The following is a 136,640-nucleotide window of genomic DNA, read 5'->3' as shown; positions in this document are numbered from 1 at the left end:
ATATCTGTGAGAAAGCTATTTGGTGCTTGGAAAACAATTAGGAAGGGACCAATTGATATTGGTTGATGCTATGGGCTATAGCGGAATCCGATAAGTTAAAGAAGACAAAGGTTTGGCGTAACCTCGTTGGAGCAAGAAGCTTAGAGGGCTTAGGTACACTGGGTAGATTAGGCTTGGAGGGTCTTCTACTGTTCATGTATCCCAACTTCATTCTTTAGTGGATTATTGACTACTTGGAGGGCGGCGAAGAGGTTTTACGCCGAGGACTTCGGTTTCCTCTTCAATAACACATCATTGTATTGTCTTTGTGTTTGCATCTCTCTTCTCTTAATCTTTACCATTTAATTTCTGTTGTGGTTGTGATTTTATTTGGTTTAGATTTTTTTTTTTCTCAATTCTGTTTTAGCTTATGTTCATATTCCGCACATACATTGTTTGATAATAAGCTTGAATTGATAATTTGTAATTTGGGAGTCTAAACGTTCAAGGTGTTTTACACACTATTTGAACATTCAATTATTATTATTATTATTATTATTATTATTATATATGGAAAGAACCCTAGTTATAATATAGCATAGGCATAAAATTAATTTAGCCTGTTAAGTTTAATGCTTTCTTAGTAGCTACAAAGTTACATAATCATAAACCGATTTTGACCTCAATACTTATTTGCAAAGGAATTGTTAACTAATATTCACTTAATTTTGTGATTTGAATGTTTTAACAACTTGTATTAACCTTTTGTTGGAGGACCTTGTTACAATGTTCTATGTTTCTTGAAAGGTGGGGTCAATGATTAAATCTAATATTGAGTTTTTTTTTTTTTTTTTTTTTTTTTTTTTTTTTTTTTTTTTTTTTTGTGTGTGTGTGTGTGTGTGTGTGTGTGTTTGGCTATGGATTTTTACCTTAACACACTGTAGTGATGAATATTTTTTTATCATTTTTATTACTAATAATGTCGGTTTCTTTGAAATTAGTGGTTTAAGAGAAATAGCAGATACCGAGAATTATGATGAAAATGCATGGGGTTGGCGATGTGCCCTATTGGATGATTTCCTATTACTTTCTTGTCGTATTTTCAATCTACATGTTGGATTTTTTTGTGATATTTGGTGCACTTATTGGTAAGAATACAAGTCAATTAAAAAATTACTTTTTCCTTTTTTACCCTTAAGTTTTTTTTTATTAATGATACTAAAATGTAGTTTATAACCATCACATTGTTAAAAATCCTTGTATTTAACGACTTCAACATTCAATTTGTATTTTATTTCATCTATATAAACTTACAAATTTCATTGGCCTTTCAAGGAGTTGCATTGTTTTTTTATGAGTCCAAATTCAGTAAGGATGAGGTGTAAATTTTACTACACATAATAACATTTCAATTAACTCACAATTAAATTGGATTTTCAAATGAGTATTAGAATTGATTAAGTGTGGTTGTACCTATTTTTTAATATGTAATATAATGATGTGGCATGTTGGGATTAGAGGGGTAAAATTTGGGGTTTACACCATATCCTTATAGAATATAATCTCTTTTTATCAAGTGTTAAGACTCCTACAAGTCTTTCTCAAAAAAAAAAAAAAAAGACTCCTACAGGTTTGAGGTTTACTTTATTGGTGGGCGAAATCTCAGTATATACCAATTAAAAGATTAATTAATTAATACACGACAGGTTTATAATTTAATGCTCATACTAATAGCATATATATGTGTGATGAGTACTGAAATTACAAGGTCATCATATAGCTGATGAACCTTCAATGATTCAATCCATAGGCTCGTCCATATAGATGACGAACATAAAGTCCACAAGGTCGTCATTTGAGAAGACAACCATACAACATTAATGGCACAACCATCAATAGTTTTGTAACCAACAAGCTCCAACGGTCAAAAAGACCAATCATGGGCTGGTCAAACCTCCATTTAAGCTTAGGCAGACATTACTCAAATAGCCGAAAAAGCCATTAAGAGGCCAACGACGGTTACATTGATAATAAGGCTCCCAATGGCTATATCAAGGCTATAAATGAGCCACCAAACACCATAAACAAGGTACACAATTCTAAACGTACGGAATTACATTCTTACTCTCTGAGAGATATTAAGAACTCTCCTGACTTAATCATCGAAGAACCATTGGCTAACACGCCACTCTGGTATCTTTCCCTCTCATCTTTGTAGGGAACTTTTACCTCGTCATAAGCTCTAATGAGGTCAATGACTGAAAACCATTTTTGGCTTCATCAATTTGCAAGCTTTGGAACATGATTCTTAGCAATATTTATTTTCAAATCTTTTGCTGAAAGTAACTCATTTTCAAGTAGGTGGAAGAATTTGTGAAAAAGAAGTATCCATTATCTCATTCATGGGGCTTTGTAAATATACTTTTGATTTTTTTTGGCTTCATATTTATATTTTCTAATTTTGGTATTTGAAAACCCCCGTTGCAATTCTGAACATCTTTTCAGTATAACAAATTAAAGAAATTTTGACAAAAATCCTATCTTGAGCATCCAATGCCATGCTTCAAGTTTGGTTTTAAAGCTGCATTGTTGTACACCTACAAAGAATTTGAATTAGTTGATAAACAAAAATGGTTATAGAAGATGATCATGTATACAACAATTACAAATACTGTTTCTGGGCAACATTTGGGAAAATGACGAATGACCATTGTGGAAGAAGAACATTTATATAATTAGTGGGTGCATTTTTAATCTTTGGCTTAATAGTTACCATATATACATTCCATCATTGGATGCTTATGGTAAGAAGAACCTTATTTGGAATTGTATTGACAGTAATATTTTTATTAGTTTTAGAACTCTCACCACCTAAAATTTGGGGTGCTCTATTTAATTTTGAAAGCACACTAGTATAAATACTAGACCCCCAAATTTTAAATCACGGTTAGATTACTTTTAATCTATTCTAAGCAATGTTGAATAAGAGAGAGAAATACGTAATCAACTGTTACTACTGTCTAGCGTAAGGATAAACATAATGACAATTAAGTAAGAGCACAAGTAGTAAGGGAAGAAAGGAGCAAACACAAGATAACACTGTGAGATGTTATCGAATAAGAAAACCAGAGAACCCTGTAGAAAAACCTCTTTGCGGCTCGACCAGTCGAAATGATCCACTAGCAAATCAGTTGGAGTACTTAAATAAAAAGAGACCCTCTAAGCCTAATCTATCCACTGTATTTGAGTCCTCCAAGCCACAACTACCAACAGACTTCTTTGTGTCTTGTTTTTGCTAGCTTCCCGAATCCCGCAATTATCATCAATTGCTCCTACCAAAGATTGGTGTGAACCCCATGCTTCCTAAATGCTCCAAATTAACTCTCTACCCTCTGAATGGTTGTGGATTGTGTTTGGACTAAGTTCATCTCATTAGATATGGAAATTGAGAGGGAAGAAAGTGAAGAAAACTAAGAGAAATGTGTAGATGATTGTTGATTTGCAATATCTAACTCTACAATGGATTTCTACGGTTTTCTCTTTGAAATTCTTCTTACAATTTCTAGGGTAATTTGGGCTTGTATAGTGTGGGTAAAGAAAGAAAGGAAACCATCGAATTCTAGCAGTCAATGGGCTTTTGTGAGTCGGCCAAGTCATGAGCAAGTCATGAGATCCCCCTGACACATGAATCGTTTGAAATTCCATCATGTTCTTCTCACGTGCCCTTTTGTGGGTTGCAGCAGTCACGAGCTAGTCATAAACAAGTCATGTAATACCTTGTTCTTCACAGTTCTTCACCAAATTGAACATTATACCCATTAAATTTAATCCCACAAAAATACAAGTAAATGATTGAATGAATTACAATCAAATTTGACATAGAATTAATGCTAACATACAAGAATTGAAATCACAACTTTAAAAAATTATATGACATTTTTGCCATGTTGAGACCATTTTTAGCCCCTTGGGTATTATGACCTCTCTCTCTCTCTCTCTCTCTCTCTCAAGTGTGCTAGTTTTAGTATAAAGTAAAAAGAGCCTTCTTATTTTATTGAATTTTAATTTTAAATCTCTATTCGATATTGGGAACTTGAAGTTTACTATTAGCACAATTTTATGTAATGAGATCATTACCCGATACACTAACATGGTTGCTTCAACAAGTATGAATCTTATTGGTATTAACCTATAAGTGCATTATTTATATCATCTTGGTCCACCAAAGTTGAATGTTTTTCAAGAAATAAAAGAATAAACTTTAGCTGGGTAATTTTCTTTTTTTCACGGTATTACTCAATCTCAAGAATGATTTGTGCCTATGAAAGCTCAAATTGGAAGGACTTCTGGATTTTTAATAATGGAACAAAATTAAGTCAATCAAATTATCATGTTTTAGTCAAAGCTCACCCTGATTTGGTAAATCCTATAAAAAAAAATTTTGACCATTAGAACCAAATAAATAGTTAATTTAAGACTTGAATTTCTATCAAAACCCAAGGGCAGCCAAAATTCAGTATCTACACATCTTAATCTCCAATGCGCAATAAAAAAAAAATGGACACACATATTACTAAAACTGATGAACATTTACTCACAGAATTTAAACTTTTACAAAACATTAAACAACAAAAGCATCAACTTGCATTTAATTATTTTCCTAAATTTTAATTAATTCAATAATAAATTGTCCAAAGCTTAACATATTTTTAGACATAAATGTTAAATATATTAGCAATGCGATGTGTTATACCATGTTGTGTATGCTAGAGTAGATGCGGAAGAGGAAGCATAGAGGAGGAACACTGAGAACACGAGGGTTACGTGGTTCAGCCTTACGGCCTACATCCACGGAGGAATCCCTTAAGGGCTACATCTTTATTATATGAGAATGTAGTACAATAACTTCCTGTGTTACAATGAACTCTAACATGAGTATATATAGGCGACTAAACCCTAGACTACTAGTACAAGCAGGAATGGGTTTGGGCCTATTACACTGGGCTAATATGTCTAATATATATCTCTAACACCCTCCCTCAAACTCAAGGCGGAAGCTCGATGAAGACTTGAGGTTGGATAAGCATGAGAAGATCACTTGGAGATGCCTTGAAGAATGCCTTTGAAGAAACCACAATGAAGAATGTGCCAATTGTCCAATTTCGGAGTTTCAAATGAAGAAACGGAGGCCAAAATCGGAATCTACGCGAAAAACTGAGCAAGATAGGCCATTTCGGAACTTTTAACTTTTGGTCAAAAGTCAACGCAAAAAGTCAAAAGTCAAAGTCCAGAGTCAAGTCAACAGTCAAAGTGCTCACGGGTCAGATCCGGGTGGTCCGGGTCGGGTCGGTCCGGGTCGTGGTGCTGACGAGACGACACTGCTGACGTGGCTGATGACGTGTCGCTGACGTGGACTAGGGCTGACGTGGATGTGCTTGCGTGGCTGCTGACGTGGAGTGATGACGTCATCCAGATGACGTCAGATGACATCAGCAGCAGATTTCCGGCGAGTGGAAGGCGCGTGACGGAGTAGCCGGCGCGTGGAGGAGAAGCCGGAAAATAGGGAGGCGCGTGAAGGCGCGTGTGCGCTCGGTTGAGCCCCAGAATTTCAGGTTCTGTAGATCGGTAGACGAGGAGGCCGTCATGGCGGCGCGTGTACCAAGAACACGATCCGAAGTCAGAATCTGAGGCGGCGCGTGGATGATTTTCCGAAGACAACTGAGGCGCGTGGTGGCGCGTGGAAGGGCTTCGGGAGACCGGATTTCTGGGTTTTCCTCACGGGAGGCCGAGGAGCACGTCTGTGGTGTCGGTTTCGACAGGCGAAGGCTTGATGTGCACGGATCGAAGATTGATGTCACGGGTTTGCTCGAGTTTGTTGGATTTTGACACAGCACTAAGCCATGGTGGCTGCGAGATGTCATGGAGGCTAGATCCAGCAGAGAAATATGTGTGACTTCAGATGGTGGTATGCACGTGTGAATCTTCTTTGCTATGTAGAGATGTTTGTTTGATGCCAAGAACGAAGTTTGGCTCTGATACCATGTTAAGAATATTAGCAACGCGATGTGTTATACCATGTTGTGTATGCTAGAGTAGATGCGGAAGAGGAAGCATAGAGGAGGAACACTGAGAACACGAGGGTTACGTGGTTCAGCCTTACGGCCTACATCCACAGAGGAATCCCTTAAGGGCTACATCTTTATTATATGAGAATGTAGTACAATAACTTCCTGTGTTACAATGAACCCTAACATGAGTATATATAGGCGACTAAACCCTAGACTACTAGTACAAGCAGGAATGGGTTTGGGCCTATTACACTGGGCTAATATGTCTAATATATATCTCTAACTGTTAGAGATATATATCTCTAACAATAAACAAGTTGTTAAACATAACTCATAACAAATTAAAAAAATAAAATAAAATAATGTTCATTCCATGTGCATTTTCTTTTCCTTTGAACTGCACTACAAAATAATTTTTGAAATCTACAATATGAAAAAACAAAAATTTATAATAAGAAAAAAATGAAATAAAAGGGGAATCTATTTGTAACTTTCTCTTTTGCAAACATTCTTAGAATAAAAAATTGAGTCTATTTCATTCTTATTTTCAAAACCTTTACGCGTTTCTTCAAAGTATTTCATTCCAACCAACAATTCTATTGATCCATCTCGATCTGCTCTTTCTACTGTTAAGGCCCTCTTTTGTTGGCCCTTTTATAGATGAGTTGAGCCTTTTTCCCTATAACATTTTGGCGTGCCAACCTACCAACATCAAGAAATTTATTGTGGTTAACTGATAGCCATTGACACTTTATACAAAATTTCACTAGAATAGAAAGTGTAGTTGCACGATTTTCTTGGCCCAAATTCTAATGATCAGGCTTTGACCCAAGACGCAACCCACAATGAATGTTCGTAGAGAATGGGTGAAAGAACTTGGCTTCAGTGAGCCTGTTCGGTCGAATGCATGGATAAGGCGGTTGCAGAAGATAAAAGACACGGGGAGGATTTCTCAAGTCTCCTTCTATTCCTTTTCTCTTTAGGTCTTCATACAGTTTTTTCCGTCCCCTTCTTTGGGGGGACTGCATTACATTATATAGCTCTCCTTCTTTCATCTCAACCTTACACCTGTTGATCATCTAAGCATTCACTTGAGCGCCTGTCCCATCAGCCGCCCTCACCACTCCCTTTGTGAGTTGCAGAGGCCAAGGCGGTACTGTTCAGGGGTCTTTTCCTCATTAATGCGGCCATGAGGTTAGTTGGGGCGCAATTAATGTGGTGGTAGCTTTTCGAGGGATATTTTGGATTTTATTCATTTTATATGTCTGGAGGGTGAACTGAATTGGCTGGGGATGGCTCTTGGTCTGGGCTTCGTGATGTCCGAGGAGGAGTTACTCCTCGGACAGGCTTCCTGGGCGTTGCTGGGATTGAGTAACGCTTCATGTGTGGCCTCTCCTTGGAAAGGACGCTCCTCGGATGGGCCTGGATTTGGAGTGGCCCATTATTTTTGGGCCGGGCCCCACAATAGCCCCTCAAAACTCCGGTTTTTATCTCCTTCCAAGGAGAAAAGCGGGGTTTTGATGTTAATGAGTGGATAGGGATAAGGAGGACCTGGGGCGCGTGTGCAGATCGTGACCTTTGACGTGCCACAATTTTCGAGGCGTGGCCATTAATTTCCGGAGGCGTTATGTTCCCTTCATCCAACGGTGCGGCGCGGATCGAACGACCATCGTTCATTCGCGTATTTTTAGGCAGGAGTGATTTCTTCTCTCTCCTCTTGACTATATAAGGCGTCAGGGGGGGGTTCAGTTCCTTCTTTATCTGCGTTTCATAAACCTCAAAGGGCTCCAGAGATCTACAGCGAAACCCAGAGACATACAAGCACTTGCGCCCCTTACGCCGCCGTGACCATTTTCTGCGAAACGTCTCGTCCACGAGTGATTTCCAGGCATCCCATCAAGCATTTTGTGAAGGTACCAGTACATTTCGCTCATCTCGTCGTTTCAATTCTCTCCTCGGACCCTTCTTTTCTGCTCAGTCTTTACTTTCGTTTCCCAGTTCAGTTCAGATGGGTAGGTTCGAGAAACTAGTAAATACTCCGGCCGCTATGGAGGTCTTTAGGGCTAAATACCGCATCCCCCCGGGGGTTGGGCTGCGGTACTGTCCTCTTGAAGGAATAGTGACAGATAAACGTCTGGGAGAAGTTGTCATTCCCATGATTGCTTTCATAGAGGGAGGGATGACACTTCCCATGCGTAGGATTACCAGGGAATACTTGTTCAACCATAGGTTGGCGCCGCAACAGTGTGCCCCAAATATGTTCAAGATATTAGGCTGTGTAGATGTCCTAGATGAGCGGATGAACCTAGGCCTTACTTGGCACGATGTGGCCTATCTGTACGAGTGTCACCGCTTCGGGGATGAGGGGTATTATCTTAAATCCCGGAACGAGGACGTTAGGTTGATTTCTTGTCTCCCGGTATCCAATAAGACCGTGAAGAATGACTTCCTCATTGCTTCTGGGGAGTGGTTCGACGGTATTCATTGTCCAACTCGGGCAGGAAACCCAGGTGCGGCGTCCTTTAGGATCGGTCCTTGTTAGGAGAGGAATTAGTGTTGAGGGTTTATTTTTACTGCTTTCCTTATAACTGGTAGATTTCTTGAACTAACCCCACTCTTCTTGGTTGTTTGCAGATAAATCTCACGTAGCTCCTCGGCTTAGCCTTGTGAACGTGCCAGCGTTGAACTACCTTCTGAGGTCGGAGATTTACGTTTCCGAGGACGGACAGTTGCGGGCGGCTCATCTAGTTTTGGGCTATCAACCTTTAAGCAGCTCTTTCCAGGCGATCGGTCACGCTATAAGGGCTGGCAGTCCGAGGCTGGCCAGGATTGACGTGTCCAGGGACGGGTTCCTAGCCGACCACGATTTACCGCCAGTTGTGTTGCCCGGTGTTAGAAATCCCTACTTGGCAGAGCAGTTACCTCCGCCAGACGAGCCTGGCGTTGCCGTTCAAGTTGAAGAAGAAGCTGAGTCGTCTCGTCTCTCTCTTGAGGAAGAGATAGACGAGTTCCATTTTGAGGAGGAAGTCCAGCAATCCCCCTTAGCGGAATTTTCCGATCCCGAAGGAGAGCGGGATCGACATTCGGCGGTTGGTGCACCTTCCCTTGTTATCTGCTCGGACGACACTTCGGTCGAAGAGACGGAGCCCATGGCAGGAAAGGGAAAAACTCTGAAGGAGCTGTTGGGTTCCAGAGGGAAAGGCCAATCATCGAAGGGACCTCCTTCACCACAAGCCAAGGCCCTTCCTCCCGTGGTCCCTCAAGGAACTTTGGAACCTGGTCTCAAGGTCAATCCGGACCTGAAGAAGAAGAGACCGGTTGACACCCCTGAGGAGGGTGAGGTGGCTGCTCAGCCCACCAAGCAGCAGAAGACTGCTCGGGCTCCGAGGAGCAGAAGGGGCAATTCCTCGGAGAGTAGGGACGAGGAGAGCCTTGCGGATGTACGGGTTACTCCGCGTGTATGGAGCCCCAAATTGGAGTTGGAGGGGGTTGCAATCCCTTACAATGCCTCGATCAGAGAGTACAACCGCGGCCGAGCTGGGTACGTGGCTGAGGCCTTAGAGCTGCCCCTGCTCCTTCCTCGGGACATGGAGGCTTACAGGCGTTTCTCTCAGTCCGAGATCTTCCTATCCCTTAAAAGGGATCTTGCGATGGTAAGTGATCCTTCTACTGTTTCATTAACTCTTTTGATCTCGTTAGATATTTTTAAAGCATTTTGGTTTTGTCTGTAGATTACTCAGCAGGTATTCGTGGCTGAGGAATTCTGCCGAAGTGAACGTAATCGGACTGAGGTCGAGATCCAGGCTCGGACGGAGGTGGAGAAGACCTTGGGGTCCCTCAGGCACGATCACCTTAAACTCACGAACGAGTTTAAGGAGTCGGAGCACCGGCGCAAGAGTGCAGAATCTGGTCTGAAGAGCGCCGAGACCCAGGCGGAGGACCAGCGCAAGGAGCTATACTCGACGCAGCTCAACCTTGTCACCGAGAGGCAGGCAGTGCAGGATCTCAAAATTGCCCTGCAAAAGGTCGAGGATGAACTGAGAAAGGTCAAAGAGGAGGCTCAGCTGATCCGAGAGGCTACAGAGGCCGAGAAGAATGCTGCTCGCCAGCTTGGGGCTGAGGAGACGGAGGCCAGGCTATCAGAGGAGGTCCCCGAGGTGTGCAGGGATTACTGCAGTATCTCCTGGGCTCATGCTCTCGATGCTGCAGGAGTTCCTGCGGATTCGGCACTAAGACTGCCCGAGAACATCTTCTATCCTCAGGAGATCCGAGCGAATCCTGATGGTGCCCAAGTGACTTCAGAGCAGGATTTGGCGGCGCCTGATACCGCCCTTGTGCCTGAGATGACGAAGAGTCCCGCCATAGACTTAGTCGTTGAGGCTCCTCCTCCTCAGCCCGAGCAGAAGGAAGATCCCCCTGTTGAGGCTTAGTCTTTTAGGCTTTTGTTTTTTTGTACTCTTTCTTTCTCTTTTTTTTTTTTTTATGAGAGCCGTCCTGTTTTTCCATTTTTTGTAAGGACCTCTCTTTCCAGTGTACTCGAAATATTAATCTGGAATGTTAGTTTGGCTCTCTATGGATATATGCCAGTAGCGTTTTACTTTAAATACTTGCAATGATGCAGATATGGCTCTCGATGGATGTGTGCCGCGCATGGAAATGATTTCCTTTAAGCGATAATCTCCCGATCTGTCACCAGTAGTAGTTTTCTCTAAGTCTGTGGTCCGAAGTGCCACGCAGGACTTAGGTTCTGTTTAGAACTTATGCGATTCTGCTTTTTTGTACTTGGTTTCCCCATAGGCTTGAGTCCGAGGACCATGCAAGACCTTGGTTCTGTCCAAGACTTACGCGATTTTTCTTTTTGTACTTGGTTTCCCCATAGGCTTGGGTCCGAGGACCATGCAAGACCTTGGTTCTGTCCAAGACTTACGCGATTTTTCTTTTTGTACTTGGTTTCCCCATAGGCTTGAGTCCGAGGACCATGCAAGACCTTGGTTCTGTCCAAGACTTACGCGATTTTTCTTTTTGTACTTGGTTTCCCCATAGGCTTGAGTCCGAGGACCATGCAAGACCTTGGTTCTGTCCAAGACTTTACGCGATTTTTCTTTTTTGTACTTGGTTTCCCCATAGGCTTGAGTCCGAGGACCATGCAAGACCTTGGTTCTGTCCAAGACTTTACGCGATTTTTCTTTTTGTACTTGGTTTCCCCATAGGCTTGAGTCCGAGGACCATGCAAGACCTTGGTTCTGTCCAAGACTTTACGCGACTTTTCTTTTTGTACTTGGTTTCCCCATAGGCTTGAGTCCGAGGACCATGCAAGACCTTGGTTCTGTCCAAGACTTTACGCGATTTTTCTTTTTTGTACTTGGTTTCCCCATAGGCTTGAGTCCGAGGACCATGCAAGACCTTGGTTCTGTCCAAGACTTACGCGATTTTTCTTTTTTGTACTTGGTTTCCCCATAGGCTTGAGTCCGAGGACCATGCAAGACCTTGGTTCTGTCCAAGACTTTACGCGACTTTTCTTTTTGTACTTGGTTTCCCCATAGGCTTGTACTTGGTTTCCGAGGAGGACCATGCAAGACCTTGGTTCTGTCCAAGACTTACGCGATTTTTCTTTTTGTACTTGGTTTCCCCATAGGCTTGAGTGCCGAAGGACCACTGCAAGAGTCCTTTGGTTCTGTCCAAGACTTACGCGATTTTTCTTTTCGTACTTGGTTTCCCCATAGGCTTGAGTCCGAGGACCATGCAAGACCTTGGTTCTGTCCAAGACTTTACGCGATTTTCTTTTCTTGGTTTCCCCATAGGCTTGAGTCCGAGGACCATGCAAGACCTTGGTTCTGTCCAAGACTTTACGCGACTTTTCTTTTTGTACTTGGTTTCCCCATAGGCTTGAGTCCGAGGACCATGCAAGACCTTGGTTCTGTCCAAGACTTTACGCGACTTTTCTTTTTGTACTTGGTTTCCCCATAGGCTTGAGTCCGAGGACCATGCAAGACCTTGGTTCTGTCCAAGACTTTACGCGACTTTTCTTTTTGTACTTGGTTTCCCCATAGGCTTGAGTCCGAGGACCATGCAAGACCTTGGTTCTGTCCAAGACTTTACGCGATTTTTCTTTTTTGTACTTGGTTTCCCCATAGGCTTGAGTCCGAGGACCATGCAAGACCTTGGTTCTGTCCAAGACTTTACGCGACTTTTCTTTTTGTACTTGGTTTCCCCATAGGCTTGAGTCCGAGGACCATGCAAGACCTTGGTTCCAAGACTGCGATTTTTCTTTTTGTAAGATAGGCTTGAGTCCGAGGACCATGCAAGACCTTGGTTCTGTCCAAGACTTTACGCGATTTTCTTTTTTGTACTTGGTTTCCCCATAGGCTTGAGTCCGAGGACCATGCAAGACCTTGGTTCTGTCCAAGACTTTACGCGACTTTTCTTTTTGTACTTGGTTTCCCCATAGGCTTGAGTCCGAGGACCATGCAAGACCTTGGTTCTGTCCAAGACTTTACGCGACTTTTCTTTTTGTACTTGGTTTCCCCATAGGCTTGAGTCCGAGGACCATGCAAGACCTTGGTTCTGTCCAAGACTTACGAAGTCTTTTTAAGTGTTAATTTCCCCTAAGTCCGTGGTCCAAGGAGCCATGCAGGACTTAGGTTCTGTTTAAGACTTATAAGGATTGTCATGCAGATCAGCAAGAAGTGGATAACCAATAAACAAAATGTGGGCGAAGCCATTTTCATTAATAATAATATCTTCTGAGGTTATTTACATTCCACGGTCGAGGTACAGCTTTTTCATCCAAATCTTCTAGATAGTAGGCGCCTATTCCAGCTACGGATATTATACGGTACGGTCCTTCCCAATTGGGCCCCAACTTGCCCCAAGAGGGGTTTTTCGCGCTGCCAAGGACCTTCCTCATCACGAGATCGCCGGGACCGAGGGGTCGTAGCTTGACATTGGCATCGTATCCCTGTCTCAGCTTTTGGTGATAATAGGCCATATGAATCGTTGCTTTTTCCCTTCTTTCTTCGGCTAAGTCTAGATTTCTTTCCAACAACTCATCGTTGCCGTCCGGAGTAAACGAAGCAGATCTCAGCGTAGGAAAGTTGTTCTCAATTGGGAGTACAGCCTCTGCCCCATAAGTCAATGAAAAGGGGGTCTCACCGGTTGACCGCCGTGGCGTTGTCCGATAGGTCCATAGAACGTGCGGGAGCTCCTCTATCCATCTTCCCTTTGCCTCATCCAGCCTTTTCTTTAGTCCGTTCACTATGACCTTGTTCACGGCCTCCACCTGTCCATTTCCCTGGGGATAGGCAGGGGTGGAGTATCGGTTAATGATTCCAAGCTCGCGGCAGTACTCTCTAAAGCTTTTACTGTCGAATTGAAGACCGTTGTCGGAAATGAGTGTACGCGGGATTCCGAAGCGGGTGATAATGTTCTTCCAGATGAATTTCTGGGCATCCACGTCCCTAATGTTGGCCAAAGGCTCAGCCTCCACCCATTTAGTGAAGTAATCGGTCCCGACTATGATGTATCGCTTATTCCCCGCGGCTTTAGGAAAAGGTCCGACAATATCAAGACCCCACTGCGCAAACGGCCACGGGCTAGAGAGGGGGTTAAGAACCCCTCCGGGTTGGTGGATATTCGGAGCAAATCTCTGGCACTGATCGCACTTTTTGGCGTACTCCTGGGCCTCCCTTTGCATGTTCGGCCACCAGTATCCCTGGGTGAGTGCCCTATGCGCCAGCGACCTTCCTCCGGTGTGACTTCCACAAATTCCTTCATGCAACTCCTCAAGCAGAGACTCGGACTCCTCTGGATGTACACAGAGTAGGTACGGTCCAGAATAGGAGCGCCAATATAATTGGTGGTCCTCGGATAGCCAGAACCGAGGAGCATTCCTCCGTATCTTATCGGCTTCCAGCTTTTCTTCCGGCAAGACGTCATTCTGAAGGAAGTTCTTTATGGGATCCATCCAGCAGTGGCTCTTTCTGATCTGATGGACTCTGGCCGGGCTTCCGCTGATAGGGCTTGCCTGGGCTAAGTCTTCAACCAGGATCATTCGCGGCAGATTGTGCGCTGAGGACGTGGCGAGGGTGGCCAGCGAGTCTGCATGGGTGTTTGCACTCCTGGAGATGTGCGTTAGATTGAAAGGTTCAAAATTCGTCTGTAGCCGCTTGACTTGTCCCAGATACTCTTGCATCCTGGTATCTCGAGCTTCCAGCTCACCCATCACTTGTCCGACCACTAGTCTGGAGTCCGAGAATGCTTCTATTACTGTGCCGCCCAATCTGTGAACCATCATCATCCCTTGAAGTAAGGCTTCGTATTCGGCTTCATTGTTCGTGGCTGAGAACCCGAGCCTCAAAGATTTTTCAATAGCAGCACCGTCCGGGGATATTATAACTATCCCAACTCCTGACCCTCTTTGGTTAGCCGCTCCATCCACGTAGACCTTCCATGGCCTGGTCTCGACTGCTGAAATCACGCCAACCGACTTCTCATCCATGTCTTTCTTCTCAGTCATTGTTTCTAAAGAGGGCTCAGCAAACTCTGCCACCAAGTCCGCGAGGACCTGTCCCTTGACGGAGGATCTGGGCATATATTTGATGTCAAAGGCTCCCAAGAGCGCACTCCACATGGCGATCCTGCCTGTATAGTCAGCGCTGCGAAGCACTGCTCGAAGGGGAAGCTGAGTTAAAACGATGACCGTATGCGCCTGAAAGTAATGAGGGAGCTTACGGGTCGCATGCACTATCGCCAGAATTGCCTTTTCCAAAGGAAGGTACCGTACCTCGGCTTCGTGCAATGATTTGCTCACATAGTAAACCGGCCGCTGCACCCCATTGTCATCCCGTATCAGCACCAAGCTCACAGCATGGGGAGCTACGGCAATATACGCAAACAGCACCTCATCTGCCTCAGGGCTGGACATGATGGGTGGTCGAGACAGGTAGTCCTTAAGCTGCTGGAAAGCCTGAGCGCAATCCTCCGACCATTCAAACCCTTTCCATTTGTTTATCAGGAGGTAAAAAGGCCGACATCGATCCGCCGATCGTGATATGAACCGGTTTAGTGCCGCAATCATGCCAGTGAGCTTCTGCACTTCTTTCGGATTCCGAGGAACCTGTAGGCTGTTAATGGCTTTGATCTGGTCGGGACTTACTTCTATTCCCTGTGAGTGACCATGTACCCTAAGAATTTCCCAGACCCGACCCCAAATGAGCATTTGGAAGCATTCAGCCGCAACCGGTGCTTCCTTAAGATAGCGAAGATCGCTCCGAGGTCACTCACGTGCTCGGAAACCCTTTTGCTCTTCACAACCATGTCGTCTATATAAATCTCAATGATCTTGCCCAGCTGTGGCTCGAACATCCGAGTCATCATCCTTTGATATGTTGAGCCTGCGTTCTTCAGTCCAAACGGCATTACCTTATAATGAAAGTTCCCGATGGGCGTCATGAAAGCCGTTTTTTCTTGGTCGTCAGGCGCAAGGGGTATCTGATGATAGCCTTGAAAGGCGTCCAGGAAGCTCATTCGAGGGTGGCCCACGGTTGCATCCACCAATCGGTCGATTCGGGGTAGGGGGAATGGGTCTTTCGGGCATGCCTTGTTCAGGTCCGTGAAGTCCACACAGACCCTCCACTTCCCTGTCTTCTTTCTTACCACCACTGTGTTTGCCAACCATTCGGGGTAAAAGACCTCTTTGATAGCCCCTGCCCTTTTTAATTTCGCCACCTCGTCCCTTACGGCACTGGCGTGTTCCTTCGAAGGACGTCGAGGCGGCTGTTTCTTTGGAGTTGAAGAGGGGTTGACGTTCAGGTGGTGACAAATAAAGCTGGGATCAACTCCCGGGGCGTCGTATGCGTCCCACGCGAACACGTCGACATTCTCTCTGAGAAATCCGACCAACTCCTCTTTTTCCTGGGAAGGTAATTCAGAGCCGACCTGAAAGAACTTCTCAGGGTCGTCATTGACAGCAATCCTATCCAGACCTTCGCACCTTATCTCCTCGACCAGCCCCTCGCCTTGGCTCGCCGAGGGAGTTAGTTGCTATAAGCTCTCCGGGACCGAGGACTTGATTAGGGGCTGATGTAAAACGGCGGCCACCATACACTTCCTAGCCACGGCTTGATCTCCTCGGAGCTCTTCTACTTGTCCTCGGGAGGGGTATTTCACTTTTTGGTGAAGTGTGGAGGTCACGGCCTCCAGGGCATGGATCCACGGCCTTGCCATTATCGCAGTGTAAGGCGAATAAGCGTCAACCACAATAAAATTTACCTCCACTATCTCCGCTCCAGTCTGTACGGGCAGTCGGATCTGTCCTTTTGGCGTGACCATCCTTCCCTCAAAACTGAGAAGAGGGGAGTCATAAGCGGCCAAATCTTCTGGCTTCAGGTTCAGCCCCTTGTATAGGTCGGGGTACATTATCTCTACCGCACTTCCCGAATCCACCATCACCCTCTTCACGTCGAAGCCCCCGATCCTCAGCGTGACCACCAAGGCATCATCGTGGGGTTGAATAGTTCCTCTCTTATCTTCGTCCGAGAAACCCAGTACCAGAGAGCTTCCCTTTCTTGACCTTTTGGGCTCTCCTTGCCTACCCTCAGGGGGGAACCGATCAACAACTAACACCCTGGGAGTGGGCGGCCCCGTCCTTCCTGGTGCAGCAAGGATGACATGTATCGTCCCGGTGGGGGGTCCCAAGGATACGTCCTTTCGGGGCTCTTGTGTTGTTCGGCCGGGATGGCCACTTGACGGGTGCAGTAGGTGACGTAGCTTTCCTTCTCGGACCAACTGATCTAGGTGATTCCATAGATTCCTGCAGTCCTCAGTAGTATGCCCATGATCCTGATGATAGTGGCAGTACAGGTTCTGGTTACGCCTGGAAGAGTCTCCGGCCATCTTTCCTGGCCACCTGAAGTAGGGCTCATTCCGTACTTTCTCCAACACTTGTTGTACTGGCTCCCTAAATACGGCATTCACTGCCTGCGGGTTGCTCTGGCCCGCCTGTCGCGAAAAATCTCTCCTCGGCTAACCAGGATTGTGCCGTTCCGACCTGAAGTCGTTTGCTTTGGGGGGGATAACTTTATCCTTACCCCTCCCTTGCAGTTGATCTTCCTCCACTCTTTTGTACTTGTTAATCCTATCCCTCAGCTGATCGATGTTGGCAACCGGTTTACCAGTGAGGGATTTCCTCAAGCCATGGTCGGTGGGGAGCCCGCTCTTGAACGTGCTGATAGCGACCGCATCATGGTTGTCATCCAGGTCGTTGTACACCTCCCAGTATCTGTCCGAGTATGCTTTCAGAGTCTCTCCCTCGTGCATGGACAAGGACAGTAGCGAACCGAGGGGCCTGGGGACTCTGGTGCTGGTGATGAAGCGGGTGCAGAAATCCCGAGTGAGCTGCTTGTATGAGCTTACGGAATTTGCCTTTAGGCCATTAAACCACCTCATCGCCATTGATCCCAGGCTGGATGGGAAGATTTTACACATCAGGGCCTCATCTTTCGAGTAGATCGCCATCTTTTGGTTAAACTGGCTCACATGCTCTACCGGGTCTGTTCGACCGCTATAGATGGTGAACGTCGGCTGGTTGAACCGTCGAGGCAGCTTAGCCTCTTCAATTCTATACGTGAAGGGGGATCTCGAGACCTGGTCCAACGCCTTCTTCATGGCATCGTTTCCCGAGCCCCTGCTGGATGTGCTCTCATACTTCCGCACGTGGCGCGGTTCCTTTACGTAGGAAAAAGTTTCACTTGGGGGGGTCCTTGACCTCCGTCGGTAACTCACATCCTCCGCATTAGAGGACCCGTCTGAGTCTGAAGGAGATCGTTTTCGCTGGGTTCGTCGCAACTTTCTCTTCAGATCATCTATCTCTCTTTGCATGTCCTGGTGACTCTTTCGCCTCTGGGAAGCGTGGCTTCTTATCTGAGTGTGACTCTGGCTTGTCCGGATAGTTTGCACACTTCCCTCACGATCTCCCCTGTGGCCTGGGTTGACGGGGTTATTCTGCCTCTGGGACTCGACGAGTTGTGTCCGTTGGGAGTCGGCCTGGTGAGGATTCCCCTGGTGCGGATTTAGTTCTGCCATGCTTGACCGTTGTGCCTGCTGATGCCCTAGTTCTTCCCACAGACGGCGCCAATTGTAGTTGCACGATTTTCTTGGCCCAAATTCTAATGATCAGGCTTTGACCCAAGACGCAACCCACAATGAATGTTCGTAGAGAATGGGTGAAAGAACTTGGCTTCAGTGAGCCTGTTCGGTCGAATGCATGGATAAGGCGGTTGCAGAAGATAAAAGACACGGGGAGGATTTCTCAAGTCTCCTTCTATTCCTTTTCTCTTTAGGTCTTCATACAGTTTTTTCCGTCCCCTGCTTTGGGGGGACTGCATTACATTATATAGCTCTCCTTCTTTCATCTCAACCTTACACTTGTTGATCATCTAAGCATTCACTTGAGCGCCTGTCCCATCAGCCGCCCTCACCACTCCCTTTGTGAGTTGCAGAGGCCAAGGCGGTACTGTTCAGGGGTCTTTTCCTCATTAATGCGGCCATGAGGTTGGTTGGGGCGCAATTAATGTGGTGGTAGCTTTTCGAGGGATATTTTGGATTTTATTCATTTTATATGTCTGGAGGGTGAACTGAATTGGCTGGGGATGGCTCTTGGTCTGGGCTTCGTGATGTCCGAGGAGGAGTTACTCCTCGGACAGGCTTCCTGGGCGTTGCTGGGATTGAGTAACGCTTCATGTGTGGCCTCTCCTTGGAAAGGACGCTCCTCGGATGGGCCTGGATTTGGAGTGGCCCATTATTTTTGGGCCGGGCCCCACAGAAAGTTTAGGTCAATGACATTCATGATAAGCGTTTGGAAAAAGGGGAAAAGCTTGGGATTCAAGAAGCAATTTTGACTTCGAAGTCAAAAATCCATATTCATCCCAAAATTTCTTTCTCTTGCATTGTTGTTTTGGTTTTGAGCAATCAACACATTTGTATATTTAGTGTTCCTCTTGATGATAGTACGGTTGTTCAATCTGGAATACCCGATTACATAATGTGCAAATGATTGTAACTGGTCCTGGGATGTTTAAAGACCAGGAACAAGTTCAGTACTGCATTAGTTAATTTCATTGAGTTTCTGCTTCATTATCATAATGACAAAGGCCCAGTAGATTTTGGGGAGAAATGTATCTTGTTTCTCTATTGGATTTGCAAGTTCTTAGTCTATCCGATATCTAAGAGAACTATCAAATAATACATTCCAAAATTTAACAAAACGCATATTTAATAAATATGTCCCTTTATTTTTTTTAAAGACTCATTTTAATGAAAAATATTAACAATCCCTTTTAGAAATTGATGCAAATATTACAACAAGAGTTGAAGTTATACTCACATAATTTATTTTTACATGTAAAATCACACAATTAAAGTATCAGCTTGCATTTAATTAATTTGACAAACATTTGTTTTTTTTTAGACAAACATATTTTTATACACAAACATTTATTAGACATAAATACATGGCAAATTTGTGTGTGTGCAATGGTATTTTCGAATTAAAATATATGGCAATTTTGTAACAATGGGAGAATTATTGGACTCTGCTAATGTTGTCCTCCAATATAGTGAATAATGTCTCCCCAAGTTGCGATAGCAAACCGTTTCTCGCTATTTGATGAAAACTAGAAGGTGCATCAGTGTATTTCCTGTGATATTAAACAATCATAGCCCACTTACAGCTTTTTCAATTCCCGAGAAAATGTTTCTAAAAATAGAAAGCTTAATGTGTGTCCTTAGGGCACACATTAACCGGACCCATATATATATATATATATATAGGTGTTGAAGCAATATATTTATTATTGTTGCGCTTCTATTAAGCCAAATTAATGGCCAGTAGGTTTTAATTAGTTTAATTGGTAAAGTTTCTGATAGTTGAATAAGAGATCTGTGGTTCAATTCCTGCTTATATAAAAAACAAATTAGTGTCTTAATTTGATGATAAAGAGCACAATCATCAGAAGTGGGCCCTATAGATTGAAACTCTATATAAAAAAAGCAAACAGCGGCCACATCATCCAACTATTTCCAACCAATTTTTTTACTCTTCTTCTTCTGATCAATGTTGTACTTTACTGTTACATTGCCTCCCACATTTCTCCCTCCCCTTTTACCTTTTCATCTCTCCATTACTCTCAACCTTAATGTCACTCTTCCTTTATCCCTTCATCTTCCATTTATTTTAGCTCTTCTTATCTCCATCATCTTACTTTCGCTATACACTTCTTAGTCATTCTATACATATTTTCCTCCACAAAAAAAAAAAAAAAAAAAAAAAAAAAAAAAAGAGGTTATTACTACTCTCTCTTTCTCACGTTTTTTTTTTTTTTTTCTTTTCTTTTCTTGGTGGATTTTTTTTTTTAATTTATGAATTTCTACTTTAGGTTGATGAATTTTTGTGTTATTTAGAACTCTACTTTGAATTGCAATTTGGTTGTGTGTTTTTAAGTTGTTGTCTTTTATTCAATTATTAAATGTTATCTTATTGCATTATAAAAATAGTGTATAAGAATAATATATTTTATTTTATTACATAGAACTTGGATAATTTATTTTTTATGAGTCATGACTATTATCATTTATTTTGATTTTTTTTTCTTCTCATCTTATTTTTTATAAATTTGCTATTTCCTCTCACATTCTCTCTCAAAAAAGGTAATTACTCTCTCTCTCTCTCTCTCTCTCTCCACATAAATAGTATTTTTCTCCAACTAATTTTATAAATGGTCCTCAACCTTTGACCTCTATTTCAAAATCTTTCATAGGACAAAATTTAGCTACAAATTTTGTTGTAACTATCATCAATCAAATATTTAAATTTCAAGTTTTTGTAGTTATATTATATGCATAAAAGAATAAGTTTATTGATTGGTATGGAATTTAACATGCATTAAGAATATAAAAGTCAAAATTTCAAAATATGTTTATGTTAATATTTTTGGTGGGAGTTGTAGTAAAATATGTATATGTTAATTTCAAAATGTGTATATGCTAATATTTCTTTCTTGTCCTCTCCTCCCCCCCCCCCAAAAAAAAAAAATCCGGTTGCCAAAGAACCTAAAAGCAAAATGATCAACCCAACCCATTCCTATTTCTGGCCTTTAGTCCATGTGGAATATCTCGCTAATTACTATTGCCTTTATTTTGTGGAAAATGAAACCCATCATCAATTCATTTAATAATTTAAGAGCATATACACTTAGATTATTAGGCTAGAGTAGGGAAAAAAAAAAAAAAAAAAAAATTTAAGAGCATGGTAAACCTTCTACCTCGGAATATTGGTTTGAAATCTTTGATTTTAAACTCAAAATTCAACTTGGTAAAGGTAAAAGACCAAAGCAATGGAGGGTTTTACAAATAGTGCAACGAAAGGAAAAATTAAAAAAATGTAGCTGTAAGTTGTATTAATAATTTCCAATTACAACCAGTATACACCAAACCAAAAAAATACTTAAATTACACATCCATACAGTCTATAGATAATATAACATCAAGTTTCAAATTTAAAGATCACATACTTTTTCAATTCAATAGCATAGAAACACTCAATGTCTGCATATATATGATGATCAAATCAAACATTGGCAGAGTTGTCAGCTGCTGGAGCTGGTGGCTTGAAATGGTTTTGTGGGGGTGAGGGGTAAGAAAAAGCTGCATCAGTTCCTGGTGGTGGAGTGGGTATACCATAAATCTGAGCATTGGTCTTCACATCCTGTCTTCCTTTAGCTCTTCCCAGAAAGTAACAACCAAAACCAAGTAGTATGCAGAAGAGAATGAAAGGCAGTGAAATCACCACTACCATACCCATCTTTAATTTGCTTCTTTAATCAACTTCTTCAATGTAGTTTGAGAGAGAGAGAGAGAGAGAGAAGAGAGCACTAATGTTGAGGTTTGTTGAGGAAGAAGAGAGTAGCGGAGAGAGTAAAATAGAGAGGGGATTGATTCTTCCCAGAAGAGCATTCCAGAGATATTAATAAAAAAAATGCTATTCCAACGGTAAGCTTAACGTTCAAGTTTTTCTAACGGTCAATTTTTTGTGGGGCCAATTGATAAGGTTAGGACAAACTGGCTTTATTGTCCCCCACGTGAAAAGAGTCGTAGGAAAGGAGTTCGAATATGCTTAGAGTATGCTTCTCATTAACGCATTTAATAACCCTTTTTTTTTTTTTTTTTTAAGATCAAGCATTTAATAACTTTACATTTACAACTATTTCCATAAAATATTTTAAGCGGTACATTGTAAAGAAAAATAATATATTTTTACCAGCAAATTTCAGGTGATAAATTGTTGTTAACTATAACTGGTAACATTGTTTCATTTTTAATGGTTAATAATAAAATAATATTAATATCTATTACATGAGAAAATATGTTATACACTCATTGTATAAGAACTATGTGAAACTGATATGTGGGTCCAACAAGTATATATACAATCTCCAAAAATAAGGAAAACTATGACCTCAAGTCATGCTTCAGAATTCAAAACCATGACTTGAAGTCATAGTTTCTCTTGTTTTTGAAAAGTGTGTACACTGTGTATTAAGATATGTGTACTAGACATTTACAATAAAGAATATGTCAATTCAAAATCTTTTGAAATATTATTATGTGACTATAGTTAGCTTAATTAGTAAAGTCTCCCACCAAATGAAAAACAAGGATTGATCCTCTATTTGATATCAACATTATCAGGTCGATCATTTTAATATAAAAAGGGAAAAAATTGTTGCACAATTTGCTCTAAAACTATAACCTCAAGTCACGCGGAGTTTAACGCACTCAAAAAAATAACTAAAGTCATGATTTTAGACTTTTAGTTATTCTTTTTACTGTGTGTGGGAAGAGCATGTGTATAGTAGACATTGCTCTTCTAAAAACTAGTCTTTTCAACCCAAATGGCACGTTTCAAATTGGTATCAATTGGCACACATTAAGCCATCCATTTTTAGAAACATTTTCTCGAAATTTGAAAAAGTTATCAATATATTTTCAATTCCCAAGAAATTTTTTTTCAAAAATGAAAATTATTGTGTGCCCTTAGGGCACACATAAGCAAAATCCTTATTATTATTATTATTATTTTACTTTGAATAAATGCTACTAAACGAGCACTTAATTTAAAGAGATTTGGCCTATTTGTCAGCCATATCGCACAGTCCCATCGAGTGAGAACAAAGTATTGTAAGCATGATGTAGTCCTTCATCTGATATTGGTTGGAGGGTCTAATCCACTTTATTCATACAAGGCTAATTTTGTTTTGCCTATGTGCATAGTTCACCAATTCTGTGATTTCTCATATTTCTGCAGCATTTATGCTCCGTATGCCATTTCAAAATAAATACTGAGAAGTAGACTGGAAACGTCAAAACAAAGTTGTGATAGTAAAAAAAATCTGCGGTCAAGCTTATAATTTAATACCAATATTATGCAGCTATAACTTCCCAACGAAGAAAAGTTTCATTGTTGATCGAAAAGCATGATACAATGCAAGACAAATATCACAGTATGTACACATATGACATATGACACAGAAAATGAAAGCCAGTCAAGCATAAAGAGTTTGAACCACCTCTAGAATTGCAAAGGCAGTATTACTGACTGTAACAAAGACAAATATTTTCACCTTCCATCTCCAACAATGCCATCAAACATGGAATCAGTGACATTTACAGGAGACGGCATTGGATCACCGAGTTGGCCAAGATCAGTATTATTCGCAGGTTGCTTTCTATCTTCTTCACTCAAAAAGTTGTTCGTTATATCTTTAAAATCCCAATCAGTTAAATAACCCGGCTTTGATGTAACAAGGCCTACCTCAATATCTCCTACAAGCATGGCCACAACACAGGACATTGGTGTGGCCGCATGTTTGGTGATGCTAGCATGCACAACAAAGACACTGCTATGACTCGAGCAGCTTCACTTTCATCAAATTCTGTTAATCTGGAATCTACCAGCCTTAAACTCTGGTTATTTTCATGTAGAGTCCATGCCTGGCAATGATATATTGATTCATGACAGGGAGAACAAATAAGAATTTATTTTCAACAACATTAAATTAAGAAATGTAAAAAGTGAACAAATTTTATTTCCCATACCCATTCAAGGAGATAAACTTTTTCATTACCCAAGCTATTGTCTGAGTTTGGTCTCCCACTGAGGATCTCCAAAGCAACGACACCAAAACCAAAAACCCCAGCCCTCTCAGTCAGGTGCCAATGCATTGCATATGTCAGTGCCAAATAGCCTCAACAAGATTTAGAATTAAAATAAAAGTTTTATTTAAAACCATCAGGGTATCTTATCAGGCTTAATTACCAAAGGTGACTGGATTATCAGTTGTGAGACGAGAAACAAAACCAATAGCATTCTCAGTTTGTAATAACCTTATTCATTTTTCTAATGAATCTAATGATTATTGATTGATTAATAGATACTTATATAAAGGTCTATCTTTTACATTGCATTATGCACCTTGATACGATACTGATAGGGCAAAAAAAAAAAAAAAAATGTATTGACCCCTTGCAAATTAATTAATTACCCAAGTTAATTAATTAAATTCAATTACATGCAATGACATGGTAGAACAAACAAATTACCAACTAAACTAAATACAACAGAAATTAAATTTAATACGGTAATTTGTTTACGAATAGGGAAAACCATCAAGGCAAAAACCCCACTGAGTGATTTTAAGGTCACCACTCTCAAGAATTCACTAATCAATAATCAAGTGATTACAAGTAAAAAGAATCTTACCAACTACCCTTGGCCTATCTCAAATTACCAACCTACAGTTGAATATTTACTCCAATACCCAATTGGATTTGATCTTGCAGTGACACTCTTTCCGTTTAATGCACGAATCCCAGTACGTGACTAACCAATGATGCACGGCTCCTAGTACGTGACTAACTCCAGCAACTTCAAGAAAGTTGTTGGTTGCAAAGTTCTTCACCTCATGCATAATGAAGATCAAGAAGCTTCTTGGTTACAAAACACTTTAGCGTAAAAATGCAGTAATTTCTTTCAGAGAGAATAAGGCACTAGGTCACTCAATGCATGTACGACGACCATTAAAATAATCCTTATATATGTTTAGGGTTATGAGAAAAGAAACTCTACACAAATATACAAGAATCTGCATGCAATCAGATCTGAAAATTCTGATTTCATAATTCTCGAGAGAAACAGCTTGTGTTGAGTTTCTGCTGAGCTTCAACATTAATTTTTGATAGAAAGGATTCTATCGAGACTTCTGTCAAGATTTAGTGAACAGCTCTCTTTTCATTTATTTCTTGGTCAGATCTTCATGGCTTTAACACTTGACTTGAACTCCATCTTAGATCTACCCAATTACAAGTAAAGTGCATTTTGTTAAAGGATTAGCCAATTACATAAAATATATCCTTAACAGATACAAAACAGGCGATTAAAGACAGAATGGCTTTGAGAAAGTGGATAAGGAGTTTACATGGTCCCTGCAACTTGGGTGCTTATGTGGGTTTTAGTGTCATCATAAAACTTTGCCAATCCAAAATTTGACATTTTGGGGCAAAGTTCTCCATCAATCAAAATATTGCTAGCCTTCACATCTCAATGTACCAACCTTGGCCTTGATTCTTCATGGAGATAAGCAAGTCCTCTTACAGTTCCCTAGCAAACATTGAAGCGAGTATGCCAATCAAGACATAACTTACTTTTTCTTGCAATAGTAGTGGTTCCTATACAATTAGATTTAAGAGTTATCAATCAAATGCCATATAATTTAGGAGTTATTTGAGTGCAATAATCCAAAGTTTCCATATGGATATTGTCAGAGACTATTAAATTTTGGAAAATTTTGACTAAATCTTTGGGTTAAATATAAAGAGAGCGGGTGGGGGTGGGGGGACATTAACCCCCGCCCGCGGCCCATTGCCATGTAGGGTGGATAAAACCCGCACTATTAAGGGCAGCTACTTGTGGGGGAGAGATTAAATTGTGATCCCCACTTATAATAGTTTTAGAAACTTTTTGCTTTAACCTAATGAGTTTTGAACAATCACACAATGCTCCTGATACGCTTCTCCACTTCAATCACCTTGCTCTTATACTATGATCAACATCATCTTCAAGCTCTCCACCTTTATAAATTGTTTGATCTAAAGCACTAATTCTTTGGTATCTCTTGATCCTCTAGTCTTACAACTCCTAACCTTTATTGTTACCAAACTAACATTCTATGTATTTACATTAAACTACTTAGCCTAAAGGCTTTATATTCTAAAACATCTCTCTAAATTTCTAATATGCTAAAACTATATCATATGCAAAAGCATAAATCAAGGGACTTCATTTTGTTCATCCACAGCCAACATTCCTAACACTCACCACATAATCTCTTTAGGTAACCTATAATGTGATTTCTCTAGGTCAACAAAAACCAAATGAAGATTTTTAGAGACTACTTGATATTTTTCCATTAGACATCTAAGTAAGAAAATAGCTTCCATAGTAAACCGACCTGGCATAAAGCCAAATTAATTCTTTGATATTTTTGTTTCATGTCTTAATTAGGGCTAGAAACATCTTTGTTATACCCTAAAAGGGCTAGTCTAATTACAATTGAAGCTCATAATTGTTGCTTATAAAACCCAAATCAACCTAGTATACACCCTATGTGGGACCCAACACACACCTTTGTAATTCATATCAATTTAGGGATCACCTCATCCCCCATTTAAACCCTAATGCCCTCATCAAGGCCCACTTTGTGGGGGTAAATATCTCCAAGCTCACACAGGGTTGGCTCTAATACCATTTATAATGGCCCAAAGAAAAGCTCTAGCCACATCAGCGCTATATTTCCAAAGAACTAGTCTAGGCACAATAGAGACTCCTTGTAGTTGTTTATAAAGCCCATAACAAACCTAGAATATGCCCAATGTGGGTTTCAAGCTCTCAGCACACACCTACTCAACTAATTCAACACACTCTTAGCACAAACCCACTCTTGCCCATTTCTAGGTTCATATGAGTGTCGATGTAGCATGATACTTACATGAAATGCCAAATCTAAACCTTGTCCACATTTCGCTGCATTCAGGCCTGATGCAGTATGTCACTAGTAAAGGCCCCCTAATTTGTCTCTGTAATGAATCCATTCATTACATGCTATCTACCTATCACAACCCTCCCTTTTTCGGGCTCAGAGCTAGTTGTGAACAAAATATATCACACTAACAAAGACACATACGAATTTATTGACAATGACAATAAAAAAAAAAAAAAAAATTCTCCTTATAGAATTACTGCTTATAAAATCTCATATGCAATTATGTTGCTCTGACGTGAAGAAATCAATGACAGAAAAAGGGGAAGGGGGGGGGGGGGGGGGGCTCTTGCAATATTGAATGAAATATGCTTCAAGTTGCTTTTTCTTTGTCTTCAACAACAAAATGATAATATTATAATTAAATTTCTAATAATTGAATGAAGTCTAATTTTATGGGAAGCATGGAAGGTGTGGTATGAGTATAAAGTATGTTCATACCAAATAGTGCCTGATCAAGGCTTCCTTTTTCAAGATATTCATAAACTAGAAGGCGCCTATGTCCCTCAATGCAGCATCCATATAATTCACAAGATTGCGATGTTGCACAGCAGATATGATATAGATTTTAGTACCAAATTGACTCTTCCCTTGTTGAGATGCTACCGATAATTGCTTCACAGTGACAATCCTCCCATCAGATAGTGTGCCCTGTGAAGTTACAAAAATCAGTGACATGAAAAGTGAAATTCAGGGTTTTTGAGTTCAACAATGGGAATGTTAGCATGTTCCTTTAACGTTGCACTACTTTATTATTTTAATTAACTCTGATAAAATACCATTGCAAAACTTTATTACTGACTATAGCTAAAATAAGTAAGATAGCTAATTACAGACAATCCTAATGAAATTCAAGATAAAACCGTGGCCTCTTTTTTAAGCCTTTGGAATCATTAATATTTGTTTTTAAAAGTAATTACTTTCTTAGAAGTATAATTCAGGTTTTTTAGTACCATTTAGGTAATGATTTCACTAACATGGTCTTTTCATGAAATGTAATGTCAAGTAATTATCCAACATTACATGCGATAACGTACTTTACCTTGAAAATAGGTCCATATCCCCCCTCCCCTAAATTATTTGAAGGGTTGAAGTCGTTAATCGCACTTCCCAGCTCAATATAAATGAAAGTGTTAGTTTCCTCGCCCTTCAGTTCTCTCTAGAAAAACTTGGACGGTGGAATCTACCTCTTGCCTTTAAGCAAGTCATCCTTTCCCGATCTAGTGGAAGTAGTTTCCTTTCTAGAAAATCGGTGTCTTACTATCTTGTCTTTTGTTCATCTATACCCATAGCACTTAATCTGGTGAGTTCATGAAAGATCTATCAAGGTGTTGGGAAAACTTAGCACTAACAGAGAAAGAGGGTCTGAAGTTTAGTTTGCCCGAGTCAGAAGTAGCTGAAGGATTTGTTGTTGCAGCTAAGTTCTTCACAAAGAGGAAAATCAATTTAGAAGCGGTGGCAAGAATGCTTAGGTCGTTTTGGAAAGCAGAGCGGGGTTTTGAAATTAGGGATTTGGGGGAAAATAAAGCTCTATTCATTTTCAACGATGAAATAGACATGGATAGAGTGTTGATGCTCAGTCCATGGACATTTGACAAGTACCTAGTAGCTCTACACAAGCTAGAAACTGATGAACAGGTGAAGACAGTGAATTTCAACAAGGCAAGTTTTTGGGTGCAGATCCACGACCTCCCTCCTAGGAGAATGACAAAGGATGTTGGTGTATCTATAGGAAAAACATTGGGAGAGGTTGAGGATGTGGATATGGGAGAAGGGAAGGCTCTGGGAAGATGTATTAGATTCAGGGTCAAATTAGATCTTTCTCAGCCGCTGTGTCATGGAAGATTGGTGAGTTTTGGGAGCCAAGAATCCCTTTGGGTTAATTTCATGTATGAAAGGTTGCCCATTTTTTGTTATTGGTGTGGCAAACTGAATCATGATGACAAGGATTATGTTTTTGGATCAATAGTAAAGGAAGCCTGAGAAAAGAGGATCAGCAGTATGGTGTATGGTTGAGAGCAAGCACAAAAAAGCCCTAGAGAGTGCAGGTGGTCCCAGCGATTAAGTAGGACCAAGGTGATACAAAGAGGCCTCCAAGTAGACCAGAAAGTAAAGACAAATGGGGTAAGTCATAAGAGATGATGGAGATTAGCCGAGTGGTTGCAAGTCCGCCGGAGAAGCGGACCATGGTGGAAGGCGATAAGGACAAGCTGGCGGTGGAGACAGATGAAATTCAAAGAATGGGTTGTACAAGCATGGACCCTTCCCAAGAGCCTGTCAAATCAGTGGGTTTTGAGGAAAAGTTGAAAGAGATAGATCAGGCAATTTTTGGGGAATTGGAACCAACGGGGCATTGGGGAAAATTTTCAAAATTTAGCAGTGGTTTCAGATTTCAAACGTCAACAAAAAGCTGTTAACCAAGTGACAGGAGAAGGAAATGGGTCGGAGAGGAGGCAAGAGGCATTGGAAGAAAAGAGGGAGGAAAAACTTGACCTCTTCAAGCTAAAAGATGGCCAATTGGGTTTGGGCCTAGGAAATAATGTAACTAGAAACACAAGGCCCAATCTCTCAAAGGTAAAACAAATTATTAGAACTAAAGATTTGTTGGGCCTAAAAAAGGGGCAAGGGCCAAGAAAGGTGCAGATAGAGAATATGGGGGTGGAGTTTCCAACTAAAGGGGCCAAGATAGAAATAGGGGCAAAAAAAGGTATGTGCAAAAACGAAATAAGGGCCCTAAAGATATCAGAGACCATAATAGACAGTATTAAGGAAGAAGGAACTAAACGAAGAGCAGAAATTCTTTTAGCTGAATTGGATCCTAATCAGGAGTACGAGAAGAGAAGAAATTTAATGAGGAGGCAAAGTTTTTGGGGGAGGTTATGGCACAACAACTGGGATCGGTGGTGGTTGTTTTACAACCCTATCGGAATCAATGAGTCTTTTAAGTTGGAACTATCAAGAGCTTGAGAACCTTTGGACAGTTCAGGTACTTAAAAGGGCAGTAAAAATTGAAGAGCCCGATTTAGTCTTCTTGATGGAGACAAAACTTCTAGAAGATGCAATGAAAGGAAAAAAGTATGAGGTGGGATTCACACAAGGATTGATTGTTCCAAGTGATGGTAAAAGCGAAGGGTTAGCACTACTATGGAAGCAGGACTTAAATGTCTCAGTCAAAGGCTACTCTAGATGGTATATTGATGCTATTGTGGATACAAAATCAGATGTGGGAACATGGAGGTTTACGGGGTTCTATGACCAGCCAGGGACAAGCAAAAGGTATGAATCATGGGCTCAATTAAAAGAGTTAAGCCAGAAATGCAATATGCCTTGGACGTGTGGGTGATTTCAATGAGGTGTTAAAAAGCTATGAAAAGTTTGGTGGGACAGAGAGACCAGCCTGGCAAATTAGAAGCTTCAAAGAGACGTTGGATGCTTGTGGCTTATGTGATCTGGGTTATATTGGGCAATGGTACACGTGGAGTGTGACTAGACAAGACCACGGACATATCCAAGAAAGGATGGACAGAGCAATAGCAAATATGGAATGGAAATTAAGATTCCCCATGGCGCGAGTATACCACATCTCTTCATCAGTCTCAGATCACTGCTTAATTTCAGTGAGGCAAAATGGTAACTCAATTAGGCAGAAAAGAAAGAAAAAATATTCCAGTTTGAATCCATGTGGATTAGAGATCCAAGGTGTGAAGAAATAGTTCGAGGAGCTTGGGAAGAGGGGCTTTAAGTTGGAGATTCTTTTGTGTTGAACAAATGCCTGGAAGCTTGTCGTGTGGCTCTAACTGATTAGAACAATGATGAATTTGGCCATGTTGGTAAACAATTGGCTAAAGCCCAGAACTAATTGCAAAGAGCTAAAGAACTATCTAAAGATAGCAAGGAGATAAAGAAGATGAAAATGGAAGTGAATAATAAGTGGCTGGAGGCAGAAGCAACCATGTGGCACCAACGTTCCCACATTTGTTGGCTCCAAGGAGGGGATAGAAACACTCGGTTCCTCCATGAAAATGCCTTAAACAGAAAACATCGGAATTCTATATGGGGGATCATTGATGAAGGGGGGCAGTGGCAAGAAGACCCTCAGGTGGTGGGAGAAACAATAGTAAAATATTACCATTAGTTGTTCACTACGAATCATTCGAGCCCATGTGAAGAGCTTTTAGATGCGGTGCAAACTAGGGTCACAGAGACAATGAATGAAGTCCTCACAAGGGAATTCCAAGCTTATGAAGTCAAGCAAGATTTGGATCAAATGCACCCCTTCAGGGCACCTGGGCCAGACGATATCTCCCCTCTCTTTTATCAATATTTTTGGCCCATTGTCGGGGATTGTGTGACTAAAATAGTTTTAAAATTTCTTAGCTCTAATATTACAACAACACCAACCCCCCCCCCCCCCCCCCCCCAACAAAAAAAAAATTTAATGACACCCACATAGTTCTAATTCCAAAAGTTAAAAGCCCTAATAGAGTAACATACTACCACCCTATTAGTCTTTGTAACGTTGTGTATAAGCTAGCTGCAAAAATTCTTGCTAATCGCCTAAAGGCCATCCTATTTTGAGTGTTCTTGCGATGTGCATGTGTGGAGTGTTGGTTGAGACTAAGTCAGGGGCTTAATGCCATCACAGCAGAAAATTTAAAAGAAAAATTGACCCTGTGACAGTGTGTGACTAAATCGTGGGTGTAAGTCTTTTTTTTTTTTTGGTAATAACGGTAGATGTGTTTTTATTTTTTTAATCAATATGGCAGATGTGTTTTTACAAAGAAATGTGTGTTTGTTTTAATTTTTTTTTTTTTAAATGGATAAAGCAATTTGAAAACCATTATGAGAGTGGTCATGTTTTGCAAACAGTGTTTTAATGGGAGTTAAAGATGTATCCACTTATCTAAAAAAAAAAAAAAAGTGTATATATCTATTTAGTTTAGTTTAGTTTTTTATAACTATTTTTTTTATATTGATATTTATTTTTGTTTTTGGATAAACGTGGGATTTTTTTTAAAATAATAATAAAGTATTAGAAATGGAGGTTTTTTATAGGAAAAAAAATCAGAAGCGTGGGTTGTTTTAACATATTTTTCTATTTAAAAAAAAAAAAAAACAATAAACGTATAGTTGCTTTGAAGAAGTGGATTAGTGGAAGAATACTCCTATTTTGTAAGCAACATTTTAGTGCAACTTAGACATGTATTTTTACCATACTATTTTTTAGTTTTGTTTCTAATTAAACTTAGGGGTGTCAGGGTATTTTAGAACCAAAAAAAAAAAAAAAAAAATCAAGTTCAAACAAAAGAAACCTCTTAAATAGTAGTATAAATAATAATATCGTGTTGTCAAAAAACAAAAGAAAAAAACCAAACCGTGTGTGGTAATGTTGTTCTAGTAACATTATCTATATTTTTTGGAAATATGTGTGGATAAAAAAGTGTATAAAAATATATATAATATTGTTTAAAAACTGAAAACATATACCAAACGGGCCCTTAAGTTTTAGTTTCAAAATATGTTTTAGTTTCAATATTAAACGACGACGTTTCGTATTTCTCTTTGAACGGCACCGTATTTGTTCTCATCTCAGATTCTCAGTCTCACCGGGAAAAATTTTCCTCTCATAGACTCTCACGGAATCCTTAATCTCAGCCAGTCAGTCTCTCTCTCTCATCTCTGTTTCTCCACCGTCGGCTCTGCCACTATGTACTTCTCCGTCATTGAACGTTTCCTTCTGGTTCTTATTTTCTTGTAATTTTCAGGGGTAATTTAAGAGTTTCAGCAAATCCCAAAGGCTCAAATATTTCATAGGTATTTTCTCATACTGTCTTTATTTGATTTGATTTTGTTTTTAGGGTTATTTATTTATTTAGTTTTCAGTACACCCTATTGTGTCAAACTCTCATGCCTCGCCGATGCTGAGTTTACTTTTGTCTTGAAAGGCATGCCTGGGCATGGCCGTGTAAAAGCCAAGAATGAAATATAGTTGATTTCTCTGTTATTACACTCTTTAGTGTCACTGAAGTATCTCTCTCTGTGTGTGCATATATCATTGTAGTATCTATATGTATCAATATGTATATTTTTGATAATTCTGGACCTGCATTCTTTGGTTGATTATGGTCTATTGTGTAGATTCCAAATTTGTAGTAGTTCCTATTAATTTGACTAAATATTCTGTTATATTTTCTGAAGCATTAGTATGGGACTGACGCTATATGTCAATGATTTTCAGGAGTCCTTAATGGCAGATTCGGCTGAAAACCAACAGCCTGAACAAGGTATAATTATTCTGTTGTAATCCCTTCTCTTTCTTTGTATATTCACCATTGGAATACCATTCTTACCTTTTTGTTTTTGTCTAATCTTTTTGTCTTTTCAGTCTGCAACTTTTTCAGAAAGCCGTCGAGGAATAAAAACATCAGAAAACGAACAGTTGATGAAGATGAAGATGAAGATGAAGATTCAAAAACCGAAGGCTCATTCTTACACAGTCAAAAGAAAACCATAAAGCCTGACAATAAGCTGTATTTTTCGACTAGATCCTCTAAGAACACAACGTCTATTGAAGCAAAGGAAGAATCCGAGAAGCCAATTTTTCAGTTTGATTCTTCAAAGGAAATTCAAGTTGAACATGATAGCAGAGCGACAGCAATGCTAGAAACTGAGACCGATTTCTCAAGAGATGCTCGTGCATTGCGTGAGAGATCTCTTAAGCAAGCAGAGGAGGCTTTGAAGGGGAAAGGAAAAAGCTCCGGGGATGAAAAGTTGTATAGAGGCATTAATGGATATACCGATTACAAGGCTGGTTTCCGAAGAGAGCAAACAGTTGCTAGTGAGAAAGCTGGCGGGGCACATGGGCCTCTGAGGGCTTCTGCTCACATAAGAGTTTCAGTGAGATTTGATTATCAACCGGACATATGTAAGGATTACAAAGAGACTGGTTACTGTGGGTATGGAGATTCTTGTAAGTTTATGCATGATCGAGGGGATTATAAGTCTGGATGGCAAATGGAGAAGGAGTGGGATGAAGCAGAGAAAGTAAGGAAGAGAAATCTAGCTTTGGGATTAGATGATGAGGATGATGGTGGTGTAGACCCTGGTGAGGATGATGATGATGATGATGATTCGTTGCCCTTTGCATGTTTCATTTGCAGGCAGCCATTTGTTGATGCTGTTGTAACCAAGTGCAAGCACTATTTCTGTGAGCATTGCGCATTAAAGGTATCCCTTCTATACCAACTTAAATTATGGAGCATAATCAGTCTACTGTTTGTGGATTTATGATGGATTTTTTTACATTTGTTTGATGAGGAAAATTAGATCAGGCATTTAAAAAAATTAACCTGTTTAGATTTTGAAGAGTGAAGCTAGCAATGGATTAAATTTCAAACTTGTAGTGTATGAGATATATGACAAAGTGTAGGCTTGTTATAGAAAGGTTTATTACCAGTGCCGTCCCCTCCCCAATACTAGTAGTACATACTTACAGACTTATGTACATATGTAAACTAGTTCAATTTTTAGATGAGGAGCTCTGCCATGCAAATTAATGATACAATCAAATGCTATGAGTGAATTTTTCAGCAAGATGCTGACAGATGGGTTTTTAATACATAACAAAGAAAACTTAGAGTTGGTTTAAGTTTGAGATAAAATTCAGGTGTCATAATTATTCTCAGAGTTTTAATGGTTGCATTTCTGTCAAGACATATTTTGCCTAGGTCTGGAAGTGGGTTCTTATAATGGGCTTAGGGTTTGTGCATGGATCAAACACATAAGGTTGTTATATGGGTGTAAATAACTTGATGATTAGGGTTCATAAACTTATTTCTCAGTAAAGTCTTTCAAAACATGTGTTTTCTGTATAAGTAGTTTGAAGTCCTATTTATTAGAGAACTGAGTTGTGTAGGAATTATACTTAAAAAGTAATAATTCAAGAGAAAAAAAATATAATACATCTATCAATTATCAATTATATCATGTGCATATGTAATAAAAATCAACAATAAAATGTGAGAAATTTACATACTAAATTATATTATTCAAGGACCTCACAAGTAATTAGGATACTCTCTCCAGCTGGTCAGGATTAATAAGAGCTTTTTTTCCTCTTCTCACACTCCTTGCAAGTGTGGCCTTGACAATATTTATAATATTCAGAAGGACATAACCAGCCATAAAATCCTTTCTATTGTAATAATAATTCATGTAACAGATATGTTACATTCATTAATAAACAACTTCATTAATTAGATTTATTAATGAATAAGTTCATTAACGTGTTGTTACTTTTGGAACTCCATACTAACACATGGATTCATCTATCATTCATATCCAGAATCACTATAATGACAGCACCTCTTATAGGAGGCCAAGTTACTGGCAATGACACGAAAGATTTATTAAGGCCAACACTCAACGTGCATGAATCTCATTATGGAAGGACTTCCGAGATTATTATGCACTAACCATCGAAAGACTAGCCCTTATTGTCTTTCATAGTCTGAGCAATTTTAACTTGCACCTCCTTTCCATCATGGTCCAACAATGTACTTATCAGAATAGGCTACATCATGATGGATATAGTCAGGTCAAGGACTATAATGAAATGATTCATAATCTTAGTTTACAATATCAAGTAGACATATTCCAATATCTTACATCATAAAAATATTACAAAATTTCACAAGAAATTTTGAATAATTAATTATTGATAATAGAGACATCATAAAATATCATGTTTGGCCACATTATTCTAACAAGTTGTACTTTTTTTTCTTTGTGGTTTCAATTTTGAGCCAATTACTTGTTAAATTTAAGCCAACTGTTGAGTCTGCAATTTTAGGCATTCAATCCAGGTGTATGTTGGGTCCAACAAATCAATGTAGTCATCAGATCCAGGATTTCCTTTTGATTGATGCCATAAAATCTTCCATTATGAAGTTTCTAGCAAGATTGATTATGCAGCTGATGACACGAGCTTTCAACAAATTGCATTGTCAAAACAACTCTGTTAAAAATATATATCATGTTTTTCTTTTTTCTTTTTTTTTTTGCTTTTGTTCTGTGCTTAAGCATGGCCAAAGGTTTCCTACAAAATATGTCAGTCTGATTTCATTGTTGCCCATCTCTCCTTTATTTGTAAGTGTATTCTAACTAGATGTTCTTCTCTTTTTCAGCATCATGCAAAGAATAAGAAATGCTTTGTTTGCAACAAACCTACTCTTGGCATTTTCAATACAGCTTATGAGATACGCAAAAGGATTGCTGTGGAGGGTAAATAATAGTTGCTTGGTTGTTCATTGTGCTCTTTGGTTTGTAACTTGTTGGAATGAATTTTTTTGTTTTGTTTTGTTTTTGTTAGCATTGAAAGAGGAAGTTTCCTTATCAGCCTCTCTTTTTCCTAGAATGTCTGGTAAAATTCTCTTTAACTAGATATCTTACTGAAGGAAAGCAATTTAAGTATGGAGTACTATTGTAGGTTTCTGCAGAATTTAATTAGTATTGGGTATCTAAGAAAGCAAACAGATTTGCTCAGTTTAAGCCTATTTGGAACAATTTGTTTAATTAGGTGGAGATTGTTTCATACTTTGGCCAAGGGACACAGGTCATGACTTTGAAGTTTCTTTTTTGTTTTTGTTTTCTATGATCCTAATTTATACGTCTTAACCTGATATGTAAGAAATTTTATGATATTTCATATTATTAGCTTTAATAAGTAAATAGACTTCACATATTAGTCATTCTCTTTTATTGGGGGATTATTGGAAAATTACCTTTTAAATATTTTCTGGTGAGACAAATAAAGTTTCAGTTTTCTGCTTTTGCTAATTGGGTGTTCAAATGATCACAAAGGAGGAAGGCTTGGAGCTCTATGTAGACATGGTACTTGGCAGGGCTGTTTATGATGTGTGCACCCAGATGTGTCACAGGGGAAATATGTTTGGTTTCCTTCTCCTCTACAATGTGGAGACGCGAAGAGGCTGAGTTAACGTGGTATATCTAGTTTTTTGAAGATGGAAGATTGTGTGATAAGCACATAACATGACATACATGAGCAATGGGTTCCTGCCTCTGCTGTGATATGTGAGCTTGCACTTTGGGCACTGAGTGTTGCTGAGACCATGGTTGTTTGATGTCAGAAGAGCACATTTTGCTTGGTGGGTTAGAATTCATTGGTGAAAGGTTCCGGTGGCAACAGGCCTGCATTTAGGATGTCAAGTGTTCCTATTGATGATATGAAATATTTTGAAGGGTAGGGAGGTGGAAGATGCAATTGGAAGGGATAGGAGAGAACAGCGGACATTGGCAGAATTTGAGACATAGGTTTAGTGGACACTCATTGGCTGATCCTGATGAGCTTTGTGACCCTGGTGAGCATTTGACTTTTATTTTCTCTTGCAATTATTAATTTCTTTCTTTTTTGGGTGAGTGCCATATTTACTATCATTTATATTACTGTCGAAAGGAGTTCTCTCTATGAATTGTACAATTAAATAGCTGGTTCCAGTTTTGGCCTCTTTTCACATTGTTTGACTTCTGTTTTTTTTAGTGTTTTCATGTAGTTGAACCAAATTCAAATGGTGCTACCCCATCCTCAGTTGTATATGCCATTTGTATTGAAATGCTTCTATATTCTGATGTTGAATTAATTGAGTTAAGTAAAGGTGGAGGGTGAGGTCAACCAATGGGATGCTGTGTAATTGGCAATAAAAAAATCACTTTTTTTGGATTATGGCTTAAGGATTATATTGAATAGTGTCTTAATGGTTGATAAGCAAATAGTTCTTTATCTGGATCAGCTAGGCAGCCATTTACTTTGATTTGACAAAGTATGTCAACTGAAAAGGTAGCTTAGCTTTGTCAAGTGCAAAATTTTTCTGGTTGAAACTCGGAGGATTGAGTAGTTGAATTGTTGGGACATGAGCTGATTGTATTAGGCCTACGTTTTAGAAAACCTTTTTTATGAGATGATGGGAATGTAGGCCTCTGGCTTTTGCCTTTTGTTCTTTATTGGAGTATCTGCCACTGTAGACATTTTGTTGTTTCATTTTTCATTTACCAGAGATAAATTTATAGAATATACATCCCTGGTTTAAGTATAAACATAGAATTCAATGAGGTTGTGCTCAAGAATGGTCTTTTACTCATAATATGCTTCACTATACATACTTATAATCTTGTCATCATGATTTGTAGATTCTTCCTGATATTTTGAATTAATCTTGCTTTGTAAACGTTTTTAAGTTCGAGTATCTGTTATAGATCAATATGAATTGGATGTGTACCTAAGGATGACTTTTAATTTCTTCTCTTGTATGATGTTTTATATATCTATTTTGTAATTGGACCTGATTGGCAATCTAGATTTGAGGATCCCAAATTCTCTAAAGGCACTGCTTATACGCAATCTTTCAAGCTTTGGACATCATGCAATCCACTTGCATTGGCATTCAGTTTATGGATGCATGGTTATAATTTAATCAGGATTTGTTCTTTAGGTTGCATACCATATTTCAAAATCTGAGATTTGCCCATTTATGTTCTAAGATTGGTTTTCGTTGGACTATGGTTTGGTATGGCAAAGCCTAGGCGCATCTGCCTTATTTTCCATTGATGTTGCTGCAGTTAGTGGGTTTTATGTTGATTGGGAACATAGCGGTACTCCTAAATGAATTTTTAAGGTGATCAACACATGTTCAAGGGGATGTGGTTTTTCACAACCTAAATTAAATTTAACGTGATTAATATTTCACATGAACAAGATTCGTGTGGCAAAACCATGTAAACTGCTAAATTCTTAAAACTTCTATGATGCATCATAGGTACTTGAGAATGTTTTGTCAACTTATATACTAATCATGAGTTAACACATAAACATGAGATGGATTTGAGCGTGAAAAGGGGTTTGTTATTAATGTGTATTAAGAGTATAAAATAGATATAATTTAGATTTTTAAAATATGTAATAATGTTTTTTTATTAAAGTTGTAAACTTGAGCTATAACCAATTTTGTAACTAAATTTTGTCCATCATATATTATCACTTCTGAGTTTAATAATTTTGAATGTGTATTTTTTAAACAAATGTTAATTTGATTTATTTAGTTACTTTTGTTAAATATTATTACATAATTAATAATTGAATTGGTAATTAATTATATATATTCCGAACTTATAATAAATATACCTATAATTTTTTTATAATTTTATTAGATGTTTTAGAATCTTAGGATATATAATATGATATGATATACAATACCAAAAAAAAAAAAAAAAAAATCAATTCACAACACGATTCAAGTTTTGACAACTATGATAATGTGTGTGTAAGCTCAACTCATGGGGAAGGCAGTTTGAAATGTGGTTTTAATAGCCATAATTGCCTCCTAATTAATTTCAACAAATAAAAACCCAAGCTTTCATTTCAATTCAGTTCAATATAAAACCAAATGACCATTTTGAATTTTGAGGGCTTTCTTCTTTGGTGAATTGGAGCGATGGGACAATCTTGGGTGGTGTTGCATTCTTCTGAAGAGGATCCAAAAATCAAAGGTCCAAGAGAAAGAGGCCCCACTATTACTATTAATGCCTCCATTTGTTAGCATTTTAACATTTCTTGATGAGATTATTAAAAAAAAAAATTTTCCAAAGATAGTTAAAAACTTAAAATTAAGTGCCATGTTTTAATAGGCACCAAAATCTCTAAGGTGCCTAATACCTTACCCGCGCATAACCAAATCACTGATTTTGTAATTTGAATTCTTTATTTAAGACATGATTTTATCAAAGCTTACCTTAGTACCCTCACAATTTACGTTTAAGGTTAAAATCGATTATACATAAGTGACCAATAACACATTAAAAATTTGGATGAGTGGTTGTAATTCTATTTGCTTAATTTACAATCCATGCAATTTCAATTACCTAAATTATCTAATACATGCAAAGTGCACAGGTAGGGAAGGTATCCACAATATCAAGTATTGCACTGCCCATTCTAAATACCAAACGAGCAGTTACCTCAAAGAGATCTTGCCTATTTATTAGCCTGTATAGCTCATAGTCCCATTGAGTGAGTTAGTGAGAAATGTAAGAATGATGTAGTCCTTCATTTAATGTTGGTGGGATGGTCTAAAGTCTAATCCACTTTAGTCATACAAGGCTAATTTTGTGTTGCCTATGTGCATAACTCACCAATCCTGTGAATTCTCATATTTCTGCCGAATTCATTCTCCGTATATGCCATTTCATCTATAGGATAAATAGTGAAAAAGATAGGAAAATGTCAAAATAAAGTTCCAATAGTAAATAAATTGTGATCAAGCGTATGATTTCACATCAATATTATGAAGCTATAAGCCTATAGCTTCCTAAAGAAGAAAATTTTCATTGTTGGTTGAAATCATGATACAAGACAAGACAAATATCTCAGTATTTACACACATGACATCACATATTACCATTTGCAAAAGGTGAAAGCCAGTCAAGCATAAAGAGTTTGAATTTGAAGTGCCTTAGATAGCAAAGGCAGTGTCCCTGAGTGACTGCAACAAAGACAAATATTTTCACCTTCCATCTCCAATTATGCCACCAAGCATGGTTTCAGTAACATTTACAGGAGAAGGCAATGGATCACCAAGTTGGCTAAAATTAGTGTTATCCCCATGATGCTTTCGATCTTCTTCACTCAAAAAGTTGCTTGTTATATCTTTGAAATTCCAATCAGTTAAATAACTCGGCTTTGATGTAACAATGCCTATCTCAATATCTCCTGCAAGCATGGCCACAACACGGGACATTGGTGGCCGCATGTTTGGTGATGCTTGTGTGCACAACAAAGACACCGCTATGACTCGAGCAGCTTCACTTTCATCAAATTCTGATAATGTGGGATCTACCAGCCTTAAACTCTCATTATTTTCATGTAGTGTCCATGCCTGGTGATTCATGACAAGGAGAGCAAATAAGAATTTTGTTTTTAATGCAATAAATTAAGGAATGGAAAAAGAGAGAAAAACTTCCTTTCACATACCCATTCAAGGAGATAAATTTTTTGTGTGTCCAAACTATTGTCTGAGTTTGGTCTCCCACTAAGGATCTCCAAAGCAAGAACACCAAAACCAAAAACATCAGCTTTCTCAGTCAGGTGCCCACGCATCGCATATTCTGGTGCCAAATAGCCTCTGCAAGATTTAAAATTAAAATAATAGTTTATCAAAACCATCAGTGTATTTGATCAGGTTCAATTTCCATAGATGACATAATTATCAATAATGGAAAAAAAAAAAAAAAAAAAAAACACTTTCCAATAGCATCCTTAAGTTTATAATAGTTAATCATTCTTCTACTCTAATAATTACTGATTGATTTTAAGATACTTATATAAAGATCTATATCTTATATTGCATAATGCACCTTGATTCAATATAAAAAAAAACTATTAAAGACAAAATGGCTTTGAGAAAGTGGATAAGGAGTTTACATAGTCCCTGCAACTCGGGTGCTGATATGGGTTTTAGTGTCATCATAAAGCTTTGCCAATCCAAAATCTGATATTTTCGGGCATAGTTCTCCATCAATCAAAATATTGCTAGCCTTCACATCTCGATGTACAATCCTTGGCCTTGACTCCTCATGGAGATAAGCAAGTCCTCTTGCAGTTCCCAAGCAAACACTGAAGCGAGTAGGCCAATCAAGACACAACTTACTTTTTCCTGCATTAATAGTGGCTCCCATCCAATTATGTATTGGGGTGAAAAAAACATATTTTCATATGAGATTTGGGCTACTTCAAAATATTTGGCAACAGACCAAAACATGATTCACAATGCTTAATAATATAACAATAATATCACCTTAGTCCCAAAACTTGGGGATTGGTTATGAATCCCCCACAAATTAATCAGGATCATACACATGTATTCTTTTCTGCCTTTTTATCTTATCCAAAATCATATTCTTTGTTACTTCCTTAATTGACATGGTTCTTTTACTACTTCAAGTATTGTTAATGAGAATATTAATCACATTCCTCTACACATAATCAAACCATTTCAAGTGACTCCCTCTCATCTTTTCATCAATTATTTCCATCTCTAAGTAAATTTCTTCATTTTGAATACCATTTTTCTTTGTATTTCTACTTATCCATTTTAATATTCTCATTTTATGAACATGTTATTTCTTAAGATCCTAACATTTAGTATCATGGATCATAGTTTGTCTATGAATAGTTTAATAAAAATTTTCCTTAACTTTATAAGTACTCTAAGATCACACAATTTTCCTAATGCACTTCTCCACTTCCTTCACCTTGCTCTCATATATCCTATGATTCACATCTCCTTCAAACTCTCCACCCATATGAATTCTTAATCTAATAAATAAAAAGCACTAACTATATATTTGGTATCTCTTTACCCTCAAGTCTTACAACTCTTGATCTTTATTTATATTGGTACCAAGCTAACATTCTATATATTTTACTTTAGTTTTACTTAGTTAAAATCCTTTATATTCTAAAACATCTCTTTAAATTTCTATTTGATATTGACTCTACATTTAGTTCTTACACTAAAACTATATCATTCGCCAAAGCATAAATTAGAGGACTTCATATTGAATTGATCTAGTGAACTCATCCGTAGCCAACACAAAGAGATATAGATTTAATGTTGATCCTTGATGCAAACCTATAGTGATATGAAACTTACTTGTGATGCCTTCCCTTGTTCTCATACTAGTTAAGTAAACTATCTTATGATTTCACTAAGTCAATTAAAAACCATATAGGAATCTTTACGGACTTCTCTATATTTTTCCATTGGATGTCTAACTAAGAAAATAGCTTACATAGTAAACCAACCTGGCAGAAAACCAAAGTGGTTCTCTGATATTATTTTTCGTGTCTTAATCTATATTCAATTGCTCTCTCTCAAAATTTTCATAACAACCAAAAGGAATGATTTGAGTATAAACTATGGTCCTACCAAATAGTGCCTGATCAAGGCTTCCGTTTTCAAGATATTCATAAACAAGAAGGTGCCTATCTCCCTCAACGCAGCATCCATATAATTTCACAAGATTGCGATGTTGCACAGCCGATATGGTAGAAATTTCAGTTATGAATTGACCCCTCCCTTGGTGAGATGCTACTGATAATTGCTTCACGGCTACAATCCTCCCATCAACTAGTGTGCCCTGTGAAGTTGTACAAATCAGTGACATGAAAAGTGAAATTCAGGGTTTTCTTGGTTCAACAATAGGAATGTTGGTATGTTCCCTTGAATGTTGCACTACTCCTTTATACTTTTAATCAACTCTGACTTTAGCTAAAATGTTTAAGATAAACAATTAAAAACAATTTTCACGAAAAAGGTCCTACCAAGTGCACAAATCCCCCACATTTTCAGCCTATGGAAACATTAATATTTTATTTTAAATGTAATTACTTTCTTAAAAGTATATTTTAGTTGTTTTTAGTACCATTTAGTTGAAAATTTTTCTGACCTAATTTTGCCATCAAACTTAATGTTAATTAATTATCCAACATTACATATAATAATGTACTTTACCTTGAAAACAGGTCCAAATCCCCCCTCCCCTAACTTATTTGAAGGGTTGAAGTTGTCAGTCGCACTTCTCAGCTCAGCATAACTGAAAGTGTTTGGTCGGAGGCCTATTCCAAGAAGCTCTGCACATTCAAGCAAGAGAGGGTCTAGATAACTGATTTAAACTCTTCATTATTGTCATAGTTATATATTTGAAGATCTTTTTTTTTTGGGTAGTGGTGTCGGTAACATAGAAATTTCAGTTTATAGATATGCATTATGAAGAAATCTTGAGCCTGTCTCATATAATATGACCTGCCAAAACTATTTAGTCCAGACCTTTATTCCATTTCATGAAAAGGATCCATCTCATTAGAATTTTCCAACACCTATTCTAGGAATTTTCCATTTCAATAATAGTACTGATACTTTTCCAACACCTATTCTAGGATTTAGCCTTTTCAAATATCAGAGAGTAATTAGAATTTTAGTCAAAAGTGAGTGGTACATAGTCCATTAGTGTTTATTTCTTAGGCTGTATTTCACCAGTACCTCCACTACTGCTGTTATGTTCTTACCTTCCTCATTATAGTGCTGTGATTTTCTCTTCACATATAAAACAGCAAATATCAAAATCAAGCTCACGACTCCAACAGGGACTGCAATTCCTACAATCAAACCCAACCTGCTTTTCTTCCCTCGATTGCTTGGTGGAATCCCAGGAACATTGGATACAAAATCTGAGCAATTATTTATCAATAGTAATTAGCAGTAAATAATCATGTTAAAAACATCACAAATCAATTCATAAATCATATCATATACGTTACCTGAAACAACATGAATGGCTGAAATTAGTGGCCCATAATAACCTTGTACAGGTATGCAACAAGTTCCCTTACCAGCCCAAAATAGATGAATTTCAAGATAATTCTCTGACACATTAGCCTTAAAAATCTTCCGAATTGCTTTCTCCACCTCACCCGCCTCCTTTGATATGTCAAAGTCCTTCAATTCTAGACGACCCTAGAAAAGAAATTATAGGAGAATGTTATAATTATTATTGAATGAATTAAAATGGAACTCTATGCAAATAAATAGAAATTGTATTATAGAAACTCTACAGGAGTAGGTAATGATCTTTAGTCAAGAATGGAATATACTTTTTCTCTAAAGCAATCTAGAGTTACCTGAATGTAGATATCGAATACACGCCTCCCTAGACTCTTCCAAGTTTGAGAGCTTCTATAATCAAAACCAGTTTCCGCAAAAAACAAGCTTACATTATAAAGACCATTATCAAGACCTAGGCCATAGTATCTAAGTGATCCTGGGGACATCCTTGAAGTCTGGTAAAGTTCTGGGGTGCTAGTTGCAATGACTTGTGCCAAAGTGATTTCAACATAACTTTGATTATTTCTCTCAGCAAACCTCCCCACGTTGCTGACTGCCCATTTTTCTGTATCAGTAACATGATACCATGCTGGACCAAAGGATGATGCATCTTCAGCCTCGTACACTATACCCTCAGCAGGCATCTCTCGGCCACCACACTTGATTGAGAAGTTTGCATCTGTAGAATCATTATGATTGCCCTCATCATGATAGATAATTAAAACTTCAAAATAAAACATACTTGCAAAGTTGGTAAAATTTCTGGCTTTCCCAGCAAAGTTCATGCATACTTGCAGAGCTATTTTCCATAACTTGATATTGAATTAAATCATTAAGTAATTAAAGAAACAACTCATGACAAACTACCCACTTCTGCAATAGTAATGTTAGGTTTTGTAAAAATTCAGCCATTCAAAGGATAAAGGGAAACTTTTAAAGAGGGAAGGGATAAGTTAGATTACTCTTTTTTTTTTTCTTCAAAAACATGAACATAATTTTTTTATCTTATAATTGAAATACTATTAATTGTTCATATGTTATTTGGCTCCACAACATTCAAAAAAAATTTGGAAGATATCCAATTCTATGCTTTGTAGATTATTTTGATTAGTAGGATCCATATATGATCCCACCATCATATGTGAAAATGTTGGGGCCTAATCAATCATGAAAGTCTGTGCCTTGTCATATCCCATAACAAAGTATAAGAAAGAAATAACTTACAAAGTGGAGAATTCCTATTGCATGGGAAATTTCTTTGGAGGCAATTCAGTCTTGGAAAAACACTGCAAACACAGGGAATAACTACTGCTTATCCAAATTAAAAAATTTCTTGAAGGAATTCATTCAACTAAAGATGTGAAATTGGTAATCACATTCCTTCTCATGCATACTTTTGGACTTGTCTGTTAAAAAAGGGTGAGAGGAACCACTACTCACCTTATGTTTGATCTGTCAAATATGAAGTTGTTTGCCACCAAATTCCTGCATAATTTTATCCAATGATCATTTATCCCTATCACTCCTGATATTTATTAGAGGTGATACATAGGATAATAAATTAAAACATTGGTACAGAATAAATTCACAAACAAGCTGTTGGCTCTTGAAGTCAGCCTGTTAAAAAATCAGTAATTAACATCCACCAAGTAATAGTGAAGGGTGTATTTAGGTTCTCATAAAGCAAGGAAAAAGGGTTAACCAAGTAATAGAAGAGGCATAAAGATATATGGGCCTTTGACATGACCTCAAAAAAAAAAAGAATTATGGAGGACTGGCTATACCTAATATGGTTTCCACCATGCATGTTAATCTAGTTAACATGATGTTTCTTTAATTCTTTTTTCTTTTTTCTTTTAAAGGTGCAATAGAAGTTTTTTTTCCCCCTTTTTTCCTTGAAGTATTTAATCGTGAGTTCCAGAAGCTAGTATAGATAGACACCTATAGAATGAAAGAAGTCAACTTCAAGTTTCAATAGTAATTATGTTATTTCTAACCAGTATTTATTAATCTTCTTTAGATTACTAAGGTTGGAATAAATTAATTGATTCATCAGTTACATTCATGTGGCATCAACTTTATATATACTTCTAAAAAATATAAAAAATTTCAGTTAGGTTCATGTCAATAACACCTGGTGTTCAAATCTAGGTGTCAAATTTAGAAAAAGAGATGAAAGAAACGAGTACTATTACTTGAGAGACATACAGTTGTAAGTTTGAGGATGCTGTTATCCATGAGGGAAATATTCCAGATAGCTGATTGTAGGACAAATCTCTGCACTCAAAGGAGTGTGGAAAGCGTTGAGCAAACAGATTATGCAGAAAAAAATATTCAGAATAAGAAATCCACAGAACAACTAGAATGCTTTATCAGTTGGTCACTTGCCAAATGCAAAACTTTCTGATTTGGACACTTTAAAGCATGACATTTAGAAGACACCAAAAAAATTAAAAAAGGCTTCTTCTTTTCTTTTCTTTTCTTTTTTTCCTGTCCCTTGAGCAATTTAATTTAAGAAAGATTTCTTATGCAAACTTGAAATGACAATAACTGCAAGTAATTAATTATTTTTTCAGGTATATTTTACATATTTTGTGTTTAGTTAGGCAAGGAAAGGAAAGAAGGTAATTAATTAAACAAAACTAAAACCAAAGACAAAACGCAATAATTAGTATTGAAATAACAAAAACCACCTCCATCACTCAACTCAGAATGTGAGGCATCCTTTCCCCAATTATATTGTCCAAACAATTCCCAGCTGAATGGGAAAGCCAAATGCAAATTCTGTCATATCTTAGATATCTTTCATGCTCCTCTCATCTATGCTTCTGTGCCTGCACCATTCTGAAGCAAAAAATACCCTTACGACAGTCCATAGCATTAACCATGTCCCTTCACCTATCACTCGCAACTTCAGCCTATATGAAAGGTTATATGGCTCACCTCCTTGACTACGGTCATCTTTGCATCTTTGGCTTTCTTTTATGTTGTCCTTCAATCTCATGAACGCACAAAACTTGAGTGCCTCATTCAAGATTTGATTGCTTCCTAGGATATGGTATAGAACACAAAGGCTACAGGTGCTATGATTTTCTATCCAACCTATGTCCAACATTCATATTCCTTACTTTGCACCATTCCCTAGTGATCCACTTCTTACACTACTCTGTACCTCTTAATCAGATTCTGACCTCTTCCCTAAGCAACCACAAGTTGAATCTTCCCCTGTTGATACAGTTTATTCAGCTCCACCTCTGTCCCATGATTCTACACCATATGAGGTATCCAAGAGCACATCACCTCCAGCACTATGTGGCTCTGCTCAAGGAAGTCAGTTTCCATCTAATCTTTGGGATTTGCATTGCTTTCATGCATTAGCTACCTTGTATGAGTCTCACTCCCATTGTAAGGCTTGAACTGATTTGTTTTGGCAAAAAATTATGACAGAGGAACTTGATGCACTGTCTATGAATCAAACATGAGAATGGTTGACTTGCCTCCAAGGAAGTTTGCAGGTTGGATGCAAGTAGATTTATAAGATCAAGACTCAAATTGATGTCTCTATTGAAAGCTATAAAGCTCAACTTGTGACAAAGGACTTTTCTCATAGTATGGAATTGATTATAAAGAAACATTGGCACGAGTTGCAAATTGAGTGAGAGAGGGAGAGAGAAGATTGAGTGGTGCCCTTTTAAAAAAAATGTTCACCATGTCCTCCTCTGTGTCCTAATCATGTCAAAGAAAATCCTTTTGATACACCACAGACATGCATGCAAGTATGTCCCTAGTATGCCTATATCAAACAGGTGTCCAACACGAACAAGTTGGCAATTTTTTTTGTGTCAATATTTCTTAGGTTTTGAAGCATGCCATATAATACTGTTCCACATCATGAAAAACTGAAATTAGTTTTTGGATTACAATTATACACAGATTTGTTTGAAACGTAAAAATACATAGACAGAAAGAGATTCCTTTGAACTGTAAAAATGAATAATGTTAAAGAATACTAAAGTACACACAGATTTGCTTGAAATGTAAAAACACACATACCCAAGAGATTCACTTCAAACATTTAAATACTAAATAAATAAAAGGAGAGAGAGAGTAATGTTAAAGCTGCTAAGAGCTTGTTTTGTTGGCTTGATTCTGTGCCAAATTTGAGTGTAATTTCTGCTCAATTTTCAGGTAATTTGTGGGGATATTTTTGTAATTGGGTAGAATTACTTGAGCCACCTGGTCACTATTGCTGAAGTAGGACTCGTGGCAGTAAAAGAAGCTGCCTTTGTTTGCAACTCGCGACCAACCGGTGCCCGTGAGTTAGCCGAGGACATAACTATTGTTACAGTCTTATCCCTTGGCCAGTTCACTCACAATATGTATATATCTTTCTCCTACAAAAATAACTTAGAAAGATAGAGAGCAACTTTCAGATTTCCTATTAGAGAGAGATAACCAATTTCATTGTTTGAGCCAAACACATATCTTATTCGTCTCTTCTCCTTCCTTCTCATCATTTCCTATCCAAGAGAGAAGATTTTAACCATTACTACCTACACCTTATCTAAGTGTTAGAGAGTTGACTAGTGCTGGAAACTACACCTTATCTAAGTGTTAGAGAGTTGACTAGTGCTGGAAACTAGTTGGAGTAACATCAAAATCCAAGAGGTCTTGGTGACTTACTGATACTAGTTGGAGAAAGGACGTGATAAAGTCAGTTGCTACTTGAAACTTGGAGAGCTCAAGTACTAGGGGAGGTTTAGGCTTGGAGGGTCTTTATGCAAATTAGTACTGCAGTTATTCACTAGTGGAGAATTGGTGGTGATGCCATGGAGAGGTTTTTCACCAGGGGGCTCTGGTTTCCTCTTCGTAAACACTTCTTGGTGTTTGTGTGTAGTTTGCTTGTTTATTATTTCGCACTTTATATTGCTTTTGAATATGTATCCAATGGAAATTGGTTAATCACTTATTGGGATGAATTGTTAGATAGGATTAAAAGAGGTTAAGCTGAAAAATTGGTTTATTTAGGTAAACATTTGCCTAGGTTGTTAGGTATTATCTTTCAAAATCACATTGACAGACTTAAAAGCTAAATATTAAGAGTTTATAATGACAATATTATATGTTCATTGGAACCTATGATTATGAATAATGTTAAAGGTTACTGAAAGGGGAAACATTATTAATAGATTAAGAAGACATATTATTATGTTATGAGAACTTACATAGTCAAAAGTACTTCGCTCTTTAGGCTAGGAAGAGTTCCAGAGAGACTATTGTTTCCAAGAAACCTAACCATTTTGATATAGTGTAAGAGAAAGTAAAAGATACATATATATATATATATATATATAAAAGAGGGGGGAGAGGGGCCATTATGGATAAAACAGAAGTGCACAATGACAACAAAAGAGGGCATAAATCAATATCTCCAAGCAATGGGGGCAAAGTGCTCAGCCCTGGCTTAGGTGGTAAAGGGACAGGTTGGGTGGAGGTCCTAAATTGGTATATTTGAATCCTTCTGTTGCAAGAAGAAAGGAAAAACAAGAAGGCAAAGGCATACTTACAAGACGTTAAGCGAACTCATACTGAACAAAACACTTGGTATTTCACCTGTTAGGTTGTTGAAACTCAAATCCCTGCAATATCAAGGAAAAAATTGAGATAAACAAATGGAACAGAGGGAAGTCTTTTATCAATCAGCATTTAAGGTTGAACTGTCCATTGGAACTTACAGTGACTGTAAACTTTTGTATTCTCCAATATCAGATGGAATACTTCCAGTTATCAATGCATTTCTTAGAACTCTATGGGAGAAAATAACATTGGATAATTAGTGCATAGGTGAATGAGTTTAGATTGTATATCTGGTAAAAATAAATGTTGGATAGGTATATGAATGAATGGCGGGGGTATTTTAACTTACAAGTCAGTCAAGGACGTCAAATTTTTAATAAAATCGAAGGAGGAGCTCACATTGTATATATCACTGATTCGCCTACACATGTATACACAAACATTATGAGACTAGTCTTGCTGAGAGAAAGAGAGAGAGAGAGAGAGAGATATTACAATAATTTGAGAAATATATACTCACAAACTTGTCAACATAATCAAGTTAGAAAAAGTGGATGGTATTGGACCTTCAAAAGAATTTCCTTCAAATCTCCTACAAAAACATTTAACCAGCTTATCAACAGTAGTATTATAGTAGCCATACTTCATTGCTTTGGAAAAAAGCATAAAAATCTGGAGATAAATGCAACTTATTATACACAAAAAATACATTTGAAGATGAAACCAGAAACTTTGATGGCTTACAGAGATGTTAGCTTTGTCCAGTTTCCAATAAAGTCCGGTATCCTTCCAGTGAAAGGACTGTCTGATGCCCCCCTGAAACGCAAACATATCTATAGTAAGCTGTGCCCATGATAAATCTTTTCATCTACATGAGTAAAATTAAATAAATAACAGTGCTGTGCTCTTAACATGACTCGCAAGTTTTGAAGGTTGGCAAATGTCGAAGGAATTTCACCACCCAATCCACAACTGTTTATGAATCTGCAAAATTGACAAGCCAATATGATTTAGAAATTTCTATTTGACACACTCATGCTCATGGTTAAACTGAAATAAAAGAATGTTAGAACTTACAATCCCTCAAGTTTGACCAAATTACCCAATTCTGGAGGAAGAGTTCCTGAGAAATTATTTATACCAAAAGACCTGCATGATATACATCCGGAGAATCTATATGTCAAAGAAATCATTGAAATTTATATGGTGTAAGTTTTTCTGTCAGCAATCAGTTTCAAAACTGTATTCTTTGACTGTTATAAATGCAAATCCTGACTAACATTCAAGAGCTTTCATCAATCTGGTAGTAAAAATGACACTTATTTTAAGGCAATGTTAGATGAAATGAGCCATATAAAAATTTCGCATTTTGTCATTGCATCAGGTTTGTAAATCATCAAAAATAGTTAAATGATATTACGAATGGTACGATTTAGAATTTATATAAATAGTTAGAATATGAGTTATCACCACCATTTAAGAGGCTTTGTTACTTCTGTGGTAATGTTAGATAGAATGAGCCTTAAAAAATTTTATTATCAGATTGGCATTTATGAATGCTTCGTATATTGTTAATGTTTCCAATGAAATAACTTAGATAAAATCAAATATAGTCCTAGTTAGGTTTCTTTTTATGCTCCTTTTCCTTTCTATTATATTGTGTGCAAGCTTTTAGAATGCATCTTCATTCCACAGAATTCAGAAAAGCAATTAACTTCAATCATAATAAGGGCCACAATACTACTTCAGGGCATGACCCTGACTGTTGCACTTACAAGACAAAACTTTTGATTGATACTTTCTTTTCACAGAATAATTAATGTTTCACTGTAGGGTGTTTTCATGTCTTACAGCAACTTTAGCTGCTTCAGGTTTCCAAGCTCCTTTGGGATGGTCCCAGAGAAAGCATTGTGGGCAATTGACCTGAACAGTTAAAAAACAATAAATCTAGAAATCAATAACCAATTATTCTCAGCAATTATTGTTTAATATTTACACAGCAGTAGTGATCAAATATTTCCATAAAATAACTTGAATTATAGGGAAGTATCAAATAATATAATTTAGCAAAATGAAATTGCCAAAATGAACAAACAGTAAACAGAATACAACTAGAAAGGACACAGATTAAATATTTCCATAAAATAACTTGAATTATAGGGAAGTATCAAATAATATAATTTAGCAAAATGAAATTGCCAAAATGAACAAACAGTAAACAGAATACAACTAGAAAGGACACAGATTTTGGTACGTAAAAAATGTCCAAGACAGCATATGCTGCTGGTTCAATGTGTAACTGTCTAAGGCAGAAATAGAAGTGCTAGGGCATGAAAATTTTATTACATGTAAGATTTCACCTTTATGAAGCGAGGAGTAACAGAAGACTTGAGGAGCCTTGATAATTAATTGAATATCAAGGAATGTTAGGCATGCACTATGCATGTTCCTGTGCTGCTTGCTTTGTGGAAATTCATATTACTTTAAATTTTTTGTTGAGAAAATTTATATTACTTGAAATTTTTTGTTGAAAAAATTTATATCACTTGAAATTTATTTAATACGGAGTCTTTCTCTCTATGCACCCTTTTCATTATGCAGAAGGCCCCTGAAATTAAAAATTAGATAAGAACTAGTTCACCTCTAACAACTATATTATATAAAAAAAAATTAAAAATGGCAGAGGCCTTTCATTTCATCCCCTCTCCATCCACATATACATGATGGGTACTTGCATTCATCCACATGAGAGAAACAAAGGTTCTACCAAACCAAAATGAATCATAGTCAGTTTATATTGCACTTAGTAAGTTGGATGTGTTTACATGTTTTTACTGAATATAAATGCAATTTAACATGAACCTACTGTGATAGATGACGAGCATAAAGTTACACATTTGCAAGTTCGGTGACAATGTGTATAGACAGAAAAGCTTTGCTACAATGTTTGAACCATATATATCCCTTCTTTCAATACTTACAATGTCTGCAATGCAGATAAATTTCCAACAAAGGCTGGCAAGGGGCCCGTGAAGTGATTTTGATCAATCTTCCTACAGATGTAGAAAAAAAAATTATCAACTCTATATCTGAATCTTTCATTCAAATGGAATTTTTTTAACAATCTTCGACAGCCAATAATTTTATTTATAATTTTTACTTTTTCTTAAAAATAAAAATTGAGTTAATAATTATAAATCAAACACAGAGAGTGAGGAAATTCATACAAGAAGGTAAGATATTTCAAAGCCACAATTTCTTTTGGAATCACTCCACGTTTGTCCATAGCATACACTCTCCTGAAAAAATATATGAACAGTTAGCCTGCAATAAGTAAAGAAAATGATCTCTATTCAAATGGATATGTTAAGGTTAGCATGTGATAGACTAACACTTATTCCAAAAGCTTAAATTGATTTGAAAAATGGTTAATTTAATCAATTGATCATTATCCTAACAAACCCATCATGTGCCAAGATTTGTGGCTCAATAGCATGTCTCTCACGAATAGAACTTGGGTTCAAATCCCCCCTCTCCTACTTGTTATATGGGCCCAAACTTGCCCTCAATAAATGGGATCCAACACATTAAATAAGTTTTAAATAAGAGGTAGAGTGAAATAGGACTCAAATTCAAGATCATCTACTTAGTTGCAAAAGTTTAAAATGGTGGCAAAATGTGAATTCAAGAAGAAATGGGGAATGGAAGTATAGCACTATGTAGCTATTTGGAGACATGTCTCCACTCCAATGTCAAGTGAGAATCTTTTTGAGGTGTAACATTGTTGAATGGACTATGCCACACCCAAACAAATCGTTTTTCTTTCTTTTATTTGCTTTATGACAGTAGGCATCTTTATCGCCTCTCTAATATAATTCAATAGGTTTTAGCTTTCCAAGAACATAAATCGTAGTGATATTTCTCAAGGGGTCAACATGGAAAGAGGGCCACTAAGGAGACAATTTACTCTACAATTTACTATCAAAGTTTGAGTAAATCCTAGTTCTGTTTTTTGCTAAGGAGTAAATATTAATTCCTAACTACCCATACATGTGAATCTCAAATAGAAATGGAGTCCATTGGTTGTACTTGTACTTTGTAACAAATAACGGTTAACTGTCCATGAATGGAAGTTAGGATACAAGGAAAAGCCACAAGAAGGTAAGATGTTTTAAACTATTAACTATAGCCACGTGTCCGCATTGTATTGGTGATAGACTCAAACCTTAGGACACAGCTTCTGATGTGAACAGTAGTCACATGTCCAAAACTTGCCTCATGTCCACGGCGTATCACATCCAATGTAGTATTGGACTCAAGCCTTACCCATTATATAATTCCAAAATCTCCCATCTCAATTTTATTGTTGATTAAAGGTCTGTTTGGATGCCGCTTATTTTGCTAAAACTGAAAACTTATTGCTGAAAGTACCGTAAATAAAGGTAAAATTTAATTAAAATAGTACAGTAGAGGCCATGAATAGTACCAAAAAGTATAGTGGGGCTCATGAATAGTAGTAAAAATAAGTTGAATAGTGAAATAATTCTTATTTATAATCTCTATCCAAATGAAGGCTAAGGCTGGGTTTAGATTCCTCTAAAAATGTGCGTCTGCGTTTTTTCTGTGGGTCTTGTGTACTGTTCATGAATAGTAATAAAAATAAGTTGAATAGTGAAATAATTCTTATTTATAATCTGTATCCAAATGGAGGCTAAGGCTGGGTTTGGATTCCATTGAAAATGTGCGTCTGCATTTTTTCTATGGGTCTCGTGCACTGTTCATGGGACCCACAAGCACACATTTCAACAAATTTTTCTTTAAAACTGAGTCTCACAGCACTATTTACACATTTAAAAATTATTTTGTTAAAGAGTTTTTAATTTTCAGCAATAAACGGTATCCAAAAAGACCTTAATATATAAATTTAACAATTTTAATGCGGTACCAAGGCTAGAGTGAATATTAAAATTTGGGAATAGTTTAATGAATGGAAATTGGTGATCAACATTAAAATGCTATTTATTCTCTTTGTATGTCATACTATGAGAGAGAGTGAGAGGGCATACAATTGTGTGATATGGCAGATGGTACCACCGCCGTAGCTACAGTCACATGTGATAGCTGGGTTATTCATTGGGTCCTCAAAATCAGTTCCATTTACGGCAGCTCCGCTGCATGGCTCTCCACTTATGTTCCACAATGCTGCCGCTTGTGTATCCCATTGTCGGAATATTGAGTTCAATGCCTTCACTGTCTCACGATGGCACAAAATCACAACACTCTCACTTAAATAACATGACCAAAATATGTTAACGAAAAGGGAAAAACTAGTGCACACAATATGTTTTACACACTGCAAATATACACTGAAAAGTTGAAAACATTTTGAGGGTATTTGGGCAATGTGTATTTGCGCACTCTATGTATAAGAAACATTGGCCAATAAAGAGAAAAAAAACTAACAAAAATGGTACGAGTACCACTAAATCCATAATTGCGGTGAGTTGTGAGTGGCGTACAAGTTGTAAGTTTTACTAATTAGTAACTGGTATATAAAATTTACAAACTAATGTAACAATGAATACGATTGATAGTCATGTAATAAATGAATATTTGAATTTTTTTAAGTGTTTGGTGACACATCAATTTATATACTAAATTTATTTTAGTATCCTAATTCCTAACAACATTTTTTCTTGCAGCTAAACCTTACCAAATCCAGTACATATGACCAAGGCCCATTATATATTTATATATATCCCAAGATCTATTTTTGATAAATCTAAAGGCTAAAGTATATTGAACGCCATACATTTCAACAACAAAAATAAATTAATGAAACGCTTTAAAAGCCTAATATTACTTAAAGTTTAAGTGATAATCTAGTAATAATAGTATATATAAAAGGCTAAACCCAGTAAGATTGGAGTATGATATTATTGTATTTAATTTAAACACATATTATACAATGTAAAATATAGTACATTTGGTCACATACAATAATTGCAAAATTAATAGGTAAAGAATAGTCTGATACTCGTTCATAGCTGTAAAGATTGATCTTTCTCCCATTTTTAATTAAGAAAATATTTTTTGATTCATGATTTCGTGTAAATTGATCATTATGGTGCCAGATAAAATGATTATGAGTTGAAACGAGCTCCACTAAAAATTATCTAAAAGTAGCACATTTTTAGATATAAGTTTCTTCTCTCAAAAAAAGATATAAGTTTCAAACACGCAATAAGGCTTAAAAAAAAAAAAAAAAAAAAAAAAAAAAAACCACGCAATATATATTTTTAATATAATTAGCAACTAAATCAATATAAGAATTTGTGACGTTTAAAGCTAATTCTATGAAAAAGTATGTCCATATGCGCAAGAACCAGCACCAAGCTGGGCGGGTCAAACCAAACCCGTTTTATTTTCCATAAATGCATGCAATTGGAACGAGAGAACAATTTGATTAGGCTTATTTTGTTTATTTGGTTGCGGTGCAATTTTTTACTTTTTAAAGGGAAAATTATATTTTTATATAACTTATTTTTAAATAAAAATAATTAATAAAAATAAACTATACCAACTATAGATAGGAAGATGATTCATACTCCTTTCGTCCTAATTTGTTTGTCCTGTTTAAAAAGTCAAACTTTTTAAGAAAACATCATTTATTGTCTTGTCTACTTTTTAAAAATGTATAAGTTTCTAAAACTACCCTTAAATAAATTTATCAAAAAATTAAATTATAAATAAAATAGGAGTATAATAGGAACATTAGTAAGTTAATGATTTTTATTTTTAGAAACAGGACAATATTTTGGGACATCCCAAAATTGAATAGAGGACAAACAAAGTGGGACGAAAGGAGTATTTGTTAACGATTGTATTAAGGATACAGATGAAGGAGTATTAATTTGATAATTAATATGTATTAAGTGATATTTAAAAACAATGCATACATATCAAGATAAACACCTCAAAAAAAAAAAAATCAAGATAAACACATAAAAAGTTAAAAACTACAATAAATTTATGCTTGTAAATCAATAAAAAAGATTTTGCAATTTTTTTTTTTAAATAGGCAATATAACTCATAAATCTTCACTATCAAAATGTTAAAGGAAATTACTTTATTCTTTTTGATAAAAGGAAGTTACTTTATTCTCAATTGAAAAATAGGAGCCACTTTAATTTGTTAAGTCTTAAAAAAAAAAAGCCCACTTAATACTATGAAATGTTAAGGACGTTTGACTAATATGCCGCCTTTGATAAAAAAATTAGATATGTACTAGTAGAATTCCAATGTGATGCAATAGAGAAAGCCTCGTCAATGCATTAAAAGATTTTTCAAATAATCAACATTTCAGTTGACGAATTGACTAGGGTAAATAAATAACAAAAACCCTCTATGAAGTGAGGTTTCATATTTTCAATTGCTTGCCATCTCCCCTGTCCTTTTATATACATAGTATTTTATATCTCGAAACAAGTATTGTCCGTAGTGAGAGAAGAATTTATAAATCTTATAAAATGTGTTAAAATACTTAAAATCTTGTAACATTTCATTTAGTGCATAACTTTTTCAGTAACTGTGATTTTTGTAGTGCCAATAATTTTTTTCCCTATGATTAGATTTCATACACTTTTTCCTCCAAAACTCATAGTAATAAACTTCTTTCTAATTTAAATAAAATTAATAAACATTGTTTTGGTAAATTAATTAAGTCATAACTTATAATTGTCATCTATTTAATATTATACAGTGTATCTCTCTTCCTTTGTTTCCCTCAAATGTCATGGCCTAGGAGAGGATTAAATTAATAATTTTTTTTTTTTTTGGGGGGAAAAAAGATAAGAAAAGCAAAATGTTGTATATATGCAATTAAAGTGACAACTATATTTCTATCTTTAAATCAAAATAAAAAAAATGATAGATATACAATTAGATTAGGCTGTAGTATAATTCTATCTCAAATTAAAAAAAATAAAAAATAAAAATAAAATTTTAAGTGACAATAGATTATCATGTTTATCATTTATCCAGTTCGCCAAAATATATCAATTTAGTTAAAAACTGAGAATTATAATTTACTCAAAAATTTAAGACCCTCAGGCCTTCTCTATCACTCGATCTTGTACATCTCATGACATGATATGAAATAAAATACAAAAAAACATAGATTTAGAAAGTATAATGTAATTCATGTGTTTGAATGAACTTATTTATCAGTTTATCGGTGTAAAAGTAATTGTGTGTTCAAATGAAATGAACAATTTATTACAACATACACACACATAAAAATGGACAGATTTGGCTTGCCAACGTTAAAATTAAACCCCATGTGATGAGCTTTACTGCAATTTCATTTTGAACCAACTCTATACAGATTTGGTTTATTACAATTTATATATACAGATTTAAGAGGTTTATATCAGAACGTTGAAATGAAATGAAATGAACAATTTATTACAACATATACAGAGAGAGAGAGAGAGAGAGAGAGAGAGAGAGAGAGAGAGGGAGAGAGAGTATAGTACCTTCAAATGGATCTGTGGTAGCAGTTTGAGCTTTTGAAATGTCAAACGATACTAGAAAGAAGAACAAGAGACAGTAGCCATAAGCAAATATTGAAGAAGATGGTGGCTTCAGTACCTTCATATTCATCTTCATCGCGTCCTATTTTACATGTAAACTGAAATATTAATTTGTTAAAATGGGTCATGTTAACGTGTGGTGTTCTTATGACAATTGTATATGAATCATTTTAGGAAACTTTGGATACAACTTTTACAAGAAACAGTAAGAAATTATCAAAACATTAATTGCCTTGTTTTTCCTTTACCATAAAAATTTTCCTAAAGTCACAAGTTGCATCACCAAGGCCCAAATGTTAACGTGGCAGAATTTTCTAGGATTCACCTAATAATAATTGAACAATACCAGCACAAACGCGTGGCCACACATCGCCTAAGATTCAATTTTCAGCCCAAGCTAAATATATTCGTCATTACTGTGCAGATGAGTTTGAAAACTATCTTAAATTTCATGTTCCAAATACAGTCCCCTCATGAGTTTTTATGGAACAATCAATTTTTTGTTTTCTAATGGAGGTGGCAGTACTGTGGTAGCTAATTAAGATCCATGTAGGCATGTAGCTCAACTAGCATTTCTTGTTTCTTTTAGGGTTTAAAAATTCTCATACTCTTGGTTATTAATTTATTAAAAAAAAAAAAAAAAAACCAAAAAACCAAAAAAACAAGGTCGGTCAAATTAGGGAACCCCCAAAACTAAAATATATCTAGTCCCTACTCCCCAGTCCCCACCACCTTTGAAGACAAATGCCACTTTTATTTTCATGGCCAAAATCATTGGGTGGTTATAGCATGGTTTTAAAAATTCAAACGGTCAAAAATTTAGAAAAATTGATCTGGTTCCCGGTTGAATCAGTGATTTTTGCAGTTGAACTACTAGTTTTCTCAGTTTTTACTAGATTGGTTTTGTGTTCAGTTCACATTTGAACTTTCTAGTCCAATCCGGATTTTAAAACCATGATTCATAGTACTCTGCTAAAATATCTAAGAGGACCAATGTGTGCATTTCCCAAGTCCCAATCATACTTTTGTTCTCGTGTGAATTGTGTACATGCCTCAAAAAGTCCAAAACGCAATAGTGGGAATGTCAGCACTACACGTCTTGGTGCAGTCAATATGGTCCATATGGATACCATATATAATTTGATAGTTAGAAGGATACCAAATATTTCTTAGGGAAATACCAAGAAATACCAACCAATTTTAGTTATAAGGTTCTTAGCTAGATACTAAGTTACCAACCACGTAGCCAAAAGGCCACAAAAGGTGAGTTTAGCATCAGTTTTTAACTTCTATGTATAACGTTTTGAAACTTCACTTTTTTTCAAATTTTCAATGTACAAATATACTTTAACACACTTTCAACAAATTGTTTTTAGCAAAATGCAAGATAAGCTGTTTCTAAATAGAAGTGGAATTTAATTATCATGTTATGGAATTGGACCACTTTTCCATAAATAGATTTTAAATCAATATCCCATGTTGTTGAACTTCAAAATCATCAAAAATTAATAACGGGATGGGTCAGATGTTCAATTCGATGATAAGAGATTTTATTAGTTGAGATAGCTAAAACTTACATATACTATTTTCTTTTAATAAATGAAACAATAACATAAGAAATAAAATTTAGATGAGGTAGAGATATAAAAACTCAATAAGGTGGAAAAAAAAAATCAAGGCAAGTCCAATTAATCAGAAATAGTAATTGACATATATATCACAATGACAAATTAGACATCCAAGACCAGGAAAATTATTAGGTATTCCTGAAGTACCATAAATGCGTAGTCCTCCTCTCATATAAATGGTGGGTCCTATTATGAATTTAATTAATAGGACCCGTTATTCATGTGAGAGGAGGGAGTACACAATAATTATCCTCTAGACCAATATTTGTCAAAAGTTTGCACAAAATTAGAAAAAAAATCCATTAAATGTCAACTTCCAATAAATGTTGTATTTAAGTGTTCAACATTTTCTCATTTTTTAAGATTTTTTTAAATTAAAAATACAATTCACTACAAAAAAACGCGGTTATAGGGGGTGGAAAAACGCAGCTATAGGGGGACCTGTAGCCGCGTTTTTTAAACGCGGCTACAGGCCATCTTCGGGCTGCATTTAGAAATAAAAACGCGGCTATAGAAATTTTTTTTCCCATTTCTTTTCTTTGCTAAATCACAAATTCCTGCCCAAATTTCATGAAGAAATTAAAAACAAGTTCCCAACAAAAATTAGAGAAAGGAAAATTAAATGGTTCTTTGATGCTCAATTCATATTCAATAAAACAACAAATTGTACCTATCAATATTTACTTTACTGGACTTACAGACCTAATAAGGAGTTTCTTAGAGGACAAAGATGACATAATTGATTTATGCAATGACAAGACCAAGTGGATACTTCAATGATCAAAGCCTTAAAAATTGTAGTAAATTGTGATTCATATAACCCGATTGAACGATAATCAAATTTGTAGTCTATCTAAAGGTGAGAGACTAAGAGCAAATGAGAAGCAACATTACAGTCTTCATAAAATGTGGGTACACAAATTGCCACTCACACACACTCACACATCGAATGAAACATAGAACCATCCTATATTAACCGAGTTGGAAATACACCCAAAAATACTATACACACACACACACACATATATATATATATATATATATATATGTATATATATATATATAATACTCTTAGATTTTATGTTAAGGCTTATCAAAATAGCAATGTTGTGGTAGTTGAGGCAACTTACTTTTTAGGCACGTTGAAAGGCCTTGTCTATGGAAATTGGTCATGGGAGATCATGGGAGACATAAAAGTGAAAGTGAAGCAGAAAGAATATTCATGATTTTTTAACAGACCTGCTTGAGTTTTGCAGAATTGCAAAAGACGAATCTATAAGGTGGGGGTACTTTGCGTGCAGTCATGTGATCAAGCAACTGTCAATGAAAAAATAAAAATGTGCAAATTACAGACTGCCAAGTGGCAATGAAATGCTCGTGACCTTGTTTGTGCCTAAGTTGCAAGGCCAGTGAAGAAGTCAACAAACGCCCACACATTCCCACTTCATGACCAAAACAAAAATGCAGTACAATCTAAAAGATTCCCAGATATGAATGGATGCATCAACACATGGAAAGAAAACATCAAGAAATTAATGTTTTATTCTAGTACCTCAAGAAATTCTTCAACAATCAATGTTAAGCTAAACTTTTAAAGCCTCTAATGTCTAACTAGAACCTCATTCAATGCAAAACCTACGGATATATAGAACAGACTTCCTATTTCAATTTCTAACATAGGAATCAGAAAATGCTGGACCCCACCCCTGCCTAAACAAGCAAAATGATTATAAGCTCAACGTAGAAATTTTCTTTTGACAAAAATTTCCCCTTCTCATCTCTTACAAACAAGACAACAATTTCAAGGTAAAAAATATTCTCTAGACTTCCACAGCCATGGATAGAACTAAAAAAAAAAAGATGTTTGGGGCTCCCTTGAACTAGGGTAATGCCTTTGGCTCAAGGCTAAACTGAAAGGCCAACTCTGCAGTGTGCTTTTACTAGGGAATGATGAATGCCACTTCTTTTCTACCCAGAAAACATTCTTAGATTTATTGCCCCTTCACATGTCATTCTCTGATTCGTCAAAATTAAAGAGCTTTACTTTATAAGAGGATTTGGTTGCAGGGTAGGACATGATATACGATATGAATTGAGAATGAAGACAAAAGGGTATCTGAAATGCCATCTATAATTAGATGCTACAAAATCTATGAGGAATGGCTTTATTGCTTAAAATAACCTAGCATACAGATTAAGAATTGTTTCTCAGTTAAAAAGGTAAAGTTTAGGCTCTCTTACAAGAACCATTAAAATGTTTCACTTTGTTTTAAGGTCAAAACACTAGTTTTCAGTAAATTAGATACAAAGGACATAAGTACCATCATTACAGAAATTACAGCTAGAGTGACTGCGTTTCTTCTTCAATGTTACAAATGATAACATCAATGTATTCAGTACAAAAATTACCATAAAAAAATGTGTTTAATACAAGTCCATAAAGGCTACATTTAAAGATATAATGAGTTTCAGCATTCAAAAGGTCTAATTCCTGGCTATAATCTGTGACTTGAATATTTAGTGTGATGCAAAGAGAATGCACATACCACAGGGATGGGTATTTACCAGAATTATTGACATGTTGAACCATTTGAATATTTCAGTAACTCTTCACAATGTCTGACACTGAAGAATATGTTGCAACAGTCGCACAAATGACACCCAATACAGCTATTGTGGTACTTGAAACAATCTGATTATGTAGGTGAAGAGAAATAGTGTCAAGAAAGGTAGGAAACCAATATACACATAAAAAAAAAAAAAGGAGAAGAGGACATGAATATAGTAAGTAAAGAAAAACATGCAAACATAAATGGCACTAGCTTTTCTGGAAGAGTGCAAGAAAATAGGGGGGAAAAAAAGAATAGTGAAACGTGTTTTGTATATGGATCCCCAATAAGTCTCCTTTATGGTCTTATTGTAAGAACCAGTCTTGCATGGGAAAAATATAAACTAGGAATAACTGGCTCAAAAAATTTTGTTTTAAGAAACGAGGGGGACTTGAAGGGCCAGTTTGACAGATTCTTTGATAAATCTCAGGATTCAGGTCTTACTTATTGCCATTACATTTATTCAGCCTTAAGATCCTCCTAAAACAAATTTTTTTCCTCTGATTTGAAAGACACTTTGCAGGGGGATAATCAATGAATTTAAATTTACATTTGCTATTGAGTCAGTATTCACTGTCCTACCACTTTCATTGTTCAAACAGAACTCACCATCTTATTAAATTAGTTTATTCTAGGTCCACCTAATGGTCTTCTTTTCTTTTCTTTTTTATTTTTAATTTTCCCATCATCCGATTTCACGATGCCATAAAGGAGATATTTTGATGTATCATTTTGGGTTCTACTGTTTACAGCTAGTAATGGGCATATTTTTAAATTTTAAGGAATTAGTCCTATCTGCAATAAAAAGATCCCACAACTATAGTCTTCATATCAGCCGTTATCTAAAGTGACATGGTATTGTGTAGCACCAAATTGCTGTCAGATTCTTCCTCCATATGGATAGAATAATTTTCTTCCAAGATGATTTTGAATAAAGAATATATATATATATATATATATATAGAGAGAGAGAGAGAGAGAGAGAGAGAGAGAGAGTAAAACTCTGCTTACCTGTGTCCTTGTAGCTTTATTCCCCTTGATTTTTAAAAATCATAAAGCTGGCATTATTATTGACTGGATCAAAGACACATCCATCCATTAAAACATGTTATGTAATGTTGGTTGGCATAAATCAGCATTTCAGAAACAATGCAGGCTATACACCACAAACCAAGTGAATTTGTGTTTTGCAAGTGCAGAAATATTTATATCAAACTACAATGGCTTATGAAAATTAATGATCTTTTATGTCATGTTGCCCTCCAGAATCTTTGTTTAATAAAGTCAAACAAAATTCCTTTTCTTTAAGTAAAAGTTTCTTGACAAGAGTTTTGTGAAGAATCATCATTAAAATACTTAGAATGTTATAAAAAAATGATTGTATGGAATTCTCACATGAAATTGATGTGGCCTACAACTATGTATATATTGAACAAAGTGAAAGCTTACCACAATTATACTGAAGAGAGAACCAATTAAAGCCATAACAAGATCTGCAACCATTCAAAAAAAAAAGAAAAAAGAGAGAGACTATTAAGTAATTGAGTTCACTTGATAGCCTAAGAAGTTGTTGAACATGGAAAAGAATGAATCAGAAGTTGCAACTATTTCCACCAAATCCTTACAGGTTACACCTATAAAACGTTTCTAAATTGAAAGTAAGAAAAATTAATTACAAGAAACATATTTAGATGCATGATTATTTTTTTGTTTTGTAAATAAATTAGTCAGCAGGATAAAAAACTGAAAATTGCAATGTCACCAAAGTGGCATTAGTTCAAAAACGACCTGGTAAGAATCAACCCCTAGCTGACCTAATTCAGAATTTGAATTAAATCCAACCTCGATCCTAATCCATTTATACAAATGCCAATCCAATTGCATCAGGGTCAACGAAGGACAAGTTACTTGACACCACATTTGAAGTACATGTAATATAGAACTACTTATATTTAATTGAAAGGATTCTTGTAGGACTGCAGCACATACTTCATAGGTTGTGCAGTACCAACATGGCATCCAATCCAACTAATTTAGCAATAAACAATTCCAAATTACAATCAATGAGATTTAACATACAGAATAACTCCAAGGAACCATAAATCAGCTGTGTTGTTGAAAGGCTGTTCCCGTACCAGTTCCGGAGCCATATACAGTGGAGTGCCTGTATTAGAACACCTTAATTCCTCAAGGATATCATAGCATCTCAATAAAAGTTCACAAAATAGAAAGGTAACCAGAAATTTAATGCACAGATTGGACAAACCTTTTATGGATCTCAAAACAACAGTATTCGTGGACATTGCACGTGCAAACCCAAAATCACAACTGGGGGGCTTTGACTTATAAAATTGTAAAACCACAAACGAGGACAGAATAGTTATAAATAACCCCATAATTGGAAAGGTAAACAATGCCAAATTATAATTACGAATTAAAAACTTCGATTTTGTCAACTATCCTTCCCTTTATGTTAAAAAAAATTATATATATTTTTCAAGGAGAAATTATGAAACATTCATTGTTCACTGAGAAACAATTTAATTAATTATCTTTTTTATTATTTAAAATAGTACTATTCAATTGATTATTTTCAGATTCACATTAATGATTGAGTGCAAATTAAGATAAATGCAACATACCAGCAAAGTTTCCCTTTCTCCATGACACCAGGGACAAGTAATCTGAATAGGCAGCAAAACTGTATCGGTTTTCTTCTTCCTAGCAAAACTGACCGAGCCTACTCCATGATTACAAAGTTCTCCATCAGCCCAATGTGCAAAATGACCCAGATGAGCAAAACCTCACACAAACTCCCAGCCACAAAACTGAACTATCACCCAAGACCTTAGCCACGCCCACAAACGAAAATACAATAAGTAAATAAACACAAACCCAAAACAAATCATTGAAAATACCATGAAAAAAGATGCACAAACAAATCAAACAAAACCCACAAACAAATCAAATGAAACCCAAACAAACCCTCAAAAAAAATCAAATAAAACCAATACAAAAACCTGAAGTTGAGAGAAACAAACTTGAAATTGCCGAGAGAGTGAGGGCAGGGGTTGTGGTGAGTTGCGGCTAGGAAGAGAGACACGGAGAGAAGTGGGTATGGTGGGGTTGGGGTTGTGAGTGTGTGTTTGAATGGGTCGGTGGTGGCCGGTGGAGTGGACATGGAGAAGGGATATGGGTGGCTCAGAGCACGGCGGCGTCGTGGATCGGGAGCTAGGTTGAGAGTGAGCTGAGAGTTTTTTTCAATTTAGAGTTTTTTTCAATTGTGTTGAATTGTGGGGTTTTTTTTTTTTTTTTTTTTTTTATGGGTGACCATATTTCAATTTGATGTAACTTTTCAATTGCGCCAATTTGGTCTCTAACCTTTTAAGACTGTATCAATTTAGTTCTTATTATTATTTTTTGGATGAAAATTGATAACGCATCTAATGGTTAAAATAAAAAATTAGCTTTCGTTGATGTGACAATACGCTATAATTTTATTTTGACCGTTTGACATGTTATCAATTTTCATCCAAAATATAATAATAAGGACTAAATTGACACGACACTAAAAGGTTAGGGACCAAATTGACACAATTGAAAGTTTAATGACTAAATTGAAATATGTTATAAAGGATAAGAACCAAATATGTAGTTTACCCTTTTTTTTATAACCAATTTGATAAAACGCAGCTCTGTACATGTTTAAGCCGCATTTAAGCATGCAGCTCCATACATGTTTTAGCCACGTTAAATAAAATGTAGCTTTATGGGTCCATTTGGATACAACTTATTTTTGCTGAAAATTGAAAATACTGTAACAAAATAATTTTTAAATGTATGAATAATACTGTAGGACCCATTTTTAATGAAAAAATGGCTAAAAAGTAAAGTTTATGGTGCCCGTAAATAGTGCATGGATGCACTATTCATAGGAGAATCGATCAAAAGTTGCAGCTGAAAAGAGAAAAAAAAAAAAAAAGGCGCAATGGCGAAAACGCAGACATGAGAAGTTGGATCCAAACAGATACTATAGATCCGTTTGGATACAACTTATTTTTGTTGAAACTGAAAACTGAAAACACTGTAGCAAAATTATTTTTAAATGTGTAAATAGTACCGTGAGACCCATTTTTAATATTTTTTTTATTTTGTGAACAGTGCTAAACAGTGTATAAACAGTGCTCAACAGTGCTCTTGTCCCCTAAAGCAGTAACGCCTGCAGGAAAAAAAAAAAAAAAAAAAAAAAAAAAAAAAAAAAAAAAAAAAACAAAACACAAAACGTGACTTTCAGCCGAATCCAAACCCACACTATATGTATGTGTTTGGGCTCTACGTCTGCGCGTCCGCGTTTTTCAGTTCACGTTTTCTACCTTTTTTTTTTTTTGGCCCACATTTGTTGACTTTGGGAGACAACATTTACTGTTATGAACAGTGTATGCATTGTTCATGTACTGTGCATACACTGTTCACGTATTAAAAAATATTAAAAATAGGTCCCACGGTACTATTTACACATTTAAAAATTATTTTGCTACAATGTTTTCAGTTTTTAGTTTTCAATTTTAGCAACAATAAGTTCAATCTAAACGGACCCTATATATGTTGAAGCCGAGTTTACTAAACGCAGCTTTGGGATATATTAAAAAAAAAAAGAAAAAAAAAATTCCCCGGATGGGTCATAGCCCTACCCAGCTAAACGCAGCCGAAAGATCACAAAACACAGCTTCAGAGTGATCTATAGCCTATACGTCCAATGGTGGAAAACACAGCTCAAATCCAACCTATAGCTGCGTTTTATTAAACGCAGCTTAAAAAAACAGTCCTCCTTTTCATATAAATACATAACAAATTAACAAAAATTTAAATAAATAAATAAATAAAATGGCCCAAAAGGATTCTTCATGAACATACAGCCCAGCAGCAATATGTTGATGCAAGGTGAAATAAGTTCAAAAATAAACAAAATGGTCTTCCATGGATTCAGGTCCTACTTCTCAGTAGCAAAGACAAAGTGAATCAACATCGAAGTGAATCTACCTATATACTTGGAGGACTCTCATGCCGTTCGGGATTTTCACTACCTGCCTGTCCACAAACACTTCGATTGTGTAGTCCAGATTTGGTAAATGGATTTAGGCCCCGGGCACTGGTTGTGCATTCAGATGAAAATTCAAAGTTGTAAAGATCGAATTCATTCAAATAATTAAGTTTTTTCTATTATTTTTTCTATTTGGTTCCGAAGAAAATTTCTTAGTGTTCTTCAATGATTTAATGCTTTTTTTTGAAAAAGAAATTCTGGAAAAATATTTTTTAACAATTAATAGGATTTCGGAAATCAATTTCCGGAAAATGCATGCGTTTGGCTGTCACGGAAAACATTATTTTCCGGAAAATGATTTCCGGTTGACCACAAATTTCCCCTTTGACCCGGAAATGAATTTCTCCCTTCATTTTCACTTCAATTCACTTCCAGAAAAAGAGAGAGAGAGAGAGAGAGAGAGAGAAGAGAGAGCCCAGATCAGAGAGAGAGAGGGACAATCGCGCCTCGCCGCGTCGACGATCGCGCCGCGTCGACGATCGCACCGCGTGGACGAGCAGCGCGGTGCACGATCGCGATCGTCGATCGAGCAACGCGATCGACGATCGCGATCGACGAGCGCGCTCGTCTCTCGTCGATCAACGAGCGGTGCGCGTCCGACGAGCGCGCTCGTCGATCGACGAGAGACGAGCGCGTTCGTCCAGAGAGGGACGATCGCGCCTCACCGCGCCGACGAGCGGCGCAATCGACAATCGCGCCGCTCGTCTGACGATCGCACCGCGCGGACGAGCGGCGCAAGAGCGGCGCGATCGACGATCGCGATCGACAAGCGGTGCGCGTCCAACAAGAGACGAGCGCGTTCGTCCGACGAGAGCGCTCGTCGATCGACGAGCGGCGCGATCGTCCGACGAGCGCCGCTCGTCGGACGCTCGTCGGACGAGCGCCGCTCGTCGGACGCTCGTCGGACGCTCGTCGGACGAGCGTTTTGCCGGATTTGATGCATTTTCTGGTAAAATGATTAAATGAAACCAAACACCAAAATTAATTTTCCGTAAAATGAATTTTGTGACAGCCAAACACATGAAAACGTTTTCCTTTCCAGAAAATAGCATTTCCGGAAAATAGAATATTTTCCGGAAATGGTTTTACGCGAACTAAACACAGAAAATTGCCAAAGAGGCCTTCATTTAATAATTTTTTTTTTTTTTGAGAAGGTTATAAAAATTAATTGAATCAAAGTAAAAGAAGTTGCCTGAAATGAATCTTGGTCAAACTTTTTCATTTTAAAAGAAAATTCTTGGTGAAACTGGGTGGGTGTTAATTGCATTTTTAACAAAAATAATGATAAAGAATTCTCTTGTATGGGACATAAGAAATGGTCCATGCTAAATTGGACAAAAAAGATCAAATTCTGGGTGTATAATAAAGGCACCAAATTAATTAATTAATTACCCAAGTGAATTAATTAAGTCAATTTAACATGCAATAGCGTGGTAGCACAAACAAATCACCAAATAACTAAATGCAACGGAAATTAAATTTGATACAGGTAATTTGTTTTACGAATGAGGAAAATCACCGACGCAAAATCCCACCAGGTGAATTTAAGGTCGTCACTCCCAAGAATCCACTATTATCAATAACAAGTAGTTATAAGTAAAAGGAATCCCAATACCTAATATCAACCTACATTTGAACCCTTACCCCAATACTCAATTGGAATTGTATTGTGGTGGCAATCTCTCCGTTCAATGCACGAATCTCAGTATGTGACTAACCAATGATGTACGGATCCCAGTACGTGACTAACACACCAACTTGAGAAGGATTGTTGGCTGCTAAGTGCTTCAGTTCATCAACAATGAAGATTAAGAAGCCCCTTAGTCACAAAACCTTCAGCATAAAGACACAGTAGTTTCTACAAAAAATATGATGAACTAGGGCAATTTCTGTCTCCGGTCACACAATGCTTGTAACAACAATTGCAACAATCTTGCATCGAGTGTGATGGCCCTTAAAAAAATCCTTATATATGTTTAAGGTTGTAAGAAAAGAAACCCTATACAAATACTCAAGGATATGCGTGTAATCAGATCTGGAATTTCTAATATCATAATTCTCAACAGATACAGCTTGTGTTGAGCTTCAGCAGTAATTCTTGATAAAAAGGATTGTGTGGAGACTTTTGTCAAGTTTTAATGAGCAGCACTTTCTTCACTTGTTTCTTGGTCAGATTTGCATAACTTCAATACTAAACATGAACACCTGTTTCTTGAAGTACTAAACCCATCCTAGATCTACCCAATTATAAGTAAAGTGTGTTTTGTCAAAAGACTAGCCAATTACATCAAATATGTCCCTAACAATCTCCCCCTTTGGCAATCCGTGACAAAACCACAACAAACAAATGAGTCATGAGAGAAGTCTTAAATCACTAAACTTATAACCACTTGTTGACTTACAAAATAAATTTAAACCTAACATAAACTCTTGAAAAACTTTGCAAGAAGAGAGTTCATGGCATGGTAGACTTTCACAACCTGTCTTTCTGAAACACTTAAACAAAACTCATCAAGACATCATGTATGAAATAGAAATAAATATTGCATACATAAAGAAACATGTGTATAAAGAGGGAAAAGAAACAACACATGGAGTGATAGGTGAAGAAAAACATACATCATCATATATATGAAAAGTAAAGTACAATGTATGTCAATTAATGGTCACAAAACCGATGTACAAAATGTAAAAGAAAGAAAAGAAAAGTACATAAAAACCTCACTACATCCCTTAAAAAGTATACACACTCCCCCTAAAATATCATATGCTAACTCTCCCCCTTAACTACAAGACTATTCTCATCCAAAACTACTCCCCTTTTTTGTCATGAATGACAAAGGGAAAATCATCGAATGGTCGTCATCTCATCATCACTGGAAAAGCTAGCATCCTCATCATCATCACCATCATCATCTGCCAAAGCCTTTGGAGAAGGAAATGGAGAAGGAATGAAACCACTAAGGCGAGCCTGTCGTCGTGTTATACGACCGACACAGGTGTTCACCTGACACATCTCATCGGTGAGAGAGTTAAGGTGAGTATCCATGCGTTGAAACTGCACCATGATGGCTTGCAAGGTCACACTAGCTACCGAATAAGGAGTAGAGGTGGAAGGAGCCGAAGAAGAAGGAGCTACAAGATTTGCGTGATCGGTCGTCTCCGTCCGTGGCCGCTTCAGTCGAAGCTGGGCCTTGCTTCGCTGAACAGAACTAGCACTGATGGCACCCATGGTGGTGAAATAAGGAGAATCAAGAATGGGGATAGAGATGTGGCGAAGGATTCGCGTGATAGCTGAAGGAAAGATGAGCTTATCACGGGTCGCCGTATCTTGATAGACATCGAGAATAGAAGTGATGAAGTGAGAGGGGAAGTCAATAAAGAGGTCCTCAAGAAGAGACAAAAGAAAACAAGCACGAGGCTTAGTGATAGAGTTATAGTAAGACAATGGAGTAAGAGTAAATGTCATCACCATATTAAGGAACATCGGACCTTTTGCAAAGCCTGAGCATGGGGTGTTTTGCTTCCCACCCCATATGGAAGGTGTCTCACAAAAATGAGACTGAAGCTCGTCTTTAGACACAATCCTAAGATGCTCACAGCCGAGGTAGTCAGGATGCGCTACCCACGGAACATGTAGTACCTCGGGTATAAGATCCGTGGTAACTATAATACGTGTACCTCGAAATGTAGTGGCAAACCAAGGTACAAAGGTATCGATACCGTGTATATTGGAGTAAAACTCCTATATAAACATGATGAGACACCTTAAGGGTCTCTCACATAGAGATTCCCAGCCTCGAGTTCGAATGACAATAGGGAGAAGAGTGTCGGCAAAATCCGACAGGATAACATGGCGCTCCAGATGAACGCCACTTTTCTGAAAGTTCTCCAAGAAGTCCTTTTAGGCCATCCTATCATGGAACCAAATGTGAAGAGGGGGGTAAGATCAGAAGAAGAAGACCCAGAACCAAGAGGATTTCAAGTTGGAGTGGACTTACGCACTTTGGGTGTCATAGCGCAATCTATCTGAGAGAGAGAGAGAGAGAGAGAGAGAGAGAGAGAGAGAGAGAGAGAGAGAGAGAGAACACAATCACAACCAGAAACATAGAAATAGAAAAGAAAGGAAAGACATATGCATGAAAAATGCATGAACATGTAAGGTGCAAAATTTAAATTACATCATGGGTAAAAACCCAATATAAACCTACCGGCACACATTCAACAATAATCAAACACACATCTAAATGCATGAAACATTGTTAAGATGTAATGAGAATGCAATGCATGAGCATATAACATCAAATCAAAACACGCAACCCAACAGTTTCACAAAAATCTTAAAAACCCCCAAAATTTTCAAAAACCCCAAAACCTAGGTCAAAAATGCATGAATGCATGAAAATGAAGGGATTTAGGAAGCTTACCAAGTGATCTAAACTTGAAAAAGGCTGAAAATGTTGTGGGTAGTAAGTTTTGAGTGAAGGAAAGGTGTTTGGAGGGAGAGAAGAGAGTTTTTGTCGAGAGAGAGAAGTGAAAAATGAGATTAGATTCGCGCTCAGACTATATAAGGAAAACGCAGCTTGATGGATCGAAATATCTGTTGAGATCTGTCAAGCACTAAATCTCGACAAAAATGAATCTGTCAAGGTGCTGTCGAGGATTTGTCGACAGCGAAAACACCTTAATGGATCGAGAATCTGTCAAGAATCTATCGGTCGGACAGAGAGCTCAGAATTTTGCTCGATGGATCGAAGAAGCTATCGAGATTCTATCAAGAAGAAACCCAGAAAGCTCGATGGATCGAGATTCCGTTAAGATCTGTCAAGAAAAGAAGAAAGAAGGGCTCGATAAAAGAGAATCTATTGAGGATCTGTAGAGAAGCTGTCGAGCTTGAAGAAAACAGGTTTTTCAAAAAAGCGAAAAGCACATAGAAATGAATGCAACAAGCAAGATACTCAAACATAGATCCAATCAACATATTAAGCTCTCAAAACATCTCTTAACATATATACAAAGAATTCAAAGATCCAAAACACACACACACACACAGAGTAAACAAGTCTAACCAATTCTATATTTCGAAAACAAGTTAAGATAGTTTAGTGAGCATATATTAACACATGTATTCCTTGTGATAGTCAAATCACATTGTACCAGCACATGTATCAAAAGTAGTAAAGAGTTTGCGTGTTGTGTGTGAAAACATAGCAAGAGTGCATAAGTGTCTCATATTATGATGATTTGAGATATGAGAAAATCAAATACACTCACACACAATTATAATTGCTTGATGTTTCTATTGAATGAAAATGTGCTTTTCGAATTGAATGAAATATTTGGTACTAATATATTTTGGCTTATTATTTGCAGATTTCCTCTAATTATATATAAGATGTATGTAACTTTGCAAAAAAAGATATAACATTTACGAAATAGATATTTCTAACTATTTACTAGTTTATACAATATATCTTAAATGAAAAAAAGTATGTGCTAATATATTATTTTTGTTCTTAAAGTTTGTACTATGTCATATTATATAATTTAGAATTAATTAATATATAACACATTCAAATATATGAAAAAAAAAATTGCATTATAAGTTAATAAGTGAGGAAATGAGGGAAAAGAAAAATGAATGAGAGTCTCTATGTTGAGAGAGAGAGAGAGAGAGAGAGAGGAGTAAATACGTTGATATATGGAATGAAGTTGATAATTATATAATAGTATAATCTTTGGTTTTAATTTAATTATACTTGTGTGATTATCCCTATATATATATATATATATATATTGATTATTTGAATCGAAGAAGAGCTTCTGAAATGACATGCTATTGTATAACGGTCCTGTTAATGGTTGCCCGTAGAGTATTTGTTAATAGACCATTTGAAGAAATTTTTAATACTACTTTCATGTGAAATATAAAAAGCTGTCAAAAAATTCATTTACTTTTTTCTTTTCTCATAGAAACGTTTCTTAAAATATAAACTCAACCAATTCTCATACATCCCCTTACAAATCCTACCCATCTCCATTGGGAACCACTAGGTCCCTAGCATATTCCCAAATGGATACTTAAAGGGTGATATTTGCATCTCTGCCACACAAAAATAAATAAATAAATAAATAAATAAAGAATAAAGAATTCTTTTCATATGGGACATAGGAAATGTTCAAGCTAAATTGAACAATCAATATTAGGGAAAAATGGCTAAAGAGCCTTAATTTTTAAACTATGAAGTCAAACAGCCCCATTTTCATAGCTAGTCCAGACAGAACTTGACATTAGCAATGTCGAGCTCTATACGTATTCTGCCACTTAAGTTATTATATTTTTGAAAAATTTTGTGTAGAACTCGGCATCTTTAATGTTGAGTTCTAAAAGAGTGGTAAATGCCCTTTTGCCAGAAAGTTTAAAAATATGGTTGTTTGACTACATAGTTTAAAAATTAAGACTATGTAGTCATTTTCCCCACCAATATCAAGTTCCAAATGTTTAAAAAAGGCATGCAATGGTAAGTTTTAGCATGGTAAGCTTTGATCATCACTTCTTTTTTTTGCTCTGCAATGTAACACAAGAGGAGAGTTCATATTTGATTTCTTTAAAGTTCAAATAAATTAAAATTTTTAAAATTTGACATGTCAATTTTCTTTTCTTTAAGAGCTAACATGGTATCATTATTTTATGGTTTTTGTAAGTGGATTATGATATGATATAATTTTAATAAATTATTTTAAAATGAAAGGTTAAGATTAAAATAAAGTTATATGGTAGAGTACTCCAAGAATTCAAGAGAATCTTGATTCAAAATAGAGAGAATTTTGTTACAGAAAGCTCAACCCTTCTAAATTAAAATTTGTAACAAATTTAAGAAAACAACATCATTTTGTCATGGAAAGGGGGGAAAATTAAAAAGAGAATCCTTGTTTTATGAAAAATTATGTTACAAAATTATGTGCAAACTTACACAATCTAATCTCAAGTGTGTGTGTCTATATATATATATATATATATATATATTATGTTTGCTATTCTTTAATAGCTAATGTGATATCATTACTTTAAGGTTTTTTTTAGTGTATTATGACGAGGTATAATCTCAACCTTTTATTTTAAAATGAAAGGTCAAGACTAAAAGAAATTCACATGGTAGAATACCTTAGGAACTCTAGAGGATCTTAATCCAAAATAGAGAGGATTTTGTTATGAAAATCTCAACATTAGCCTTCTAAACTAAAATTTATAACTAATTTAAGAAAACGACATTGTTTTGCCATGAATTGGGAAAATTTTAAAAATGGGACTCCAACTCCATAGAAACTCAAGAGGATCTTAATCCAAAATAGAGAGGATTCTGTTATGAAAAGCTCAACATTAGCCTTCTAAACTAAAATTTATAACTAATTTAAGAAAATGACATTGTTTTGCCATGAATTGGGAAAATTTTAAAATGGGGCTCCAACTCCATAGAAACTCAAGAAGATCTTGATCCAAAATAGAGAGATTCTATTACGGAAAGCTCAACATTTGCCTTCAAAACTAAAATTTGTAACTACTTTAAGAAAGCGACATTGTTTCGCCGGAAAGGGAAAAAAAATTAAAATGGGATTCCTTATCTCCCAAAAAAATATCTTATAAACTTATTTACAAACTTACACAATTTGATCTCATGTCTTTATGAGTATATGTTTATACATATGTGCATATAAACATATAAATATTATATATACTTAAATAGAGGCACGTAAGTTTTGGCAATACAGGATTGGTGAATCTAATTTTAATTTTTTAAGATCATAAAAGAAAATCATTATATCTAATTAACTCAATTAATATAATTTTAGCAAGAAATTAGTTATTAATTAATCATTAGTATAGATTTGTATATTTATAAATTTACATACAATCATGAGAGCAATTAGGTTATTTGTAATTATTATTTTCTTAATATTCATTCTTTACAAGATGAAGAGGCAAGAAATAAACTTTATAAAATATTGTGTTTCAGTGTTGTAAAACCAAATCTACAAATCTTTAAGGAAGAACAGAATCATCAAAACAGGTTCCATTTGCCTTGATTTACCACCATTATCTTAAGAAAATTTTACAACTTTTAGGTTTGTGCCTACACACAAAGGTACCATTATTAGGACAAAAGCATTGTATTTTTCTTTTTCCATAGAATATAATAAGTACTAAAGCCATGTAATTTTAATTTCTCTTTTGATCTAGTGATGTATTTCATTTAATCATTTAATAAAGAGGTATATTCATAAAGGTTTTGTCAACTCCAAACACACGCCAACACTCAATAATTTCCCTTGAGGATTTCCAAGTAAAGAACTCTATCCATACCAAACATTAAATTGGTATCGGTACTTCGCTAAAATGCACTGAATACAATGTTGGGCTATATCGAAGATTTTTTAGGTGTTTTGATAATTATAATAAACAATAATTAAAAAGGTCAAAAAATATATAAATGATTAAACATGTTATTTGGGCTTATAAAATATGTAGATTTAAAATTATATGTTTATAAACATGTAAATAAATAAAACATATGTACATACATTAATACGTAGACACATATCTTATATATGTAAGTATATAAATAGTGGTAACCTCGAAATGGTAAATTGGTATCAATTGATACGAAAACAATTTGTTCCTCTCGCCAAACTAAAATGACATTCAGTATGAAATTGGCTCCCTTTTTTCCAAGACCTTAAGTTTAATAAAAAAATAAGATCTTTTGTTTGTATGTGTTATTCCTTAGTGTGCGTGTGTATATATATAACGAAGTGGTGTCCGAGTCTTTGCAAGACTAGTCTACTCTCTACCCACTCTTTAAACATAAGGCATCTCAAAAATTATAATTTTTATTTATTATAGACAAAAACAATAAACAACTTTTATATATAAGAAGAAATATGCAAAAGAAGTTAATAACTCATAGACCAGATGCGCGAAGAATGAGTAATGCAGAACTAATCAAGTCTTGCATTTGATACAATCTCCTTAGAGTAAACTTTGCCCCTCTCACTTAGAAGAAACACTCCAATCTTCGTGTCTAGTGAATAAAATTGTGTTTCTTTCTCTCTTTGACTTTGCAACTAATATGGTTTCTAGAATTATTTTAAAAAACCAACGTTTATGCATGAGGGACTCTCTATTAGTTTTGTGCCATATGAATAGATACTCTATTTTATAATAAAAAAATAATTACTACTTATTGAGTTAAAATAGATTGACCTCGGTTAATTAATTCAATTACCCAAGTTGATTAATTTGGTCAAATTACATGTATATCGTGGAGGCACCAACAAATCACCAAATAAATTAAATGCAGCAGAAATTAAATTGACATGGTGATTTGTTGACAAATGGGGAAAACCTTTCGAAAGGCAAAAACCCCACCGGGTGAATTTAATGTCATCACTCCCAAGAATCCACTAATCAATAATCAAGCAGTTACAAATATGAGGAATCTTAACATTACCCTGGCCTATCCCAAAATACCAACCTATAGTTGAACCTTCGCTCCAATACCCAATTGGACTTGTTCTTATAGCAGCCTTCTTTCCTTTGTTGTACAAATCTTCAATTTGTGACTATCTCCTTTGTACGGATCCCAGTATGTAACTAATTCCGGCAACTTGAATGGTTGTTATTGGTTGCAAAGTTCTTCACTTCATTAACAATTAAGATCAAGAAGTACTTGGTTACAAAACCTTAAGGTGTACAAAGGCAGTAACTTTACACAAAGAAATATGAGTTCTAGGTCTCTGTATCTGTATATGATGACTTTTAAAATCTGTCTTATATATGATTGGGGTTGTGAGAAAAGAAACCCTAATCAAATAAAACAGAATGGGCTGAATTTTAGATCTGGAAATTCTGAAATTGTAATTCTTGATAGATCGAGCTTGTGTCGAGCTTCTTTATTTAGCCTCGATAGCAATATCTGCCGAGCTTCTGTCAGGACTTAATGAATCAACTTTTCTTCACTTGTTTCTTCAATCAATCTTCATGTCTTTAAAGATACCATTTGATATGTTTGAGAACATACTTCTTGATACATTAAACCCAACTTAGATTTATCCAATTACAAGTAAAATGCATTTTGTCAAAGAATTAACCAATTACATAGAAAATATGACCCTAACACTACACGATAAATATCCAATGTGGGACTTACGGATTCCACCAATTTAAACCATCTTTAGTTGGGAACTTTAGCCATCAATTTCTTATTCACTCCTATCACATTTTTATGGTGGATTCCGTAATTATATTTATTTTATTCTGACATACTGTGGATTGACATCTCATATTGTTGCGAAAATGTTGAAAGATTTTATTGTGTCCCTATAAGCACTCAAACAAAATAGGTCCCTTATGCAATAAAAAGACATTGATTTGCCACTTAAGGGGGAAAAAAATGGCACTCCTTTCCTCGAGCTTCAGGCTTCAGTTTTTCCAATTTCAGTTTAGAGTAATGTTAATATCAACATGTTGTGATATTGATATCATATGTGCTTAAGTCAACTCTTGGGGAGGGTAGTTTGAAATGTGGTTTCTATAGCCATAAGTGCCTCTAATAAATTTCAACAAATAAAAACCCAAGCTTTCATTTCAATTCAATTCAATTTAAAACCAAACAATCATTTTAAATTTCTAGGGCTTTCTTCTTTGGTGAATTGGAGCGACTCGGGCGGTGTCGCATTCTTCCAAAGAGGATCCAAAAATCAAAGGTCCAAAAGAAAGAGACCTACTATTACTACCACTACTAATGCCTCTACTTGTTAGCATTTTAACATTCTAGATGAGATTAAAACAAAAAAAAAAAACAATAATAACTTTTCTAGAAATAGTTAAAATCTTAAAATTAAGTACCACGTTTTAATAAACGCCTAATACCTTCCCCACGCATAATCAAATCATTGATTTTGTATTCTTTATTTAAAACATGATTTTATTGAAGCTTACCTTAGAGCATTAACAAATTAGCTGTTCTAAAAATATGTTATTTTAACACATCAAAAAGCTAATTTATTATTTTAGCACACCATTTTACAATACACCATACATCACATCTTCTATTTTATTAGTTTAATACATTAAAATAATATATACACATATTAAAATAACGTATAAAAAATTAAAAACTCCAACAAAAAAAAATACAAAATACAAAACCCATATAACACCACTACCACCACCACCAACCCTAGCCCATACCCACCACTATTACAAACCCACCCCACCAATTAAAACCAACCAAACACCAACAACAACTAAAATCAACCAACCAGCACTAACCATCTTATCCACAACTCTTAAAAATCAACCTAACCACCACCGGCCATCATAAACACAACCACCAAAATCAACCCACAACCACCAAAATCAAACCACAGAACAACCCAAAAAAACACCACCACAACCATGAAGAGAGAGAGAGAGAGAGAGAGATGGGCGCGATGGAGTGAGGCAATATCAGCAGCACAGGGAAAGAGGCAAGAGTCGAGATCAGCGGTGTCGTGAAGAGGTGGAGACTGGCAAGGTCCGTAGCGTAGAGAGAGAGAGAGAGAGAGAGAGAGAGAGAGAGAGAGAGAGAGAAGAGTTAATTAAAATAAGTAAAACAATTTTTTAACATCTGCCATTCTCCCGTACTATTCTATTATTAGAATGGTACTGTAGATGAATGCCAAATATTTTAGAATTTGGAACATGTGTTGTAGGTGTTTTTTTTTTTTTTTTTTTGGTGTTTGGTGACAAATGCAAAAGCCACATGATGCTAATGCTCTTAGTATCCTCACAACTTAAATTTAAGGTTAAAATCGAATATACACAAGTGACCTATCACATGATAAAAATTTGGATGATTGGTGGTAATTCTGTTCACTTTATTTACAATCCATGCACTGTCAATGACCTAAGACATGCAAGAAGCCATGGTTTTTAGACCCGAACTATTCATTGAACCGTAAAAGGGAGAGGTTCAAGGTTTTTATGGTCGAACCGAGATCAAAACATGATGACATCATAATTAATTTAATAATTATTTAAATATAAATAAATATATTAAATTTGTAAATATTAGCAAAATTTACTAAAAATATCTTAAAAATTGAAACAAAATTTCAATGAAATTTTCATGATATTATAAGGTTTTATGTAGTACATTATAAGGTTAATAAAAAATAGTACAACATAAATAAGCATAAAAAGAAATTTTATAATAGTCCTTTAAGAGAAATCATTTCAATTAACTAAAAACGACTTTTAAAATAGATTCATAAATTGCATAGGTATTATTCTTAAATAAAAAGTTAATTTAGCAATGAAAAAAAAATAGTAATATTTAATATGTTAAGAAAGATGACATTGAAGTTTAGAAACTATAAATCATGTAAATTTATATATATTTATTTAATAATACTGCATATTAGCTCCCAAGAAGAGCACTTGGTTTGTTGGTCATGGCTTTAGTCTTGGTGCTTACAAGGTGAGAGAGCTCAGGTTCGGATCCTGGCAGCCGCATTTTCCTTTAATTTTTCCCAATTCCATGACCAATTGAATCGGGTTGAACCCCGGTACGTCTAGTTCTCTCAGAAATCATGTATACCCAGTTCTCATAGTTAAAAAACCGGATTTAATATTGATTCATGGTTAACCTGGTCAGACCGGCCAGTCTGGTTCGGGTTTAAAAACCATGAGAAGCACACGCAAGGAAGGTACCCACACTCTCATCACCAAAAGAAAAACAGTGTCGATCCATAGTCTGGTATCCACACTATCAAGTATTGCAATGCCCATTCTAAAAACTCACCTTTTCAACCCAAAAGGCATGTTTCAAATTGGTACCAAATGGCCAAAGCTGATTTCTTAGTATTAATTAGTGAATTATTATTATTATTATTATTTTTTTTTTAAGTCCTACCAAATGAGGACTTACATTAGGGAGATCTCGCCTATTTATTGGCCTATATATCTCACAGTCCTATTGAGTGAGAGCTAAGAAATGTAAGAATGTAGTGCTTCATTTTATGTTGGTTGGAGGGTCTAATCCACTCTACTCAAACAAGGCTAATTTGTGTTTCCTATGTGCATAGCTCACCAATCCTACTATTTCTCATATTTCTGTAGCATTCATACTCCATGTGCCATTTCATCTATAGGATAAATAGTGAGAAGAAGATTGGAAACGTCAAAATAAAGTTTTGATAGTAATAAATTGTGGTCAAGCATATGATTTCAAATCTATATTATGCAGCTATAACCCTATAAATTCCCAAAGAAGAAAATTTTCAATGTTGGTTGAAATCATGATACAAGACAAGACAAATATCTCAGTATTTACACACATGACATCACATATTATCATTTGCAAAAGGTGAAAGCCAGTCAAGCATAAAGAGTTTTGAATTTGAGGTGCCTTAGATAGCAAAGGCAGCGTTATTAAGTGACTGCAACAAAGATAGATGTTTTCACCTTCCTTCTCCAATTATGTCACCAAACATGGTTTCAGTAACATTTATAGGAGAAGGCAATGGATCACCGAGTTGGCTAAGATTAGTGTTATCCTCATGATGCTTTCTATCTTCTTCACTCAAAAAGCTGCTTGTTATATCTTTGAAATTCCAATCGGTTAAATAACTCGGCTTTGATGTAACAATGCCTACCTCAATATCTCCTGCAAGCATGGCCACAACACGGGACATTGGTGGCCGCATGTTTGGTGATGCCTGTGTGCACATCAAAGACACTGCTATCACTCGAGCAGCTTCATTTTCATCAAATTCTGATAATGTGGGATCTACTAGCCTTAAACTTTGATTATATTCATGTAGAGTCCATGCCTGGTGATTCATGACAAGGAGAGAAAATAAGAATTTTCTTTTTAATGCAATAAATTAAGAAATGGAAAAAGAGAGAAAAACTTCCTTTCCCATACCCATTCAAGGAGATAAATTTTTTCAGTGTCCAAGCTGTTGTCTGAGTTTGGTCTCCCACTTAGGATCTCCAAAGCAACAACACCAAAACTGAAAACATCAGCCTTCTCAGTCAGGTGCCCACGCATCGCATATTCCGGTGCCAAATAGCCTCTGCAAGATTTAAAATTAATATGCAAGTTTATTTAAAACTATCAATGTATCTGATCAGGTTCAATTTCCATAGGTAAATTGATTATCAATAATGAAAAAAAATATATATATATTCCAATAGCATCCTCAAGTTTGTAATAGTTCTTGATCATTCTTCAAATGAATCTAGTGATTATTGATTGACTATTAGATACTTATATAAGGATCTACATCTTACACTGTATTGTGCATCTTGGTACACTATAAAACAGGCATAAAGACAATGGCTTTGAGAAAGTGGATAAGGAATTTACATGGTCCCTGCAACTCGGGTGCTAATGTGGGTTTTAGTGTCATCATAAAGCTTTGCCAATCCAAAATCTGATATTTTTGGGCATAGCTTTCCATCAATCAAAATATTGCTAGCCTTCACATCTCGATGTACAATCCTTAGCCTTGACTCTTCATGGAGATAAGCAAGTCCTCTTGCAGTTCCCAAGCAAACACTGAAGCGGGTAGGCCAATCAAGATGCAACTTACTTTTTCCTGCATTAGTAGTAGCTCCCATCCAATTAGATTAAGAGTCATCAATCAAATGCCAAATCCTTATTCAGGAGTTATTTGAGTGCAATGATACAAAGCTTCCCATATGGATATTGTCAGAGAACATTAGAGTTTGGAAAAATCAGATTATGTCTTGGGGTAAAAAAACATATTGTCATATGAGATTTGGGCTACTTCAAATTATTTGGCAGTGGTCCAAAACGTAATTGACAATGCTTAATAACATAACAACATCGCCTTAGTCCCAAACTTGGGGGTTGGTTATAGATTCTCCACAGATTAATCAAGATTAGGCTCATGTATTCACTTTTGTCATTCTATCTTATCTAAAATCATACTCTTTGTTACTTCCTTAATTGACATGTTTTTTTTACTACTTCAAGCAATATTAATGAGAATATTAATCACACTCCTTTGCACATAACTAAACCATCTCAAGTGACTCCCTCTCATCTTTTCATCAAGTTTTCCTCTATTTTAAAGCAAATTTCTTCATTTTAAGTACCATTTTTCTTTGTATTTCCAGTTATTCATATTAATATTCTCATTTAAACTACAATAATTTCATGAACATGTTATTTCTTAATATCCTAACATTTAGTACCACGAATCATAGTTTGTATTATAATAGTCTTATAAAATTTTTCCTTTAACTTAATAAGTACTCTACGATCACACAATTTTTCTAATGTGCTTCTCCACTTCCATCATATATCTTATGATTCACATCATCTTCAAACTCTTCACCCTTATGAATTGTGGATCTAAGATATCAAAGGCACTAACTCTTTGGTATCTCTTGACCCTCAAGTCTTAGAACTTATGAACTTTATTTATATTGTTACCAAATAAACATTCTATGTACTTCAATTTTTTTTGATAGGTTGTACTTTACTTCAATATTTCTTAGTAGAAATCCTTTATATTCTAAAACATCTCTTTAAATTTCTAATTTGACAATTATTCCGCATTTAGTTCATCCACTAAAACTATATCATTTGCAAAAGCATAAATTAGAGGATTTCATGTTGAATTGATTTGGTGAACTCCTATAGCCAACACAAAGAGATACGGATTTAATATTTATCCTTGATGCAAACCTATAAGGATAGGAAACTTACTTGTGATGTCTTTCTTTGTTCTCTTTCTAGTTACGACTTTGTCATATATATCCTTAGTCAACTTAATATACATAAAAGTAACTCTTTTTTTCCCCTTAAAAATCACCACATAAACTCTTCAAATAACCTATGATATGATTTCTCTAGGTCAATAAAATCTATATGGGGATCTTTACTGACTTCTTTATATCTTTCCTTTAGATGTTTATGAAAATAGTAGGCATAAAACCAAATTGATTCTCTGATATTGTTGTTTCATGACTTAATCTATATTCAATCACACTCTCCCAATTTTTGTGCAACCACCAAAAGAAAAGCACTACTCACATCTATGTTGTGCCTCAAAAGGGCTAGTGTAGTCACAATTGAGACTTATGATAGTTTTCATAAACCCACAACCCAGTATACGCCTTATATAGGACTCAACACACTTTGCTATTCAATATCAACCTAGGGCATCACAAGATCCTTCACCTAAATCCCTAACGTTCTCATCCAAGTCCACTTTGTGGGGGCAATGTCTCTGAGCTCAACAAGAGGTTACCAAGTTGGCTTTAATATTATTTGTAACTACCTGGAAAAAAAAAAAAAAAAAAAGTGCTAGCCCCATCTGCTCTATATCCCAAAAAAACCTAGTCTAGTCACTATTGCTCTAATACAATGTTAAATTACCTATTAGAAAATGATAAATTTAATCATTTAGCCACATAATTTTAACACTCCCCCTCATGTGTGAGCTCCTATGTTGATACCATTAAATTACCAATTCTCCCAAAAGCTTAAGCTATTAGGAGATGGTGGATTTAATAATTAAACTTCATAATTCTAACAATAATTAAATATTTCTAATAATTGAATGAATGGTAATTTTATGGGCGGCATGGAAGGTGTGAAATGAGTGTAAAGTATGTTCCTACCAAATAGTGCCTGATCAAGGCTTCCGTTTTCATGATATTCATAAACAAGAAGGCGCCTATCTCCCTCAATGCAGCATCCGTATAGTTTCACAAGGTTACGATGTTGCACAGCAGATATGGTAGAAATTTCAGTTACAAATTGACTCTTCCCTTGGTGAGATGCCATCGATAATTGCTTCACAGCTACAATCCTCCCATCAGATAGTGTGCCCTGTGAAGTTGTAAAAATCAGTGACACAAAAAGTGAAATTCAGGGTTTTTTTTTTTTGTTAAAAAATGGGAATGTTGGTATGCTCCTTGAATATTGCACTACTCCTTTATTCTTTTGAGCAACTCCGATAAATAGCATGACAAACTTTAATACTGACTGTAGCTAAAATGTTAAAGATAGCCAATTACATACAATTCTTAGGAAAAATGTTGTTTTTAGTATACAAAACACCCACTTTTTTTTAAGCCTTTGGAAACATAAAAATATATATATATATTTTAAAGAAATTACTTTCTTAAAAGAATATTTTAGTTGCCTTTAATATCATTTAGGTGAAGATTTTGCTGACTTAGTTTTGTCATCAAACGTTATGTCAAGTGTCTATCCAACATTACATACAATAATGTACTTTACCTTGAAAACAGGTCCAAATCCTCCCTCCCCTAACTTTTTTGAAGGGTTGAAGTCATCGGTCGCACTTCTTAGCTCAGCATAACTGAAAGTGTTTGGTCGGGGGCCTATTCCAAGAAGCTCTGCAGGTTCAAGCAAGAGAGGATCTAGTTAACTGATTTAAACTCTTCATTATTGTCAGAGTTATATATTTTGAAGAATTTGATTTTTCTTTTGAGGAGGGGGAAGGGAGTGTTGGTAACATAGGATTTCAAATTTATGATATTAATTATGTAGAAAATTTCAGCTAGACCCTTATTCCCTTTCAAGAAAAGGATCCATATCATTATCCAAGCAATAATAGTACTGATACTTTTCTAACAACTACTCTAGGATTTAGCCTTTTCAAATATCAGAGAGTAACTTGAATTTTAACCAAAAGGGAGTGGTACAGAGTCCACTAGTGTTTATTTCTTAGGCTGTATTTCACCAGTACCTCCACTACTGCTGTTATGTTCTTACCGTCCTCATTATTGTGCTGTGGTTTTCTCTTCATGTAGAAAACTGCAAATATGAAAATCAAGCTCACGACTCCAACAGGGACTGCAATTCCTACAATCAAACCCAACCTGCTTTTCTTTCCTCGATTGCTTGATGGAATCCCAGGAACATTAGATACAAAATCTGAGTAATTATTAGTTATTAGTAATAAGCAGAAATAATCATATCAAAAACATCACAAATCAATTCATAAATCATATCATATACATTACCTGAAACAACATGAATGGCTGAAATTAGTGGCCCATAATAACCTTGTATAGGTACGCAACAAGTGCCCTTACCAGCCCAAAATAGATGAATTTCAAGATAATTCTCTGACACATTAGCCTTAAAAATCTTCGGGAGTGCTCTCTCAACGCCACCTGCCTCCTTTGATATGTCAAAGTCCTTCAATTCTAGACTACCCTAGAAAACAAATTATAGGATAATTTTATAATTCTTATTGAATGAATTAAAATGGAACTCTTTGAAATTAAAAAGAATTTGTATTATAGAAACTCTACACGAGGAGGTAATGATCTTTATTCAAGAATGGAATATATTTTTCTCTAAAGCAATCTATAGTCACCTGAATGTAGATATCGAATACACGCCTCCCTTGACTCTTCCAAGTTTGAGAGCTTAGATCATCAAAACCAGTTTCCGCAAAAAACAAGCTGACATTATAAAGACCATTATCAAGACCTAGGCCATAGTATCTAAGTGATCCAGGGGACATCCTTGAAGTTTGGTAAAGTTCTGGGATGTTAGTTGCAATGACTTGTGCCAAAGTGTGTTGAACATAACTTTGATCAGTTCTCTCTGCAAACAGCCCCACATTGCTGACTGCCCATTTTTCTGTATTAGTTACATAATACCATGCTGCACCAAAGGATGATGAGTTTTCAGCCTCGTACACTATACCCTCAGCAGGCATCTCTGGGCCACCACACTTGATTGAAAAGTTTGCATCTGTAGAATCATTGTGATTGCACTCGTCATGATAGAAAATTAAAACTTCAAAAATAAAAGATGCACACTGAAGCTTTTAGATTATTTAAACCCAACCAATTTCACTTACTGATGTTTTCCCAAAAGAAGCTAATACAAATTTCTGTTCAGAATAAATATATTCAGGTTGATTTTGGCTTGGAAGAGTGTCATTATATAAATTAAATGCCAATGCAAAATATTTTACCTTTCATTTCCAAGTATAATTGAAATTAATAAAGTAGGCACCATACATTAATCATTCAGGTTATCAGGGTAAAATTAATAGTTGCAGAAAGCAACAACTCTCTCTCTCTCTTCTAATACACACAAGCATGTATAAAATAAGAGGGTATTGCTTCTGTCCATCCTTAAGTTGGCTCTATAAAAGATGAAGGCTCAAGTTTGTAAAATTTCTAGCTTTCCAAGTTCTAGCAAAGTTCATGCATACTTCTTTTGTCAATAACCATCTGAGTTTTAGATTATTTAATCTCAAAAGGAGTTGTAATGAGTACAGCTCAGAGCTGCCACAAAGCCAAATTTCAGTATGACTTTCTTGTTCCTTTTTTGACATCTATAGAATTAACATAAGCTAGCCTGCCTTCTTACTTCAAGTTTCTCATTGTGACAAGAACACAAATGTGTTTCATCCCCTTAGCAATTTTATTTATGATATAAAGGAAGTATCAATAGAAAAATAATACCTGAGATGCAGCGCAATTTTCCTTAACTTGATATTAAATTAAATCATAAATAAATAAAGGGATAACCTATGGCAAACTACCCTATCAAGATTAACAGGGTCTGACCCACTTTCTGCTATAATAATGCCTGGTTTTCTAAAAATTCGGCCATTCAACAGATCAAAGGAAGCTCTTAAAAGGGGGAGGATGAATTAGATTATTCTTTCCTTTTTCAAAAAAATGAACATAATTTTTTAGCTTATACATGAAATTCCATTTATTGTTCAAATATTTTTGGCTACACAATACTCAAGAAAATTGGAAGATATCTAATTTTTTATGGTTGTAGATTAATTTGATACAGTTTGATTTGAATCTATATATGATCCCACCATCCTATGAGAAAATATTGGGGCCCATCAATCATGATAGGTTGTGCCCTGTCATATCCCATAACAAAGTATAAGAAAGAAATAACTTACAAAGTGGAGAATTCCTATTGCATGGGAAATTTCTCTGGAGGCAATTCAGTCCTGGCATAACACTGCAAACACATGGAATGACTACTACTTATCTGAATTAACAAATTTCATGAAAGAATTCATTCAATTAAAGATGTGAAATGGTAATCGCTTTCTTTCTCATGCCTACTTTTGGACTTAGTTAAAATAGGATGAGAGGAGGAACCACAGCTCACCTTATGTTTGATTTGTCAAATATGAAGTTGTTTGCCACCAAATTCCTACATAATTTTATCCAATGATCCTTCATCACTATCACAACTAATACTTATTATTAGAGATGATATATAGGACAATAAATTAAAACATTGGTACAGCAGATATTTACAAATGAGCATTGGCTCCTGAAGTCACCATTCTTCAAAAATCAGTAGTTAACACCCACTAAGGCATAGTGAAGAGCATTGTTAGGGTTCTCAAAAAATAAGGGAAAACGGTTAACCAAGTAATAGAAGAGGCATAAAGATTTATTAGTGTTTGACATGACCTTAAAATAAAAAATAAAAAGAAAAGAATTATGCAGGAGGGGCTATACCTAATATAGTTTCCACCTTCATTGTCAACCAAGTTAAAATGATGTTTATTTTTTATTTTTATTTTCTTATTTTTAAAATGGAGCATTAGAAGTTTTCTTTTGAGGTAGCTAATCATCATTTCCAGAAGCTCTAGTATAGATAGACACCAATAGAATGAAAGAAATCAAGTTCAAGTTTCTAACCGGTATTTATTAATATTCTTTAAATTACCATGGCTGGAATAAATTATTGATTCTTCAATTACATTCATATGGCATATACTAAAATAAATCAGTTAGGTTTATGTCAATAGCAACTAGTGTTCATACCTAGGTGTTAAATTCAGAAAAAGATATGAAAGAAAAGAGTATTATCACTTGAGATACATACAGTTGTAAGTTTGAGGATGCAATTACCCATGAGGGAAATCCTCCAGACAATTGATTGTAGGACAAATCTCTGCATGCAAAGGAATGTGAAAAGTATTGAGCAGACACATAATGCACCCCCACCCAAAAAAAAAAAAAAAAAAAAACAAAGTTCAGATTTGGACACTTTATTGCATGAAATTAAGAAGATACCATACAACGTAAAAAGCTTTCTTCTTCTTCTTCTCTTTCTTGCCCCTTGATCAATTTAATTTAAGAATTATGCAAACTTGAAATGATAATAACAGCAATTAATTAATTAATTAATTAATTAATATTTTTAGGTATATTTTACATATTTTATTTGTAGTTAGGCAATAAAAATAAAGAAAGAAAAGAAAGTAGAATACTAGAATATGACAATACTATTATTTAAGCAAAAAAAGGGGGGAGTTTCTCCATTTTATAGGGAAAGGGAACTTTCTCCATTGTTAGGGTTATATTCGTCCAAGTCCATGTGTGGGCTTAGGCCCATTGTACTATTCTTAGTGTAATTTTTCTACTAGTCCTTAAGGTTAGCAATTGTATGGATCCTAACTAGTGAAGGAAGAATTGGAGTAATTCGAGGTAGTTGTGGACTCCTAAGAGAAGGTAGAGCGTTTAGAGAGAACTAGCTTATCATCTATATCTATATTATCAATATATTACTAAAAGCTGAAGCGTAGCATTTAATGTTGCTACGCTCCCATTAAGCCACGTCAGCAGCCATGTCATTATCAATTTTTTTTCCAATTTTTTTATACAATTTTTTAACATTTAAAGTGAATTAAAAACTCTATTATATTACAATCAAAATATCATATTTAATTTATCTTATTTTTAATTATTCTTATTTATTATTAAATTTTTAATTCCATTTTAACTTTTCATATCCCCACTACTCTCTACCTTAACTTTCTTCAACCTTTCTCATTCCATTTCAACTTTTCATATTCCCACTACTCTCAATATTAATATTATTCTATCTTTTTATCTTCCTTTATTTTTTACTCTTCTTATTCTTATCCTCATCAATGTCAATATATTACTAAAAGTTGAAGCGTAGCATTTAATGTTGCTACGCTCCCATTAAGGCACGTCAGCAGCCATGTCATTATAAATTTTTTTCCAATTTTTTTATACAATTTTTTAACATTTAAAGTGAATTAAAAACTCTATTATATTACAATCAAAATATCATATTTAATTTATCTTAATTTTAATTATTCTTATTTATTATTAAATTTTCAATTCCATTTTAGCTTTTCATATCCCCACTACTCTCTACCTTAACTTTCTTCAACCTTTCTCATTCCATTTCAACTTTTCATATCCCCATTATTCTCAATATTAATATTATTCTATCTTTTTATCTTCCTTTATTTTTGACTCTTCTTATTCTTATCCTCATGCTATAAAATTGTCATTCTCCCTCTTATTCCATGCATAATTTCTATTTTTCCACACACAAAAGCCCCTCTCTCTCTCTCTCTCTCTCTATATATATATATATATATTTTCCTTCAATTTTTGGTATATATATATTTTTTAATTTTAGTGTAACAAGTTGACCATCAAAACATACTGATGCAGTATTGAAAGCTCCACCAAATGCATCGCAGAAATCAGTTTTAGACTACTAGAAGTCAGTTAGTTTGCTAAAATTGGAATTGACAGGTAATCGAGCTTGATACGATTTAGTTTTATATTTTATGTTGTTATCTTTTTTATTCTCATTGGTTGTTAAATGTTATATTATTGCATTATAAAGATAGTATATAAAAATATAATATTATTTTATTACCTAGCATAACTAAAATAATATGGTGTTTATTGCTATACATTTCATTTTTATTATTTTATTCTCATCTTATTTTATTCAACATTTAAATTTAGCAACATCCTCCATATCATAATTATTTATATTTTGTCTCATTTTTTTTTAAAAATTAAACGTATAATATTTTATTCAATAAATAAAAATTGTTCTTATAAAGTCTTCCCATGAAATGTTACAATGCAAAAAAAAAAAAACAAAAGAATAAACTATTTTCTTATAAAGTATTCCCATAAAACGTTACAATGCATTATTAGAAAAAGAGAATACAAAACACATGCTATTTTAGAAACACTAAATTTTTAATAATAATAATAATAATAATATTGTGGGTCCGAGAGCTCTGCAGTCCGGCCCAAACTCTATCTGGGCCCAGGGCCCGTGCCGAGGAGGTACCTTGCCGAAGACAAATGCTCAGTGGCCGAGGTAGCAAGGGGAACGGCTGAGAACTTACCCTGTCCTCGGCATTCCATAGCTTCAACAGGAAGACCAACACCTTGGTGTAGGCAATCCCCAAACAGCCCCCTCAAAGGGATGTGAACGGAATGGGGCCCATAGGGAAGCAGGGTGTGAACTCGGACCAAGGAAAGTGCGTCCCACCCCCTTCAGTAAATGTACCTGCCAATACCCAGAGTTGGTTAATGAGAAAAGACGTTTGGGCGGTGCAAACGTCGATCCATGCGACTAATAGAAAGTTAGACGGGACAGTTGATGGGATGGACACAGGAACAAGCTCCTGCCTGACCTACAAGTGGAGGGTCAGGATCAGCCAAGACGGACTATATAATAAAAAGGAAGGTGCATCGATTGGGGGGGTTGGGAAAAATGGCCAGAAACCAGGGCCTCCCAACCCACCTCCAGGAGAAAGACTCCAGGGGTGTAGGAAAGCTTAAGTTCATACGAACACCGCGAAAAACCCACCGCCTATCGAACAAGGCCTAGCCTTCCAAACCCACGCTCTACAAATGATATTGTTAGGGGCCTTTTCACGTGCGAACCCGACACTGTTACGGTCCGTCACGAATCGCGTCCTTACAAATATCAAACCAAACATATCATAAAATAATAAACTAATAGTTATGGATGTACTAACTTCATGGCAGCAAAATGGAGTAAAATAAAAATAAAAATAAAAGTTATAATATGCATATTTAGTACATTAGAATTATCATCAAATTTGGGAAAACAATAGGATGTTAACAAAGAGGGAGAGAAAGAGATTAGTAAAAGAAATCAAACGTCAATTAAATAAATTAATTAGTAACCGTTAATTGGAAAACAAAGAGACCGACGGCTAAAGGAGTAAAAAATTAATTAAAGATGACCCTACGAATGTTATTATAAACTTTACAATGCAAATAAATAAATCGTTAAATTCACTTAATTAAATCATATAATCAACAATTAAATAAAATCATACAAAACTTAAACTTGAAACTAATCAAACTTTAATCTAGAAAATCATATTTATTATCAAAACTAAAAGGAAAACATTCTTCAGTAATAATAGAAATATATAAGAAATAAAGATGAAAATTTTCAAAATATTTTTTTTTGACATTTCATTTAACATTATTTAAAAATAATAAAATATATAAAAAAAAGTCCTTAAATGCTTATATTCTTCACACACCATGACTTTTAAAATCTAATGAAATGTTCGAAGAATTTAACTCTCATTTAATGCCTCTATTATGAAAATCAACAGCCAGTAAAATGTGATAATAGTAAGAAACGTTATAAATGAGAACATGAAAAAACTAATTAGCCACTATTATTATGGAATATATGTCTTTTTTTTATGCATCTAAGAAAATGAAATATATAGGGTTTACTTATTAAGGTATATATGTAAAGATTCACGTTAAAAAAATATGTAAAGGTTTTTTGAAAAAAAAAAAGTAGATGTAAGGTTTTTATTAACTTAAAAGACAATAAAAAACCAATTTTTAATTACTACAACCGTTGCTACTCTATAAATCACACACAACACTATATTCAATATCCTAAATAACATAGTTAGGCCATTTTGGATATACACCACCATATTCAACTTATAAATTACAACCCAAATCAATCATACAATTATACAATCAAAGTATGAACATGTAACATGTATTACCTTCTGAATTATTGCTTGGAATTTTCACAATTATTGAAAGAGAATCTCCAAATTTAATTTTTAGAAAACATCAAGATAAGGTGAATTTTATTCTTTTTAACTTCCATAGAAAAAAAATATTACACACATTATTTCAACCCTTATGGAAAAGAAGGTTTACATGTAGCATGCAAAACGTGTTTAATTGACTTAGAGATGTAAAAATTAGTCAACCAACTATGGTAGAATTAAGGTTTTGAATTTTAAATAAAACAATTCTACAATAATAAAAAAATTATTTTGTGATAAATATGATTATGAAATGCATTACTTTTCATTAAATTAGTTCAAATTACAAAATAATAATAATGAGATCACCATAAAAAATAATCACGCGCAACGCGCGGGTCTATAACTAATTATATCTAAAAGCCGAAGCGTATCATTTATTGTTGCTACACTCCCGTTGAGCCACATCAGCATTCACATCATTATCTTAATTCATTCCAATTTTTCTATAATTGTTTTTAACATTTATTTTTTTAATATTTACACTCTCCAACCTTTCTCACTCCCTTACCTTTTCATCTCCCCACTACCTCTCCAACCTTTTTCCCTCCCTTACCTTTTCATCTCCCCACTACCCTTTACACTAATATCATTCTTCATTTTTCTCTTCATCTTCCTTTATTTTTGTCTCTTCTTATTCACACTCTCTTAATATAAATTTGTCCCTATCTCTTCCATTCTATGCATTGTTTTCCCTCACAAAAAAAAAGGTTGTTTCTCTCTCTCTCTCTCTCTCTCTCACAATTTTTTGGTGGATTTTTAAAAAAAAAAAAAATTTCTTGCATCTCTTCTTTAGGTTATTTTTTATATTCTTTAAAACTCTACTTTGGGTTGATGTGATTTAGTTTTGTTTTTTAAAATGTTGTCGTTGTTGCTTTTTTCCTCTTTAATTGTTAAATATTATCCTATTAAGTTATAAGGGATTAAACATAGCATAAAAAAAAAATATTATTCTATTACATAGCATGATTTTTTATAGTGCTCAATTTAAATGTTAAACTATAAGATTTTACTCATTTTTGTTTATTTTTTAATTCTTTGTGGCAGACAAAGTACTCTTAATAGTTCTATTAGAAGTACTCTATAATGTCATTTATTTAGAGAAAAGCAAAGGTTTTGCTTAGCCAAATGAAAATAATCGAATGGGTGACAAATTTTAGCTTTTGAAATTTTATTTTTATTATTATTATTTTATAACAATGCATATATAGAAATTTAATTCTAAGATTTTGCTAATAATTGTTTATTTGATAATATGTTTTGGGTGGATGAAATTACAATTTCTACAAAGAAAATAACCTTAATAGACTATCGGCAACAAAGTGTTTTCCTAATTGGTCTAATTAATCATTATTTAGTTTTATTAATCTTTTTAGTTATGTTTTTCAGTGTTTTGGATTATAGGCAGAAAAAATAAGGTTTGAGAGAGTTTGTTTAAGACTAAAGGAATAATTTCAAAATTTTATATTCTTTTTAATGATTCACAAAATTTTATAAATAAATTTTATTAAAAATGAATATTTTTGTTAACTTGCCTTATGAATTTCTGAGAAAAATTGTATTGTTTTTATTTTGGAACAAAAAAAATTTATATTTGTGATTTATGATTGTTCCTATATTACATTTATGATTATTCCTATAATAAATAAAAATATGATTATGAAATACATTACTCCTTATTAAATTAGTTTAAATTGTAAAAAAATAATAATAATAAAATCACCATAAAAATAATTATCACGTGCAACGCGTAGGTTTGCGGTTAGTTCACATAATGAGCAAGTACAAATACATGATTCTATTTATACTCAAGATCTTGGTATTTTTTAAGCAAGATTATCTCTAAATAACTTCTAATTAACAAACCAATTGTAACAAAGTGCTCTAATGACTACCTTAATGAAATTCAATCTTTAGCATCCTACTTGCCTATTTCCCTCACACTTCATGATTCTCACACATAATTCCTACACATGATGCTACTTTCACATGCTTACACACATAATTTTGGCTATTGACTTGCTTGCACACAGCATATGGGTTGGGGTTGCGTGGCATGCATAGCACAAGGCCCTTACTAGGCTTCCAAGATATCCCTCCCCTTGAAAAGCACCTTGCCCACAAGGTGAGGGAGTTGGAGCTGAAAGGTATGGAATAACTCTAATGTAACATAATCTTCAGTTGACAAGCACCTCTATAGCAACCTCGTTTCCTAGCTCGGTCATTGTTATTTGTAAGATTTCTTCGGGTTCAGGAGAGAGATCCCCTTCTTTGTTAACTTGAGGATATGTTGACAAAGGAGTGGTATGTTTTCCCAATTTTGGCTTGAGGTAGATACTTGAAAGACTGGATGGATCTAAAATTCAGAGGAATCCTTTGAAGGATCTAAATGGAACAAAGTATATCGGTGATAGCTTCAAATGGCTTCGAAGTCCCAAATATTTTTGTCTGTAAGGGAGTCTCAAGAACAACCAATCATCCACTGAGTATTCTTAACTAATTATGTGTTTGTCAACTTGTATAGTCATTCTTTATTGGGCAGCTACAAGATTGTTTTTGAGGATAGACAAGATCTACTCTCATGTCTTCAACCGTCTATAATTTTCTAGTACCACGTATGTAGTCTATGAGCCAAGGGGGTGGAAATTGGAAACCCATACAGGGCGTCAAAGGGAGTCTTGATGGTGGTTTGAAAATTGCTGTTATTCCAAAATTCTGCCAAGGGCAACCAATTTGACTACTTTTTAGGCTTGTAACAAGTATAGGATCTCAAGTAATGATGCTCCTCTACCTAGTTGACTGTTTCAGTTAGCCATCTTTCCAAGGATGAATATTGTTAAAAGATACTAAAATACTCACTCACACACAGATTTGCTTGAAATGAAAAAGATACACATACCCAGGAGATTCACTTGAAACATAAAAAATAAAATAGAATAATGTTAAAGCATACTAAAAAACTAGAAGGGTTAACATTAAATATTTAAGATGACATTATGATAATCTCATTGGAACCTAAGAATAATGTCAAATCATACTGAAAGGGAAAACATTAAGAGATTAAGATGACGTATTTATTATGTTATGAGAACTTACACATTCTGAAGTTCTTCACTTTTTAGGCTAGGAAGTGTTCCAGAGAGACTATTGTTTCCAAGAAACCTAACCATTTTGATAGAGTGTAAGAGAAAGCATAGGAGAATTAAAAAAGGACTGGGGTGGGATGGGGGGTGGGGTTGCATTGGAACGTAAGTCCACGATGATAACAAAAGAGGGCATAGATCAAGATCTTCAAGCAATGGGGACAAAGTGCTCAGCCCTAGCTTAGGTGGTAGAGGGGCAGGTTGGGTGTAGGTCTTAAGTTTGTAACTTTGAATCCTTCTACTGCAAGAAGAAAGGAAAAACAAGAAGGCAAGGGCATACTTACAAGAATTTGAGAGAACTTATACTGAACAAACCACTTGGTATTTCACCTGTTAGGTTGTTGAAACTCAAATCCCTGAAAAAGTAAGTGATAAATTGAGAGAAATAAATAGAACAGAAAGAAGTCTCAGAAATCAGTCAGAATTTAAGGTTTGACTGTCCATTGGAACTTACAGTATTTGTAACATTTTGTATTCTCCAATATCAGATGGAATATTTCCAGTAATCAATGCATTTCTTAGAACTCTATGAGAGAAATAACAATGGATAATTAGTGCATAGGTTAATGAGTTTAGATTGTATATTTGGTATAAAAGAAAAACAATGTTGGATGGCATATGAGCGCATGGCAGGGTAAGTTAACTTACAAGTTAGTCAAGGACGTCAAATTTTTAATAAAGTCAAGGGAGGAGCTCACATTGTATATATCACTGATTCGCCTACATGTATACACAAACATTATGAAACTAGTCTTGTTGAGAGAGATAGAGATTAAAATAATTTGAAAAATATACTCACAAACTTTGCAATGAGATCAAGTTAGAAAAACTGGATGGTATTGGACCTTCAAAAGAGTTTCCTTGAATTCTCCTACAAAAACATTTAACCGGCTTGTCAACAGTTGTATTATAGTAGCCATACTTCTCTGCTTTGGAGGAATGCATAAAAATCTAGAGATGACTACAACTTATCATCCACGTAAAATACACTTGAAGATGTAACCAGATACTTTGATGGCTTACAGAGCTGTTAGCTTTGTCCAGTTTCCAATGAAGTCTGGTATCCTTCCAGTGAAAGGACTGTCTGATACCCTCCTGAAACCCAAGCATATCTATTGTAAGCTGTGCCCATGATAAAATCTTCATCTACATGAGTAATATAAATAACTAAAAGTGATGTCCTCTTAACATGATTCGCATGTTTTGAAGGTTGGCAAATGTTGAAGGGATTTCACCACCCAATCCACTACTGTCAACGTAACTGCAAAATTCACAAGCCAATATAATTTAGACATTGCAATTTGACACACTCTTGCATATGATCAATTTGAAGTAAAAGAACGTTAGAACTTACATTTGCTCAAGTTTGACCAAATTACCCAGTTCTGGAGGAAGTGTTCCTGAGAAATTATTTGAAGCCAAAGACCTGCATGGTATACATCCGGAGAAGTTATATGTCAAAGAAATCATCAAAATTCATATGGTGTATTTTTTTCTCCCAGTAATCAGTTTCAAAACTGATTTCTTTGACTATTTAATTAAATGCAACTTCTGATTAACATTCAAGAGCTTTTTCAATCTAGCAGTAAAAGAGGCCTTCTTTTTATTTATTATGAAATAATGTTTAGACAAAATGAGCCATATAAAAATTTATAATTTTGATATTATCATATTTTAAGCATTAGGTTTGTAAATCATCAAAACTGGTTAAATAATGTCAAGAACAGTACCAGGTGAAATTTATTTTAAGTTCATGATCCTAGATGACTAATGTCTTAAAATACAAGTGATCACTGCCATTTAAGAGGTTTCTTGACTTCTGTAGTAATGTTAGATAGAATGAGCCTTGTAAAATTTTCATTTTTAAGTTGACATTTATGAAAGCTTTATATTTGTTGAGTTTCCAATGAAATAAGTGAGATAATATCAAAGATAGTCCTAGTTAGATTTCTGTTTATGTACCTTTTGGACAATGAGCCTATTATCATATCAAAAAATTCACAATTATAATCTAGATCACTTGAATATTTATGTCAAACTCTTGACATTTCTAGCAAAACAAAATTTGGATAGGAATAATAAAGTGACAACTCAGAAAGGGTAGCTAGTATCCAGGCCCAGAATGCTACCTTTTAAGAATTTTCAGGTAAGTCATTACCAATAACAACAGGTAGTATTTTTTGCAAAATGAAACTGTTCTAAAACTCACTTTTACTTTCTATTATATTATTTGCAAGATTTTAAAATGAATCTTCATTCCATATACTTCAGAGAAGCAATTAACTTCCATCAAAATAAGGCCATGCATTTACAAAACAAAACTTTTGATTGATACTTTCTTTTCTCAGAATAATTGATGTTTCACTGTAGGGTGCTTTCGTGTCTTACAGCATATTTAGCTCCTTCAGGTTTCCAAGCTCCTTTGGGATGGTCCCAGAGAACATATTGTGGGCAATTGACCTAAAATGTTAAAAAAACAATAAATCTAGGAATCAACAACCAGATATTCTCAGTAATTATACTTTATAATTTACCCACCAGTATTGATCAATTATTTCTATAAACAACATCACATTATATTTATATGGAAGTATCAAAAAGCATAATTAAGACAATGAAATAATTGTTAAAATGAACAAATAGTAAATAGATTATAACTGGAAAGGACAAACGAATTTTGGTATGAAAAATGTCCAAGACAGCATACGTTGCTGGCTTAATGTGTAACTGTCTAAGGTAGCAATAGAAGTGCTAAGGCATGATAATTCTTGTTACATGTAAGGTTTCACCTTTTTGAAGCAAGGGTAACAGAGGATTTGAGGAGCCTTGATAAATAATTGAATATCAACGCATGTTAGGCACGCATTATGCATGTTCCTGTGCTGCTTGTGATGTGGATTTGAGGAGCCTTGATAATTGCTTGAATTTTTTGTTGTGAAGATTCATATTATTTGAAATTCATTTGCTGGGGAAACTCTCTCTATAACCCCTTTTTGTAATGCAGAAGGCCTTTGAAAATTAGATACGAACTAATTCTCCTCTTAACAACTGTTAAAATAAAATAGAAGGCTAGGTTTAGGCCTTTCATTTCATTCCCTCTCTCCATCCACATGATAGGTACTTGCATTCATCCACGACACAAGCAAAGGTTCTACTGAACCAAAATGATTCGTGGTCAGATAGTTTATATTGCACTTAACAAGTTGGATATGTTTTACATGTTTTTACCGAATATAAATGCAATTTAACAATGTCCTTATGTTACCTTAGTCACTGCAGAAACGTGAACCTACTCTAATAGATGACAAGCATAAAGTCAAATATTTGCTTCAAAGTTTGAACCATATATATGCCTTCTTTCAATACTTACAATAACTGCAATGCAGATAAATTTCCAATAAAGGTTGGCAAGGGGCCTGTGAAGAAATTTCGATCAATCTTCCTACAGATGTAGAACAAAATTATCATCTTTTAATCTGAATCTCTCATTCAAATGAAAATTTTAACAATCTAATAAACAATAAGTTTCTTTCCCCACCCTAGAAAAGACAAATAGAAAAAATGAGTTAACTATCATAAATCAAATGCAGAGAGTGAAGAAATCCATACAAGAAGGTAAGAAATTTCAAAGCCACAAGTTCTTCTGGAATCACTCCAAGTTTGTTCAATTCATACACTCTCCTGTAAAAATATAAGAACAACTAGCTTGCAATAAGTAAAGAAAATGATATGTATTCAAAAAGATATGTTAAGGTTAGTATGTGATAGACTACAACTTATTCCAAAAGTTTAAATTGATTGAAAAATGATGAATCTAATCACTTAACCATTATCCTAACAATCCCATCACATGCCAAGAGATTTATGGCTCAGTGTCTCTATCGATTCTCTCTCACAAGGAGAGGTTGGGTTCAAATCCCCCCTCTCCCACTTGTTATAAGCCAAAAAATCCCCTTACATATGGGCTCAAAATTGCCTTCAATAAATAGGATCCAACATATTGAATAACTTTTAAACGCAAGGTAGAGTGAAACTAGACTCAAATTCAAGAGTATCCATTCTAATACCATAATAAAATACCCTTTGTCCCACAAAAGTTTAAACTGGAGGTAAAATGTGAATTAAATCCTTACAATACTAAGGAGGAGGGTTGGGCCTAACAAGAAATGAGGAATGAAAGTAGGGCACTATGTATCTATTAGGACTTAGGAGACATGTCTCTACTCTCCAATGTGATAGAATTACACCCATAGAGCATGATCCTAGCAATGAGTAGACCAACAAATCATGCACTGTGATTACAGCTGTAGTAAAAAAGGCTCCTCCATGATTCTAGCATTATTCAATAGAGGCGCATATCACTCTATCTATTCTAGGAAAGCTAAGATTGTGGTATTCCATATTTGTTGAATATTTACTTGATTGTAGCCATCCTGTACAAGTCCATAAAATGGACCATAAACATTTTGTAATTAATTATATATAAGATATAGAAGTCTTCTCTCTATCTCAACCCTGTGAGATAGAATTTCTCTAACTTCTTTACAATGTTGAGTGAGAATCTTTTGAGGTGTAACATTATTGATGGGCGATGGCACCCAAACATTTTTTCATGGCCTTTCTAAGGGAGTTGAATGTATCTCAAGGGGTCAACATGGAGGGTTTGTTTAGGATCTGTTTATTTTACTGAAATTGAAATTTTTTTACTAAAAGTACTATAGATAAAAGTAAAAGTTAGTTGAAATAATACAGTGAAACTCATGAATAGTACCAAAAAGTGCAGTGAAACCCATAAATAATTGTAAAAATAAGCTAAATAGTAAAATAAGTTGGGAAAAATAATCTTTGCCAAACGAACATGGAAAGAGAAAATATACTCTACAATCTACTGTTAGAGTTTGAGTAAATCTTAATTCTGAACTGCCCATACATGTGAATCTCAACTGGATATGGAGTCCATCTCCTTGGTTGTATTAGTACTCTAACAAATAACGGTTAACTGTCCATGAATGGAAGTTAGGATTAGAGAAAAAAGGCACAAGAAGGTAAGATATTTGGACATAACTTGGGTCCAGTGCACTTTGAACCAATACAATGAAAACACGTGTCCAAACCTTGCCACTTGTTTAGATCCAAGGCTAGAGTGAATATTAGAGCTTGGGAATAGATTATGGAAGGAATTTGGTGATAAAATGCAAACTAGTATTTATTCTCTTTTGATGTCCTATTATTATGAGAGAGAGAGAGAGAGGGAGAGAGAGAGAGAGAGGCATACAATTGTGTAATATGGCAGATGGTACCATTACTGTAGGTACAGTCACATTTGATAGATGGGTTATTCATTGGGTCCTCCAAATCAGTATCATTTAAGGCAGATCCGCTACATGGGTTTCCACTTATGTTCCACAATGCCACTGCTTGTGCATCCCATTGTTGGAATATTGAGTTCAATGCCCTCACTGTAACACAACTCTCAATATCATCACATCACTATCACATACTCAAATGATATGACCAAAATATAAAGACGTTCCAGATTCCAAAATACACTTTGATATAAAACAAAATTCAAATTCAAAATTTCTTGCAAAAGGACCTGACCAAATCCAGTATATAATATATGGCCAAGGCCCAAGATCTTTTCTCTTATATTTTTGGGGATTAGATTGTTATGTAGCCCAAGGCCCAAATCCTGTATATAATTATAGATGGCCAAGGCCTAGTACACTTTTTTTTTTTCTATGTAGCCCAAGATCTATTTTGGATAATCTTGAAGGCTAAAGCACATTAAACATTTCACCAAAACAACAGTTTTAAAAGTCTCCTATCAAGTGATAGTGCACTATTAACGAGTAATAACATCCATCCCTTAAGTTATGTCTATGATTTCCTTTCCCTCTCCTACTATTTATCTATCACCAATACAAATAAAATAAATAAATAAATGAAGCAATCTCTCTCTATTCTCCATAAATTGTTTACTAAAATCTAATTAAGACTTTTTTTTGGGGGGACAAAATCTAATAAAGACTTGACACAAGGAGAATATAGATTTGGGTGTGAAAATAGATGTGTCTAGGGTTAATTTTTCTCTCTGGCGTTATAAATATTATTCTATTATCTTTTTTAGTTGTTTCTATTTGATTTATGACTGTGTTTATTCTATATTCATCATATCTTTCATTCTTTTATTTCGTCATCATATCTTTCATCGCGGATTGGGTCAACCCGTGTAACCCGCAATAGACACGTTTGACACGCCAATTTATTTGTGTCAACCCGAAATGATCCACTTAACAGAACCCGTTTAACTCGTATAACAAATAAATATTTATTTTATTTTAGATTTGTCAAATACCTTTTATATCCAACATATATTTTAAATTTAAAAAGAAAAGTGAGTAATTACAAAAATTTGTAAGGAATATAATTGGAAATTGAAACTTTACAGACCCTATGAACTACTAATACCTTTTTTTTTTTTTGGCATAGAACTTGTACAAATGAAATTGGATGAGCTTGTGAAAGATGTTATAAATTTGGACATCAACAAAGAATTTATGGATAATAATTGTGGTCATAGTTAGGATTAGTCTATTATTTACTCAAATTCTTTCAATATTGATACTTAACATTTGGCGAGTTTCAAGGATATTATATTTTTTTTGAACTATGTTATTTTATTTTCCAAGGATATTATATTTTTTTTGAACTATGTTATTTTATTTTTGTTAAACTTTGTTATTTTGAATTTGGGTTGAAGTGTATGCACTTCTTTTGGAGTGCAAAGAACTTATTTCTAGATGAATGTTATATTTTTGTTGAACTATATTATTTTGAATGTGAGTTAGAGATTTGAAGTGTATGGACTGTTATTTGGGATGTAAAAAAAATTATTTCTAGATGTTACATTCGTGTCAACCCAACATGACTCGTTTATTAAGCGTGTCAAATGGGTTGGATCAGGTCAACCCGCCTTATTAACAGGTTGAGTTAGGGTTGAAGGATCATGACACGATTATTAAATGGGTCGGGTTAGGGTTGAGCCATTTAGTCGAATATCCCTACCTCGACACGACACGTACCCGACACACTGACCCGAATTGACACCCCCTACTAATCATCATATTTAAAAAAATAGTAATAAAACTTAAAACAAGTGTAAAAGGATATTTCTCAAAAAAAAAAAAAAAAAAAAAATTGTAGAAGTTATAGACTCTACCTAACCCACGTGAATTCTGAATTGAATTTGACATTAGTTTTAACTTATACCAAAGCCACACGTTACTTCCCCATCAAAAAAAAAAAAAAAAAAAAAAAAAGCCACACGTTACTTCAAAAAGAATAATAAACACAACTTCACAGCCACACAATTTAAAAATGCATTGAGAAGCTATAAACGACTGGTACGAGAAGTCTGCGTTGGGCGAAGAAGAGAAGACAAACCAGTAAGAACAAGAGATGTAGATTAACAGAATGAGGACATGATGTAGTGGCGGGCTTCGCCTTAACTTCGTCATTGTATCAGTGTCACGGATCTATGGGTTTCTACCGGCAAAAATCAATTTCAAAGAGGTAATTTTCTTCTGAACTGATTTCGGACCGAAATCAATATTTCGGCCGGAATGACCGGAATTTCCCAAAATAGCCGAAATAACCCGAAACAGCCCGGTATTAAAAGTGGTACACTTCCTTTATTAAAAATAGAAGCTACTTAATTTATTATTAATATTTTTGGATAAGTACAAGCTACTTTATTGTTAAAGTCTTAACTACGAAATTAACAACAATGAAGTTTGACTAAACACGCCGCCCTTGATAAAAATTGCATTATGTAATATAGTGGTACTTTTTTCATTTTTTGGTCATGTATTGTCACAAATGTCAATGGCATGCTTCAAAAGTTTTGACTGTCATGCTCAAATAATTCCAATGTGATGCGAAAAAGGAAGCCTTGTCAAAGCATAGGCGTTGGTGGTGATGATACAGAATAATTTAGTTTGAATTTTGTTCAAAATGCTTAATGAGATTTTTCAAATCAACATTCACCTTTTGAACGTAGAATAAATTGCTTAACCGGGAAGAAAATAAATAAATAAACATCTTTGAAATGAGGTTTCATATTTTAATTTTTCAATAGCTTTCAATCTCAAAACATATATATATATATATATATTTTTTTTTTTGAGAAAGATCTTGAAACAATTAAGCATTGTCTGTTGTGAAAGAAGAATTTAAAAGAAGAATTTAAAAATCTCAACGTATGGGCTAAAATCTTGTAAAATTCCATTTAGTGCATAATTCTGCAGTTAATTAGTATGATTTTTGTAGTGACTAAAAATAAGAAAAGTGGTCGTTTATATCCTTATAATTTCATACACTTTGTCCTCCAAAAGTTGTAATAAACTTTATTCTTTTTTTATTCAATTTAAATTAAATTAATACATTTTGGTAAATTAATAAAGTCATAACATATAAATTGATATATTTTGCACGGAGGTTTTGAGAAAAGAAAAAAGTTGATTCAATTAAAATAACAAATAATTGATGATGTGATACCAAGTTCGCACCAAAATATATCAATCAAATTAAAAGTTAAAACTATCAATCTCTATCACATCTCATGAAGATGCCATGTTTCTTGGTTAAGATACATATATGAAGTAAAATAAAATAAAGATTTAGAAAATAAAATGTAATTAGTGTGTTTGGGTGAACTTATTTATCAATTTATTAGTGCAAAAGTAATTATATTTTGAAAAAAAAATTGATGTCTTAAAAACTGCAGGTTTTATTTTGAAGTGAAAATAAACTCATTATCCTAACAAAACTTCATGCTAGAAATTAAGAAGAAACACTATTAGAGGCAAGAAAAAGAGAGAGAACTAAAGTTTGTTAATTTATGTCAGTGTAGGTAAACGTGTACTGTGAGCTTCTCTGTATGAGTGAGTCCTAGCTAATATCTCAAACAAAGCAAGGAACAAAAATGGACAGATTGGCTTTGCCAACGTTATTAAACCCCATGTGATGTGATTGCTTTACTGCAATTTCATTTTGAGCCAACTCTTTTCAAATTTGGTTTATTACAATTTATATATGCAGATTTGAGAGGTTCATATCAGTACGTTGAAATGAAATGAAATGAAGAATTTATTACAAAATACATTGAGAGAGAGAGACACAGAGAATAGTACCTTCAGAAGGGTCTGTGGTGGCAGTCTGGGCGTTTGAGATGCGAAACGATACTAGGAAGAAGAACACGAGACAGTAACCATAAGCAAATATTGAAGAAAACTGTGACTTCACTTTCATATTCATCTTCAGAGCTTCCTATTTTACAAGAAAAAATGAAGTAGATATATAAAATACTTTCACTTGCATATATCCTAGAGGAGTAGTAGCAATGGCCAATGGAGCTTAAGCACTATATGGGGACATGTGACATGGCAAATTACGTTTATTGTTCAACTTGGAAGTGTTTGGCCATGTGTCAAGCAGTGAACCCAAAACAAAACCAGTGAATAGTGATAGCCATTGTGTGTACGGATCACATGCATATGTAGCTAAAATTTAGCATAAAAGCCCAAAAAACCCCCCCTACATCTAAACTTGTAAAAAGTAAGTATTGCAAATTTTTTTGCAAAACTGCTATAGTGCAATTCTACCTTTAAAATTGCAATGTACCACAATTGTAAAACCAAAAACAATATTTTATTCTCTCAATTGTCCGCTCTCATTCTGACTCTCACTTCCTCTCTTTGTCTCTCATAAGTCACAGCTCCTCCCTCCTCACTCCCTCACTCACATCTCTCTCCTTCAAACCTTGTACCAGTGTTGGGTTTTGGATTTTGGAGGTTGGATCGGCGTGGATCGACGTGTTGGATTTGGATTAGTAGGCTGAGATCGGTTGATGGTGGGTTTGGATCGGTTGATCAATAGGTTTGAATCAATGGATTTATTAATCGGTGGGTGGATCGGTTGGGTTGATTGTCAGTAGCTCCCATGGTAGTTCTGGTGGTGATTTTTTTGGAATGGGTTTACTGTGGTGGCATTGCTTTAGTTTTGGTTTGGTTTTGGTTTTGGTTTCTATTTTCTCATCTACCCTCTCTCACTCTATAACTCGCTATTGGCCGAAGCAAGGCCTGACAAAGGCGTGGCGATGATGGCGTTTGGTGATCGGTGATGGCATTTTTTTGGGTATTTTTGACGGCGTGGGTTTCAAATTGACAGTGTGGGTTTCTAATCAGTGGCTTGGGTGGTGGGTGTGGTGGCCGTTGTTGGCTCTGACTAGTTTGATGGTTTGTGTGTATGTGGCTCTGTTGATGGTTTGATGGTTTGTGTTTGTGTGTGTGTGGCTTTGTTGATGGTTTATGTTTATGTGTGTGTGTGGTGATGGGTTTAGATAGGTTGATTGGTGTATCATGGGTCTCTGTGTGTGGCGCTCTGTGTGTTGAACCGGTGCTAGAAGTTGAGGGAGAAAGGGAGGAAAAGGAAGAGAAAAAGAGAAATAGTAAAGAAAAGAATAAAATAAAATTTTTAAATAAAATGGGAAAAAAATAGAATTTTGGGATGCTGAGAGTATTGTAAAATGGTATGATATAATTAATAAAGTAATTTTTTGAGATAGTAAAATAGGATAAGATAGAATTCCTAGATGCGAATACTTTAATTAAGATTGTATTTTGAAAACTTAGTTTTTATAAGTGTGTCTTGTTAATGGGTGCTTTTATGCAGTGATTAATAAATCATATTAAAAAAAAATTAATACTACTTTAATGGAAAATATAAAAAATTGTCAAAAAAATATTGCTTTATTATTTTCCAATTGTATGTTTCTAAATATAGTTCATAAATCAATACTCTTAGGTGATTTGTTAACATTTGTTAAAAATAGTTCAACAACCTAGGATGCACAAATACAAACACGAGTATAGATATAGGTATGAATATGACACAGTAATATGAGCAATTTTTGAAAAATTATCACATAAAATGACCGATATAATACCGATATGACGTGTACGACACGAAAATGACACTCTAAATGAAGTGCACATGCATCTTAGTGTACAGGTAATTGTATGTATGCAACAATAATTAATATTAAATATATATATATATATTGTTTTTTTGCTTTATAAGCTTGTGTAATAATTACGTTGCACAAGCTGAGTCACCAAGGGGCCCAAATGGTGCTGAGATGCTGTGTTTCGCCTAATAATAATTAAACAACACAGAAACGCAAATCCTCCATTGACTGCGTGCCACATATGGCAGCAGCCATTAGGTGAGAGAGAGATCGAAGCTTCTTTTTGTTACTGTTTTTCAAACGTGCATGTTTCCGGTACGTGAAAGCATAATTTACTGTGCAGACGAGATTGAAAACTATCTTAAAAATCTTGTCCCAAATACTTACTATTTACTTGATTTTTTTTATAGAAATAATGACAAGGCTGTTGGTAAATACTTTTAAGATAACACCATTAATTTGGTGAATACTTTTATGCATTTCATGTCGCTAATAAAATAATTTCATCCAGCAAAAACTGGAAATTACTGTAATAACTTATTCTATTTTTTGAAATTGATGGTACATCAATTACAATTAATTATTTTATCAAATTATGATAAATTGTGTTGTGGTAGAAGAAGTGATAGAAAATTTTCATTAAATGATAAAATCCTAAGAATTTTAAAGATTTAACTTGTTACTAAAAAAAATTGAATAAAATTAATTCTTATGGTTTTATTCTTATTTTTAATAGTATCACATTTATTTTCTTAAAAGTAGGAACCTCTCTTGTATATTAGAATTTGAATATTCTGACACATTTTTTCCTTTTAAAAGAAATGAAAGATTAAAATTTTAGGAGGGCCAAGCTAAGAATATATTTTTAAATTATGTTTCTAAAGGAAAAAAAAAAAAAAATCTCAAGATTTTCGAGGTGTGGCAATGCAACTCGATTTTCTTGTTCTTTTCCTATTAGATTACCATTTTGACATGAATGGGTAAATTTACAACAAAAAAGTAATTTACATATAATTTCAATGATGAAAATGAATGGTCAATTTTTACCCAAAAGATAAGAAAATAAAATGACTAGTCGAATAATCAAATTAAATTTATAGCAAATTTTTTTTTTGGAGCATAGTGCTTTAATTATGCGTTGAACCATGTCACCAATTTAACACACTACACATTTAAAATTAAATAATACTACATTTTATATATTACACATTAATAATATATTTAAAAAAAAAAAAAGAAATCCTACAAGCCTATTCTTCTACACCATGATTTTTTCTTTTTCCTTTTTTTAATATGAAATGAATTCTCTAATTAAAACGTTATATTTATTTGATTATTATTATCCCTATTTTGACCATTTGAATTTGAAAAAAGCTAACGAAAAAACATGCTATATTGCAAAATATAAGTAAGTTGTTTTACACGCTGACTTTAAAGGATTTAGTTAGTTCAATTGGTAAAGTCTCTAATGATTGAATAACAGATTTGGAGTTCAATCAATGTCTACATTAAAAACCGATTGAAAAGAGTTATCATCAGGACTTAGGAGCGGACACTATAAGTTGAAACTCTTTAAAAATAAAAAGCTTTATAGGATTTAAGCTCAACATTTCTTAGGTGAAGAAAATAATAAATTTTTTTTAATTAAATAGCTTTTCCTACTTAATTGAAAATGAATATTCAAAGTTTGTGAAAAATTAAAGACTTTTTAAGTTTTAACCCTTTTCAACGTTTTCATTTCATAAAAAGTTTTCGCTCATATATTTGATTGTTTAGTCATATATATAAAACCTTTAATACCAAAAGAAATGAGACAGAAAAAATTAGTAACAGGAATTTAGAACCTTTCTACTTTTCAATTAAAAACTGTTCAATTATTTATTTTTCATATTTTCAATTGAAGAAAGAACTTTTATTAGATCAACTGGCTAAAAAGGCTTGTTCCAAGAAATTAAGATGGCCAAATCTAATCCTAGAGGACCAATGTGTGCATCTCCCAAGTTACAAACACAATTGGGTTTTAACTATAAGCGTGAATATTGCCTCCAAAGTCCACACTATCTGCATTAGTGGGAGTGTCCCAATGGCCACTACTTGTGCGTGTAGCCAAGCTTAGATGCCCACTACAGATCTATATCATTCTTCTTTCTTTGTTTGTGTCATTAATTCTCATTTTTATCCCATACAGATACTTCAAGTTACTACACCACTTAGCCACTTAGCCAAAAGGCTACACCACAGATACTTCAAGTTATGGAATCGTCCATAAATGGATTTTAAGTCAGTATCATATGTTGTTGAACTTCAACATCAACAAAAATTATTAACATTATTCATTCCAAGACATTTTTCCCACTTCTTATGTTCTACTTTATCCTTCACCATTCATAGCATGTCATGTTTTTGTTTTCCATTTTAAATTGTTGTTATTTTATAATGAAAGTCAAATGAATATAAAGCAATTTGCAATGGATATAGCATAAAGTGAAACACAAAAGGTCGGATAGAAGGTTTGTATTCCCTTGTCACAATGTTTAGGCTTTATAAAAGGAATTAGAAAGATATAAGTGTATGAACTCTGTAGTATCTCACGCGCAAGATGCATATATGTTAGGACATATGTGGATATTGTTAGAGACATATGTTATGTAAATTGGCTAATCTTTTGAAAAAACACATTTTACTTGTAATTGGGTAGATCTAAGATGGGTTTAGTACTTCAAGGAATAAGAATTCAAGTTTAGTATTGAAGTCATGCAAATTTGTCCAAGAAACAAGTGAAGAAGTGTTGTTTATTAAAGCTTGACAGATAGCCTGACAAATCTATATCCATCGAGGTTTGATGCTAATGCTCGATAGCAGCTCGACAGAAGCTTTATTTGTTGAGAATTACAAAATTCAAATTTCTAGATCTGATTTTATGCATATCCATGTGTATTTGTATAAGGTTTCTTTTCTCATAACCCTAGACATATATAAGAATTATTTTAAGGGCTGTCAAAAGTGATGCAAAGTGATGCAACTCAATGCAATTTGATTGTGCATATAAATTATGACCAGAGACAGAATTTTCCATAATTCATCATATTCCTTGTAGAAGTTGTTGCATCTTTGCGCCAAGGATTTTGTAACTAAGGAGCTTCTTAATCTTCATCGTTGGATGAACTGAAGAACTTTGCAGCCAACATCTTCCTCAAGTTGGTGTGTTAGTCATGTACTTGGATTCATGCATCAATTGGTTAGTCACATACTAGGAGCCATGTATTGAAATGAAAGATTTTCACTACATTACAAGTTCAATTGGATATTGGGGTAAAGGTTCAACTATAGATTGGTATTAGGTACTGGAATTCTTTTTACTTATAACCGCTTGTTTTAATAATAGTGGATTCTCAGAAGTGGTAATGTCACACCCCGTCCCCATGTGCACGATATTGTCCTATTTGGGCGGCCTAAAGAGGACAATATCGTGTACATGGGGATGGGGCGTGACAGATGGTATCAGAGCTGAGGACGGCTCTCCTCTGAGGGTATGGATGAGGCAAAGAGGCCAAAAGTCCCACATCGCTTAAGTGAGTGTCCAAAGCCTAGTTCATAAAGGGTGCCCTCCCTTGATGTGTATGAGGCCTTTTCCCATGAGGCTTGGTGTCACGTGGAAAGAAAAAAACCTTAAGGGACTAAGAGAGCCTTCGGGCCACCTAAAAAGGACAATATCGTGCACATGGGGGCGGGGCGTGACATGATATTTTATATTTTAAAATATAAAATATAAAATAAATAAAATATACCTAAAAATGTTAATATTTAATTGTCAAATATTAATATTGTCTTATTTTAATTTATTAAGAATTGTCATGTAGTTGTGTTTTATGTCATATCCGTGCCCACACATCTTAATCTCAAGGTTTTTTTTTTTTTTTTTTTGGGTGAGATTTTAATGTTTTCGGGAGAACACACACATAAAAGTATAATTTCGTCTAAAGCATTTTAATGGACACTCGCAACTTAGGAGATGCCCAATCTATCATTAGCTGATTTTAAAGCCAAAAGTTGTATATACTTCTATTTACCGAAATTTTTATCCTGAGATACGGTTCCATTTTTGCTGAATTTGAGAAGTTAATATCAAATGTGAATTGGAATGTAAATAAGCAATGCGCATAGCACTACAACAAATTTGACTTTTTTCAAGGGTCAAAACCCTTAAAAAAAAGTATTAAAAACCCTTGAAAAAATTTATTTTAAGAGTCCAATTGACCCTTGATAACCTTCGAAATATATACCGTCGAAAAAAAAAATTTAACGGCCTTCGTGGCCCTTAAAATAAGTGCTCTAATCTTATTTTGAGGGTCAAGAGACCCTTAAATAACCTTTTACCAAGGTTTAAAAAAATTATATCTACAACCCTTGATAAATAAGGTTATTTAAGGGGTCTCTTGACCCTCAAAACAAGATTTTATTTTATTTAAAAAAAAAAAAAAAAAAACCACAATCATGCACAAACATATATATATATATACATACACAAAAATTCATAATTGTATGAATTTATATGATACCAAAAGTCAGATTAACCCGATCAATATTTATATGATCTAATTCAATAGTCAACATGGGCAAGAGTTTTAAATTGTAAAAACAAGATTCTTTGCACAATCTGACATGGTAGTAAGTGAACAGAACAAATCCTAATACATCCTATATAAGGCCAAAGGTGATGAAAGGAAATAAAAATCGGTTACATGCACAGCTTTATATACGTGTCCCTTCCCAGATTCTAAATTCTTCACATGTTTCCTTATATCAGCAACCCAAATTAACAGCAAAGCCACCTGAAAAAAACAAAAATGGAAATTTCACAATTAGACTAAAGGAACAGAATATCACAACATTGAACTTTCAACAGATAAATCAAATATACATCAGCACCAGACTAATCCATATATATAATCATTTGAGAGGCCTGCCAAATCATGGAAATGTGCCAACCAAAGCATGCCAGTGAAAAGATTAAGTCAAGCATATTATTATTTGACTTGCTGTTAACAATAGCAATCTAGTATGCATTTTGTTCCAGCAATCAGTTAGATGTTATATAAATCAGTTAAGGATTGCAAAAGCAAACTAGTACCAACAGCTCAACAAGTCATTCCAAATTTATCCAATAGTACTAAAACAGTGACTAGCTTGAGATGATCTTCATACCTTAGTGATCACTACTAGATTGGGCTGATTGTGAGGTGATACAACTCAACAGAGCAACTAAAATTTGTAATGATAAAAGCAATAATGAACTGATCCATAGTAGCTTTTAGACTAACCCATTACCTATATTCTCACACTACCAAGAAAATTATTATAGATCAAGTGCATAAAACTTGAAAAGTGGAGACGAAAGCTATATTCTTTCAAATAGTAAGAGCTCAAAGTTTTCCTCGAGTTATTTCTATAAATCAAAAATCTGTAAAATGCAAGTTTAGGTTATGAAATTTAATCATTGTCTATTAGGTGACAACATATTGGTTCCACTTTCTTATTAATATCACTTAGTACAACGAGGAAACAAATTCAGTTGGAACAATATTTCACGGAAGCTTTCAAAAGGGAGAACAACATATAGCATGTGCAGGTATTTTTGTATGAAACACACTAATAAAGAAGTTAGGGAAAAAACACATTAAGAGAGAAATTGGAATATAACCTTTGCAGATGAAACACAAGTAAACTCAGGAATGGAGCATGTCACGTTGCTCATTAGCTTGCAAGTTGCTGCACAAACAGATAGAGCTTAGTAAATATTCGCAAAATATTCAATTATGAGATAAAATACTATTGTAGTAACATGGAGAAAGAAGAAAATGTTTAATTTACAGTGAAAATTGACTCGTGTTTAAGTACAAAAAAAGCAGGAAACTTTCAGGTTCACAACCCCACACAAAGGTTATCACAGGTTAGTCATTCCTCTTTCTGTCACACTTTTCATTTTGAATTTTTGGTAGTTGCCTATTATCTGTTAGGGGGAATAAAGCCATAGCAAATCCGACCAATAGCAAGCTAAATCATGGAAATGTGCCAACCAAAGCATGCATATAAATCAGATTAAGTCATGCATATTATTATTTGACTTGCTGTTAACAATAGCAATCCAGTACGCATTTTGTTCCAGCAATCAGTTAGATGTTATATAAATCAGATAAGGATTGCAAAAGCAAACTAAAACAGTGACTAGCTTGAGATGATCTTCATACCTTAGTGATCACTACTAGATTGGGCTGATTGCGAGGTGATACAACTCAACATCTGCATCATCATATTGTCACAATGTGCTCTTTGTGCTGCCATTTGACTAGCTTGTTGTTCCTCAAAATGTCTTCTTTGTTCTATCATTTGAATAGCTTGTTGTTCGAGCATGCTTTTGTGGTGCTTTACTTCTTCTTTCAACTCTACAGAAAGCTCCATTTGATTACCACTCTATAAAAATTTAAGGGAGGAAAATCCAACTTCAACAAATTTCAAGGACAAAATGTAATCTTTCCACAATAATAAAAAATCAAGAAGATTTTATTGAAATAGCAGAAACCATATGAATTACACTGAAAACATGAGGAGCAGAGCCTAAAACAAAATAACTAGCCAGCTTATTCAATAAAGACCAAGTTGCTAAGCAGTGGGCTGCACCATTTGCTTCTCTTAAAACCTAGTCAAACACCATGCTAAATTGTGAACACATAATTCATCAAACAAAAATTCTATATATAACAAAACTATGCAACTATAATTTCATTATCCCTCTCTTGTGTGTGCATGATTGTTTCTTAAAAAAAAAAAAACTAGTGACAGTAACAACACAAATTCAAACACCATGCTAAATTGTTAAATTCAAACACCATGATTCAGAAATAGGGCCAAAATTCTAAGAAATTTGAAAACTAGACAAAAACAAGATGGTTAATATCTGATGCACCAACTTAGTTGCATAAATCATTATTTAATATAATTTCTCAGTACTCTGCAGCTTTTTATCAATCTCAATACACCTAAAATGATTTCCAAATTTAGATTTTGACTTCATTCATTTTGCACCGGAAATACATTCCCAATAGAAGAAAAGTAAATTTACACATTGAGAATCCAAAATATCGAATCATATATTTGAAATTTGATAATATTATTCACTCTTTATGGAACTTTTCTTCTATTGCCATCATCATTCTTACACTATGATCCTCAGCCTTGCTATTCTCTTCATTTCCAAAGGTAAATAAATAAATAAAATTTCCCATTGATTTTAAATTCTGCCCCTTACATTTTTAACACAAACAGTATTTATTAAATTAATAGGGAGGAAAAAGCAGTTTACTTACCAAATGAATATTAAAAATAATATGTTCACCCAAAAAGGTAATATATATATATATATATATATATAAGCAGGACATTGATTCTCATTATAAATTTAAAATTAAAAAATAAATAAAAAAGAAGAAGAAGAAAGAAAGAAAGAAGCAACAAGCTATATGAAAGAAAAGGACTACCGTCTCCATACCTAAGACTAAGAAAAGTTTGGAACTTGAAAGTAATACTTCCGATTAGACACGACAGCTAATTTGAAGGAGAGGCAGGTATGACATAATGTTAGCCTCAATAGCTGAGCTGATTCAATCATTAAGAAGTGACCATGTTATGGAAACCTGACAGGTTAACCTTGGCAGATATCACATTAATGGTGATTTTAGCAAAGAAAGGTGACAAGTAACTTCTATCATAGCGATACTCTGTAAACCTAACAAGTAAACCTTGGTGCATATCACTGTAATGGTATGAACAAACTCAAACATTGTTGGCAATAAAATAGAAGTGCACCAAAAAGCCGCATGTGCTGCATGCCATGCATAGATAGTAAATGTCAACTTCCACAATTACAAGTTACGCTTGGGTGGCAAACTTCATAACAAAAATAATGACACAATATAGAAGACTCACTAGGACAGGAATAAGTGATTCAGTGTATGCACCAATTCTCTAGAGCTCACCAAACAGAAATGGATATATGATGTGCCAAAGCCTACATAGATAGCTCTCCCTCAAGAAATAAAAGAGGAAAGGGGGCAGGGGGGAGTCAAATGGTCTTTTTTTAACGAAGAAAGCCAAGTGGACACTGAGGTTCTGTCAGAGTGAAGATTAAGCTTGATAATAGAAAGTATCTAAAACTCATTCTAATCAACAACTTCTCAACTCTCATGGTGGGTTTTCCCTTCTCCTTGAAGAGTTCTTCACATGAAGTTCCTTTTCTCATAATTCTTGTGTATGCAGTCCCTCCACTATTGATATAAACTATATCAAGTGACATCAAATTACACAAGAAGCAATAAAGAATAAACCACCAATTTCGAGCAAGTTTATCCTTTCTACATCACATTCAATTCAATCTCACAAAATGCACCACATCGCATTCAAATTCAATTCAGTCATGCATCAAACCAAATAAAGCATTTTGCAACTAATGACATAACAGAGGCAATTAATTCTCAACCATAGCAATAGCACATAGCAATCTCTCTAGTAAATTTACAATTAATGAAAAGTGAGAACAATAGTTTATCAAGACTATCCACTATCATGTCAGGTATACAACTGTCTTATGCACATAAAAGCAAGCAGACTCACCATACAACAGAAAAAAATAAATAAATAAATAAAATTGATAAAAAGGCATGTTATTTATATAGCTTTGCTGTTGCACTTTTTACTTAACCCAAAATAAATAAATAAAGGAGAATTGTTACCTTTTTGCTATATTTAAAATCACGTTTGGGAAGAAAATGCAGAGGCAGGTTGAAAGAACAGGATTGGAAACAAATCTAGCACCCTTTGAGATCAGCGTCCGAATGGCCTGTCAAACAGAAATATTTATAATTCTATTGGAGCCCATCCTTTTCAACCATAAAATATGAACCAAAGCACTGGAAAAAAAAAAAAACAAGAAAAAAAACTAAAGTTGCCTCAACCATTCTGTTATCTAAACAAAAACCTGTGTCCATTCCAAATTACCATAAAAAATAAAACCGATAGCATTTCAATAAACCCATCATCCCAAACACAATGTTTAAAATAGTAAATTACAAATTAAGGTCCTCTGAGTCTACAAAGTCTTAGGGTAACTCCACTCTGGAATTATTAAAATACTACTATTTCACTATAAAAACCCAAGTAAGCTTTAAGCACTACTAATATTCCTCTACTACTAAACACAAATTCCCAATAGCTAACAATGATACCCAGTAGATCCATACAGTTCAAAGTCAACACTCACCACCAAAGCCAACAAGTTGGACGATGCAGATTGAAATAAACACACACACACACACGGAGAGAAAGAAAACTAAATTTGAATACACAAACACAATAAATCAAGTCTTAGAGAGTGTCTAAAAAAACTCAATCAATATTTGTATGAAAACTGTAAAGGAAACGGAGATTATGATTTGAAATCGAATAATGAAATTGCAAAGGTCGAACAATTAGAAATCGAAATAGGGAAATCGATGATGAGCTCAGTTTTTTGAGAAATGTGAAACAAAAATCATGGGGAAATCAATGAAAAAATGTGGGTAAACCAAAAAAACAAAAAAATCAAGACGAAATTAGGGTTTGTGATTCGTACCTAACCGGAGCTGAGAAACACAATGCCAAGAGAGAGGAAGAGTCACAAAACCGAGATCGTACCTAATCGGAGCTGTGCGATCGTACCTAATCGATGATCGTCAAGCTCTATGAGATCTCCATGATCGTCGAGCTCTATGAGATCTCCATGCGCTCTGTGAGATTTCTCAGTTTCAGGCTTTCAACGAAAGAGTGATAAGAGCTCTGTGTTTGTTGGTTACGTTCGGGCTATGTTTTTAAATTTTGTTGGGCTTTTTCAAGGGATGAAAATTTTGTTGTGGGCTTTTTTCAAGGGCTGAAAGTTTTGTAATTTTTTATCAAGGGTTATGGGCTGAAAAAGTTGACGCGTTTTTTTTTTCACACCTATTTCAAGGGTGTTTTAATTTATTTTGAGGGTCTAAATAACTGTTGAAATAAAGTTAAGTAATATATCCTACCGCATTTGTATTTATAGCTTGTATCCACAGATTTTAGTAAACCCTCGATAAAAGAGGGTTGAAATAACTGAAGTTTGTTGTAGTGTAGGACATTGAATAAGTTCTTCAAGTCAACCCAGCTCTAAACATGTCGAACGCCTCATCTAGTATATCCTGTTGACATTAGAAATTTTTTTTATAATTGAGTTGAAATTTCATAAATGTTTTCTAGGTGATTTCATTACTTTGTTATAGAATGAATTTTATAATTGTGAGTGTATATAGAATCACTTATAAAACATTTTCAACTTAGATATGAAATCACTTATAAAACATTTATAACTTAGATATGGAATCACTTTTACATTTCACATATTTCAGCCTGTATTTTGAAATCTCGTGGGTTTAGGTTGGAGGAAGTTTCTCAATTCTTTGAACCACCAAAAAATGCACAAGATCCATAAAATATGGGAGATATTGAATTAGCCCAATCGCTCTCAACAAGTAAGGAAAAGAGGCCATTAAATGCCAATCAAGTTTAGCAACTTTCTCAAAATACCCTTGTAAGGACTGGGCTTGAGTACTTCTTCTATTAGATGAGTGGACTCAAGCTCAACTAGCCCAATACAATAAATTTATAGAGAGTGGGTTTAAAAACTAGGCTTTAGTGGGGGTTACAACAATTAGACATGGTAATTAGTGGCTTGAATAACAAGGATGTGGACTAAAGTGTGAAACTTTGTCCTCAACCCTCATCCGAGGAGCTTGTTGTTCTTATTATTTCTTTAGTGCTAGGTTAAAAAGGTTTCAAAGATGATACAAATTGCTACAGTATTCTCTATTTCTAATTCCCGATCCCTTCTTTCTTTTTCTCTTTTACTAGAGGATTTCTCACATTATATATCCCCTTCTAGTTGATCTTAGCCCTCCATCTGTTGATCATGTAGGTCACTACTCAAGTGTTTGTCCTATCAGCCGCCTTCCCAAACCTTCTATGAGCTGCAGCAACCAATGCTACACTATTCAAGGGTCATTTCCTCATTAATGCGGCCAAAACGTTAGTTATAGGCATTTAATGCAGAGGTGACAGTTTCTCCTTGAATTGCTCCTCCACCATGCTCCCATGGTTAACCCACTGTACTTGTCCTTTTTCTTGGGATGCCCTGGGAGGCTACCTTTGATGGCATGTCACTCTTCCCTTCAATAATCTCAGTTGGCTGAGGATAGGATTGTCCTCGGCGATGTTTCTTGGCAATATGGATTTTCTTCGTTTGTCCTCAGGCATTTCTTCCTCCTCAACGTGGGCCTTGGTCTTAGTATAAAACGGGCTGGGGTTGCCAAATTCTTCAACCCCACAATAACCCCTCAAAATCCTGTTGTCCGGCTCCTCGGGCAGAGAGGAGGATTTTGATGTCCTCGGGCCTTTATCATGGCTTGTCAAGTCTTTTCCTCCGTCAGTGCCAGAGTCTTTTCACCTGTCCAAGGCACGTTCTTGGTGCTTCGGTATACGAAGTGTGCCCTCATTAAATTCTGGCGGCTCTGTGCTCCCCAGGTTGAATGATGTGATTGTAATCTAACGGTAGGGATTTCTTTAACTTTATGGGCGGGAAACCCACACAGTTATTTCTAATTGGAGGTATAAATACCTATTTGAACCAATTTGCCTCTTTACTTTTACACTTAAGAGTTCTTGCGCACATATCCTGAATCCGGTCAAATCTCTAGCCAAACTCACGTCTCTTTTCAGCATAAAAAGCCTGTTCGAGGAGCTTTTCCTCATTTCTGTAAGTTTTCTTCTCTCTCTAACTCATATTTTCTCTCTCCTAAGTTTCTTTTCCTCTTATTCCTCTCTTTCTTTCGTCCTTCCCTGAGTCTTTTAGTCGTTTCTAGGGATGGGTAAGTTTAAAAAGTTGGTTGAGTCCAAAGAGGCAATGGAGGAATTTGTCGCCGATTATAGGATACCCAGCATGGATGTCAATACCGTACCGTACCGGCCGTACCGGCCGGAATATACCGTACCGGCCAGCAATCCGGTACACTCGACCCCCCTGTTTCGTACCGGAAAAAATACCGGCCGTACCGGCCAATTTCGGGCAATACCGGCCGGTACCGGGCGTACCGGCCGGTACAGAAAAAAGTTTTTTTTTTTTTTAAGTTTTGTAATTTTTGAATTTTTGTTAGGACAAAATGGTAACTTATTTGTATTAACTTATTAGTATTATTTGTTTTCTTAGTATGCAATGGTAACTTTTAAGCTTTCTATTTTATTTTTTTTATTTTTTTTCCCTTTTAATTGATACTAAAGTCTAAAACCATGAATAACTAGTTCTAAATTGAGGAAATGTTTTATGGTAAACTTTTATATTTATTATAATATATATACACAAACACATACATACATATATATATATATATATATATTTATAAATATAAAAAATAGCGGTAAACCCGAAACGGTACACCGGTATTGACCGGTATCCGAAATATATCGTACCGGTGGCCAAACCGGTACGGCCTCCGGTACGGTATTGACATCCTTGATACCCAGTAATGTAGGTTTGAGATACTGTGAAGAAGGAGAGTGGCATTTTAGGAGGCAAGAGGGTGAAGTAGTAATTCCCATAATTGCCTTCATAGAAGGTGGTATGAGAATCCCTATGGGGCCGGTGATGAGGGACTACCTTAGGCATTTCCGATTAGCTCCCACCTAGTGCGCTGCTAACGTGTTTAGGATCCTGAGTTGTGTGGACGCCTTAAACGAGAAAATGGGGTTGAGGTTAACCCATCACGATGTAAATTGGTGCTACAACCTCCAAAACCTAAAGGGTAAATCCTATTATATGAAGACAAGGGATGACAAAGTTTGGTTTATTCAGTGCCTCCTCGAGACTAGTAAGGGGTTAAATAAGAACTTTCTCATCGTGTTTGGGGAGTGGCATGACGGCCTTCATTGTCTGACAGAGGATGGGGAACCAGATGGGGTATTTAGAGTAGGAGAGGGTTGATCTTTTGTGTTATCATAGTTTGCATTGTTCGGTTGCTAACATGAATACGCTTTCTTTTTTGCAGATCCACACGCGTTTGAATGACACTTTCACTTGATCAACCGGGAAGATTTGGAAACCATCCTTAAGGTGGAGGTCTTTGTGAACAAAGCCAACAACCAAGTCAGAGCCGCTCACAAGATCCTTAGGTATGATCCTATCCAGAAATCATTCTCAGCTCCGAAGTACATGATTTGAGCTAGAAATCCTCGGCTTCATAGAATCACCGTAGCAAAACATGGGTTCTTGCTTCCCGAAGGATCTCCTGTCCCAAAAGGTGATCTGCTGGCAAGCCCTTCTTCATCCCATCAAGCTGTAGAGGCTGAGGGAGGAAGAGTAGAGAGCGAAGAAGAGGTCGCTAATTTTGGTCCGTCTGAGGAAGAATCTGGTGTATTCGACCAAGTTAATCTATCCGAGGATCCCTCCGGTGACTTGGGCAACCCCAGTTTGATTGAAGTGGATCTCCTATCAGTAGGGACTTCTTCTCAGGCTGAAATGGGTTTTAAGAGAAAACCTCCAACCAACTTGCTCGACCTAATTAAGGGCCAACCAGGGAAGGACGTGCTAGGGAAGCCACAATCCAAGCTTTCTCCTCCTCCACCCAAGCTTCAACCTACTCAGACCAAGTCATCTTCCACCCAATCATAGCCATCATCTCCACGATCCAAACTTCCTCCTCCTTCTCAGTCAACTCTCCCTCCTCGGCCCAAGCCTGTCGATCCAAAAAAGAAGAGGGCTTCTAAAGGCAAAGAGCTCGTGGATGGGGGGAAATCTCGTTCCTCTCAAGAGGAAGATGAAGCCCTACAAGCTTTAAAACAATTAAAAATTGGGCACCAGGGCCAAGAAAAAGAAGTCGCCACACAGTCCGAGCCCTAGGCCTAGCTCCCTGCCCCAATGCTCCACGGGGAGCCTTTGATGGACAACACCTCCCTCAGGGACTTTCGAGGGGGTGAAGGAACCTATGTGGCCGATGCACTGAAGAGGTCCTTACTACTTCCTGTCGATATGGTCGAGTTGAGGAAGTTGAGGAGGCAAGAGGTCTTACTTAACATCAAAAGGTACTTGGGCATGGTAAGACTTCTAACACTTGTGACTCTATTGATTTTTGTTCCTTGGTTTCCAACTTACCGTATGCTTTTTTTAATTGGCAGGCTATCCAAGCCACTTATAGATTAGAAGAGGCAGCTAACAACCAGAGCAGGGCCCTAGAGCTCGAGTGTGACAAGCGCTTGGCTACTATGCAGACCCTTAAAAACTCCGAGGTTGACCTCTTGAAAGCAAGGGAGGATCTGAAGGAGATGACAAGGGCCAGAGATAGCACTAAATCAGGCTTAGCTGGCGCTCAAAAATAGGCTGAAAACCAAATGAGACGCCTACTCGAAGCTGAGGATCAGTTGAAGATTTCCAAGGAGCAAATCACTGATCTAAAGAAGAAACTAGCCGAGGCAGAGGGGGCCAAGAATGTCATGAAGTGGGCCAGGGATGAAGCCTTGAGGGCTAAGGTAGAGGCGGAGTTCGTCAGGATAGAGGATAAGAGCTCTAAGGAGAAAGTCGAGAAGGAGGCTTATGCCTTGGGAGTGGTTGAGACCTAGGCCACTCTCAAGGCTCAAGTACTTGGGGTATGCAGGCTCTATTATTCCCAGGTTTGGAATGAAGCCCTTAAACAAGCTAGGGTTGGGGCATTATCAGATCTGTGGAAGGTGGAGAATGTATACTACCCTTCTTCCATTCGGGAAGCTGCCCCCTTTAGCTCCGAGGTTGAGGATGCTCCTGAGAAGGCTGAGACTGCTCGATCTGAAGCTGCTCTGGCTATAACCGCTCCTGATGAGCCAGCCAAGGAAAGTGAGCTTTTTGGGGCGACAGAAACAAATGAAGGCTTGAACCCTGAAGTGCCCCAAAAGACTGGAACCCTGAAGTGCCCCAGAAGACTGGAAAGTCTACAATTGATGCTCAGGCCCCTCATACCCAGGAGTCAGCTCTCCCTGTTGAGCCCCTTCAAACTGTTCCCCCAAGTGAGGGCTCCAAGGATCCTGAGGCCGTTTCTACTCAGCTCTCTAAGGAAGGGGTCAAGATAAAGCTGAAGAAATAGGCCATCTTGGCTAGCCTCTGTTTTAGTTCTGCCCCCCCCCCTTTTTTTTTTGAACATTGGAATTATTGTAATGAGTCCTTTAGATTGAATGTATGAAATTCCTTTTTTTACATTATGTGTTTATTGTTATTATCTTGTGTCTCATGAGTTCGTTATCCTAAAGGGTAAAAATAGTTGTGTACATACCATATCTGAAATTAGACCTTTAAATTCTAACTCACTGGTATTAAAGGGACACTTAGTTTGCGTTTGCTTACATCTTTAGGGGGCGGGGGCCGAGTAGATGACTTAGGCTGTATTATTTGCAACTTGCATGAATGCTTGATCTTGCTAATTTCTTCAAAGGTTGTGCTCCGAGAATCATGCCAGACCTTGGTTCTGTCTAGTACTTAGATTTTTCTGAAAGTAACTAGTTTCCCCATAGGTTTGAATTCTAGGACCATGCAAGACCTTAGTTCTGTCTAGTACTAAAATTTTTTTGGAATTAACTAGTTTCCCCATATGTTTGAGTCCGAGGACCATGTAAGACCTTGGTTCTATCTAGTACTAAGATTTTTCTAGAAGTAATTAGTTTCCCCATAGGTTTGAGTCCGAGGACCACGCAAGACCTTGATTCTGTCTAGTACTAAGATTTTTCTGGAAGTAACTAATTTCCCTATAGGTTTGAGTCCGAGGACCATGCAAGACCTTGGTTCTGTCTAGTACTTAGACTTTTCTGAAAGCAACTAGTTTCCCCATAGGTTTGAGTTCGAGGACCATGCAAAACCTTGGTTCTATCTAATACTTAGATGGTTACCAAAATACAAGACATATAATCATAATAGACTTAAAATTTGAATTAGAGAAATGTTTTTGTTAATAATAATACATTCTCAAGTTATTTACATTCCATGGACGAGGTACAGCTTTTTCATCTAAGTCTTCTAAGTAGTATGCACCTATTCTTGCTACTGAAGTAATTCGGTATGGTCCTTCCTAATTGGATCCCAACTTTTCCCAAGATGGGTTCTTGACAGCACCCACAACTTTCCTCAACACTAAATCCCATGGTGCTAATGGTCTCAGCTTCACATTGGCATCATATCCCTGCTTGAACTTTTAGTGGTAATAGGCTGACTGGATCACTGCCTTTTCTCTTCGTTCATCGATTAGATCTAGGCTTTTCCCTAGTAGGTCATCATTACTGCTTGGTGTGAAGGAGCTCGTCCTCAGCGTTGGAAAGCTTGCCTTTAGGGGGATAACACCCCTCAACCCCATAGGTCATGGCAAAAGGTGTCAACCCTCTTGATCGTTGTGGTGTAGTCCGGTAAGTCCATAAGATGTGTGGCAGCTCTTCTACCATCTTCCCTTAGCGTCATCCAGTCTCTTCTGAAGCCCATTGACTATGACCTTGCTGACAGTCTCGGCCTGTCCATTTCCCTGAGGATAAGTTAGAGTTGAGTACCTGTTTGTGATCCCTAGTTCGTAACAGTATCTTCTGAAGGCTTTGCTGTCAAATTGGAGTCCATTATCTGAAATGAGGGTATGAGGGACCTTGAATCATGTAACAATGTTTCTCCAGATGAATTTCTTAGCATCCACATCTTTGATGTTGGCCAATGGCTCAGCTTCGACCTATTTGGTGAAGGAATCTGTGCCGACTAACAGATATCTCTTATTTCCTGCTATCATGGGGAAAGGGCCTACAATATCCAGGCCCTACTGTGCGAACGGCCATGGACTGGACAAAGGGTTGAGGACCCCTCCTAGCTGATGAATATTTAGGCAATCCTTTGGCATTGGTCACATTTCTTAATATATTCTAGGGCTTCCTTCTATATCCTAGGCCACCAATATCCTTGGGTAATGGCTCGGTGCGACAGAGATCTTTCTCCTGTGTGACTCCCACAAATCCCTTTATGCAGCTCTTCAAGCAGTAATTCTGATACTTGAGGGTGAATACACAGTAAATATGGCCCAGAATAGGAGCACTTATACAATTTGTGGTCCTTGGACAACCAAAATCGAGGAGCATTTTTTCGTATTTTTTCAGCCTCTGACTTCTCCTCGGGCAGGATATCATCTTTGAGGAATCTCACTATAGGGTCCATCCAGCTAGGACCCACTTTAACTTCATGGATATGAACCATGCCTTTTGCAACCTCATTTGCTCTATCCAAATGCTCGACAATAATAATTCGAGGCAGACCCCTTGCCAAGGAGGTAGCAAGCATAGCCAATGAGTCTGTATGGGTGTTTCCACTAGGGGTGTGCAAAAAACCGACGAACCGAACAAACCGACCGAAACCGACCGAACTGTTGCCAAATTTTCGGTTTGGTTTCGGTTCGGTTCGGTTTCGGTTTCATTTTTTAAAAACCGAAATTTTCGGTTTTGGTTTCGGTGTTGGATTTTTTCATCCGAAACCGAACCGAACCTACCGAATATATATATATATATTTATGTAACTCTAGTACGTATCTGATTAGTGGCTTAGTGGTATGCTACGTTGTACCTTTGCTAGTGATCCCAGGTTCGAGCCTTCGCGTGGGGGCTTATGTTTTTTTGCTATTTAATTCTTTAAAACCCTAGGGCATGAGATAAAGACGAAAATACCCCTCCCCTATTTATTCTTTTCTTTTCTTTTCTTCAGTTCAGCCGCCCCCTTCCTCAACTCTTTCTCTCAAATTTTTTTTCTGTCTTTCAAAGAGTTCAGCCCTCAGCCCCTCCTCTTCTCTCATCGCTCCATGCCTCCACATGCTGCCTCCACACATCGGCCTTCCTGCACCAGCCTCCACGGCCTTCACACGCCAGGCTCCCAACGCTGGCTAATCTTTTCATATTCACGGTGACCCCCTCTCTCTCTTTAATTTCTCCATAGTTTCCTCTCTCTTTTTTATATTCTGCCATTTTGGGATTGTTTAATATTGAATCAATGCTATTTTTTCAATTTTTATGTGCAAAGAAAGTTAGGGTTTTGAAAAAACCCATGTGCTTGGTCAGTTGGTTGTTTATTTTTTCAATTTCTTCTCTCTTTTTTATATTCTACCATTCTGGGTTTGTTTAATATTGAATCAATGCTATTTTTTCATGTTAAAAAAAAATGCTATTTTTTCAATTTTTATGTGCAAAGAAAGTTAAGGTTTTGAAAAAACTCATGTGCTTGGTTGTTTATTTTTTCAATTTATTCTCTCTTTTTTATATTCTGGGTTTGTTTTTTTTTCTTTGTTTGCTTTCTTAGAAAATAAATGTTAAGGAACCGAAACCGACCGAAAAACCAACCGAAACTGAAACAAACCGAAACCGACAGTTTTTCAACTATTTCGGTCGGTTTCGGATGAGACTTCTACAAACCGAAAATTTCGGTTTCGGTTGGTTAGATAAAAAAAAAACCGACTGAACCGAACCGATTACAGCCCTAGTTTCCACTTCTAGAGACGTGTGACAAACTGAAAAGATCGAAGTCTGACTGCAAGCGTTTGACCTAGCTTAAGTACTCTTGCATCCTCGCATCTTTGGCTTCCAACCCTCCATTTACCAAGCCCACTACTAATCTCGAGTCCAAGAATATCTCTACTGCTTTTCCTCCCATTTTCTACACCATGACCATTCCTTGTAACAAGGCCTCATACTCGGCTTCGTTATTCGTGGCCGAACCCAAGTCTCAAGGATTTCTCTATGATAGTCTTCTTAGGAGATACTAGGACTAGCCCTACTTTGGACCCCCTTTAATTTGCTGCGCCATCAATGTACACCTTCCAACATGGGGGTCTTGGCATAGAGATTAGCCCAACCAATTTTCCATCCATGTTTCGCTCCTCTACTACTATTTCTACTGGTGGTTCAGCAAATTCGGCCACCAAGTCAGCTAAGACCTGGCCCTATATGGAGGTCCGAGACATGTACTTGATGTTAAAAACTCATAGAATTGTGCTCCATATGGCAATCCTTCTAGTGTAATCAGCAATCCAAAGTATGGACTTCAAGGGTAGTTAGGTCAGAACAACCACTGTGTGGGCTTGGAAATAGTTGGGAAGCTTTCGCGTAGCATGGACCACAACTAGTATGGCTTTCTACAAGGGTAAGTATCTGACCCTAGCTTCATGTAGCGACTTGCTCACGTAATAAGCTGGCTTTTAAAGGCCATTTCATCCCGTATTAGCACCAAGCTCACAGCATGAGGGGCCACAACAATATATGCGTATAGGACTTCATCGGCCTTAGGACTGAACATGATAGGTGGCCGAGATAGGTATTCCTTGAGTTGCTGGAAGGACACAATATAGTCCTCGGACCACTCAAATCCTTTCCACTTGTTGATCAAGAGATAGAATGGTCTGCATTTGTCTGTCGACCTGGAAATGAATCGATTCAGGGCTACGATCATTCCAGTAAGCTTTTAGACCTCCTTGGCATTTTGCGGTGGTTTTAAATCATTAATAGCCTTGATCTGGTCAGGGTTAACCTCAATTCCCCTATGAGTAACCATGTAGCCTAAAAACTTACCTGATCCAATGCCAAATGAGCATTTAGAAGCATTTAGGCGCAGCTTGTGCTTCCTTATGACATCAAAGGTGCTGCCGAGGTCTCCTAAATGCTCAGACACCACTTTACTCTTCACTACCATATCATCAACATAAGTTTCGATGCTTTTGTCCAACTGTGGCTCGAACATTCTCGTAATTATCCTTTGATAAGTGGACCCTGCATTCTTCTGACCGAATGGCATTACCTTGAAGTGGTAGTTCCCAGTAGGTGTCACGAAGGTTGTCTTCTCCTAATCCTCCAAGGCCAGTGGTATTTGATGATAGCCTTGAAAGGTATCTAAGAAGCTCATCCGAGGATGACCCGCTGTTGCATCCACCAGTTGGTCTATCCGAAGCATGGGGAACGGGTCTTTTGGGCATGCTTTATTTAGGTCCATGAAGTCTATACAAACTTGTCATTTTCCACTTTTCTTCTTGACCACCACAGTGTTGGCCAACCATTTGAGGTAAAAGACCTCTTTGATAGCCCCTGCATGCTTAAGTTTCACCACTTCGTCCCTAATCGCATCGGCGTGCTCTCTTGATGGGCGACGGGGTGGCTGCTTCTTGGAAGTGATGGACGGGTTGACATTGAGATGGTGACAGATGAAGGCTAGATTAATCCCTAGAGCATTGCAAGCATCCCATGCAAATACGTTAATATTTTTTTTGAGAAACTCAATCAACTCCTCCTTCTCCTGAAGAGATGGCTGAGCCCCCTACCCAAAAGAACTTCTCCGGGTCACCACCAATGACCACCTTCTCTAGATCTTTGCATTTCACCTCCTCGACAGCTGTATCAAGAGGCAACACCGGGGCCTTTGATTGCTATAAGTTCTTTTCAGCAGAGGCCGAGGACTCCACATCGAATCGATGTGAGATGGTAGCTACCACACACTGCCTTACCGTGGATTGGCAACCATGGATTTCGAGAAGCTAGTCCCCTGACGAGAATTTCACCTTTTGATGCAAGGAGGAGGCAACAACCCCCAAGATATGGAGCCATGGCTTACCAACGATGGCTGTATAGGGAGAGTAAGTGTCCACCATAATAAAGTTCACCTTCACTATCTCTGGGCCGATCTGGATGGATAGCCTAATCATGCCCTTTAGAATAACAAGCTTCCCATCGAAGCTCATCAAAGGAGAGTTATAAGGCATCAAATCTTCCGGTTTTAACCTCAGCCCCTTGTACAGGTCGGGATACATAACCTTGGCCCTACTGCCACCATCCACTATCACTCTTTTCACATCATAGTCCCCGATTTTGAGAGTGATCAACAATGCATCATCATGGGGCTGGGTGGTTTCGATCTTGTCTTCTTTTGAAAATCTCAAGATTGGGTGAAAATTCATTTTGGCCCTCTTCAGATCCAGCTGGGACTCCTCGGCAGGCTGCTGAGCCACATATAACACTCGTGAAGGGCGTGTGCCTTTTCTTCCTAGTGCGACCACAATTACATTGATCGTTTCTATGGGTGGCCTTAGGGCAGTATCTCTCTAGGGTTCCTGATAGGTCTGGCCTAGATGACCACTAGAATGATGCAGAAGGTGCTTCAGCTTTCCTTCTAGGACTAGCTGGTCCAGATAGTTCCAGAGGTTCCTACAGTTCTCTGTAGTATGTCTGTGGTCTTAGTGGTATTGGCAATAAAAGTTCTGATTGCGCTTTATGGACTCTCCCGCTATCTTATTCTGCCATTTAAAGTATGGCTCGTTTTTTATTTTTTTCAACACCCAATATACTGGTTCTCGAAATACAGTATTGACAGTCTGTGTGTTGGTTGCTCCGGATTGCCCTACGAAATCTCTCCTCGGGCGGTTGTTATTACATTGGTCCGATCTGAAATCCCTCCTCTCCTAAGGGATAACCTTCTTTTTTCCCTTACCTTACAGCTGGTCTTCCTCTACTCGTTTATACTTATCGATCCGATCCATCAGTTGGCATACACTGGTGGCAAGCTTGCCAATCAAAGACTTCCTCAAGTTGTGCTCGGCTGGGAGATTATTTTTGAAGGTGTTGATGGCAATATTGTCAAAATTGTCATTCATTTCATTATACATCTCCCAATATTTGTCCAAGTAGGCCTTTAGAGTTTCTCCATCATGCATGAATAACGACAATAATGCACTTAAGGGTCGAGGAGCTCTGCTGTTTGTAACAAAACGGGATCCAAAGGCTTGGGTTAGCTGCCTATACGAATCTATGGAATTCATCTTTAAGCCATTGAACCACCTCATCGCCACTGGTCCCAAGCTAGATGGGAAAACCTTGCACATCAGCGCCTCATTTTTAGAATGGACAACCATCCTTTAGTTAAATTGGCTCACATGCTCCACGGGGTCTGTTTTGCCGTTATTAATGGCAAAGGTTGGCTGCTGGAATCGTCAAGGAAGTGTAGTCCCTTCTATATGGAGTATGAAAGGTAATTTGGAGAGTTGATCCAGTGCCCTGCTCATGGCATTGTTTCCAAAGCCCTTAGGAGATGGGCTTTTACGTTTACGCGTTCGGTAGTGCTCTTCTTCATGAGAAAAGGGCTCACTTGGAGGAGTTCTCGATCTTTTCCTATAGTCATCATCGGAGGGCATGTCAGGGCTAGAATGAGATCACCTTCGTTGTGCATGGCGTAACTTTCTCTTCAAATCATCTATCTCTCATTGCATGGCCTACTTATCATTCTGTCTCTAGGATACGTGACTCCTAACTTCTTCTGGTTGCATGGCCTGGTTGTTATTTTATCTCTGGAGCATGTGACTGCCTACACGAGAGTGGCTTCTGCTAGTTTGAGTGGTGTGCACACTTCCCTCTCAAAACCTTCCATTCTCTTCATTACGATCATGCTCAGGGTTGGGAAAGTTACCCTGTTGTTGGGATTTAGCCGGTTCAGGCTGATGGGAGCCTGCCTGATGAAGGCTCGATCCTACCATGCTTGATTGTTGCCCTTACCAACACACAAGTTCTTCTCACAAACGGCGCCAATTGTAGGGACTGGGTTTAAACATTTCTTCTATTAGATGAGTGGACTCAGGCTCAACTAGCCCAATACAATAAATTTATAGAGAGTGGGTTTAAGAACTAGGCCTTAGTGAGGGCTACAACGATTAGACATGGTAATTAGTGGGTTGAATAACAAGGACGTGGATTAGAGTGTGAAATTCTATCCTCATCTGAGGAGCTTGCTGTTCTTATTATTTCTTCAGTGCTGGGTTACAAAGGTTTCAAAGATGATACAAATTGCTACAATATTCTCTATTTCTAATTCCCGATCCCTTCTTTCTTTTTCCCCTTTACTGGAGGATTTCTCACATTATATATCCCCTTTCAGTTGATCTTTACCCTCCATCTGTTGATCATGCAGGTCACTACTCGAGTGTTTGTCCTATCAGCTGCCTTCCCAAACCCTCTGTGAGTTGCAGCAACCAAGGCTGCACTGTTCAAGGGTCATTTCCTCATTAATGCAGCCAGAACGTTAGTTGTGGGCATTTAATGCAGAGGTGACAATTTCTCCTTGAATTGCTCCTCCACTATGCTCCCATGGCTGACCCACTGTACTTGTCCTATTTCTTGGGATGCCCTAGGAGGCTGCCTTTGATGGCGTGCTGCTGTTCCCTTCTATGATCTCGGTTGGCCGAAGATAGGATTGTCCTCAGCGATGTTTCTTGGCAATTTGGACTTTCTTCGTTTGTCCTCGGGCATTTCTTCCTCCTTGGTGTGGGCCTTGGGCTTAGTATAAAGCGGGCTGGGGTTGCCAAATTCTTTGACCCCACAACCCTTTTTAAAAATTTTTGCAAATATTACAAGTGATGAACTCATACTCACAAAATTTAAATTTTTATAAGTAACATCATATTCAAACATACATAAATACATAATATATGTTAATGTATATATGTTTTTTTATTTATTATTTACATGTTTATAAACATATGTATGTAAATATATGAATGGCGGTAAGTTTGAAATGGTGCACCAATATCAACTGGTACAAAATTTTTTGTTCCTCTAGCCATTCATATATCATAACAATGTAAGAGAAAAAGATAATGAAACTGAATTGAATTAAAGAGCAATACTCTGTTTTTGCCGTGCTTCTTATCATTACAAATATTTTTTAGAATTCTAGTTCATATTTAGCATATACGTAGCCTCTCTACACAAAGAAAAACACTAAGTTCTCCTTCTACCCACAATTAAAACCTTGTATCGTAGACAATTGCCTATTGCTATTGATCTACCACTAATAGATGTAATGTGCCCTTTAATCATTGGTACAATGATGAGTGGGTCATAATACATACATAAATACACATATATGTATTTTGTGCAATGATTTTTACCTAAAAACATAGCGTTTCAGAAAATTAAAGAAGACCTAAAAAAAGAAGCAACAACTTGGGCTCGAAGAAACTGCAATTGATGAAGATTTAAAATTATTCAAGGAAGTGGCATAGCCCTCCAAGAAAAGGCCTGCGTGAGAATTGACGAAGTATTAAGTATATAACAAAGGATATTTAAATCTGATAAAATTTTGAATTTTGAGATTATTTACAATTGCAGGAGCTGTCTAGAAAGGCAATACAAAATAGTAATCTTAAGAGGCCCATAATCAAACCTCTAATTGATCAAGGAGAAATATCGGCCAGTATCGCCGGTTTTATTATTATAGAAATGCCATAGAAACACTAGCTACTAATTTCAAAATCACCTCACTAACACTATCTTTATAGAAATGCCAGCAATTAATCGCATGATCTCCCATTTGAAGACCGACACTTAAGGAGCCGTCACACTACTATGTAAGAAGTATCCAATGATGAAGATTAAATTTTGTATACATAATTGGCCTTATTCGACCAAGATTGAAATCCAACTAGACACTAAGTAACCTCCAAGTCATATTTACCTGTAAATATATAATATAATCTATCTCAAGTCCATATAAGTATATGTTTATAATATAATCAAATCTTAAGCAAGTAAGCTTTAACAATACAAAGTTCACATATGTATATGTATATACATATACTTATATAGACTTAAATCGAAGCACGTAAGTTTTAACAATACAAGATTGGTGAATTTGATATTATTTTTTAAGATCATAAAAAAAATCATTATATCTAATTAACTCAATAAATATAATTTTAGCAAGAATTTAGTTATTAATTATTATACGGTTATGGGACCAATCAGTTCATTTGCGAATATCATTTTTTTAAACATTTATACATACATAAACATATATTATGTAGGTAAATATACAAATAGTGGTGAAACCAAAATGATACATCGATATCAATCAATATGGAAACATTTCATTTTTCTAGCCAAATTGAAATGACCTTCCATAATGAAATTGACTCCCTTGTTTCAAAGACCTTGAGTTTAATAGAAAACAAGTTGTCTAGTTTATACATGTTATTCACTAGTATATATATAAAGAAGTGATCTCCAGGTCTTTGCTAGACTATTTTACTCCCTACCCACTCCTTAACCATAAGATATCCCCGAAATCCTATGAGCCAATAATTGTTATTTAAATTAAAATTTTAATTTAGAGTGCAAATATTTTTACTACATATATGCATTCTTGTCCTAATTGTTGACATATTTTGTTTGATAAAATAAATGCATAAGGTACTGTAAATTTTACTACTTAAATCTTACAAACTAATATGACAATGGGTCTATTTGGAATAACCATTTTAGAAAGTTTATTTTATTTAAAAATAGTTATTTTAGAATGTGAATTTTGAAAACACAATTTTTATGATCAATATTGTATCTTATCAGCCCCGTTTTATATTCCAAAAATCACAATTTGACTACGAAAAAAAATCTTGATTATTACACCTTTGAGATCATGGAAATGTCAAAATAAGTTAATTGTGACAATTGAATCTTATATAAGTTAATTTTATGGATCATAAGAAAAAAATAACCAAAGGTTTTCCGTTCCTATATTGTACGTATTTGTTATATTATGTAGGGAGCAGCTGATATGAGTATGTCAAGTTAAAATTGGTGCTTTTCAGAGAATATTAAAGATGTGAGAAGAACCAATTAATAATTTTTAAAATTAAATGGTATGATGGGGTAACATTGTTGTGAGGAAGTGTGAAATTATCATTGCAAGTAAAATTGGAGAGAAATATTAAAAGTAACAATGAAGAAACCGTTCAAACTAACTAAAGTCCTTCTTATGGATAGGGGTGACGATCAATAAAAATACGAGGGAGAGGCCATGTAAGACATAGCTAATCCAAAACTCACGATAAACCCTACAAATATATTAAAATTTTGATTTTTTTGCAAGCCAAAGCACCAATGAGCCAAGGCAGTACAACAAGTCAACTTCGGACCCATTTTTGTATCATTTAATAATTAATACCCTAGCCAAGAAAGAGCCAACCAAAGCCAAAAAGGTGTTCAACACCAAAAATAAATTGGAGTCACTTTTCTTTGAAAGTTAAAACAAAGGGTAAATTATAAAGTTGGTTTTTATCCTTTATACCATATGTCAATTTGATCTTTAACATTTCAATTGTGTCAATTTAGTTCCTAATCTTTTCAATGTTGTATTAATTTAATTCCTAACCTGAATAATCAAATTAAATTTATAGCAAATATATATATATATATATATATAGCATGGTGCTTTAATTATGCATAGAACCATGCCACTAGTTTCACATGGTACACACATTTAAAATTAAATAATACTATATTTTATAAATTACACATTAATAATATATTTAAAAAAATAAAAGAAATCCGACAAGCCTATTCTTATACACCACGCTTTTTTCTTTTTTCCTTTTTTTTAGTATGAAATGAATTGGCTAATTGAAACGTTATATTTGTGTGATTATCATTATCCTTATTTTTGACTATTTTGAATTTGAAAAAGACTGATGAAACAATATGGTATATTACATAATATAAGTAAAGAGTTTTACATGACAACTTTATAGAATTTAATTTATGGGTTTTAGTTAACTCAACTAGTTAAGTCTCTGATGGTTGAATAACAAATCTGGGGTTCAGTTCCCGTCTACACTAAAAACCGATAGGTGTTTTGGTTTGATGATAAAAAAGCTATCATCAAAAGCGGATACCATAGGTTAAAACCCTCTAAAAAAAAAACTTTATAGGATTTAATCTCAATGTCTCTTGGGCGAAGAAAATAATACATTTTTTTTAATTAAATAGCATTTCCTATAATTGAAAATGAAAATTTAAAGTTTATGAAAAAATTAAAGACTTTTAAGTTTTAACCCATTTCTACATTTTCATTTCAAGAAAAGTTTTTGCTCATACTCCAATACAAGTAAATGCAGATCATATATTTTGACTGTTTAATCATTTATATATATATATATATATATATATATATATTTATATATATATATATATATTAATTAAATAGTTGGGGAAGTGGGAATTTAAATCTTGAATGTTTTTGCCAGAAATATGAAAAATTGCCAATTGTTACAATATTCTTAACACTGCTTAATTGTATTGAGTTCAAATGTATTGGTTTTTTTTTTTTTTTTTTGGGGTTACAGATGAAAGGAAATAGAAATAAAATAAAACTACCGGCAATAAATATATTTACTTTGATACCAAAAGAAATGAGAGAGAAAAAATTATTAACAGGGATATAGAACCTTTCTATTTTTCAATTAAAAACTGTTTAATTATTTATTTTTCGTATTTTCAATTGGAGGAAGAGCTTTTATTAGATCAACTTGCTAAAAAGGCTTGCTCCAAGAAATTAAGATGGTCAAATTTGGGAACCCACAAACCACTAAACTTTGATTAGATAGCTAGTCCCTACTTACTACCACCTTTGAAGTTTGAAGATCCAATGCCACTTTTATTTTGATGGCTAAAACACAAGAGCTTGTTTAGACCCCCAGTTAAAAATAATGGCTAGATTACTTTTACTCTAACTTAGACTAAGTGCAGAACAAGCGTAAATGAGCGCAATGAACCAATAACACTACCCTAAGCCATATTCATCCATTATTCACAATAAAATGAAAGCTTAAAGAGTAGGAAAGAGAGATGCAGCAAACACAAGATAACACCAAGATGTGTTATTGAAGAGGAAACTGAAGAACTCGGTGAAAAACCTCCTGGACCCTCCAAGTCGAAATCGATCCACTAGAAAATAAAATTGGAGTACACGAATGACAAAAGACTCTCCAAGCCTAGTCTACCCCCATGTACTTGAGCCCTCCAAGCTCCCGCTATCAACTAACTTCTCGGAGCCTTATCTTCTCTAACTTTCCGGATTCCGCAATTTAACCCGATTGCATCCACCAATGAATGGAACCTTCCAATGCTTCCCAGTAGCACCAAAATCTCACTTTACACTCAGTATAGGTGTGTTAAGTATTTGGGCTAACAACCTTTCAAAGATCTAGAGATGGAGAGGCAGGAGCTGAGGAAAACATAAGAAATGTGTAGATGATTATAGATATAACAATCTCTAACTTTCACATGTATTTTCTAGGGTTTTCTTTACAAAAAACACTGAAAGTTCAAAAACGTGTACAAAACACCTTTGAACGTTTAGACCCCCAAATTACAACTTAACCAATTCAAGCAATATGTCAAACAACTAGTGTGCGGAAACTTAACATATGCTATAATATGAAATTGGTTAAAAACTATCTAAGCCATAACAAAATAAAACCACAGCAGATAATGAAAAAGGCAAAGATAGAGAGGAAGGAAGATGCAAACACAAAGACAACACGCGATGTGTTATCGAAGAGGAAACCGAAGCCCTCGGCGTAAAACCTCTCCGCCGCCCTCCAAGCGGTAAACAATCCACTAGAAAATACAGTTGGGATACAAGGACAGCAATAAACCCTCCAAGCCTAATCTACCTAGTGCACCTAAGCCCTCCAAACTTCTTGCTCCAACGAGGTTGCGCCGAACCTTTTTCTTTTCTAACTTCCCGGATTCCGCTACTAGACTGTAGCATCAACCAATGAAGATTGGTTCCTTCCTAACTGCTTCCCAGAAATCCAAACAGTAGTCTCACAATGATGATGATGGTGAGAACCTGGTTTGGTATAATGCCTCTCAAGGATTTAACAATGGAGAGGAAGAGAGTTGAGGAATTTGAAGAATCTCTAAGGTATAGATTGTGTGTGAATCAATCTTGTTTTTCTTTAGGGTTTCTCTCTCAAAATTCTCTCTGGAAACTCTCTTTCAATCGTAGGTAATAGGGGTATTTATACTGGAGTGGGAGAGGAATGTGAAACGTCAGGTTTTACAAAACAGGGGTGGCTCGCAGCTTGACCTCGCGGCTTGACTAAGTCGCGAGATCCAGTCGCGAGATAACCGTATGGCCAGTTGTCCTGTTTTGTCCTGTAGTGCTCCAACTAGCATGACTGTTCATCTTCCAGCATGCTTGGCACGTGTGCTGCTTCTGGCGGCTTGCAGCCGCGAGTCACCCGCGAGTCTCTGTTTTCTTGCACACTCTTGAGCAAACTTCACTCTATCTCACTCACTACCCTTACATCAAACCCACCTAAATACAGGGTTACTAAATGCTGAATTACAAGCAAATTTGGCACGGAATAAAGCCAATTAGATGGTTGAATAAAT

At 35.8% G+C, this 136,640-nt stretch overlaps 4 protein-coding genes and 3 long non-coding RNA genes across 18 annotated transcripts; 2 read left to right on the top strand and 5 right to left on the bottom strand.

Moving 5' to 3' along the window:
• Positions 1-21,546: 21,546 nt before the first annotated feature.
• Positions 21,547-22,041, bottom strand: LOC115992495. The gene has a single exon (XM_031116699.1). It carries the CDS (start codon positions 21,901-21,903, stop codon positions 21,670-21,672), a length of 234 nt encoding a protein of 77 aa, XP_030972559.1. The 5' UTR covers positions 21,904-22,041; the 3' UTR covers positions 21,547-21,669.
• A 6,466-nt stretch (positions 22,042-28,507) lies between these two features.
• LOC115990923 (uncharacterized protein At4g02000-like) lies at positions 28,508-29,179 on the top strand. Its single transcript, XM_031114691.1, has one exon. The coding sequence runs from the start codon at positions 28,508-28,510 to the stop codon at positions 29,177-29,179; it is 672 nt and encodes a 223-aa protein (XP_030970551.1).
• Positions 29,180-32,755: 3,576 nt separating this feature from the next.
• LOC115991602 (zinc finger CCCH domain-containing protein 1-like) lies at positions 32,756-37,868 on the top strand. Of its 3 annotated transcripts, none has more exons than XR_004092235.1 (6): positions 32,756-33,010; positions 33,435-33,480; positions 33,582-34,423; positions 36,382-36,478; positions 37,058-37,575; positions 37,768-37,868. XR_004092235.1 is itself a non-coding variant. In XM_031115422.1 (5 exons), exons 2-5 carry the CDS (start codon positions 33,444-33,446, stop codon positions 37,108-37,110), a joined length of 1,029 nt encoding a protein of 342 aa, XP_030971282.1. In that variant the 5' UTR covers positions 32,756-33,010; positions 33,435-33,443; the 3' UTR covers positions 37,111-37,868. The 3 variants fall into 3 exon arrangements, 1 of the variants encoding a protein (XP_030971282.1); XR_004092234.1 differs by having other exon boundaries at positions 37,755-37,868; XM_031115422.1 differs by having other exon boundaries at positions 37,058-37,868.
• A 2,685-nt stretch (positions 37,869-40,553) lies between these two features.
• Positions 40,554-105,619, bottom strand: LOC115991598 (probable LRR receptor-like serine/threonine-protein kinase At1g56130). 2 transcript variants are annotated; one of them, XM_031115415.1, is made up of 25 exons: positions 105,466-105,619; positions 101,547-101,730; positions 99,881-99,952; positions 99,642-99,713; positions 98,660-98,731; positions 97,631-97,697; positions 90,907-90,914; positions 51,139-51,207; positions 50,971-51,042; positions 50,747-50,818; positions 50,576-50,647; positions 50,385-50,456; positions 50,217-50,288; positions 49,875-49,940; positions 46,858-46,926; positions 46,090-46,134; positions 45,874-45,935; positions 44,946-45,328; positions 44,586-44,781; positions 44,334-44,495; positions 43,780-43,898; positions 43,195-43,405; positions 41,688-41,919; positions 41,238-41,388; positions 40,554-41,142 (listed from the first exon to the last, which is right to left on the bottom strand). In XM_031115415.1, the coding sequence occupies exons 1-25, from the start codon at positions 105,587-105,589 to the stop codon at positions 40,771-40,773; spliced, it is 3,096 nt and encodes a 1,031-aa protein (XP_030971275.1). In that variant the 5' UTR covers positions 105,590-105,619; the 3' UTR covers positions 40,554-40,770. The 2 variants fall into 2 exon arrangements, with proteins under 2 accessions (XP_030971275.1, XP_030971276.1); XM_031115416.1 differs by lacking the exons at positions 90,907-90,914; positions 97,631-97,697; positions 98,660-98,731; ... (2 more) ...; positions 101,547-101,730; positions 105,466-105,619 and adding exons at positions 51,304-51,375; positions 52,078-52,149; positions 53,208-53,279; positions 54,382-54,388 and having other exon boundaries at positions 51,139-51,210.
• On the bottom strand, positions 62,713-66,336 carry LOC115991604. Of its 2 annotated transcripts, none has more exons than XR_004092244.1 (7): positions 66,079-66,336; positions 65,701-65,905; positions 65,325-65,400; positions 65,138-65,222; positions 64,508-64,551; positions 64,070-64,132; positions 62,713-63,141 (listed from the first exon to the last, which is right to left on the bottom strand). It is a non-coding gene; the product is annotated as an uncharacterized LOC115991604 (long non-coding RNA). The 2 variants fall into 2 exon arrangements; XR_004092245.1 differs by having other exon boundaries at positions 66,100-66,336.
• Positions 86,828-89,152, bottom strand: LOC115991606. Its single transcript, XR_004092246.1, has 4 exons — positions 89,105-89,152; positions 88,376-88,420; positions 88,161-88,222; positions 86,828-86,887 (listed from the first exon to the last, which is right to left on the bottom strand). It is a non-coding gene; the product is annotated as an uncharacterized LOC115991606 (long non-coding RNA).
• A 6,227-nt stretch (positions 105,620-111,846) lies between the features above and the next one.
• LOC115991603 lies at positions 111,847-117,205 on the bottom strand. Of its 8 annotated transcripts, none has more exons than XR_004092238.1 (7): positions 116,965-117,205; positions 116,087-116,193; positions 114,847-114,953; positions 113,893-113,997; positions 113,549-113,771; positions 113,002-113,069; positions 111,847-112,132 (listed from the first exon to the last, which is right to left on the bottom strand). It is a non-coding gene; the product is annotated as an uncharacterized LOC115991603 (long non-coding RNA). The 8 variants fall into 8 exon arrangements; XR_004092240.1 differs by having other exon boundaries at positions 114,847-114,948; XR_004092242.1 differs by having other exon boundaries at positions 113,549-113,743; positions 116,965-117,204.
• Positions 117,206-136,640: the final 19,435 nt, after the last annotated feature.

Source organism: Quercus lobata, chromosome 5 (genome assembly GCF_001633185.2).
Source record: "Quercus lobata isolate SW786 chromosome 5, ValleyOak3.0 Primary Assembly, whole genome shotgun sequence".
Lineage (NCBI taxonomy): Eukaryota > Viridiplantae > Streptophyta > Magnoliopsida > Fagales > Fagaceae > Quercus > Quercus lobata.
The sequence above is the reverse complement of the archived record's forward strand: the minus strand, read 5'-3'. Positions and strand labels throughout refer to the sequence as shown.

Excerpts from the sequence above, each read along its gene's own strand:
- LOC115992495 (XM_031116699.1), bottom strand. The coding sequence starts at position 21,903 with ATGGGTATGGTAGTGGTGATTTCACTGCCTTTCATTCTCTTCTGCATA.
- LOC115990923 (XM_031114691.1), top strand. The coding sequence starts at position 28,508 with ATGAAAGATCTATCAAGGTGTTGGGAAAACTTAGCACTAACAGAGAAA.
- LOC115991602 (XM_031115422.1), top strand. The coding sequence starts at position 33,444 with ATGGCAGATTCGGCTGAAAACCAACAGCCTGAACAAG. Across the intron at positions 33,481-33,581 it reads AAACCAACAGCCTGAACAAG|TCTGCAACTTTTTCAGAAAG; the intron begins GTATAATTATTC and ends TTGTCTTTTCAG. Across the intron at positions 36,479-37,057 it reads CAAAAGGATTGCTGTGGAGG|GAGGAAGGCTTGGAGCTCTA; the intron begins GTAAATAATAGT and ends ATGATCACAAAG.
- LOC115991598 (XM_031115415.1), bottom strand. The coding sequence starts at position 105,589 with ATGAATATGAAAGTGAAGTCACAGTTTTCTTCAATATTTGCTTATGGT. Across the intron at positions 98,732-99,641 it reads TTATCTGCATTGCAGTTATT|GTCAATTGCCCACAATATGT; the intron begins GTAAGTATTGAA and ends TTAACATTTTAG. Across the intron at positions 50,457-50,575 it reads TTGACGTCCTTGACTGACTT|AGTTCTAAGAAATGCATTGA; the intron begins GTAAGTTAAAAT and ends TTTCTCCCATAG.